This window comes from Nyctereutes procyonoides, unplaced genomic scaffold (genome assembly GCF_905146905.1).
Source record: "Nyctereutes procyonoides isolate TBG_1078 unplaced genomic scaffold, NYPRO_anot_genome, whole genome shotgun sequence".
Lineage (NCBI taxonomy): Eukaryota > Metazoa > Chordata > Mammalia > Carnivora > Canidae > Nyctereutes > Nyctereutes procyonoides.
Window position 1 is genome coordinate 15,033,142 of NW_026575051.1, and position 144,179 is coordinate 15,177,320.

The 144,179-nt window shown below is 42.3% G+C and overlaps 1 protein-coding gene across 8 annotated transcripts; it reads right to left on the minus strand.

Annotated features, from left to right (window-relative positions):
- Positions 1-8,159: 8,159 nt before the first annotated feature.
- On the minus strand, positions 8,160-109,040 carry ADGRF5 (adhesion G protein-coupled receptor F5). Of its 8 annotated transcripts, none has more exons than XM_055330273.1 (24): positions 108,692-109,040; positions 107,909-108,055; positions 78,912-79,016; positions 63,559-63,684; positions 58,121-58,175; positions 47,973-48,143; positions 45,967-46,143; positions 45,726-45,835; positions 44,184-44,242; positions 43,187-43,329; positions 39,112-39,333; positions 37,745-37,948; positions 30,180-30,350; positions 28,168-28,287; positions 27,806-28,015; positions 25,392-25,604; positions 23,556-23,714; positions 21,454-21,662; positions 18,974-19,153; positions 15,809-17,203; positions 14,504-14,545; positions 14,354-14,413; positions 13,670-13,754; positions 8,160-11,777 (listed from the first exon to the last, which is right to left on the minus strand). In XM_055330273.1, the coding sequence occupies exons 4-24, from the start codon at positions 63,658-63,660 to the stop codon at positions 11,698-11,700; spliced, it is 4,167 nt and encodes a 1,388-aa protein (XP_055186248.1). In that variant the 5' UTR covers positions 63,661-63,684; positions 78,912-79,016; positions 107,909-108,055; positions 108,692-109,040; the 3' UTR covers positions 8,160-11,697. The 8 variants fall into 8 exon arrangements, with proteins under 8 accessions (XP_055186248.1, XP_055186253.1, XP_055186247.1 ...); XM_055330278.1 differs by having other exon boundaries at positions 45,726-45,832; positions 78,912-79,172; XM_055330272.1 differs by having other exon boundaries at positions 78,912-79,172.
- Between the last annotated feature and the right edge of the window lie 35,139 nt (positions 109,041-144,179).

Here is a 144,179-nt window from a genome sequence, read left to right on the forward strand (position 1 = left end):
GACTGAGGGTCAAATATTTTGTTATTTCCCTGTAGGTTCTCAGATCCAGCAGCACATCTACTAGCTAGGTGCATCTCTTGATAATTGATGATCATTTCTGTTGATTGATTAAGAATCCTGCACATGATAGATGAGACATTGCATTTAGCTTTTCTTTGAGTTTGAAGTTCTGGATCATTCCAGGAGGATTAGCAGATACTTTATCTTTTAAGGTCTTGTGGTGGTGATGGGAAAGTAGGCATTCACGTGAGGCTAGAGACAGAGAAATATATATTTCATCATCTCTAGGCAGTGTGGGATTTGGGATTTAGATGATTGATGTGAAAAAGGAAATTTTCTCTGTATCTGGGTACTTGGTTTCTTGGCCAACATAGTGGAGGGGGTCAGAGTAGTTTGAAAATCTGAAAATGTCTCAAACTTCCCCCCACCCCATCCCTTATCCTTTTCTGTTTCCTCCTCTGGTTCATTTTCGTCTGTGAACTGGTCTGAGCCAATCTAGCCATTCACGAATGTCAAGTTCTTTAGTAATACCTGGAGCCTGAGATATAAAAAGTGAATGGAACCTATACCACCTTATCTTAAATATTACAATGAACATTAACATGTTTTGTCACACGTGAACAGATTTATTATCTCTCAAACCCGACAAAAGTCACCTGACCTATTTTGTAAATGTAGTAAAGTCTCTGCTCTGTGATTTTGCTTTCCAACAAACATCTTGTATTAAAGATTCACTCCAGGTGTGTGCAACCAAATAATCTGAGGGCCAGGAAGAGACAATTGTCTACTCCAGGGTCTCTCAAACCTGGGCACCACCGACATTTTGAACTAGATATTCCTTGTTGTGGGTGCTGTTCTGTACGTTGTAGGATGTTAATAGCATCCTGGCATCTGTTCACTGGATGTCAGGAGTGCCACTCCCCTAGTTATAAAAACTAAAAATGTCTCTAGATGTTGCCAAATGTCCCTGGGGAGGGGGGCCAAGTCACCTTTGGTCAGCCAATGGAATAGTCTATCAAATGAGGGAGATCGGGATCAAATAGAGTTGTATTCCAAGTTTTTATTCCAAAGTTAGTTTACCTACTGGTGGTTCGTACCTCTACCTCTACAAGTTTGATAATTCCAGTTTACTAATGCAAAAATGATTTATAGCATTCTTTAAACTAACAAAAACCCTCTGGTGTGGTTTGAGGTAGCAATATTGAAAAGTTTTTGCTTTGGATGTTTCTGCAGTACAGACTTTTGTTTAGGGTCCTCCGATGCTAACTACCATGGGGATGTTGCAGAGTACTTTGGCAAGCATCTTACCCCCTCCATCTCTGGATTACAGTTGACTTGAATACTGCATCCAGTGTAATAGGATATGGATGTATCTCTGAAAGCAAATTATAGACCATCAAACACCTTTTTTTCTCAAGCTTGTCCTTTCTGATGAATTACGTCATCCATTTTATGGCTTGGAGAAAACCTAGGGATCGTGAGGTTCTACTCAGATATTTGAGTAAAGTGAGCAGATTCTAGAGAGAACAAGTGCATCAGTCAGGTCAAAGATCCATTTAATAGGGGAATCTACTGTCCCCTTTTGGTTACCAGGAAAGCTTAATAAGATCAGTGGTCTGGGGGGTTAGGGGGATTATGCAGTGTAGGCTAATCAACATCTAACAGGATGTGAAGATCTTTTTTTGCTTGTTTTTCTTTATTGCAAATATTATTTTATGTCTAATTAGTCACCTACTTACATTTCCATGTATTCATGAATTTGGCTAAAATAGCTTTCCTATGTTAGTTATATAAAACATAACGTATTTTTTCAGAATCTTCAAGCAAAATCAATTTTCACAGACATGTATTGTGTTTAGCTATGGGTACTGTTTAGCAAACTATCATAAACCCTAATGCATGGGAGATGGGAGACAGTGGGGCAGGATGGTGGTAATCTCTAATGAGTACTGAAGTGGAAGAAATGACAGAAGACAGGGAAATACAAATCAAAACCACAATGAGACAGTACCTCACATCTGTCAGAATGGCTAAAATTAACAAGTTAGGAAACAAAAAATGTTGGTGAAGACGTGGTGAAAGGGGAACCCTCTTACACTGGTGGTGGGAATGCAAGCTGGTACAGCCACTCTGGAAAACAGTGTGGAGGTTCCTCAAAAAGTTAGAAATAGAGTTACCCTATGTCCCAGCAATTGCCCTACTAGCTATTTATCCAGCTGTTTTCACTGGTAAATTTTATTTCGCTTGCTGTGTACCTCTCTCCCAGAAGCTTTTGCATGGGAAACCTCATCTCTCCTTGAGATTGGGTGTTCTGTGAGATGGATGTCGAATGTAAGGGAGAATGTGCCAGAGCTATTCTTTGGGGGTGGGTGGGTGGGTAGGAGCAGTATCCCAAAGCAGATGATATTCTTTTGCGTTCAGAAGTTGTCTGCCCATTACATAAGCCCAGGTCAGTATGTCCCTCTGTCCCTAGGATTAGCCTCCTGGGATGTTGGTACTATTTACTTCTTCTGGGTCTTCTTGGACCACACTTTGGCTGGCAAAGGCAGCAGCCTCCACTTGAGTGCATGTCAGGAAGCTCCACTAGAGCTTACCAGCTGGCCTCAGCAGTGGGCGCGTGTGTCAGACAGTCCTGGGGCAGCTGCGGGTTCAGCGTGGATTGAAAATGAAAACCCAGCTTGGCAGTAGTTTCCCGTGGATGAATTAGAACAGGGGATAGGTCCATCCTCGTTCATCCTTTTGAAGGTGCCTTGTTGGGGAAAGTGTGAAATCCCTGGGACACGCGGAAGGCACCCATTTTGCTTCCTCAAACTACTTTCCAGACTCTTGTCTGGCACAGGGAAACCTGATGGTTTGGGAGGGGGGCTCCTTTTAGGTTTGCCTTTGGTTCCATAAATAAGCTTTGGTCAGTCATGGAGGAAAGAACCAGAAGGAAGGAGCTATCCCGGCTGGTTTATCCCAGAAATGTACACCTGCCTGCAGACTCCCCAAGCACAACTGAGACAGTGTGGCTCGAGCGTTCACTCTCCCCGTATCTCTCCAAAGCTTTCTGACTTGCTTGGCTCCTGCAAGGGCCAGAGCATAAAAAAGTGCCGGGAGGTAGGGACAGTGGGCGATTCCTGCGTCCCTGGGTTCTACCGTCTAGTCGGCCTCCCTCCCTCCCACCTTCGCTCCAAGTTCCGGGCGCATCACAGGGCGGCCTGCAGCCTCGGAGCGGGACGCAGGGGCGGCGCCCCCTCGGATGACCACAAGGTGGCGACCAAGCCTCAGGAGAAGCCCGCAGGCCTGCGGGGAGGGGAGCGGGCGGCCCGCAGCCAGCTGTCACCCAGGGGCCCAGCTGGAGGCTTCCTGTCGGTTCCGCCTTGACCGGGACAGCTGGGACAGCTGCTGGGGAGCTCCTCTGGGCCTGGGAACCGCTCACTGTTCCAGGAAAACAGCGAGTCAATCACAAGCAGACACCTCCTCTGGGTCAATCACAAGCAGACACCTCCTCTGGGTCAATCACAAGCAGACACCTCCTCTGGGTCAATCACAAGCAGACACCTCCTCTGGCAGCATGAGGGCACGGGAGGGTCTCCATGAGGACTGATGCCACCGCAGGGCCCGCGGCGCCCCTGGAGGGTGCTGTCGAGCCAAGGGAGTGGGCTGTAACAGCAAACAGTCTTCCCACGCCTTGCACAATCAGTTCCTGTTGCTTTTCATGCTGAGAACAAGCCTTTTTTTCTTCTTCTTCTTCTTTTTTTTTTCTTCTGGGCTCCTGGGTTGGTTCTGTGCAGTTCAACAGTAGCCAGCAATATCACGTTGGGCCTTGGCTCTGCATTAAAGAAGGAAAACCGTGGGAGTGTGAAAGGTCTCACGTCTCCCCTACCCACGGTCCCTTTGTGCAGAGGGAACGCCGGTGACCGTGCAACTCTTCATCTCCAAGTGTAAAGGGAAAAGGTGTGTATCTGGAAAATGGAAAGATGACTTCAGCTGGATGGTGGGAGACCACAGCCACCCCACACGGGTACTTGGCCATACATCACCGGGGTCTGGCACAGGGCAGGCCTCAGGGATCGTGCCCCTCATGCCTCCCTTCTTGCTCCATCTGCCCCAGAGTTGCTGGGCATAGGAAGCTAATGAAGACTGGTTTCCTCACTAGAATGGGCTAGAGAATCACCTTAGGTATCCATTTATACAGGACATAAGGAAAGATGGGGGGGGGTGAGTACCTAGAACCCTTACCCTTGAGGTTGGGAAATGGGAACTAATCAGGTGCTTTCTGACTGCCTCACTTCTTTGGAATCACTGATGAGAACACAGAGAAGGGGTGGATACATCACAGGCCTTTGAGATAATGTCCCATTATCTCAAAGTCCACTGCTTGGGATCTGCCGCTATGAGGGCTAATTAGATATGAGTGCCCACAGGGGCAAGCTGTGTTTGAATGCTGCTGCTGGCTGGCTGCCCTGGAAGACAGGGGCACCTGGAAGTCTGCCACATGGGCCCATTTGATGCTGGGAAAGCGTCCCTCAGAGCAGGCCTCCCCTGGGACCCCTCTAATCACACTTGCAAAGCTCTCCTGCTTCCCCAAACTTTCATCCTCCAGGATCATCTGGTTTCCAGACCCAGCCTCAAAGGGCTCAGAAGGAGTCACAGCTGGAAGTTGATCCACAGGGGAGCCCCCATCCTCCCCATCCTCAAGGGCTTCTGAAGGCCCAAGGGGCTGTGGGATGGGCCTGGGATTCCATATGCACCCTCTGGGCGGTACAGGCAAGGGGCTCAGTGCTGGCCCAGGATCTGAGGCAAGGGAAAGGGTTGGACTCTTCCAGGAAGTGCAGAGGGTCTATGTGAAGGCGTGTCTACCTATGTGCTTGGAGGCCTTAGAAGAAAAGTCATGTTACACACGGGATTAGTGGAAGGAAATCTTCAGTCAGTAATTTGTTTTTAGGACTGCCTATTTCCTCATAGGGACCTGATGAACCATGTCCTACCCTTTCTGATCCAATGTCCTCCCAATGACCCCCCTCGATGCCCAGGGCTTAAAATGCCCCTGAAATCCCTTTAGGGTCACCAGAGTTTAATGCCCCTTATGGCTCTCTGTGGTCAGCCTCTATCTGTCTTTCAAAGAGATATTGGAAATAATCTTTTGTTTGCATAATACTCGACAGTTTACAAAACCTGTTTATGTCAACAATGCTTTGTGAGCCTGACAACTGCTTTGGGTGGTAGTTAGAATGATCCCCATTTTTTAGATGAGCAAACCAAACAGCAGAGAGGTTTAGGGAAAGGCTCAGGTGAGTGAGGAAAAGGGTCTTCCTGTTCCAGGAGCTGCATTCTTTCTGCTATACCACACTGAGGAGAAAGCAGGCTCATTCTCCATGAAAGAAGGCTAACGGCGATTCCAGACACTTCCTTCTTCCTGGGGAAGATGTGGAACTGATTTTCTGGGACAAATGCCCTATGCTTGTCAAAAATCTTGGAGGAGGGTTTTTAACAGGGTGGCTTTCAGGCTAGCTTGGAGGGGCAGGGGTTATATGGAAAAGAGGTATTTGGGGAGAGGAATTCTGGATTTCTACCCACCCCCCAACCCCCAGGATGTGCCAGGTCTCCGCACAGACCAGCATGGATGATGTGGTACCTGCTTTGTTTTAAATTCATTCTCCTACCCTGCTCTCGGTATACAGAAGGCAGATAGCAGAAAGCATTTGTCTCTGGTTTATACTCTAAAGCTGTGTTGTGGGGCACTAGGGTGACTCAGCGGTTGAGCGTCTGCCTTTGGTTCAGGTTGTGATCCCGGGGTTCTGGGATCGAGTCCCTCATTGGGCTCCCTGCATGGAGCCTGCTTCTCCCTCTGCCTGTGTCTCTGCCCCTCTCTATCTTTCATGAATAAATAAATACAATCCTTAAAAAAAATAAAGCTGTGTTGTTCAATGCAGTAGCCTCTAGATACATGTGGCTACTGAACACTTGAAATGTGACTGGACAACGGAGGTGTTTGGCTAGTGAAAAGTACATGCTAGAATTTCAGTACTTAGTACAAAAAAAGGAAAGGAATGTTCACTGTTTCATTAATAAGTTTACATTAAATACATCTGGAAATGATAATATTTTGGATATATTTGGTTACATAGAAATATTACTGTAATTAGTTTTAACTTTTTACTCCCCTCATGGAACCTGACGTGGGACTCGATCCCGTGTCTCCAGGATCACGCCCTGAGCCGAAGGCGGCACTAAAGCACTGAGCCACCCGTGGCTGCCCAACTTTTTACTTTTTTTTAAAGGTGGCTACTAAAAATTTAAAATACACTCGACTTATGATAGTTCCTCAGACAGTGCAGCTTACCTGGCACTACCAAATAGTTCAAAGAAAGCTGCAGTCGTTTTTACATAAAGTATTCATAGGAAGCATGCTTTTCTTCCTGTTTATATGAAGGAAGCAGAAACTTCATAAAGTCAGGGGAGAAAAGTCTTCAAAATACAAAAATAAACATCTTCCTTCTGAATGATGTACGCATTACCTTAGAAAGAAAAAAAAAAGGTGCAAAAGAGCAGAAAAGTCCAAACAAGCTTCTATGAGGAGGCAAGCACATGAGAGATGTGTGGGTGTATTGAGGAGGAGATGTTCCCAGTGCCAGGCCACAGCACTTCATGGGAAGCCTTGAAGGATGAGAGGTGCCCAGCACAGAATGAGCATTTTGACTTTATTTTTAAGATCTGGGAGGTGAGTGTTAACCAAAGCTTAGAGGACTCCCTGGCACCTGTGTTGCTTAGGGGTCTCTGATCTGTTGGCCTATGTGTCAAGGGAAAATCAGCTCTTGGACTCACTCTACCTGGCACACCAGACACGAACCGTGCTGGGGAAGACTGTCGGCCCTAAACGTTGATATGCCTCTTTTCATCTGGACAAATCAGACTTTTCCCAAACAGCACCCTTTCCCCGAATTCCCACAGAGCTGGATGCCATCTCCCTGGGCAAGGTGACTTCTTTCACATTTGTGTATTGAACAAACAGAGTTAACACTATAGTACTTGCATCACATGAACTTTATTAGTGGTCCTGCCAGAGACCCTTTAAGTGTGATCACTGCTGTGGATAAAAATGCTTACAGGTCGCATAGCCACAGCTAAGGCCTCATACAGAATCTACAGAGCTGTGTTGAATCCTGCATGTTGTTTGTTTAAACCATCTGATGAAAAAGCCTGTATGAGCCTCTCCCATTAACTTGGGCAGGACTTGTAAATACATCACTCCCAGGAGTGGAATCCATCATATGGCAAAGGTGAAGGAATGTTGTAGATATAATCAAGGCTGACTTTGAGCTAATCACAAGCGTGATTATTTCAGACCTAATCAGGTGAGTCCTTTAAAAGAGAGTCTAGAAACTGAAGAAGTCAGAGATGCAAAGCAGCACAGAAGTCCTGTTGACTTTTAAAAAGCAAAGGACCACGTTGTGGAGAAGGCCACATGGTAGGGGATGGGCAGGACACCTCTGGATGCTGAGGGTCTCTGTCCTAGACCTACAAAGGATGGGATGCTACCCAACAACCCGTGAGCTCATCTGAATGAATCCACAGCCCTGGCTGCCTGCCTAAGTTCCACCTGGTAAGAACCTGAGCAGAGGACGCAGTGAAGCCATCCCCAGGCTTCTGATTGCCCCCCAGAAACCATGTGACAGCAGGTGAGCGCAGTTTTGAGCCTCTATGTTTGTGGTAACATGTTACAGAATGATAGAATATGAAAACAGGCAACATGGGCCCATGTGGATGGAATCATCTGTTGCTCACAGAACTCTTGGGACTCTGTTTTCAGCCATTCATGAAAATTCCAACCAAGCCACACACAAATGTTAGAATAGATATTTGTTTATTTTTTCCTGGACATTTAGGTCCTGAAAGCTTTACTTCAGGGTCTCTCGTTTCAACCCTCTGTAAGCTTTCCATGCTGCATGGGAGTGTGGACGGTGTGAGGAAAGACATCAGTGCTGTCAGCCAACTGAGCTCAGCTGGGAGCTTCTGGTACCACCCACCCCCATGCCCGGACAACCAAAGCAACCATTCGCTGGGTGGAGAGTGGAGTTAAATCCTGGTGGGATTTCTGGTAGGGAAGCCTGCAACAGCAGCAATGGCCTATTTACAAAGGAGCAGACAATTTATAAAAAGAAAGCTTCACGAGATCTCACTAGATATTTTATTGTTATAAGCATGGAAAGGACACACAGCTGTGTGCTGACATACTACTATGACATGATTTAATATCCCCAGTCATAATGTTAGAAACCTGTAGCTTCTCATTTCAAAACTAACATCTTTCAAATGAGACACGATTTTTATCGACTTTTTAACGATATCACAGAAAGATAACACCCACTGTAAACCCCTCCTTTATTTTGGACACTCAGGGAATCAGACTTCCATTGGCCTGGGTCACCGGCTCCCTTCGGGATGCACAAGGTCTATCTGACATCACCTTCACGTGCCACCCATCAAAGGCATTCCATCTACATGGGATTTCTGTGACCATACTGGTCTCCCTCTGTCTTCTCAAATGGTGATGGTGGACTTTCTGTCTCCCTCCCCTCAGATAACTCCACCCCCTGCCCCTGTGCCTACGGGTTGCTATGATCTTTCTCCTCTCCGTGTCACTTTTGTTTAACCGTCAACACTGATCTCTCTGAACTTCTCTACACAAATGACAAAAGGCTAGGACTTCTCAGTGTTCCTTCATGCCTGGATGCCTGGCTTTAGCAACTTATATCCTGAAGAGCCCATGGATCTTTATTTACTTCTTTCTCCATATGTAAGAAGTAGGGAGGAGGATGGTGGACACATGACTACTTCAAGACATGACCTGTTACACGGGACTTAACAATATTCCCAAAGAATATTTCTGTAGTTTATATTAATTGCACATTTGTGAATGCTTTAACCTCACAACCTCTGAAGCATTAGCACAGATCCCTTTGCAAGAAATTGACTTAATAGAAAGCCTTTTAATGCAAGTAAATTTTGGCCCTTGGAACTGACTTTGTTCACCAAGAGGGGTCCGGAACATGAGGAAGCATTGGGCACGTTGCAAGCAGAGCAGACCACACAGCTCACTTTGTACCAACATCAGAGCCGACATTCCTTCTTCCTCTTCCTTAGAAATCTGCTGCTGAAAGCTTTGCAATCACTGTTGATTGTGAACTAATGAACACAGGACTAGACAGGACTCCTGCTTTCACAGAGCTCATGGACTCATGGACTGCTCTCTTTTACAATTTTGAATTCTATTATTTTAGGATATTCTTGGCAAACGGCAGTGGTTGAGCTATGTATCTTGCAGTTGAGCAGAAAACCAGTAAGAATGTCTCTAAGTTTTTGTTTTCGTAGGTGTTCTGGAATTTGGATCTGGTGTTGTAGCTTGAAAGCTACAAAGTACGTGCACACGTGTGTGTGCATGTGTGCGTGTTGGGGGTAAGGGAACATGTGTCAGTTAATGCACATGGGCAAAGGGCCAAATCCACATCCTATGAACTCTGCGAAGGTTCCTGCCATTATAGAGGTTCCCCTCACAACACAGTGCTTCCCATAGAATCCCTTCGTGGGTGGAAGTTCAGTGTTTCTTGCCCCACTGTGTTTTTGAGCTCCTCCTGAGTGCCATGCTTTCTTCGGCTGATCATGTCAGGATGGTCGGGCTCACACATTGTGCTATATAACCCTGCCTCTGTTATTCCTGAGATTACTCCAGGCCATTCTCTCTCCAACTTCTAATTCTCATTCCATTGACCTCTAGCCTAGCTTCTGGCTCTGTCTCCTCCGTACTGAGTTCTGCCCAGAGGTGACCATCCCTGGAGAATTTTATAGCTTAATCATTTCCTTTTGTGACAATTTCCAGAAAGTGTGGGAGTAGATGTCTACATCATTTGTGAACATGTAGAAACGAAGAGCTTATTTACTTGCAACATTATGAGGACTTCTACTTGCCCCACTTGCTTCGCCCCCTGAAGAAGAGAGGCAGAAGTAGAATATAAAATTAAGGATAAAAAGAAGAGAGGTGAAGGAGTTAAAATATTAAAAGGAAACTCTTTTGAAACTTAATAAATAAAAGGTTGCTACATCACAGCCTCCTTTGTCCTACCTTCCTGATGTTTAGATCTGTTCTGGTTCTCAGTTCATTTGAAGACCACATGGCCCCCATTTCCCGAGTAGCCCCACATTTTTATTCTGCTTCACTGTCTCTCTGGGATCAGACTTCAATTTGGAATGTATGGCTGCTGTGGCTACATCACATGCTTAACTTTAATATGGATGCAATTTTAATAAATATTTGTATTTTTATGAAATGCACACACCAAAAGAAACACACACACACATTTGGACATAATTCACAAATAATCAAATCCTTGGGGGAAACTCCACCATCTGCTCATCAAGGTAAAGCATCACTGGGAGCAGAGAGTAGCCAACCATAACATTTCATTCCAGAAGATTTCCGAGTGGTTGGAACAAACACAAATTAGACAGTACAAAACTCTTAATGTATATTGGTCTTGGAATGTAAGGGCTATACCACACACCAAGGGCCCCTAAATGCACAGTAGCAACCACAATGATAAACAATGCCATAAGATTATTAAAATCTATTCTATGATGCACAGAGAAGTACCTGGTTAAAGCTGTTAAATATAATATACGACAGTCAGGATCTGTTTTCAGTGCAATATATCACATTTATATCACAATATGTCACATTTGGCAAGTGATGGATATAAAAATAGATATTTTTTGTCTTCAAAAAGTGGATCAGACCAAAATGTAAGGCTGCTCCAAAAAATGGTAAAAAATGTAACTAGCAGTTGGATCTGCTTGTATCTGATAAAGCACGGCTATCCCACTTCCTCTGCTTGCTCCGTCCACTGAGCTCAAACCTTAACATGCACCAGCATATATGTGTGTGTTTAGCATCAGGAGAATTACGTCTCCTTCCATGCATCCCTTGAAAATATTATTATCCACTTGAAAGCATCCCAATGTTAGAATTTCCTCCCTATCTCTTCCCGGTGCCTTTTCTTTCTTTCTTTCTTTCTTTTTCTTTTTCTTTTTTTTTTTTTTTTTTAATTTTTCTCTCCTAGCTAAGAAAATACCAGGAAGATACCAAACTTTCTCCATGGCTCATTTCAGTTTCCGTTTTTGAGTCACTTTTGTATTCTCCATGTTACAGTATCAGAATAATTAAGTTAACATGGAAATTTTAAACTGTGGCTCTTGATTGTTTTTCTCTATTTTTTTCCTTTTTTTCCTATTTCCTTCTTTTCTTCCTTCCTTCTTAGAGTTCACTGAAGTATTTCTTAGGTCCTAGCCTCATGCTTATTATTTTAATCAAAGCTTATGCTTGTGCCCAACATGTGAAAAGTAGAAATGTCTCTTTGAATTTCTATTTTACAATATAGACAGGGGCGTTGGGCCTCTGGGGGCTTGAATTTCACTTAAATACTGTACATGTATAGTATCACACAAGGGGTGGGGGTGGGGCAGCAAATAAACTTAACAATGACTTTTAGTCTGTCTTTACAAAAGGAAGCTTCTTTTCCCTAATGCAAAAGTCTCTTCAGCATTTGCTCCAGGAAGCCTGCGGAGAAAACATTTTACCCATGGCTTTGAAATGATTTTTTTTTTTTCAGAGCATATCCGCTGTCCTTTAAGAAGTCACGTGGGTAGATTTTCCTGTTCTTAGTTGAGCAAGGAGTAAGCACTGGATGTGTTTTCCAGGGATGAACTGGTTGTTTCTGGGGTGGAAACATTGTACGTTCCTAAAAAACAGAGCAGCAGCTCAGTTTTAAGGACAAGTCTTCATGTTCGCTGTGGTATGAATCTCTCCTGCTGGCCTGAGGGAGCTCTAGCTCAAGAGCCAGGTAAGCTCGGCCATGCCTGGAAACAAATCCATGCCTGCCCTCTGCCCAAGACCCAGAAGTGCCAGAGAACAAACAAAGCTGTCGTTCTCAAGCATGCGTGGCAGCCGACAAGACAAGCACTAACTACTTCACATCAAACCAGCAGCCAGATTTCTACAAAAGACAGGGAGATGTGAACATGGGCAGCCCTCCACATGCCACCACATGCATGGGCCTGGAGACATCCATGTGAGGGAAGCTCCTTGGTTCCCTTGGGTTGGGGTGACTTATGAAAGCCCTTGGGGGGGGGGACCCAGAGGCTGAGCCAGAAGGCAAGGGGGGAAAGGGTAAAAAGGAAAGAAGAGGAAAGAAAAAAGGAAGAAAAGGAAGGATTGGACAAGAAGCAGAAGTCAGGGGATGCCAACAAAGGTGCAGCGGAGGGGGCAGCCATGGAGCAACCACATGGGCTGGTGTCAGCAGGAGGCAGGGACTGAGCACAGAACAAGTGGGGGCGGGGTGCCCACCCTACCATCAGATTGGTGAGCTGCCACTGCTAACAAGGTTTCCATCATTGCCTGGGGGGCCCTTTGGGGCCGCTGACAACATAAACCAAAGTTACAGTGATTATGGGACCCTCAAGTAGGCCAACCCAGAGCTGCATTAACGACTCTCAAGAAGCCATCAAATGGCACTGACTGGGAATCTCAAGCCCCAGGACCTCAGGAACACAGCCCTAACTCCAACTTCCATCGGACTGATTCAGAAACAAAGAACACACTTTATTGGCCTTATATATTGCATAATTCTGATTCCGCTGAGAATCATTTAGTGACCATGAGGGGCAAGTGCAATGGTTATACTATACCCTGAAGATTTGATAATTTCACAACAGGCCTAATCAGTGACTTTCAAAATCAAAAGTAAAGACCTTCCACTTTCATGAGTAGTGCATCAAACACCAAGTCCTCTGGAGTTTTTAACAGTTTTAACAATAGGCATTCTCCAAATATGATTTTATAGGAAAAGCCTTAGTCTGGAATATGGACACAAGTCTAGATTCTGCATTTGGTGAGATCTGTTCATTTTCAAGAAGCTGGAAGCAATTCTGGTGCTTATTTTCCTGGGGGTGGGGCCTGGTGGGCAGAGGTTTCAACTTACCAGAATAACTGAGACCCATTGCCAAAGTCATTTACTTCATTTATTTGATACCTCCGAGATAGCAATTTAAATGTGCATGTTCCTAATAGAATGGATAACTTGGGCAATTCCTCTTGCATATATGCACAATTTTGCAAATGTCAATGTGTACAATTAGTACATTCCAAAAAAAGAAAAGGAAAAAGGGGGAAAAGAAACTCACAGTATGTGATCCTAGAGCTTTCTAAATATATTTTTTGCTGCATCTTAACCCATAAACATGAACTTCCTATTCCTGTTTAACAGGAATAGCAAAGAACTCCACATTTGACAAGGCCAACAATTTATAGTTCTCATTTTTGTAGTTGATACAGTTTAGACAGACAGCTCTCCACAGGCTTGTCTAGATTCTCTAAATCTTAGCCTTCTTAAGTTATTATTAGTTGCCCACTGAAGGCAGTTGCCCTCTGTATCAGCCTCTTGGTGGTTTGGGAAAATGTAAGCCAGCTCCTGTATTTAACCTCTGGCCCCTACCCCAGATGAGGTAATTGTCAGTAAATGCTGTAAAGTGGGGAGTGGGACGGTAGGGGTGTGAGATTCCCCATTAGGGCATGTTTGTTTGAGTCAACCCAAAGTTAAGTGCTCTAGGGAGTGACCTAGAAATCACTACGTACCTGTTTTTCCAAATAAATTGTTAAATCTTCTTGATATTGGAGAACTCATAGAAAATACTGGTGTAGATGAACCTAGGGATGTTGACTAAAAAAAGAGAAGAAAGGCAATTACAAAGCAAACGTTAAACCACAGCCCTGTTTTCTCAAGGATGTTTCGTTTGCTGCCCTCTAGTGGTCACTGCCTGCATCTCTCATTCCACTTGAAAGCGAGAGCCTGGACCAGCAGGAATTTCTACTTCACACAAATTGAGCAGGAAAGCCGCTTTGAAACACTGGACTCTCATCAGAATTAGGAAAATAGCTATCAAATACATGTTTTACTGTTCGATAGGGTTTGGTATCTTCCGACATGTGAACGTAGTCAAACACGTTTGAGTGCAATAGTTATTCTCCAAAACGAGCTGCAGAAAATCTATTCATCGTCATCCCTCACATTGTGTTCTCTAGTGCCTTATACTGCCCTAGGAGATTTCTTGTCTCTCACTGAATTCTTTTGACCTCCAATTGGTATTAACTGTGCTATCTGATCTCTCTTTAAAGATGTGGGACAGCATCTTAATGACAGTTCTGTGGCTGGCTTTAATAAGCAGAATCAGGTGTGAAGCACAAACAGTGGAATAATCCATGCTGGACCTGGATGTGGAGAGAGAGGTTGTCAACAGTCTCTACAAAGGAAAGACTTACCTTTGAGTGCTGAGAAGACCATCTTGACAGTGAAAACTTCTTTAGCAAGGCTTCCTGTACCTGCAATTGTTTAAAAGAAGGCATCATAAGTTCAATATGCCACAAGCACCTTTGACTTTTCTAGAAGCATGAAACTGTTATTGTTCTTACCTTCTGATCCCAGAGGCATCCAAAGAGCAAAATGAATAATCCCTGGAAAAGAATTGGGAAGAGGTGGGTTTTAATCATATTCTATTGCCCAGCAAATAGGAAGTACTATTAACCTGGCATTGAATTTGTACTATCTCTCCCTATATCTGTATTTATGGAATGAATCCAATAGATAGTAACATTAAAAAGGTTACAGTAGGTCCACACCAGGGGACCGTAAATATTATAATGTTATAAGGATATTATTCTATTTCCTTATCCCCACCCTCCTTGTGGACTGGAGGACCTGCTGGTTGTGCTATCGAATACACCTCTTGTGTCTACAGTAGTGCTCACGTAGTTGTGATGGGGACCTGGGGCACTGGGTGAAGTAATCAGTCCCTTGTAGTCAAGCCATACTATAAAATTCATTAGACATGAGCCTTATAGTTTGAAGCCATGAGCCCCAAGGCAGAAGTCTCGATTTGTGTGGCTTTAGCATGAGCATTGGGGGCACTGTCTCAATTTCTTCTCCTCGCCAGCACATGGGGGCCTATGATTACCACCCATGTGCTGGTTGAATCAGAATTAAGCATTCCTTTCCTTGTGCTCCAAAGCCTTGCTGCTTGTACCTCTGCTAAAGCTCTTCTACCAATGCAGCTTGTATCATAGTTAGTTATGTGCTATAAGAGAGCAAAGAGTGTGCCTTTTTCATTTTGGTGTAATAGAGCAGAATGTCTACCTTACACAGGGCATTCATTCATTCTCCAGCAAATGTTTCTAGAGAACATACTATGTGGTACATGGAATTCATAGTATTTAACAGACAGTTATTGAGTGCCTACTCTGTGCAAAAGTCTTTTTTAGGCACTATTAGGGATATAGTGATAAATAAGATAGATGCCACCCCTGACTTCGCAGAGATAGAGCTCATTTAGTACTTGTGGAAATTAACTGGAGAGATTACCTGGTTTAACAGTGGTATTTTCATTTAGGAGATAATTGGTGGCATCTTGATAATGTTGGATAAATAGCAAAATCCTGTGTAGGGAAGGGACTTTCCTCTTACTTGTATTTTCAGGGCTTTTCAAAGTAAGTCATGCATGCAGCTAAATTATAATGCAGGTGATAAGAGGTATATGGTTCCATGGGAGCAGAAGAATCTGTCCCTTCTAGCTCACTGAGTTCTTGCAATTCCCGCTCTTTAGGGCTAGGGCCTACTCTGAACTAAAATCCTTCCCCATTCCAACCCGTGTTTGTGTTTCTATCATTAATTTGTCACACCAGTACAGATACTTCCTGAGAACCTTGCCCTGCAGAACTTACCTGAAAGGCATTGAGGAGTGTAAATATAATATGGAACACAGCATTGCTTCCTTGGAACACAGTGGCAAGACCAAAACCCCAGGTGAGCCCCAAGAGTGGTGTTAGGACCCCAATGCTCTTGCTGATCTGAAATAAGCTACTCTTCTCCTGCTTGCTTGGCTTGTCTCCAATGGAAGGTCTCAGGATCTTGGAGATGACCACAACCGTGATGGTCATGTTCACCACCACAATGATCAGTGCTGGGATGACAAAGGCCAGCAGGGCCTTGGTATCCTCCCAGTTGAGCCAGCAGGCATTCTTCCTGGTGTAGACTTCTTGGGGTTGGGTGGCCCCCACTGTGATGACTGAGATGACAAGAGGGCAGCCATAGCCAAGAGAAAATGCAATAGTCTTCTGAATGGACTTGCTTGTGTCATGCAGGATAAAAACCAGGCGGTAGAAGAGCATGAGGCCCAGAGTCAGCATCCAGAAAAAGACGCTGAGGTAGAAGAAGTGGATGAAAAAGGTTGCAGCCACACAGGCTGTCTCATTGAGGGGGTACAAATGGTCGTGGATGGCAGCAGCCACAATGAACCAGATGTCAGCAACCAGAAGAGAGGCTGCAATGTTCACTATGCAGGTGTGGCGCATATAGGAAGTCCGATTCTTGGTCACTGATTTCCACACCACAGCTTCCACCACTAGACAGGCTGCTAAGCTCAAGATGGAAAAGCATAACCCAATGTAGGAAATGATATCCAGTAGTATTTCCAGGAGGGAACCAGGGTACGGAGAGTCGGGGGACATGAGGATGGAGAATGATGTTAGGTGGTCACAGATGCAGGAGACACTGTCCCCATCGACATTGTGCACATAACACCCACTACTATCCCAACCCCCTGTGTGGTTGGCGAGGTTGAAATTCCAGTAGACACATTGTGGTACCCCACCTGAAGGATTGATGTTCTTAAAAGTCATTGAAATCCTAAATGGCATGGTTATGTTGTGGCTAACGGTGGTTGTCATCACTAAGCTGTTGGCAAAATTCTTTCCTTGAACATCCTGAGTGAGGATGGTTTGGAGAGTTGGGAAAGCCACGGTGACAATAGATGAATCTTGCTGCAGGCTTCCCACCTCGCACTTGTCAATGGCCACATTGCCCCAGAGGTCCAAGTCTGAGAAAACAAAGCTCTGCTTGTAGGTTTTTGGATGGCCAGTTTTTATTACCATGCTCCTCATCTGCACGTTAGTTTGGTTGATGGATAAAAAGGTGCTGTCTTCTGTCTGTAATGCTCGGGAAAATCTTTCTACTGAATCCAGTAGCTGTGAGCTCTGGTTGGTCTGATGCTGTTGGGACACCTTCCAGGTACTCAACATGGGCTTGCTGAGGACAGTGTTAACCGTAGAGAGAACGTTCTGTAATTGACATAGCATGGGGTCAAATCAACCACATTCCTTCAATCATAAAAGAGAGAAAAAGTAACATTTCCCCGGAAATTGGTTGCATGGGTAAGAGGAAAAGAAAAGAGAATAATGAGGCATCCCAGGTTATGGGGCTCTGTGTCCCTCCCCCTTACGGCAGGGAGTTAGTAGAGGATGCGTCCCCAAGACTCTGAGACCTCATTGAACATTTACCAAGAACCACCTCCCACCCCCACTAAGGCCAATTCAGCAAGCTGGTAGAGATATTTAGTAACTTTTATTTTATTTTAAACTTCAAACCTGTAAAGGTGATATTTTACCAGCAAGGGCGAAGTTATTTCAAAAGACCCTCTTCAATGCTGAAAACCAAACTGTTGGCAAAAGAATCATTCTGGTTTTTTTTTATGCTAAATATTTTGATTTTCTCTCCCATAAACTTGGGTGTCATTTTCCATTTGTGCTTTCTCTCAGTATAATTTCTTTGTCCTCCTTTGCCTTGTCCTGTTTAATCTGAAACTATTCACCTTGTAGCTTGTTGAATGCTGGTCCCTGAAATAACATGTCCTAATACCCAGATCCAGTGAATGTGGTCTTATTTGGAGAAAGGGACTTTGTAGATGTAGTTAAGTGAACGATCTTGAGAGGAAATCATCCCAGATTACCTAGGTGGGCCCTAAATCCAATGTCAGGCATCTTTATGAGGGAGAGAAGAGGAAAAGACAAATAGAGAAGAGGAGACCATGTGAAAACAAAGTTAGGAGGTATATTGAGGCAGTCCTGAGCCAAAGAGTGCTGGAACTATGCAGAGCTGGAAGAGGCAGAGAAAGTCTCCCCTGGAGACTTTGGAAGGAACGTGGTCTGACAGACACCTTGATTTCAGACTTCTAGCTTTGAGAACCATGAGAGAAAAAGTAAGTTCCTCTCACAGTAAGCCACCCAGTTTGTGGGAATTCATTACACTCGCTTTAGAGGTCCAATAACCTCCTTGGACCCTTGTTACCCAAGCTGCTTGCCAGATGCTTCTGGCTAGGTTTGGCCACTGGGAAGCATTGGTAGAGATGGGAGGGTGGGAGAAGAAAGAAATTGAAATATTATCTTCCTACTACCCACTGCCCTCACCCCCTCACCCCCTATACACACATAATGTCTTCTGCACATCTTTGGCGAGAGTTCTGTTGCTCTTGCTAGCAATCCCTCCTCCAAGGTCTGGTTCTCCCTCCACTGTAGGCTCACTCTTTCCTCTCTTTTCCCCTTTAGTCCTCAGAGTAGTACTGGCTTCTATGTTTTGCTTTTTTTATCCCTGGCTTTACCACTACAAGTATCCTTTCATTGAAGGCTCATCATTTGAACTCTTCATTTGAATTCTGGGTGACGCCTCTCAGAACCCCGATTGCTTCAAAGTTCATGTTTAATGCTAGACCACTGAGAGTCCCACCTTATACATATTCTGAAAATCTGTTAATTCCTGGTTTTCTCCAAAGCAGGTAAGAATTCATTCTATTTTAATGAAGACACTAAGACGGAGATTCGCTAAAGAAATCTTTTTAAGTTCCCCAGATGAATACTAGAATCACTCCCTGTGTCCCTAAAAACCATAGCTGACAAAGCACAAGGCATACTATGTGACCCTAATATCCAGAGTACTGCTCTGAAAAAGACAAAGAAGGGAGTTCTGCAATGGGGAGGAGTTATGTTTCTTGACCACAAGTCCCAAGGGATGAAAAGATGAGACCCAAAGCTCCTATGAGGTCTAAACAAACTCACCATCATCATCTCTGAATTCACTTGGGTTGTAACTGTTGAAAGCAAATCAAGGATGTTAACGATGGCTCCCAGGCTCCCAGGAAATGAGCTGACTTCATGTTTTACCTTGCCTGTGCTAATAGAAAGATCCTTTAGGTATGTTGGGAGCTTCTTATCCTGAGTGGGGCTCTTGGTCAAAGCCTAGTAAAACAAAAGCCAACACAAACAGACAAACAAAAAACATGCCATCAGTCATCAAATCCTGCTGATCTACCCATGAAGAAAATCTCTTACATCTGTGGTTTCTTCTCTTCTCCATTCCTATAAATATATCCTATAAGATGACTTATCTCTTAATTTAATGTGTGTGCTATTCAGAATAGAATAAGACCTCACACATAGAAGGGAAACAGTAAAACAAATGTCAACCTGATGACTAGTTAAAGAAAAAGGAAAGTAGATGTGATTCCTAGGGAACTAGATTAAAATTGAGTAAGATTATCCCTTTATGGTCTGAATGGAAGCACATTTGCTACTCTGCTTTTTCTGACTTACTTTGCTGACCATTAGGAGGGGGGACTCTTAATCCCAATTTTCCTGAGACAATTCTGTTTTATATCCACTGTCTCAGTGTAATTATTACTAATGCCCTCTTTTATTCTCAAAATGTGTCCTTGTTTGGATAGTAAATTATATGGTCACCCCATCTATAATAATGATCACACTTCTGTTTCCTAATTATCTAAGCCTTGCTTAAAGAATGAATTCCAATTTGACCTTCTCCATAAAGAATTTTGATGAGTATTCCAACCCAGGGGAGTTTCTTTATCTGACTGCATAAGTGTTTGTTTGTTTTTAAAAGATTTATTTATTTATCTTTTTAAGAACGAGAGCACGAGCAGGAGGGGTAGAGGGAGAGAAAGAGAGAATCTCAAGCAGACTCCATGCTCAGTGCAGAGCCCAAAGTGGGGCTTGATCTCACGAGCTTGAGATGAGGGCCTGAGCTGAAACCAAGAGTCAGATGCTTAATGGGCTGTGCCACACAGGTGCCCCTGTAAAGTGTTTGTTGTTTAACACACTTTACATTTTCGACATTTCTACCAATGTCATCTTGTGTCTTAATTTCAATATCTCTTTAGTTAAATTATAAGCTCCTTAACAATTTGAAATGTATTATATTCCTTCTGATATACTATGATGTCTAACATAGTATAAGTCATAAATTGGCACATAGTAGGTATTCCATAAATAGATGTTGAACAGATAAACTTAATGGAGCATGATAGACCAACAGGGCCTTTTTCCATTGAAAATGTATCTAAGTATCTAGAATTGGGGCCAAAGCCCGAAATTGATTTCAAATTATAATATTTCTATCTTTCTCGATTAGGAAAATTCATATTACTGATGTATCCTCACCAAACTCCAACTCAGGGACCAAGGCTTTCAAACAGAGCTTCCTGATTATCCTAAGCAAAAATAATGTGTACAGAACTACCCAAATGGATTATGTCCTCTAACAAATCAGAGATGAAATTCTGATTTGGTCTCTTTACCCTGATAGCACCTACAATAATGCTTTGCACATAGAGAGAGGCAGAGACATAGGCAGAGGGAGAAGCAGGCTCCCTGCAGGGAGCCCGATGTGGAACTCAATCCCAGGACCCCGGGATCATGCCCTGAGCTGAAGGAAGACGCTCAACCACTGAGCCACTCAGGTGTCCCCATAATAGGTATTTTAATTACTTTTGTGTAAGACAAGAGGAGAGACAGGAGATAATTAGATGAGACACAAATCAATATCACTCCTTTTTCTTAATTCTTTTTCCAATGGTGAGAGTCGTTGGGACCACTTGTCTAACAATGTCATCAACTATAACTCCACTAGTTGCCTCATCAGTATTTATTTATTGTAATTGACAGCATTTTAGGAGGCTCTACTCTTGACAGCTTAAGTATGAGGTAACATTTATTTATTTTTATGAACAGAAAAAAACTTTCCCCTACCTCATGTCAGGAACCTCTCTTCTAAGTAATAGAGCCAGGCTAATTCTATCTCTCATAACTAAAGGTTACCTCTAAAGATGGAAGAAATCTCAGACCTATAATAAAGTCCAAGCACATTTCGTTTGCACGGATGAAATTATTTTTTATGTTTCTTCTATTTCTGAAAAGATTAGAGCTGCTTGCTAGATATCAAGATTATTCAAAGGAGAATGGTATGAGAGGATAATTTTACCTGCACCTTGGAAGTAATAGAAACACAGCACTGAGAAGTCAAGGTACAGCTGGTCCCAGAGCAGAGTACATATTTTGTTGTCTCCATATTTGAACTTAAGAAAAATGTAAAGCATTTCTAGGATAGCAACTTCTTTGGAATTAAACAAATAAAAGTAGCTTTGGAAACAACACAAAGCATCCCACGGCCTATTTGTTAAGAAATACGATAAACTAGACAAATCTCCCCATCAAGAGCTTGGAATCAAAGACTTCAGGATCACCTTGGCCAGCTGGAGCAGACTATTTATTGGGGCAGAGATGCAGTCATTTTTCTTCACCTCCCATTGGGAGCCTACACATTTGTAAGTTATGATCCCTCCAGTAGGACCTCCAGAGATGTTTGGTACTTTTGAGAAATGGCAGAGTTTCTGGATGACTTTTCCAGGCTCCCCAACACCTATTATGGGATCTCGGCACATGATGTTCTTTCCTGCATTGGAAACATGGAAATAAAAGGGACAATTTGAAAGGAGGACAAAAGATCGTCAAAATACGGTCAGTCAGGCCTAGCTAGAATGTTGATGTTTGAATTCATTTTTCTCTTTAGTTTCAGTGACCTCTTCAGAATTACCCCCTTTCTTCATTTTGTGCCTGATTTCCCAAAGCCCCTTTTAGTGCTTTTGACACAAATCTGACTTTCACCTGCACTTGCTTTTCCTAACAGAATTTATTTCTTCTATGCCTCATCCCCATCCTCCAATGCCTGGGAATCTTCTCTCTGCTGCCTGTAAAATTGAAGCAATGGAAAAATCATGAGAGCTTAATGTGTGCTCATCCAGATCATCCAGATAAGAGATAATCAGGTTACCTGGAATCTTAGGGACATAACACCTTAATCCAAGGGATTCTCCACTCTGGCATATTTGAATTACCTGGGGAATTTGGAAAATACCAATATCCAGGTTCATTCCAGCCCAAATAACTAAGAACCTCTTGGGGCTGTGATTTAAGCATTGGCTATTTCTCTAACTTTCCCCAGTGATTCCAGTGTGCAGCCAAGGTTGAGAAGCACTGCCTTAATTCAAATATATAATGAATAGTGGGAATTTCAGGTACCCATGACCTGAATATTCTAAGCAATGTTTGTAAACATTTGTTCCTTCTGGCTTCCCTTAGAGGTGACTCTATTTCACATCCACTGAAGACCAGACTTGAACAGGAAAATGACATTTGTTGTAGAATCTCTCATCTCATTTCTTGATTCTCTGATGGGCAGATCCCTTTCTCACCAACTTACAAATTTAGCATTAATTGAGTTCTCAGTCATTGTATAAAATCTTGAAATATGTAAGTAATTTCTACTAGGTAAAGGAAGATGAATCATACCTGGTATGAGAAAAAAGGAGAACAAAGATAAATCAAATATGCCAGTGCCTGGATGAAGATAGAGGCATGGGGGACAGTGAAGAAATGATCTTGGCTACCCCTGTAGAAAGTGTGCTTGGTAGGGTCAGGGGACAGTGACTCAGAGAGACAAGGAACTCTAAATTGCTTCCTACTTTGATGTCCAGGGCTCAGTTACCAACACATGTGATAATCACCACAAATCCCTCAGTAAACCCAAACACGATTGGTGACAGAGCCATGACTCCTTCAGATATCAGAGGTCCTATTACAGAGATTTCTCGGGGGGTGGGGGTATTGCTTCTGGTGAAAGCCCAGGACAATCCTTTATTCACTTTCCTCTATGCTGCTCCTGAGGAGAGTTCTTGGTCATGGGCTATTACAGAAATGGCCATAAACCATGACTTCCTACCTTGAAAAGATTATGTGGAGGGATACTGGCTCAGTGATGACAAAGAATGGGAAAGACAGTAGCCTGTTTTTTAGATTGACTCTTTAAATGTAGCAGTGTCCTCAGGTCTAATGGGGACACCCTTCCTTTGCCGAAACCTCAAAGGGGACTTAGCCCCATAAAGACACTATGCACTGCTCAGTATAGTACTTTGCCTCCCAGACTTCACTAAAATAGGGCTTCATCCTTAAGACTTTCTTGATCACTTCCTCCCCACTATCACCAGGAGAGTGAAAACTGGCAGCCTCTTCTGATGACCCTTAGGGTCTCTAGTTCAGCCCTTACCACATTAGATGTGATCACTTATCTATCACATCCACCTTTCCCCTACACCTGAGGCTAGTCCACATGGCTTAGGGTTTGTTTGTTTGTTTGTTTGTTTGTTTCAGATCTCCCACCCTTACCTCAAGGCCTGCCACATGAAAGTGCTTAACATCTATTCATTGAATGGGTGAATGAGGGAGTGAATGAGTAAATGAATCCCTGCTCATGATTATCACATTTTAAAATAATTTCAAATGCTCTTACCAGGAACCACATTAAGCTTCATAGATGGGCTCCGGACTGAATTATTAGCAGCATTGGTAAAGTGACAAAATATGTCCAGCTTTTTTGGACACCAGGAAACTGATGTCCTTGCCATGAACTTGTATTTGTAGCACACTTGCTTGCCATTAACTTCTTTTTCTGAGATAGAATTATTGAAAGAATTAAGTCACAAGATGAATATCCAAAGCACACATTTTGTTAAACTGATCCAATATGGATAAACATGTCCAAACTCTTCCAAGGCATGCGCCACATTAATTTTTGATGTAGTTTTAAAAATGCCTCCAGCCTTGAAGTAAGCCTGTCCATACTTACATGGTGCTCACCTACGCTCTGTGTCCACCATTCATAACTCCAAATCTCTGCCCGTACAGTTTGGATAGTCAGAATGCCTTTCAGCATCCCTTTTCTTCCCTCTGCCTCTCCAAAACCTGTCATGCCCTGTGCGTTTCTCCTGTCCTGCCTTCACCGCATTGGTTTAGAGTCACCTCTTTATGGGTCTGTTTCCTCTATTAGACCATAAAGACTTGGAGAGAAGTACCTGGTCTTATTTATCATTGCATCTCCCTATGCCTAGCTCTGTATTTGGCACATAGAGAGCACTGAATGCATGCCCATTAAACACAAAAATATTGAAATGCTTAAATACTTCAGTGACCAGATGGATTCTATATCCTCCTTTTATACAGCCTTCTCTAAATTCTCATCTCTACTGGGCCCTGCTTTTCTGAACTTCCAGTGCTCTTTTGATCTGCATTGCTCATTTTGGAAATTGCATGCTATATGCATTGTCTTTATGACATGAACCCTTCCAGCTGGATAGTAATATATGTGCCCCAACTCTTCTGTCCCCTTTTCATTGCCTTCTATGGTGTTTGCATTGAGCATGTATGAAGGTATCTCTGTTTTGGGATTTGGGGTTGTGAGCTCATATTTGGTTGACCTTAACCTGTAGGAATTCTGAGGTATCTGGAATCCTGAGGCTTCTGGATTTGAGGGTACATTCTACCATAGAGGATTTGAATTTCTTTTTTTGCCAGCTACCATTGGGTGCTACCCATGGGTGCTATGCACTTTACCTTAGTTACTCCTCAGCTTGGAGCTCCTGGGTCACACAGGCAGTATAAATTCAAACCCAAACCCCAGTGGGGGCAGAGCAGTTGGAATTTTGGGGGAAGAATTTTGCTCACCCTCAGATGAAACCAAGCTCTTAACCATGACAGACAAATTTGTTTTTCTGCTTCTCTTGCTGAGTGAGCATGTCACCCTCTGAGGGTCCTGACATTGTGCTGGTGACTTAGGGTGTCATAGTCACTTCAAGGTGCTGGGTTTCTCCTACTGGCCGATGCCCTCAAAGAAGCCCCAGCAGTAGCTAAAGCATTTCTATTTTTCTTTTTCTTAATAGTTTTGGCCCATGGTTATTTCTCTTACTTTCTTAGATGCTCAGCTGTGCATTTAAAAGGATTCTTGTGGTGCTTTTATAGAATGCTGATTCATAGCATGGAGGGAAGGACCACCAGAACACCCGATAGACTGAGGAAGCAGATGCCTGTGAAAGTATCTTAACACTGTCTTCAATAGCTTCCACTAAAACCCCTGGGCTCCACCCTCACAGGCTCTCAAATTCTGCCACGGACCAACAAGCCTTGGGCCACACAGTATGACAGAAGGTAAGAAAGGTTCGTGGCGTTCACACAGTTATATTCTATCACTAATGCAATCCTCATGTCTCTTGGCCTCTATTTTAAGAGGAAATTTTGAGATTCTACAGGAATGAAATAATATGTCCTCACCATGCAGCAATTCATGTCTTACCTGCAAGAAAGGATAAGGAATCCACTTGGAAAGTCACTCTGTAGTTCTCATCCTCGTCAATGCAGCATCTGAAGTGATGGGAACCCTTGCAGGGAACTGTAGCCTCCAGAGGATCAACCATGATGTTTGGCTCTAGAGGCAGTGGGTAAACGGTCACATCTTTCATTATGACACTGTACGAATTCTTGTATCTAAATATGCAGTGATAGGTTCCTGAGCGGAAGGAAACAAAAAATGAGATGGAATGTAATCATTGCTCCACAAAAGCATTGGCCAGGAAGGTTCAGAAGAGGCTTACTACTGCTCCCTGTCAAGCATGGGCAAGGGCACATCACACTTTCCTGGACACTGGAAGAGAAAATGTTTGATCGACTCTTCTGGATTCTCTACGTATTTGAAGGACCAACCGATAGCCTAAGTATTCACTTACTTTTAAATAAAATTAAGTGGCTTATTTAAAGTTATACAGCCTTTTAGGCATAGAATCACAGTTCCTTTTTCCTTTCTTTTTTTAAGACTTTATTTTTTTATTCATGAGATGCACACACACAGAGGCAGAAACATAGGCAGAGAGAGAAGCAGGCTCAATGCAGGGATCCCAATGCAGGACTCAATCCCAGGACCCCGGGATCATGACCTGAGCCGAAGGCAGACATTCAACCACTGAGCCACCCAGGCATCCCTCCCAGAGTACATTATGCCAGAACCCAGTAGACGATAAGCTGCTACCTGAACAGCAGCCTTGGGACAGTATAGGAAGATTATTACAACATCTACAGTTTAGTAAGACCCTTTGATTTTCTTTACATTCCCTCTCTCTGCCCCAACCCTGGAGGAGCCAGAGCAGCAACTAGCTGGAGGGAAAAACAGGTTGAACAATCACAGAAAACCAACCCCTTTCTATTGCTTTTGGGAGGAAGGGAAATTTAAATTCAATATAAAATAAAAGTGCAGTTAATTTAGATGAGAAGAGATTCTTTCAGTACCCAAGTATGGGACTATTAAATAGTTTATGTTACTGGAAAGGTTATGGCTCCTCCCCAGGTATAGTTCCTCCTTGGTAGGAAAGAGCAATTGGACAGAGTAGATACAGGTTCAGAATAGCTCCTGAATCTATACTCGCAAGGCCAGCCACACAATGACTGGTTATTTCTACAATGTTGCCAAGGCCTTATATGAACAAATAAAGACCTGGACTAATTAACCTTATAGTTAATGAAAGGCTTCAGAATGGAGTGGTCAACAGTTGGCCACTAGAACCAGACAGTCTCAGTTTCACCCTGGCTCTACCATTCACCAGATGTATAACCTCTAATATTTTACTTACCCTCACTGGGCTTCAGTTTCTTCATCTGTAAAACCAGGATACTAATAATACTGTCTTCTAGGCTTATTGTTTTAAACAAACTAATCCACTCAGACACTTAGGACAGCACCTATCACATATTAAGAGCTCAACGAATGTCAGCTGTTATTGCAGATTCTACTAAATTATCTTTTATTCCCTCCAAATCTTTGCATTTCTTTTCAACATAAATAATGTGTAGAGATAAATACGAAATACAAATGTTCCTTTCTTTGGAACCAGGCATATAAATCCTTTACCTAGATTTTTTTCTTTTTTGGTATCATGATTGGGTGAAAAACTCCCAAAAGTCTGGTAAAATTACTTTTAAAACCAAACCTCTTGGGGTGCCTGGGTGGCTCAGTCAGTTAAGCGTCCAACTCTTGGTTTGGGCTCAGGTCCTCAGGTCGTGAGATCAAGTCCCATGTGGGGCTCCACACTCAGTGGGGAGCCTCCTTGGTATTCTCTTTCCCTTTCTTTGCCCCTCCTGCTTGTGCTCTCTCTCTCCTAAACAAGCAAATGAATAAATCTTTAAAAATAAAAAAAAAAAAACAGGGCCTACTGGGGGGCTCAACGGTTGAGCGTCTGCCTTTGGCTCAGGGTGTGATACCGGGGTTCAGGATTGAGTCCTACATCGGGCTCCTTGCATGGAGCCTGCTTCTCCCTCTTTCTCTGTTTCTGCCTCCCTCTCCGTGTGTGTGCGTCTCTCATGAATAAATAAATAAAATCTTTTTAAAAAATACAATAAAAACAAACAAACAAACAAACAAATAAATAAATAATAAAACAACCCTCTTAACTTCATGCTCTTGAATCAGAGAGTCAAGTTCCAGAACAGGCTCTGCAACTTAAGATGTAGAAGCTTAGGGGCATTTGTTATTCTCTTTGAGCCTTCATTTCCACACCTGTGAAATGGAAATGGTGACATCCTCCCCTAAAGGGCTCTTGTATGCAGTGTGATGACACAGGCATGTCCCAGGACAGGCCATCCAGGTCTGGTCCCTCTTACAGGATATTTTCAGGGGCCCAGGCAGCAGAATAAGGTCTGGGGTCTTGCTCTTGCTCTCACCGTTCCACTCCCGGGTCACAGTCTTCACTGTCAGCACTGACTCTGCTCCATCAGAAAACCTCCTCGTGGTATAAAACTTTTGGTATATTTTAATTCCAGCAGACGTGTTCCAGTATACCTCATCATAGTTACTCACATCGCTGATGCACTTTATGGAAAAGTTTTGTCCCTCAGAAACAGAAATTGGGTCCGGGGTTATTGTTAGGTTGGCTGAAAGAATGCAAACAAAACAGACAAAAGAAAAACCAACAACAAGCACAATGTTTAGTGTTTCTGGTGACATCGACACATGAGTGAAATTTAAGACAGGCAGAAAGCAATGGACCGTCCTGACTCCACTTGTGTCAATGTGGGATTGGTACCTTGCTGCTCCTGGGCTTTACTTGTTTCTAGGCTGTTCCCGGTGGTGCTCTGAACTGTACTCATTTCCGTATCATGCCTGAGGATCTCGTGCACTTCCCCTTTGTGGCTGGAATTATCTCCTGATGATCAGCAGGGCAAAAGGTTGCAAACTTAGGGATGTTGACTTAACCCGAGCTTCCCTCCAACCTCTTGCATGCCGAGTGGCTCTGTTCTTTTAGCAGCTCCATTCTCTACCCTTTTAAACACTTTTGAAATACTAATGTGTTGTATTTTAACTTCTCTCTTTATCTCTTCTCCATAAAAGTGTGAACTCTCCTTCCCCAGAATTTAGCACTGAGCATAGTACACAGTCAACACTTACTAAGCCAAAGAGTAATTTCTAGAACTACATATGAAGTAGAGATATTGTAGAATTTATTGCCCAAATAATTATACAGAACTGTCTCAGGCAAACTGGGAGAGATAGGTACCTTAACTATTAGTTTTTCTACATTTACTCCTCCTTATGAAAATATCCTCACACATGAGGACATTATTCATGAGGAATAATTAATGAGGAATTATTCATCAAGAATGTTAAGAAGATACTTACAAATGTAAGAGCTTCTAGGAACATTCCACATTTTTTTTTTTTTTGGCCTCTGCTTCTATCTTTCTACTCTTCTTTGAGTGTGTCATTGACATTTCAAAATGCCATTTGTTTTATCTTCTATAGATGAACAGTTTCATGCCTTGAGCCCATTGATCCTGGCCTGCTTTTCCCATCAGTATAAAATCTGGCTCTTAATCACAATCAAAAGAAATCAAGCCTTCCCATGGTGGCCTCTAGAAGCTGGGATCCCAACGTTCAGATGCAGTTCCCTAGTCACACATCACGGATTGCTGTATCCCTCCCAATGCCCTCTCTGGCTATAGGGATCTGGTGTAGCGATGTCTTCCTAAGGTTTGGTGGTTTCTGAGCATGGAAAGGTAGAGGCTCATGGAACCATGAATCTCGTTCTATTGATTCTCAGATAAGATCCAAACTACCAGACCAGTGGTTTTCAGTGAAGGCTAACCACGTTTCTATGACAGTCAAAAGCCCACCTAATCAAGAGAACTCTGAGTCGAAACTCAAAGTGTATGAGCACTCTCACTATAGAAAACTGCAAACTGCTCAACAGACCCATGAACTTATCTTTGATAAGTGTAATCTTAATCTTTATAAAAATGCTAAGTCATGAGAGTAGCAAGCGTGAAAAGAAGTAATAGGTATTGTTTATATCAGCCCTTTCTCCAAATTGTTCAAGGGGGTCTGATGATTTACCTAAGTTGTTCATTTTCTGTCAGATAGTGAGGAAAAGCAAGTTTGACTGCCCCGATTTCACAGATAGGGGTGAAGTTATAATGTTTTAAGGCATGAGGGGAAGAAATGGCACTTTTAAGAGGCCTAATTCAGTCGAAAGACTTTAGTCAAAAGACCAAAAAACTCTCAGGACAAGTATAAAATAACCGTAGAGTACTAGATTATTAAAGCTTTCTGCAGCACTCTCTCTAGAATAGGTAGAGTGGGAGAGAAGGGATGACAGGGCAGGTCTTCACCTGCTGGTGGTGACCAATGAGCCAGGCTATCAGAATGCAAGGGAAGGAGGATGGGACCAAGAGAGGAAAGGGGAAAAGTAGGGGTGCTACCCTCATTATAAATTCAATGATTAAACAGAACTAACCCGGGTGCAAAACTACTTTCCAGTCCATTCTTGCCTTATCAGTGCCATGTGGGCCTTTCCTTCCCTGCAGCCATGGGTTCACAGCCTTATCCTTCTTCTTCTTCTTTTTTTTTTTTTTTTTAAGACTTTATCTGAATTCAAATGGGAAAGAGGGAAATCCTCTTCTGTCTTCCACTTGAGATTTACTCCCATTGTACTCCTTCTACCAGGGGAAGCCCTGCTTTATTGCTCACAGATATTCCCAAGGGATTGACAGCCCTTGGCTTCAGGTGCCAGGCTAAAGATTCTAGTGAAAGAGTTCTTACCCACAGAGATGAACGTCACTTCTATGCTCTTACTGCCTCTGGCTCCGTAGGTGCTGATGAACTCACACACAAAGATGCCCGTGGTTCCAGCCGACCCACTCGGACACTGGGTTCCATCTGCCTTGAGGGTGTATCTGCTGCAGCTGGACTCCAGGTCAGTTTCAGGGTTGCCTGCAGTGACATAAGCAGTTCTTTTGCTATCACAGTTGGCTGACTCTTCCAGTTTAAGAGCAAAGAGGCCAAATCGGTGAAAAGGAGCTATTATTTAAATCAGATTTCCTCTCTTTGGAGCAGGAGGATGGTACGGTGGGTAGGTCTGCAGACTCAGGAGCTGGGTTGCCTGGCTGCAGATCCCAAACTACCACTCACTAGAAGGGTGGTGTTGAAAAAGTCACTAAACTGTTCTGTGCTTCAGTTTCTCCAGATGCAGAATGGGGACAACTAATCATAGCTATAGGCCCAATTGTAGTCACATCAAATGAGTTAATATACAGAAGCACTTAGAATGGTACCTGGTCAGGGCCTGCCCCTAACACAGACCATTAGTGATGGTCACTGGGGTAGGAAAAACAATAATTAAAAAAGAGAAGTAAGTTGTTTGGATTTGATTTCAACCACAAGGACAAAGATGACAGATTTTTACACCATTATTATTGAAAGGAGAAAGAAGTCTGGAACATCTGATATTCATCTAAGAGAAGTTCCATCAGAACCTGTCCTCTCTTATTAATCTATATGTTTTCATGGAAGCTTCAACTTCTTGCTTTCTCAGGTTAGCAGCAGTTCCCCCTTCAAAATACCTCCTCTTCCAAATTTTCCTTTCCGGTCCCAAGACTCCATGCCACCCAGCCATCTTTCCTTCTTCCCAATGCCTCATTAACTCCCTCCTGTGACATTCTTCTATTCCAGTCCCTCTGGTCTCTCTTCTCTAACCCTGCCTAACAGCATGTCCTCTTAAGGCCTTCCAATCAAACACTGTCAATCAAACTTCCAAAAATCAAAGAAAAAGAGTAAGCCTTCTGACTAATTCCAACATATATGCATCATCTTTTCCAGCCTTGGCTGGATGATCGATGAGGTCTGAAATATTTTGACTGCCGTGTAACCAGTTTTCCTCCCCAGTCCCCATACATCAATTTCCACCTTCACCCACTTGATAGGATGAACTCCTAGCTCAGAGGAAGTCTTCATTTCTAAGGCTCATCTTTCCACTTGTTTTTTGAAAACCCACTTCTCTACCTCTTCCAGGACCTCATTCCACTCCTTATCTTTCCTCTCCCTTGTGACTTTAATTTTCCCTTGTGTTCTTTCACATCAACCACCCAATCTACCCAAGCCTTTCCTTCCTAGAACAATCCTTCCTCAACCTGAAAGCTCCCCTAGCCACCACTGTATTTCCTTCCCCTCTTCCTACCATGTGGGTCTTGTACTCACTATCTATGGTCTTTTACTTCCACCAAACCAATGTGATCTGTCTTTTCCCCCCTAAATGCCACCTCAGGTGTTCCTTTAAGACCAACTGTGATGTCCTCTCTCCCATATCCAGTGGCTTCTTCTCATACTACCCAGCATCCCTTTCCGTGGGCCACCTTCCCTGTCACTTGGCTTGCTTGATTTCATAGGTCTCTCCTGCTTATCTTCTCCTCATTCCCCCTTCTGGGTCTCCTTCGCAGGGTCTTTTCCTTATGTTCCCTTCACCAATGCCAATGTTCCTTTTCCCCAAGCATTGTGATATTCACTCTTTCCTTAGTTTTTTCTCTACTCTCTAACTGGACAATCTCATTCACATCCATGGCTCCTATTTTGGATCCTATATCTGGATGGCTCCTGACTCTATCTATAAGAGAAATGTTCTTGTTGTAAACTCTAGAAGCAAATTCCCAAATGCCAGTTTCGTATCTTAGGTATCTCCAACTCAACATGTCCAGTTAAGAACCGATCTTTCTTCTCCCTTGACAAAGCCTGCACATTTTTTGTTTCTCCTCTTGCCACTAGCAGCTTCCAGAATTAAAAGTCACAAAGTCATCTTTAACTGCTTGTTAAAGCATTTCTTCACATTTCATTTCCATTTGGCTGTAAAAAGCATCTGGTTTATTCCTCTGAAACATCTCAGCACTGTCTTATCCACTCCAACCCATGGTCTCTCACCCCGCCGCATTTTCTGTTATCTGCCAATTATATCCAGTTGAAACTGGATCTCTATTTTCAGTTCTTTGCCCCTTCGATCTGTATTGGCTACATACCTTAAAGACTGTTTTTCTAAAGTTCGGTTCTGATCACCTGACTTCTCTCCTTTTAGCTTTAAATCTTACCATTGTGCACAAAATAAGATGGAATCTCCTTAGTATGGTATGTGTATTTATTCAATTTCAATCTGCCTCTGTACCCTTTATCTCATTATATAACCCTCTCTTAAAAAACACATCGTGTTCTGGGCCTTCAATGTGTCCTATAGCTTCACACCCTCATGGCTGTATTCACATCTAGAACATTCCCCTTTCTTCTTCCTCCTGTTGATGCTTACTTATCTTTTGAGGCCCAGCCTTGCTGTCAAATTGATGTGCAGGACAATGAGTTTCCAGAATGGATAATATAAAGAGATGTACAGAAAAAATTATAATGCATAGCAGAGAGGTTTCATAAGAGGGAAATAAATATATTATGGAGGTTGAAGCAGGGGAGTTTTCTTGGAGACTAGGGGAGATTTCAGAGAGGAATGGAGGTTTGCTCTAAGTCTTAAAAGAAATGGTGGCTGGAGTATTCTGGGGTACAGTTGTATGTGCAAATCAGTTCACCTTGGAGAATGTGGTCTAGTAGCCTGCTTCAGGAGCCAGGCCAGGTGGGGTGGGGGTGGGGTGGTAATAAGCCCCTAATCCCATTCATAATTCAAGTGGCTCCACTATAGCCTGCCTTGCACACCAGGCATATGGTTCTCAACCAGGGGGTGTTTTTACCTGCCTGGGGGACATTGGCATTGTTCAGAGACAGCTCTGATTGTTACAACTGGGGGTTCTACCAGTATCTAGTGAGCAGAGGCCAAAGATGATGATAAACATCCTATAATGCACAGAATAGCTCCCCTCAGCAAAGAATTATCCAGCCCCGAATGTCACTAGGGCTGAGGTTGAGAAACCCTGCATCACACAACCATACAAGATTTTGCTTGAAGAAAGCTTCTACAGTTAAGTTGAAAAATCACTGGTGGGAAAAAATTACAGAATCTGTGGCTTGCCTTTCAGGGGACAAACAGGAAAGGGAGTGTTGATGGGGTGGAAGGGAGTTACGTTCTCATTCTGTGAGGCTCATACCTGTAGGTACAGAAGGCCTCCAAAGAGATGGTATACTCAGAAAACGAAAGCAGGATCTCTGATTGGCAGCATTCACACTGTATTTCGTCTAGTACCCCACTGCCCCAGTACCCAGGGCCGGGGTTTTTGCCCCTCAGGGTCCTGCTCTAGAAAGTACTGAATGCAGCTAATAAGTTGGTATTGCGTTTTCTGGAGAAGAGGTGGCTTGCGATCACAGGTTTGGTTCTCAACAGAAGCAAACTCTCCACAGAAGATTTCCCATCACACTGAGGAAAAATGAAAGGATGGGTTTTAAAGCTATCAACATTATCAGAAAACAGTTCTTGTGGCAGATTCAGTGTATTCAACTCTATTTTAATTGTTTACATTTATCATCTTGGTTTTTAACCACACAAAATTTTGTAAAAATGAGTACCATTATCAATATTTAATGGACAAAAGTGAGAGTCACTGGCCCTGTGTCAGGAAGAGGACACATGGCAGAGCTGGGATTGTGGCTCTTCAGGACTAGGTATTATCTTCCTGGAGAGCACAGGCCCTCAAGAAAATTTTTTCCAGAACAGAGTAATTGGCTCAAGTTCTCTCTTTTTCTTTTATCCAATTCCGTGGGCATTCCCACAAGTAGAGGAATCACTATATAAAATCAAATTCATCCATGGCTCATTCGGAACACATAGAGAAACATGGAGGGGGAGAAAGAGCAAGGCTGGGCCGGGGCATGCCTCACTACTGTCAGGGAGAGATCCTGGGCAGTGCACAGAAAGTCTCAGTGTCTCCTGTGTAAAATGAAGAACTGGACTAAATGCATGGTCCTCACTCCCCTTTGCCCAATAAAATCTCCAGTGAAATTTAAGAAGCTATACCACTGTCTGTGATGTGGGGACAAAGGCAAAATAAATGCAGATAAAGTTCGGTTGCCTTCTAACCTGCAGCTCACTGGCAAATACTTAAGCCAGGCAAAGCTTCCTGCAGGAAGCTCCCAATCTTAATGTTAATGCCTTGCCGGAGGAAAAAACAACCTTAGCCTGACAATAGTCAGGGCTTCAGGATCCTGTAAGTCTTCTTCAACATATGAAAATCTTTTTTTGGAAACTTCCTTCGTCTTTATGTTCCCCAACTCCAAAGTATACAACCAATTGCTCCTCACAACCCCAGTGCATCAATTCCTTCCCACGGGTCCTGTCCCTCTGCTTTAATAAAACCACCTTTTAGCACCAAAAATGGCTCAAGAATTATTTCTTGGCCATTGGCTCATGGACCCCACATCAAACCACATCACCTGGACCCCAAACCCAGAGATCCTGGCATGGTTTCTCTGGGGTAGAGCCCTGGCAGCCGGACTGTTTCACAAACCTCTGGGGTGACCCTCATGTGCAGCTCGGTTGGAGAACACTGCCTCTGGCATCCTCAGATGCCATGTACCACTTCCAGCTGCTTCTCTCTTTAGGGCTCACTTCAAACCCTGAAGCCAGCTGGCCTCTAGACTAGGCACTTCATCAAGTGTCTTGAAAGCCACAGACTGATTTCTACTCAGTAAAGAAAAACAGCCAGTCTCCCTTCATTATAGCTTACTAATGCCCTGTTTGGCAGCAGAAAAACAAAACCAAACCAAACCAAGCCCAAACCATTTGAGACAGCATCCAAGCACACCCGATAATATATGCTTAAACATTTCAATGGGGCAATCTGGAAGAAAAGATGCAAGTAAGGGGACTGTGGAGTTTGAAGTTGTTCCCTTCATGTCCCGCAATGTCACAGCCACGAGGGAGCCGGCACCCTCTTGTCACGATTCAGTTGTTTTATGAACACTCCACGTGATAATGGGCCACAGGAGTATGGTAGGCGGGGCCACGAGGAAGTTTATGAACTCATCTGGGAACTGCTCTAACTTGTGGGCAAGGAGGGGAGTAAGGCTCCATTATTTTTTCTCATCCCACCATATAACAGCTCCAGTCAGACTACAAACTCTGTTGCTCTTCATTTCCCACAATTAATCAATCCTTTTCCACGCAGGCAAAGCCAGCGACCCCACACAGTCAGGCTAGATGCTGCAATAATAATAGAAACTATTACCATCTCTATCATTACTAGCGGTAGTAGTGGTATTGATACTATTACTTCTGTACCATTATCATTTGTATCATTAGTTGCTGCCCAAGGAGTCAAAAAGGAAGCCCCTTCCTATTCAAAAAAGACCACCCTCTTTACGCTAGAAATTCTATCACTTGCTGATTATTTTCTGTCTTATCCCTTGTGTGTGTGTGTGTGTGTGTGTTTTAAAAGATTTTATTTATTTATATGAGAGAGAGCACGAGCAGGAAAGAGGGGCAGGCAGAGGGAGAGGGAGAAGCAGACTCCTGGCCCAGCAGGGAGCCCAACAAAGGGCTCGATTGGAGGACCCCAGGATCATGACATGAGCCGAAGGCAGATGCTTAATGGACTGAACCACCTGGGTGCCCCTCCTTTGTGTTTTGAAAATGAAATGCTTCTGAGATGAGGCGGTACATTGAGTTCCTTATGCTTTGGAGTGAATTATTTTGCTAGACTGTCTCCTATTGATCCAGAAAAATGGGTGCTAAAGAACTGGTGGAATTGGAGAGAGAGAGAGAGAATGAGAGTGAGAGAGAGTGCTTCAGAGCAGGGGAGCTGCAAGGGGAGGAGGAAGGCAAGGTGCCCAGGGCAGAGGCTAAGCTCATCAGAGAAGGACAGTGCAGGTCCCCAGGAGGCCAGCCCTGTGGCAGGAAATCCATTGTTCCGCCTCTGCTTTGGCTGCACTGGGCATTAGAAATGTCTGAGCACTGGTGGCCACAGCGAGGTCCCTGAGCATCTGTTCTGCAGACTTCCTGGCTCCTCTGCCAGAGGGCAAGGTTTTCACCTCTCAGAGCTGAACGCTTATTAAGTCAGAATCAAGGGACTCTGCAAGGTCTTTCTCCCATCTGGCAGCTCCTCCAAGGTGCCTACACCTCCTCTTCCTGAAAAATCAAGGAAGTGACTAAATGTATCATGTGCCAACAGTTACCAGATGCCTTTCCCATTCTTCGGAGTATTTAAAGTAAAATACTAAAGCAGCAGGTGAGATGTGCTTTGCGAATAGATGGGCTCAGGCGAAGTTGCATGTAAACGAATCACTATTTTATTTTTTTACAACTTAATGGAGTCTGATAGAATGGCAAAGACTTTGTAAAAGAAAACCTTACCACACTGATGTATTTCATGGGAAAAGCCACATTTGACTTTAATGATATTTTAGTGTAAAGATGAACACATAAAACTGTCATTTCTTAAGGAAGGATCGGGTCGTGTTACATGAAATTTCTAGACAAAAAAAGTCTTCTGCTTCAGAACAAACTGCCAGATCAGCTTGCTCTAGCACTGGTTCATCAGGCACGGCTAAAATAGTTTCGCCAAGGCAAACACTGGTCTTGTGAAATAAGACCTGAGGTGAGTCTTCTTTTTTCTTACTTTTCCTATTGTGACAACCTTGGATAAGTCAATGTAGACCTCAAGTTCCTTATTTGCAAACTGGAGGCCAAAAAATGCGAGCTTCAAACTTGTGATCAAGGTTCAATGTGCTCAAAAGTGATAACACATTTTTAAAACATTGGTCAATCATAAACCATTATACAAAACAGAGTCAGTATCACTCTTTTAATTTATTATTATCATCATCATTCATCAGTATAAACTGGAGGGTAGAGAATTTCCAGTAATATCTCAGATCTAAAAGGAAGCCAAGCAGGATCAGAAATTGACATGGAACATTTGAGAGATGAACAGGTCTACACAGAGAGGTAAAAACAAACAAACCAGAGATAGAGAATTGGGTAATACAGAAGGATGTGGGACAGAGCCTGAGACATGAGAAGGACACAAAGAGAAGAGATACAGAAAAGTTCCAAGTCTGACTCCAAAACGAAGCCAATGGCCTCATCCTTAGCCCTTTGCTGAAGATGAAGAGGGAAGGAGGATGGGGGCAAGGTTTTCTACAGGCAGGAGATACTGTGGACCTAAGTCATCAGGTCTTCTCAGCCAGGAACTTGTCTACAATCCAAGCATGACGTTTGTATGCACATATTTTTGGAATGTTGTTTGAGAATAGCGAAGCTGGAGCTGGCATCAAGCCTAGTAACGTTTTTACAGACTAAAGTTTGGGAAAAAACAGCCATCTGACATTTCCTCTCCCATCTAGTGCATCTCCCATTTTTACTTGGCCAAGGGGCACAAACATATATGCAAAAGGCCATCTGACATTCTTACCTGGAATGTTTATTTTCCCCTCCTGCTTCCATTCTATTGTGCTCCAGTTAGCATTAATCTCACTGCAGCAGTTCAAAGATATAGGATTGTTGTCACACGTCACCTTCATTTCTTCAGTTGCCAAAATTCGGATGGGCGTGACATCTATTTTTTTTCTGGACTCATATTCAAAAATATCTAATGTCAGCTTGCAAATATATTCACCTGCATAGAATAAACAAATGAATTTGTTTAAAAAGATTTATATATTTATCTGAGAGGGTGAGAGGGTGGGGTTTGGGGGGCAAAGGGAGAGGGAAACAAAATCTCTAGCAGACTCTGCACTGAACACAGAGCCCGACTTGGGCCTCAATCTCAAGACCCAGAGATAACAACCTGGGCTGAAACCAAGAGTTGATGCAACCGATTACATTAGCCAGGCGCCCCTACAAATGCATTTTTTTATTGCTACGTATATGGATTTCCTTTGATGAATGATAGCCTCATCTCGTGTGTCATGTCAGGACTTCACGAAGCATTGTTTTCAAAAGCATCCAAGACTTGCTCTAAGAAAACCCTAAAGAAACATTCAAGAAGTGCAGAAGGTCAATGCAGATCATTTCTGATGGCACAAATTAATGAGTAGAGAGATGTTCTAAGGAAGGAGCAGAAATCTCAGTCTTTGCTAATAAGAAAAAAGGCGTGGGGATGGAAGAGGTAGAAAGGAAAAATTGGAAAGCCTTGGAGAACTAGAAGCTCGTGGATGATTTTGGCATCTGCGGCAAAATCAGAATCAACAAAGATGTAATAGGACCCATGTGTCCGCAACCCAGCTTCTCAGTCAGGGAAAAAGAGATGCCCCTGGTGACATCTGGGTTACAATGGGGTTATTAAATTCTAGAGTTCAGGTTTAAAACTTCTGCTTCTGTGGGTGTTGGGGAAGGAGAGCGGGAGGTGGGAGGGTTTACAATGGAATCCAAGAAAACTGGCCAGAGGGTGAAGGATACATTCACTCCCGAGGAGGATGGTAGTTTCACAGGTGTATACCTAGGACAAAACCCATTAAACTGTACCTTTTAAATACGTACAGCTTATTATATGTCAATTCGATCTCAACAAAACTGTTTACAATTTTTTAAGGATTAAGAATAAAAGCCAGCTTTCTGTCTCAGTTTTCAACTCATAAGCCCTTGGTAAATGTGGAAATCTGTTTCTGTCTGCAAGGCTAGCTTTGCTTACTCATATGCCATGGAATTCATTTTTAATTTCAGAAAGTTGAGCGTGGTGACTTCTCTTCAAAGAGGACAACACTATATATGTCTTCCATGGTTTGCTTCTTTACGAGCTCTTTATCCCTTTCCCGCACCAGTCATTGGCTGGAAGCCCACCTGCATCCCGCTGGGTGATGTTGTAAATCGTGAGGCGGGAGACTGAGGTCATGTTGTTCAGCACGGTGGTGTAAACCGAGAATCTGCTGCTGTTCTGGATGTCAGAGTGCCTTTCAACATGGTGCCAGGACACGTTAGAGGACAAAACGTCGGTTTCACACATCATGTTTACCGTGTCCCCTTCAAAAATGATTTCTGGTATGATGGTGAACTTAGTTTCATCTGAAAACCCAAAGAAAAGATATTAAAATCCCAGTGCAAATGAATGGAATTGATACAACCCACGAGACACCACCACTACACAGGGCTGTGGTGCTGTCTAGAAGGAGGCAATACATCTCCCTCATTCCAACCCTGGATCTCTTGTGTCTGAGGCCCAAAGAGTTACCACCTGCCAGATACCAGGGATTGGCATCCAGTGTGGAGTCTGGGCACACTCAATTGCCTTCATTGGGAGTAATGGGGATTCCAAAGCTAATTGCGATATTTCATATAGTCTGGTAGAAAATGCTCATTGGCTTATAAAAAAGCCACACCAGCTCATTTAAACCTCAAGTTTCTTTGCCACTGACTCAATGATATCAACTACTTCCTGTTGATAACAGGTTATCTTATACCACTGAAAGCTCGGTCCTATGTCTCTGATGCATTATAAATGGGGAGAAAATAATTTCTTGTAATAAAGTCTGTTAAGAATTAAGAGTTTTTAAAAAAGACTTCATACCCATGGGCCGTTAAGAAGGAGAACTTTATAGACACACAGGCCCAGATTTGAATCCTGGCTCTGCGCCACACATCTAGGGAATTTACTTAGCCTCTCTAGGCCTCAGCTTTCTTGTCTGGAAAACGGGAGTATTAAGAGCTATGGGGAAGTGATTTGGGTGAAGAGTAGCTTTTATTCTTTTCATAGTAAAACTCTGGAGAACCATGGCATTAAGTGATTTCACAAAGAGAAATAAAGCACAACATTTGCTATTTGTGTGTGTGCGTGCGTGTGTGTTTATGGTTGTCCTTTGCTTACACAATATGTGGGTTTTTTTCCCCTTTAAGCTGTGTTTCTTATTCTACATCCTTCATGAATTCCACGTATTGAGGAAATCAGAGGCATTGGATAAGGAAGTTCTGTTAGGGCTGTTGTCGTGCATGGGTTTCATGCTCAGGCCAGACCCTTTCCATATTGTCAACATGGGACCATGACACCATAAAATTAATTTGGGGAGCTATGATGTTCTAGTCAAAACATCAAGGGGTCTAAATATCTCTTATCACTTTTTTAAGGCTCCTATATAAAAGAAGATCTTAAAATATCACACCCAACAAGGCCTCCTGTGAACAAGGTAGCAAATAGACACAGAAGTCATATAGACTTATGTTACTAGGTGTTGTTGAGAAAATTATTTACCCTCTCTCCTTTAAAATGGAGATCACAGAACCCATTTCACAGGATATGGAAGGACACAATTTGTGTGAAACAGGGGACTTAATAAGAAAAGATACAATAACAGTGTGTCTCTTTTCATCATCACAGTGGCTAACAATAACAACTAGGAAGACTGCCGGTATCATGTGGTTATATGGAAGTGACCATGAATTTATTGGCAGTGATTAAAGAAAGGGACATTCTGGTTAAGCAACCCTGCTAATTAATCAAACAATTATTTTAAGGATGAGTATATGACCAAATAAATGAAAATGTTTGGAACATTGTCCTATACCCTCGGTATTTCATAAAGACTTAAAATAACTTTCAGATATGAGCTCAGTCATTTAGTTTTTTTTTTCTTTCTTGTTCTCTTCTTCTCTGCTGCCTCCAAATATAATTATAATTAAAACAAAGTAATACCAAACAAAACCTAGTCTTTTGACCTTTTGGATATTTATACTCTAGGTAAATAGCACCAATGCTATGGAGAGCAGCATGATGTGGGAGCAATCCTGTGGAAATGCACATGACCTATGTTCATGTTTATTGTTCGGAGACTGTGCACATCACAGAATCATTCCAGTCTTCCAAGGAGAACAGAGATGGATACATTCTGCGGGAATGGTGGTGAGTGTCATCCACAATGACTCCACTGCTCTGTGGAAGAATAAGGCCACAAACTCCAAAGCACTTTGGTGAACTGTACTGTTAGCACCATGTTTCTGGACCGACAATAAGCCACTAATCAGTCACACTGCCGGATACTTACTCTTTTAAAAGGTTGACTATCCTCAACACAACTGAAATTTGGGGGAAGGAGTAATCATAATTGAAGCTTACCAATGCTTGATTCTGATGGTCACCCATGCCCTCAGGATCATAAATATAAGGAATTCTTCAGGGCAGAACATGTGTTGGTTGGGGGGTGGCGTTAGGGGTCAGGAGATGGGGGGCATCACTGGAAGCTTCCATAGGAGCTCATACTCTTAGGCTACTTACTCCCCTTCCTTTAATTTACCTGTTTTCTTTCTTTTTTTAAAAAAATTTTTTTATTTATTTATGATAGAGAGAGAGAGAGAGAGAGAGAGAGAGAGAGAGAGAGAGAGGCAGAGACATAGGCAGAGGGAGAAGCAGGCTCCATGCTGGGAGCCCGACGTGGGATTTGATCCCGGGTCTCCAGGATTGCACCCTGGGCCAAAGGCAGGCGCTAAACCGCTGTGCCACCCAGGGATCCCTAATTTACCTGTTTTCACCTGTGTTGTTGCTATCTTATGTATTCTGATTTTTTTTTTGCTTTTCTTCTTGCTTGTGTTGTAGTACTTTCTTACAATTATGTATCTTTCAATATTTTGTTTTTAAAAATGATCTGGTGTCTAACAATACCAGAGAATGTAAAGACAAAATTTATGAAGCTGTTGTGAGGATTGATGGCCTAATCCCTAAGAAGGGGTGCCCTTTCTCCCAGATGTGCCTACGACAGTCCTTTCAGAGACCTCCCTGATGGGGGACAGTGTCACCCTAAAGAGGAATCACCTTGAGTCTGGAACCATGGACCCAAATTAGCTAGAATATCCATGAGCAAATTCTTACTTGCCAAATCTAGGCCCAGCTGGCTTTCTTTTCTATTTCCCAAGTAACAATAGGTCCATCCACCTAATAACACAACAGAATACAACTCTGTAGCCATTTGTAAAATGGAGGCATACATCTAATACCCCCATATTTTTATCATTGCTCTATGTGGTCTAAAGCAGGGGTTCTCAAATTTTCCTATGATTCAGAATCACCTAGAGGGCTTGTTAAAAACACCATTGCCCTGGTTGGTCTGGGGTGGCCCTAAGAATTTGTATTTCTTTTTTTTTATTTATTATTTATGATAGTGAGAGAGAGAGAGAGAGAGAGAGAGGCAGAGACACAGGCAGAGGGAGAAGCAGGCTCCATGCACCGGGAGCCCAACGTGGGATTCGATCCGGGGTCTACAGGATCGCGCCCTGGGCCAAAGGCAGGCGCCAAACCGCTGCGCCACCCAGGGATCCCTGTATTTCTTTTTTAAAGATTTTATTTATTTCTTTGAGAGAGAGAGAGAGCATAAGCAGGGGGAGCAGAAGGCAGAGGAGAAGGAGAAGCAGGCTCCCTGCTGAACAGGGACCTGCACCAAAGGCAGATGCTTAACTGACTGAGCCACCTGGCACCACCAAAATTTGTATTTCTAACAAGTTCCCAGGTGGTGCTGATGCTGCTGGTCTGGGGGCCACACTTTGAGAACTACTGCTCTAAAATAACAGTGTCAGTTGTTTCATATCTGTGCATTTTGTAATATCCCAACCCCCACCACACTGTTAGTTTTTGGATGTTTGGGGCCTTCTAATTTTTTTAAAAATCCATAAACCCAGATGGCTCTGTGACCCTCTTATAAAATCTCTCTACCCTGCAACCACCCTTCCAATTGCAATGATATTAGCCTGGTTAGGAGGCTCTGCGACCATGCCTCAGATGGGGAGGTGGAACATAAACCTCTGTGCCAGGAACCAGAGTCTCTGTCCATGGAGGGCATTAAAATGGAATTTCCTAGTTTCAAGCCTAATGATAAATACCATTACTATATCTAAATGGGATCCATGTATAGAAAAGACATGGAGATGTCCTACTTACTGCTAGTAACGGCTTGAAAGGAACTGTAGTCCATTCTGTAGGTCTGATTCAGGTTCTGCATCACTTGCTCATTTGCTTTATGCATCAATCGAGGTGATGGTGTTGTAGTCTTCACCTCATATGTCACAACCACACTTCCGGGCCTGGATGGAGACCACTCAGTTCAGTAAGGTGGGTAACTGACCTGGGAGAGTCTAGATCCTCAAGGTTTATTTGCAGTGGACAAACAAAAAGGCAGGAATAGCCTGGGTACTTTTATCTTCAAAGGTTCATTCAAGTCAACCTGTTATTAAGCTCTAGTTGAAAGCCTGAGGCAGGACTTGCACACTCAAATGTACGCAGACAGGTAACACAAATGAACAAAAGTCAGACGGGAATGAGTGAAGTGAGTCACAGAAGTTGGCCCTAGGATGGCAGGCACAACGCAGATACTGCTGTCACATGGGCATGCTGGCCCAAGGGCACCAGATAGGTTGACTGTCAAGGGAAGGCAAAATCCTGAATGTTTCTGTGAACATTGTCTATCTTGAAAATTGGCAACTAACTCCTTAAAACATTGTGCTAACCTGCTTAGGACCGCCATGGTGGCCAATTCCAGGGGAAGCCAAGGACACAGTAGCGTGCAACTGGGTGCTTGTGGCTGGTGGACAACTTTTCTTGAATAAAGGCATCATGCATGGAAATTATTTCATTTTATATTTTGGAGCTCTCTAGACTGCAAATTTTTCCCATATCTGTCTGTAAAATTCTTGCATGCACAGAATAAACACAGGGCTTTTGCTCATTTTCCATGGAAGTAGATACATATGTAAGAAGCAAGTTTCTGTTCTCAGCATTGCTTCTGTCTTTAAGCCCCTAGCAACCTGTATTATCATCACCTCTACCAAAGTAGTCCTGTTGAGGGTCTTACATGATGCCCCTTTAATAGGCTTTTTCTCCTTCACTAACATATTGGTCTCTGCTATTGGGTAAAAATGATCTGATTACAGCTTCTTACCTGAATCCTGTCACAGTCACCAATTTGAAGCCTGGTAAAGTACTGTAACCTTTCCAGAACTGGAAAACAAAGTAAGACAAGTGTCATTGTATCAAGGTCCAGTGAGAGATAAGTCAAAAAATTTAAAGCAGAGTAAGAAACACATATTCTTTACCACCCCAGGTAAAATTTTTTCCTCTATTTTTTATTAATGCTGGCATCAGCAGATCCTTGAAGAGGTAATTCCTATCTACCTATATCAGGCTGGGTCCTCCAAGAAGCAAGCACCAGATGAAATGTGCGGGGAGTTTTACCCAGGGAAATGCCTAGCAAAGAAAATGGGGAGGTTTCTTTGAATACCAACTCACAGGAGACTCATTTTAATTCAAGTCACATTTGCAAGCAGATGTTGTACGCAAAGCACTGTGTGTGCAGGGCACTGTGCCAGGTACGTGGAGGGGTGGGATCTGAAGATTAATATGACACTCTCTCTTTCCACAAAGGTATGTAATTGATTGATTGTGTGTGTGTGTGTGTGTGTGTGTAAGCTTCTCATGCTGTGCAGAACTATTACATGCGAGATATGAAAATCAAGTGCCCAAGAGCTCTTCAGCACTTTGGCATGGCACCCATGGAAAATGAAGATAATTTCTGTGGTATAAAAGGGTAAGCAGGGCAGCCCTGGTGGCTCAGTGATTTAGCGCCGCCTTCAGCCCAGGGCCTGATCCTGGAGACCCGGGATCGAGTCCCACGTTGGGCTCCCTGCATGGAGCCTGCTTCTCCCTCTGCCTGTGTCTCTGCCTCTCTCTCTCTCTGTGTCTCTCATGAATAAATAAATAAAATCTTTTAAAAAAATAAATAAATAAAAGGGTAAGCAGAGGCACTCCTGGCCTGAGGAAGGGGCTTGGCTGCCCAGAGAATTAACGGAAGTCAATATCTCAGCCTACTTGTAATAATTTGTAGCACACCAATTGGGAAGCTGTATTCTAAATGAGTTAATTCAAGCAAAGCATTTAGGCTCAGATGAATTAATCCAATGTAAAGCGCTTAGAATAGTGTCTGGCACACAGCTAACATTCAGGGAATATTCTCTATTTTTATATGAGTAAATTTAAATCTGTCTTAAGTGAGAATGCCTCCATATCTCTAATATAGAATGGTCTGAAACCCGCAGTACTAGCTTTAGGCTGATCTGCCCAAAAGATGTTAGGGGCTTCATCCAGGGGGTGTGTGAAGACAAATAGAAATGTACCATCAGGCACTTCTAGACCAGGTTCTTGTATCTCTGAATAAGATTCAGTGAATTGATGCCACCAAATCTCAGAATCAATTCTACCCTGGGAAGAAGTTCCACCTACAGGTCATGATGATGTCAAATCATCCCCTGAACGCTATTTGATTTGAGCACTTCTTAATCCATTATCCCAGATGTTATAGGAATAATTTCAATGTCCATATTCATAAATTCTGACAGATTCAAGCAAATCATTCACTGTAAATGCAACAGATTCAGTTCAATCCAAAGAGCTGGTTGGTTAAGGGGTTCCCAGGGCTAAAACCTACCGCTGTTTCCAGGTCAGTCTTGTAGGACCTATAGAGAGCAGAGGAAGAATTCTTGAGGTCCTCCTGAAAGCCCACATTGAGTCTGACTGACATTCTTAAAGTAACATCTGCTGAAAAAACGCAGGGCAATATTTCAAAATCTCGTGTTAGCATGTGAATACACACAGGACGGAGAAACATTTGCTTGAGTTGGTATCAAATGGCAAATCAGCAAAGAAACATTTAATGAACAGTTACTTACCTCCCTGGAGCTGGCAAAAAGGTCCCTTGGGAGGTAGTCCTTTCAGGCAACTGCAACGATGCCCCGCAAGGGAGCTGTCATGCTCTTGACAAGTGGGATTGTGGAGGCACTTTTCCTGAGGCCACCTATAGCCCGCCTCACAGGAGCACCAGATTTCATTTCCAGCAGGTCTGCAGACTAGCATTAGCCAGAATGGTGAGGAGAGAGAGGATGGTCACCACCTTTATATTTATAGACAAGTATTTATACTTGTAGAATATCCTGACTTGACTCCATATTGCCCTCTGGGAAGTTCAAGAGTATTACATGAGATTCATGTGATTCCCATTATGCATCACCATGTAAAGGATGACTGCTCTGACTACCTCAGGGGATGATGCCTACAATGATAACATGAAAAACATATTCCTGGACATACAGTGTATGGTAGCTAGTTTCAAGGATGGGCCCTGAGCATCCTATTTCTGAATACTGACACCTTTTTGTAACTCCTTCTCATACTGTACTAGGTTAGGTCTGTGTGCCCACAGAATATGGTGGAAATGATGACATATCATTTCTTATATTATGATGTAAAAGACACTGTGGCTTTCCTCTGTGATCTCTCTCTCTCTCCCTCTCTCTCTCATCACTTGCTATGGGGTAGCCAGCTGCCCAATTGCATGAGGACGTGTCATGGAGAGGCTGACCTTGTGAGGTACAAAAACCTCCTGCCAACAACCACATAAATGGGCTTCAAAGTGGATTTCCAGCCAGAGTTGAGCTTTCAGAGGACTGCTACTCTGGTTGACAGCTTGACTACAACCTCATACAATCTGAGCCAGAGCCACCCAGCTAAGGTCCTCCTGAATTCCTGGCCCTCATAAACCGTATGATACAGTAAATGTTTGTTGTTTTAAGATGCTAACTTCTGGGGTAATTTGTTAAACAGCAATAGATAACAAATACAGAATACAAATACAATTGTGCCTTTTACCTTTCTAATCAAATGTGAACAACCCAAACAGTTTCTGATTCCACTGGGGACATTATGCTCTGAAAACAGAGCGCTTTGAATTTATTTTTAAAACTCAATTAATGCCATATCACTAGGAGCTGTCTGTTCTAAGGATCAGCTCCTAGGCGAAGGCCCACAGAGTGACTACCCAAAGGAAAGCCATCAAATCATTGTTCCTGAAATAAGAAGGATGCTCAAGCTCTAATGAATCTGTGGACATTGATGCAGTTTCGTGCTTCAGCATTGACAGGAAGTGGCATCCAAAGGGAGCTATGAAGTGGCCATTTCAGGTTCTGCTAGTACATATGAAAAATTAAAAAATTGGAACGCATAGATGATATTGATGGACTACTTAAAATATGAGAAATCAAAAAAAAATTTAAAAACAAGAATTTTGTTCTTGCCTCCATTTGAACATCATAAAATCCAGTATCTCTCAGTGCTAGCAAGGCAGGAACTTTGTTTAAGACAAGCTTCCCAGGTCGTGGTGCTTGAGAACTAGGACAGCTGGCATAACTTCAGAGAGAAAGCAGTAACCAGAAGGCCCAATCTCATAGCCTGGAGGTTTCTAGATTATGTCTTGCTTCCAATCCGGGTGTATACCTGGTTTCTATTTCCTGACCTATGATGCCAGAATGAAGGAAACTTGCCACTTATTAATACCTGAACCAGTCCTTGCTGTACCCACTGATTACCCAGAGGCATGGCACCCAGGAGTTTCTCATGAAAGACTGGGCAGTATCTTGGGATGTATTTTGTGACAACCAATACACAAACCACCAAGCAAACATGTGGCCACCACTTGACATAAGGACCCTGGCTGCAGAATTTGCCAATAGGAGCTTCATTCTGGAAGGATGTGAAGTCATAAAATCCATACCTCAGGGCTTTTTGGCTTATTTCACTTGCCTCCTAAGTACAACAACCTACTCTACTAGTAAGGAGCTCAGACAGCCGTTCCCCTGATATGTCCAACTCTCCATTCTGAAGCAATGGGTCTTTGACTCACCTGTTGTCACCTCAATGCTTAAAATGTTGGTGCCCAGGTCAGTGCTGTTCCCTGGAATTGGGAAACTGAGGCTGTTCACATAAGCTCTGTTAGGCTCCAGTAAGGAGGCATTTTCAAAACTGATCTCCACATCAACAGTATACTCTGCAGGTACTGGGCTGCTTGAGGCAACTGGAAGGAAAGCACAGGAAACCATGAGAACTCACCATGGATGGCAAAGAGAGAATGTGGCAGGCAGCCCAGCATTTCAAGGCAATGACAGGACTATGTGGATGCTGGACATGGCAGCCTCGAGGGATTTCTAATGAACCTTCTTAGAGAAAAAGAAGTTTGTCAACTTGTCACCACCAAACACCCCCTTCATGGTGTTCCCTCTATGACTTGGCTATTTATTTATTTGTTTGTTTGTTTTCAAGGAATTATTTATTCATATGAGAGACAGAGAGAGAGAGAGAGAGAGAGAGAGAGAGAGAGCGCAAGCAGGAGAGGGGGGCAAAGGGAGAGGGAGAGATAATTTTAAGCAGGCTATGCTGAGTGCAGAGCCTGACATGAGGCTCAGTTTCATGACCCTGATCTCAGGACCTGAGCCAAGACCAAGAGTTGGACACTCAACTGACTGTGCCACCCAGGCACCCCATGACTTCACTATTTAAAGGAGGAAGGTGGGAAGCCTGGGTGGCTCAGTGGTTGAGCATCTGCCTTTGGCTCAGGGCATGACCCCGCGATCCTGGGATCGAGTACCACATCAGGCTCCCTGCATAGAGTCTGCTTCTCCTTCTGCCTGTGTCTCTGCCTCTCTCTCTGTGTGTGTGTGTCTCATGAATAAATAAATAAATAATCTTTTTAAAAAAAAATAAAGGAGGAAGGTGACTGCTCTTTCTGGTCCCAGTGTCATGGTGTCTGGTCCCAGTGTCATGGTGTCTGAATTTGAAAGATTCACGGGCTAAGCTCAGGACTTGTCCTTCCTCTCCATCCTCTCACCCTCTTTGGTTTCCAAGGTCAAGGATTGCTATGTTGAAATGTTGAAACTAGACCAGAAGGGGCAAGAACAGAAGCAGGGAGACCTAACAGGGGGACCTTGGCAACAGTCTAGACAATAAAGCCATGGTCCTGACTCAGAAGAATGAGTCAGCATGTTTCCAACACCATTCACTTGACATTCAAGTATTTTGAGATTTGAACATGGCTGGCAGACCTCTGGGAGAAGTCATTCAGTTAATTCCCTTTGCTCTTTGCCTACGCACACAGCATGGGCTCTTAGTTCTTACTGTGTGTCCCTGGTGTCCAGAACATGATAGGTACTCAATGAAAGCAAAATTCACAGATTAGAATGTAAAATAAAAGATATCTCCAGCTCTTCATCACCTTTCCAAGTTGTCTCCAGACTGAATGACTCTCTGGCATTCTAGATGCATTTGCTGTCCAGCACACAGCAACCACAGGCAAGCCAGGCAATATATATACCAGAGTGGTTTTTTTTCATAGTTTCCTGTATCACATCATGTGTGGTTCACTAGTTGTAAGCTTCTCAAGGGCAGGGACTATTTCTTCCACTTCTCATGATTTTACTCCATCTGGCATGGAGCTCACCACATAATAAATGTGTGCCCAATCATTTCTTGTTAAAATTATGACTCTGAGATAGCCACAGATTCACCTCCCTGTCACTGCCAGAATCTTTGGCTCATTTTTGGCTGAAATATATTACAGGAGCAGAGGCCAAGGGCTAGTTTTGTAGCTCATGATGAGCCTTCAAAAGCTAGGAGAATTTTTTACACAGATGCATTGAGAAGACAAGTTGTGGCTTTTTCTATCTTATCAGCCAAATAAGGAAAAGGTTAGTGAATACTTGCAAAACAATTACTTTAAAATTTAACCCAAAGCTGGAAGTATGATGTATATTTTGCCATAAGTTAAAATTCTAGGTATGTTTTCTAAAAGGGCAAAGAATTTTCCCACAACATTGCTAGATTTGTTTAAAATTTCTCAAGGAATATTGATTTGAAGCACTAAAATAGAGTAAGTTTATTATGGGAAACACCAATGAATAAATTTTTGTTGTAGAAGCTGAAATATCTGTTTACTTATAGTGGTAAACTATGTCTTAGAAAGTTGCTTTTATTCATCAACCTTTCTGAGAATTATTTCATTTTGACATCCATCATTCGACTTGCTGTAATTAGCTCAAACTGTGAAAAAGAGTCTTTGCCAACTTTTTTAAAGGTGAGAATATATTTTAAGGTATGTTTCCTACCTATAAAAATGTAATTACAAGTAGAACAAAGTGACTTTTAAAATCCAATGCAGAAGCACGGTCTGTCATTATACCATGGTGATGCCTCTAATTTCCTGTTTTCTTTCTGATTCTTCAATGGTTCTGTGATGAAAACAAGCTTCCCAGAAGAACTGTTAACCTTAATTTGTGTGATCCTAACTCTAGACAGGATACGTTGCCCTCTGGGAACATTTGCAAGGAGGGCGGCCGCATGAGATTTACAAGGTCTGCCTTGGAGCACATTCTTTTTCCTGAAAAGTAATGCAGCAATGTTTATACCCTCCAGTGTATTTAGTTCCAGGATTCTCTTCACCGTAGGCAGTCTATCTCCTCCCATGAATCTAAACAGGATATCCTAGACAGCAGGGCTTTTTGGGAGAGTGGAGTCAATAACAATCCCACATACCCCACTTCATCAACCTCATTGTTGCATCCCAGAGTCTGACCCTGGCATGGCATCAGTGCCTGCCCGAGCACCATTCCTAACTGCTCATCCTTGAGCCCACCTCTCTGAGTTATTTTCAGACATAATTGCAGAACAAGTGTGTGTCTGGAAAGCACATGGTGATTCATGGATGCATCATTCCCCACTGAAACCAAGGCAGTCCTTCCAGTGAGATCTTACAGGGAGCTGAGCCAAAAGCTTAACATACTAAGAGGAAAGTTCCTGTGCCTTTAGCAAATTCTCTTCTATGGGATTTGTGCAACTAAAATGAAAGCACCAGCTTCCAACATTCTCTTCCCCTCATCTGCCTTTAATGTTCTTCAACTTCTATACAAGTTTCAGAATAACCTTCCACCTGAGTGACACTTCTCCCTAGAGATCGGTAAGGATGGGGGATGTCCTCTAGAGAAGGAATATCTTCAGCACAAAAATAGTCAATTCTTCAAAACAGTTTCAACAACATCATAATAATTCAGAAGGCTATAGGCGTGCCCTTGGAAGTCATCTATTCCAGTGGTCCGCACATTTGATTGATGATTATGTATACCTAGAGAGTGCAACACACACGGATACTTTGGAGCCTCAGCCCAGGTGAGCCAGAGTGAAATCTTTATGAATTAGGCCTAGAAATCTCAAATTTTTTTTTTTCAATTCCTGCTAGTGATTTTGGTGATCACGCAGGCTTGGGATTTAATGTTTTAATTCAAATGAGAAAACCAAGAAGATAATCCTGGAGAGCCAATATTAGCACTTAAACACCTAAACTTGTGGGGTTTTTTTTGGGGGGGGGGTTGTTTTTGTTTTTGGATGTGTGGCTTTTTTTTTTATTGTTTGTTTCTTTTTTTTTTTGCCTTTTTTTTCTAGATGCCTTTTGCTGCTGCTCCTATGGGGGCAAATAGTTAGGGGTCTCCAAGCATATTTGTTCAGCTCTTCAGTCATAACAGATGGATCACAAATGCTCATAATAACAGCAATAATCATAATAGTAGCTGCCATTTATTCACTGCCCGGTAGGTTCCGGAATCATGAGGAGAGTATGTATACACCAATTTGGAAATGATAAAACTGAGGTTTAATGGGTTGAAGGCACATGAATGGCAAACATCAAAACTGGGATTTGAAACCACATTTTCCTGACCATGTTACTTTAACCATTCCCTGCCACAGTTCCAATGGAAGAAGATAATGAAGGTGATCATTTTGTAAACCCCTTGTAAACCATTGTACCATAAAAAGAAAAAAAAAAAACAAGGCATTATTATTAAACATGTCTTTAGTACTAGTGTGGAATTCTTAAAGTAAATTTTAAAATAGAAGCATATTCAAGGGCAAAAATATTAATACATGGAGGAATTATCTTAAACTTTATTCTATTTGTTTCAGCATAATAAATGTCTTATAAATCCACACTGAGGAGGGTACTTCAGTGGCTTGGTGCTTGAGCATCTGCCTTTGGCTCAGATCGTGATCCCAGGGGTCCTGGGATCAAGTCCCACATCAGGCTCCCTGCCAGGAGCCTGCTTCTCCCTCTGCCTGTGTCTCTGCCTCTCTCTCTCTGTGTCTCTCATGAATAAATAAATAAAAAATCTTTAAAAAAAAGTAAAGAAAAGAAATCCGCACTAAGGAAGAATGTATTGTGACCCCTTGTCATTGGCACTCATGGATTTTGACATTAAGCCTTGCTAGGTTTATTCATTTGTGCCTTAATTTAAAGATTTATTGATTCATAGTAAGTTTACTATTTATGGAGTGCCTCTTTTTCAGGCATTGTGCTAGGGACATGGGGTAAATAAAAGAGGCAAAGTTCTACTTCCATGAATCTTCTAGCCTCATGTAGGAGGTAAAAGTAAGTTGAAACTTCACTGTCGGGTAGTTCTGAAGGGCATGGGGAAAATACAGCAGGATAAAACAACAGCGGAAGGCAAAATGAGGGTAGTGTGCTTTTTTTGGAGAATGGTTAGAAAGGACCTTTGTAAAGCAGTAAACATTGAGCAAAGATGCAATTGAAACAAGGAACTGTCACATGGATATTCGGGGACTACTCTCCCCAGGAAGAGAAAATAAGCACAAAAGCCATGAGACAGTGATTTCCACGGCTCATCTGGAAAACAGCAAGAAAATGCCCCTCCTGATCTGAGTCATTCCTTCTCCTCTTGTGTCACGGCCCCACAGGCAAGACACATGGAGCTGCCACCCGGCCTTGTGTCCCTGTAAGGCCCCAGGGCAAGTGCCTGACTTTAAAGAAAAGTAGCTCAGCTGCTCAGCTGTCAGCTTGACCTGCCTGTGGATGGGACCACTCGCACTCGCAGCCCCCAGGCAGGCCCACCCACGATCTGAGTTAAAAATCCCAATTCCTGCTCCTCTGGCCTCTCCCAAATCTGAGGACTTCGGAGCGGAGGAGAGTGATGTTCCTGGTCCTGTTCCAGGCTACGGGACTCAGGAGGAACAGAGGACAGTCTTCCCACCTCTCTATAGAAGGTCCTTTAGAGGCCCTATGTGCTCCTCCTCTGCAGCCTCTGGACCATCTGATTCCAGAGAGTTTAACATGTTTGCTTTTTCTCGGGCTTCTGTGGCCTCGTGTTGTTTGCCTGAACTTTTCTGATTCACTGATGCCCCAAGTGAAGGTAGGACATCCCAGGTGTCATCGGTGTCACAGATGGAGGCCTGTCAGCAGGCCCAGAGACACAGACCAACCAGGATTTCCCCTCTCCTTTCCCAGAAATCGCTGCCCACCACACAGTACTTATCTTAAAGAGACATTTCTGGAAAGTTGGCCACAAACTCCAACAAGTGGTTCTGGGTCTTAATCATAGCTGTTTAAGCAAACAATACTATTTTTGCCTGGCAACTCTAATAGGAATCATGGCTTCTCAGAAGCTGGAGCCTACGCTTATGGGTAAATTAATCTCCCACCTGCCAAAGAATGAAGCCTGCTGATTCCAAGAGAGAAATGAGTTGATGTGATTTTTTTTCTCTTGACCAAAAGGGACAATGCTTCTTTATCCCCAAAGATTTGGCTCTGCTGTTTCTCACTCTCAGCTTTGTAGCAGGTAAATATTAATACTAGTAGGTAGCAATTTGGCAACAGCACCTATATCCTACTATATCACTGTCAGCAGATAGTCAAAGGATCCTGTTCTCCCTTTAGGTTTTAGAAAGGTTTGTTCACACAGGAGAAAACCACCAGAAACACAGGTTATGGCTCGCTGGCAGGTGTGGATGGAGGGGAGGGTGGACAGCATTGCGTGTCATAGAACACTTGACTGTCAAGTCTGGAGAAATTAATCAATTCTGCTAGTTTGTCTTATACCCTAGTCATCAAAGTCAATCCCATGTAAAATTCTTTTCCCACTAAGATGAAGACAATACTCCTTACTCCTTACCTTACAAAGCTGCTCTAATAATCATGGAATGGAATCTCATGAGCAAGAGCCAGAAACATGTTGAAAACTAGAACTCTGCACTATGAGCATGGACGTTAGAGACAGAAAGAGGTGGGGTGAAGTACCTTCTTTCCTGGGCAGGCCATTTAATCTCTGTAAGCCATACTTTGCCATCAGTATAAGGGTAATGTTTTTTCTGCAGAATTGCTGCCAAGGAGTTGGCATGAAGACCCCTGGCAAATTATGTGGCAGTAAACCAGGCTGAAACAGCAGGTAGAAATAATAATATTAATTATAGTAAATGTGATGATTGTAGGACATGCAGAAATCTGCAGGTGGGTCAAGAAATGCTAGTGCTATTCCAATCAGGTCTTGCCTTTGAGAGAGTTAAAACAGACACACAACACTAATTAGAAATTAAAAGAAGAAAGCAGTCCCAACACATGGAAGGTCAACCCTAAAACCAAGCTCAGACACCAGGCCAAGAGCATCTCCATCTTGAGATCTTACTCTGCCACCACCTTCCACCTGCTTAATGCACTAAATGCCACATGTTATCATAAGAAAGATTAGGGCCACAAAAAAAAAAAATCCCAGGTCTGTTCCTCAACCTGGAGAATGCACAGCATTTCCTGGACGCAGTAAAAAAGGGCAAGTGCACCCTGGGGCTGCTAGGTCGCAGAAAGATGGAGATTCCCACGCTGGCAGCCAATAATTCAATGTTCTCACTAGGTATGTACTAAAATGTAAGCATCTCCAGCACAGGGTGATGGATCTTTCTCAAAATTGTATCTGCTAACAGTTGTTCCTTTTGAAGCCAAAGAAGAACACGTGAGGAGGTTTCAGCCCAGGGCCCAAGAACATTCCCAATGAAGCTCAGAAACCTGGCCTGGAGAACTTCACAAAGTGACGCTGAGAACACGTTTGTGTTACATCTAACCAATAAGAAACTTCTACTCTTACTCCCCTCGGAAGATGAACCGTAAGATTAAATTTGGAGCTTATTGGCAAGCCTCCAAGATAAGATTTCTATTCCAGCTCCGGGTTTTACCTCTGGCCTCCGTACCCCCAGACACCCTCACTGGCTGCCCTTCATCCCATGTCAGATCTGTCTCCAAGTCCTTTTGATCTGCTTCTCGTAGTATCTTTCACACGTGTTCCCTTTTCTCCTTTCCTATTTTCCTCGAGGGGCCAGGGCCAGTGATTTTCCATGGTGCTGGGCCTTCTCACTGCTCTCCCTAGCACTGACTTCTGCGACTAATTCATGCGGCCACAACCATCTGCCTACTTTTCACTTCAGATCATTTCCATCCTTCCCTTCCCTGTGCCAGTCTGTCAGGTGATCTAGAGACTACTTCCTAGTGTAATCAGGACATAACTCTGGATGCATTATTCTTTCCCTCTGCTCCCCAGAAACCTCTGTGCTCCAACTGGCAGATCCACCCTTATTCTGGCCTCTGGCTCCTGGGTTTTTGTGTAGACTTCTCTTCCCTAATAGAGTTCTGAAATAGTTTTCCAAAAACACCAACTTTTATCTCATGGCATCTCTCCTCCTGCCTTCAGTGATTTTATGGGATTTTCTCTGTACCAGGGATATTTCAGGCTCTTTCAAATGCAATATTATTTTTATAAATAAATATTTGTTTTTAATGAAAAAAAAAACCCACAAATAAACCCCTAGATAACCCTAATAACATTTAAATAATATGGACATAATATTTGATCTTCTCAACAACCCTATAAAGTAATAACATATATATTTGTATGCGTATGTATGTGTTTGTGTGTGTGATATGTATGTGATATATATTAATACACATACATATACATATATTTGTACATGTGTGTCTGTGTATCAAGGGCCCAGTGAAGCTATATAACTGACCAAAGTCACCTAGGAAGAAGTCCATAGTGCTCTGAGCACAAATGTGCATGTAGATCCTACTTTTAAAGATGATTCTATCCCAAACCCTAAAAAGCCAATCCAGTATCTCAAAAGGACATTCCTTTTGAGGATCCTCTTTCTCTTGGGAACTTTGTTTGTACCTTTCTGGTATTTCATACCCAGAAAGGGGGAAGGAACGTCTATGTGCAAGAGGATACCGCCTTGAAAATAAAAACTGAATCCTATCTTCTCACTTAACTAACACACCAAACGGAACACAGACCCCTCCGTGAGGCATCTGCGGGATGTAACTTTCCTGCTGGTTTCTTTCATAGGTTTCCTGGAGAACGGTGTTGTCTGATGTAACTTATCTGTGCTCTAGCGCCTGGTCTTTCCATGGTCATTTCTTACTTTGGTGACTTTGTAAAAGTACCAAGGCCAATCCATCTTCTGCAGATGAGGGGTTGAGTCATTAACACTTCCAAAATGACTCTAGAGGCCTAAGAGCATAGAGGATCATGTATAATAAATGGAAAAACATGTTTTTATGGTCATTTATCATCGTCGTGATTGTTTTTAATGAAAGCACATCTGGAAAATTTTGGAATGTCAAATCCTTAGATGTAGAAATGGTTTCCTCCCTGAAGGCTAACCTCTCATGATGTCACCGTGGGTCAGAAGCAGCTGGGCCCGGAAGTACAGAAAGACATTACATTTTACAACCGTATGGTCACCAACTGTCCCTGAGGAAGCTGGCAGCCAGAGCCCTGGAAGAGCCTGGAAGAAACCTGGAGCCAGAACTCACCCACAGATAGTTTGACTTTAAGCAGAAAAGTCTTTCAAAATACTGAACGGGAACATCTCCAGCTCTGTTCCTGTCATAGGGTGCAGGGGGACTCAGGGCTGGAGTAGATGTAATGATGCTTATTGAAAAGCATGGAAAGTGTGGTCTATGTGCTTCAGACAGCTTCAGGGAAGAAGAGGAGGGGGAGTGAGGCTCTATAAGGATATGAAAACAGAAAAGAAAGGCAAAAGAAGAGAAAATGAGAGTATGACTTCCCAACAAACATTTTGACACCTTAATAAAATATGATCAAATTGTCATTTCAAGCAATTGGCAAAGTTGGATCGGGATGCTGCCCTGGAAGGAGCTCTCACAGAAACACCTTTACTCTGGCCTCAGGGAAAGCCTGCTCACCTTGACTCTTCTTGACTCTCTTAGGGTCAGCTTCTTGATTCTTTTAGAACCCAAGACTGAAAAGACCAAGCCACAGCACATTTGGACATGATTCAATCATAATCCTCAGTGTTAAGAAGTTCTATCTTCTCCACAGTCAGTACAGACACTAAGGCAGCGGGCTTTTAGCGATAGGCAAGTATCCTCAACTCACCAAGGGGTTTCTGTGACAGGGACATACACTCTCTTCATCTGTTCACTCATTTACTAAAAAGCTGGGCTCAATGCCAGGCTATAGAGATAAAGAGGGCTCAGAAGAACTCATGTCTCCTGGGGATGACAAACAGGAAGTAAAATCATTGCAGTGCATTGGGACAAATCTTGTGCTATGGGGATGTAACAAGAGCAGTGGGAACACAGTGAAGCAGCCCCTCCCTGTCTGGAGAATCAATGGAAAGCCTGACATGGCACGGGCCCACGTGAGCGGAGACTTAGGTTGGAGTCCCCCAGACCACAAAGTGGGGTGGTAGGTGGGACAGCGACCATGTGAAAGAAAACCGAAGAACAAGGGGGAAAAGCACATGGGGTCTGATAAGACTTGAACAGGTGATTGGATTTTCTTTCCAAGGCAGTTGGGAGTCCATGAAATATTTTATGCAGGGAAGTAATGGAATCAGATAGGTGCTCTTCAGAGGTTACCATGAGGAAGTAGGGAACAAAGGAGAGAGCCCTTGGGAACAGACTCTTCAGGATCTCAGGAGAGCAGTGAGGGAGGAAGTGAGGAGCTTATAACATGTTGCTAAGATCCATTCAATGTCAGTAGGGAGAGTAGGGAATGGAGTTCCCTTCATAATAACTGCTGGAAATTAAACCCTGATGGGCTTGGAGACTAGATTATGTGGATCACAGGGTTTGAAAAGCTATAGCAAATGTCATGTGATCGGACTTGCTAGAAAAGACTGCTCAGCAAAGAGTTTACATACCTGCTCGTTTTTCCCTTAGTGGCTCCTTCTCTGTTAGTTCATGTTCATGGAGAATCTGAAAGGACATTTTAGGAAACCTGTCAGTTAGTGGTAGAGATGTCTTTTCTCCATAGCTTTCTGCTCACATGCCCCCCAAACGAGCGGAGCTTAGGGCCGCGGGTCCCAGTGAGCATTTTGTGCCCTGTGGATGGCAGGTACTCTTTAATGTGAGCTGCTGTTCACTTTTTATAGATCACCCTTTAGACCCAGGAGCGGAACAGATCACCAGATTTGAGTTTCTGCGAGTTTCTGCAGTTTGAGTCAGGTCAAGAAATATAAATTATGGTGATCTTCATTTGTGCTCTCTCCCTTAGGCTGAGTCATTCCAGCGACCTCTTAGACAAGTCTCACGACCTCTCCTCAGCACTCAGACTGTCCCCACCCCAATCTTCCTGCTGTATTAGGGCTGTTTAGATGATTCATGCTGAGAAACCATTTTATCCTCCTTTGGTCCTTTTTCTCCTGGATGTCACTTCCTGTGGCAGGGCCTGGGAGAGCTGGCTCTAGAGTCAGACTCCCTGGGTACAAGGCTGTGCCACTTACCAGCTGTGTGATCTTGAGGAACTTCTTGCTGAGCCAAAGTTTTCTTTTAGGTAAAATGGAACAATAATATTACTGGCCTTGTAGAACTATTATAAGAATTAAATGAACAGCCATGTGACACATAGCCCCTAATACAGTTGAATTGTATTGTATAGTATAATAGTTAAGAGCAAGGAATCTGCGGACATTGAGTCAAATCTTAGCTCTGCTATAAAATGACTGTGTGACCTTGGGCAAGTTATTTAACCTCTCTGTGTTTCAGGAGTCATCTATAATATAGGGATAAAAACAGCCTACCTCATGAGGTTGTCATAAGGATCAAATGATTAACAAACGTAAAGCACTGAGAATAGTGTGGTGACATGGTAAGTGCTATTTGGGGACCAGGCATCACACTGTTCTAGGGGCACCATTCACAGGAACCCCTTTGTCTACACACTGCCATTTACTTCAACTCTATAAAGCTCTTCTCCTGGAATCATGCAGCTTCTTTATTTAAGAACTAACTTTGAGGGCAGCCCTGGTGGCGCAGCAGTTTAGCGCCGCCTTCAGCCCAGGGTGTGATCCTGGAGACCTGGGATTGAGTCCCACGTTGGGCTTCCTGCGTGGAGCCTGCTTCTCCTTCTGCCTGTGTCTCTGCCTCTCTCTCTCTCTCTCTCTCTCTGAATAAATAAATAAATCTTTAAAAATAAAATGAAATAAAGAACTAACTTTGATTGGCTTTGCTGTTGGGATCATTGCCAATTCTGCAGCTGGTAACCACACCTTGACCTGACCTGGGCTCCCTAGCTCATCCCTACTAGGATGTGCTTCCCAATCCAAACTCCCTTCAAGGCTCAATAGAAGAGCCAGATAGCCCTACCTTCTGGGCTGTGTCCTTTACCATGAACTCCACATACCTATGAATACCACCCAAGACAGAGCTCCTTCTACCATCTGTGGGGTCTACCATTAGTTTCTAGTTATCTCTCATCAGAACGAAATTTAAAAAAATAATTCCTGAGATGTATCCAACACCCTTGTGCCAGGTACTGCTACGTACTTGATGTGTGCTTTGGTATTTAATCCTCATGACCATCTAAGACATCAATACTATTATTACCCACATGTCACTTATGAGAAAGCACAGTTACAAAGAGGTCAAAGGACTTGCCTAAGCTCATGCAGCCTTTAAGGGCAGACCCAGGACTCAAACTCAGCCAGCCTGACTCTGGAGCCTGCATTTGTCCATACAGGCAACTAAGTGATCTTATCAGGAGATACCCCAGGAAACTGTGGTTGGCCTCCGTGACCCAGTCTCTTACTCAGTACCCTTTCTGTCTCTCTGTTGCCTCCTCCTATGCCTTCCTTCTTTTTGATGACAGTATTAACATCCATGAGGATCTGTAGAGGGGGTGTGTACCCGGTGTTCATAAATGTTCTTGAAGTAACAAAGAGAGGAATGATGCATGGCAATTGGAATTTCAGAAGCCCAGTTGCTATTTTATTTGCAGTGGGCCTATTTTAGCCCCACTTAAATGCATGAGAAGCAAAAAGGAGCAAAGTTAACGCATAGAGATGGTTCCTCCAGCTTCCCCTGGAGTCAGCTGGCTTTGGCTCTGTGCCTAGGCAGAAGGCAAGGGTCTTCTGCTGCTTTCCTGCCTCCATCCTCCCTGGGGCCTGAGGGCAGGGAAGGAGGAACCACCAGAAAGTGTTCTTGGTCCACGCTTCATGGGCTGTGATTAGGGGACTCAGCCTAGGAGAAGGTGACCACTGGCAGTCACTGTTGGGAAGCTCTCCAAGGTCTAGATTTCATTTTCTCCATTCTCCAGAAGGACTAAAGAATTAAGGTTAAAAATCAAAGTGCAGTCATTTCCCTCGTACATGGGATTTCCATCTGGGACCATAAGATCACTTTCCTCAGCTCTCCCAATCCAACTTAGCAGGGCCGGGATATGGGGACAAAACCTGCCTTTTTAACATGAGGCCATCTTTTTTGAGAAACACTACTTTTTAACTACTTTCTGCATCCTGATGGTGATATCCGGAAGTGTCAGGGGACATGACTGCAAAGTGCTGCCCTGCAGCTCTGTCATCTACTACTTCTGTTGTCCATTGAGGATACACAATTTCTTGTGAGAATTACCTACTTTTTATTTTAAGCTGGGCAATCATTGGGACAAATGGAGGAAAGACACTGAAAGCAAATAAAGTCTCAGGGGAGCCCCCCTGGTGGTGGTGGTGGTGGTGGTGGTGAATATCCTTGGCCCTCCCAACTTTGAGGAGGTACAAAGAAAGGGTTTGCCAGGACATGGGGCCTGGATTTCAACAAGGCAAATCCTAGAGTCCCACCCAGCACTGAATCCCACCACCTCTTCTTCTTTGTAGTTGGAAAAGTCATTCACTCATCCTAAGACTCAGTTTCTTACATTATGGGAAGTAATGTTCTGAGGCATACCAGATGCTTGTAGAGTTTTGGCAGCGGTGTGTGTCTGTGTTTTGCAGCCAGCCTGGGGTCACTAAGGGCTATCCTTGCCCTCCTTAGTTCTCATGTGACCCCAGTTCAGGGACCTTTGTGACTCTGGCACTTAACTTTTCTCTCAAATGTTGGGTGCTGAGGAGAACTCGCAGGGGAGCATGGATCTTGCCAGATGAAATAGTTATTTCAGACAAGAAAACAGAACCTCCAGGAGGCCTCCCTCTGCTCGTCCATGTAGAGGTACCCAGATGAGCATCTGAGGACAATGGCCATCTCTGTCCAAAGAGGATTTCCTGATGGCCAAGTCTCAGCCAGAAGACACAAGGTCACCAATTCCAGGAAATGCCCCACCTTTTGGGCATGATGACTTTCAAATAATTGTGTATGGAGGGAAGAGATGGCCTAAAGAGGACGTGAACAATCAGGATTGAGAGGTGGCGTGTTATGGGCAGAAAACATAATCCCAGGGAGAAGGATGACAAACAAGGTAATCACCAAAGGCCCCCAGAGGTCGCCAAACCTCACTCCTCCTCACCAACGTACTGTCATTCAGTTCTCTTTTTTTCTTGACCTGGAATCCCCGATTTAACAACTTTGCTTCTGGTTAGATCAATTGTCTCAGCAACGATCAGAATGTCTCCTCACAAAGGCATACTAACCTGGGTTTATTTGTACTAGTGTAGGACAAATAACCAACAAATCTGAAGGGCTTGCCGTACACTAGCCACTGTGCCAAGGACATACATGTCCATGCATGAGACTTTCTAATCCTCACGATAAACCAGTGAAGGAGATACTATTTTTTCTCATATTATGTAGAGGAGACAGGTTCAAGGAGATGAAGAAACTTGAAATTTCCAAAGCTAACCAGAGCTGGGATTCAGATTCAGCCATGAGGTTGAGGTTGAGAGTCTACATCCTTGCTCTTCAAAATGCAGTCACTGGAGCAGGAACAAGGGTGATTTGTCAGAAATGCCACATCTAGGCCACACCCCAGACTTCCTAAGCTGAAATCTGTATCTTAGTAAGGTGTGCAGATGGGTTAAGGCACACACTGAAGTTTGAGAGGCTCCATTATCGCCCTTTTAAAGCCCATCCCCTCATATTTGCACCCATGCATGCTCATAGCCATGTTATCCAGAATAGCCTAGAAATGAAAGCAACCCAAGCATCCATGAATGGATACATGATAAACAAAATGTGGGATGTGCGTACAATGGATCATTATTTGAACTTAAGAAAGGAAGGAAATTCGCACGCCTATTACAACAGAGGTAAATTTTTAGGGCATTATGCTAAGTGAAGTAGGTTAGTCACGTAAAGGCAAATACTTTAGGATTCCACTTACATGAGGTACTTAAAGTAGTTGAGGTCATAGAAAGTAAAATAGCGGTTGCTAGGAGCTGGGGGAAGGTGAGGATGGGAAGCTGTTGTTGAATAGGTATAGATTTTCAGTTTCGCAAAGTGAAAAGTCCTGCAGCCTGGTTGCATGGTAATGTAGCTCTCTTTAACACTAACAAACTATACACTTAAAAATGGTTGAGACCGTAAATTGTATGCATGTTTACCACAATAATTTTTAAAAGCTCATCAACTCAAGTTGCATTTAAAATGATAGATGATGTTGGCAAATTGAATTTAAAGAAAATATTTTTAAAAATAAAATAAAATAGTAGAAGGGAACTGAGTGGCAGCTTAGGGCAGTATAAGCTGATGAGGCAGGTTCAAGTTCATCTCTCCAGTGAGGGGTATCTTATGCCTTTGGGTTGTATGAAGATACCATATTTCAAAGGCAGATGTAGAGAGCAAAAGTGGGACCCTTTGGGGTGGTGGTGGGAGTTTCCGTGAGATGGAGTGTGAACTCTGTCAGCAGCCTTGGAAAGTCACTGACATATCCCCTGACCAGCCTATGCATCCCCCAGATGGATGGAGGAGCTTTGTTAGGGCCACTACATTGAGGACCAAGCTGGAATAGCAGGAGGGCAAAGCTATGGCCATGAATGGTAGGAAACTGGAGCAGAGGTACAGCTGACCCCACTGCTCAGATCATCTCATGCTTGGGCTTTCCCGCTACAGGTCTGAGTAACTAGAGCTCCACACTGACCCTGCAAATTCACAGGAAGTATAATATTTCTCTCCTATTTATTTGAACAAGCTGCCATTTAGTTAAGGAAAGGGGCTGAAGGATGTTCCCTCGACCACCACTGATGCCAGAGTATGGTAAGTTATAGCAAAGTAGACACACTGACATCCATTTATGTTCACCACTCCACCCCCACATTTGCAACATTTTCTCAAAGGCCCTAAAAAAATTTCTAAAGCAATTTCCGTCTCTGACATTCCCAGGAAATCAGAAAAATCTGACAAGGAAAAATATAGCAGACATGGGTGTACTCACCAAAGGATGAACAATAGATTCTAAATTCAAGTTCAATGTAGCTTGGGAAAAATAAATCACAATAAGCATGAAGCACAATGTGGTTCTCCTTGGGGATTTCATTTCTTTAGGATTGAGTTGCTTTGCCTGAAATGTAAATATGACAGTTTAGAGACAGAAGAATTTGTTTATCAAACATAGAACCAGTAAACCCTGTTTAGAAGGTCACATGGCAAAAGGAGGAGGACAGAGGGAGCATCAAAATATCAACTTTAGAGAATATTCTCTCCTCCAGGCCGGAGACTGACAATATGGTCAGGAAGGATGAGGGTTGGGAAAGGCCCTGTACAGAGGACAAAGATAGCAGATGTTTGGGTACCTTTCCTATATATACATGGAGAAGGAGAGACAGAATGAAAGAGAAAGGAGAAAGAGGGGAAGGTACAATGCAGGAAAAAGAGGAAAAGCTACAGAGCAAGAAATACTTCAAACATCGTGATCCAGTACACATAATAAATGAACAAAAGGATCCAGAGTACAATACCTACCTTTGCTACATACAATGCACTCATATTTTCAATTCAATCTTAACCTATCTTGCCCTATCTTTCCTTTTAATTTTGGTAGCAACCCATTAAATTGACCTCCTGATGCATATTGATGGACTACGACCCATTAGTATGAAAACTCCTGGACTTAGTCATAAAAATATAGGTTGTATTTTACAGTCTTTTATAGAACTACGGTGCATAACATAGAATATTCATATAATATGTCCCATCTAATGCACTGATAAGATGCTGGTGATTTCTGATACCTACATCTTTATAATGCTGGTGATTAAGGTGAAGTTTTTGGTGACTGGATTAATCATTGCTGCATTTAAAAAGTCAAGTATCAGATTGCATCATCCCAACCCTTGAGGGTCTGGGGACCCAGACAAACCACTTTGTACATATTCCTTTCCTCACTTTTTTATGTCCATGTATTTTTGTGAAAAAGAGCACTACATCAAGAGGCCAAAAGATACAGATTAAGATCCAAGATCACCGTAAACTGTGTATCCTTGGGTAAGTCACTTATCTTCACTGAGTATGATACTCCCCACCTATGAAATGAGGATAGTTATACCTCCTCTAATTTTCTCACAGACTCTCCTGAGACTTAGATGATTAAAGCCATGAAGAGCCAAAGGTGTGCAGGCTGGTCATTAGTGGAGTCCAGAGGGCGGCCATCAGGAAGGGCAGGCCTTGGCCCAGGCAGTGCGGGGTGAGCCAGGGGACCATGGCCAGGATAATGCACAGATGGTAGCCAAGACTTACATGCCAGGGGGAATTGTGTTTCAATCACCAGTTGCCGGCTGCCTCCTTTTCCTCTTCCCCAGTGGAAAAGAGAGAAGCATAAGGCCCTGGAAAACTGACCCAATTTGCAGATCTGGCAATCAAATACATTTTTAAAATTCTGCAACTCAATGACTTTCAGAAAACGCTTTGCAATTTAGGTTACGAGAATAGATATCTCAACCAGATGCATCTGCTGTAGGGCAATCATAGCAACCAGTTCTTTGTTCAAAGGGAACAGGCTTTTGTGAGTACTAAGCAGACTGAGCCTGGTGATAACAACTGCTCCTGGGACGAATTGAGTACAAAGGGGGCAATTTAACCTGTTCAGGTCCACTTTAGTGCACTCTACTACCTGGTTCCAGATAGAGGTAGTGAGTCAAGAGGATGAGACATAGTAGCTGAATGGTTAATGAACTTCCTTTGACAAGTGACAGCCAGGAAGGAACCCAGGTGTTAGAGGGTCTAGAGCTGACTCCATATCCTTTCCAGCATTTCCCACTGTTGGCCTTGTGGTCAGAAATAGTAAGAATTATAATATCCCCAAATGGTCATGTCTGGCCCTTTTGTATAGGCCACTGGCCAATACTACCCACTGGCCCCATCTTTCCCCAGCCTCCCTAGGGACAGTTCTTGATTAAATTAACACTCTTCTCTTTGTTGACCTATTCAGTGACAACAAACTCACAAGTCAATAGCGGTGTAGAAGGGACCCTGCTGTGGGGAAGGGAACTTTCTCTGAACGGGAACAGGTACATAGTCATCTCTTGTACAGTTAGGGTGAAGGTTGGTTTCTCCACTTGACCGAAGAATGCCACCTTGTTGACAGAAAGGTAATATTAAAAATATTTGACAACCAGTTTGGTTTGGGCCTGGCCAAGATACCAGCCGAAGATCAATTCTTTTGATGTTCCTACATTTTGTTGGATACCTGAAGACAAAATTCCTTTACCTATATCAATAATCTTTCATTAACCCTCCGGCTCACAGCTGTGAGGAAGCCAGTGGAGGCAGTTTAACTTGGCTAATGGTGAAAAAAAAAATCTAAATTCATCCAATTAAAGGCAGGGAGTAGAACCCCAGAATCAAGGCACTATATATTCAGGAGAGTCCCTTTGATTGCAAATCCCCTAGAAGTTCATATGCACTCTACATTCCTGGATGAAATGGCCAACAATAGCCAAGAAGCACAGAGGCAAACAGGCAGCGAGGAAAGAAAATTATCTCCTGTCGTTCTCAATTTCTTTCTCTTTTTAAGTCCTAAATCCTGGATACTGTCTATTAAAACTCAGCAACATGAATGAGCTGGCTGTGTCTTAGAAAAAGCTGGGAAATATGATCTCATGCTCAGCACAAACCCTGGGGTGATGGGCCACTTCCGGATCTTCTCTGGCCCTATTTTCCTGTCTGTGAAGTTAGAATACGAGGAGAGGGAAATCAAGCGTCCTGACATCATATGCCAGGAATAAGTCCTCAGGATTCCCAGCAGCACTGCATTTATTTGCAGGATGGGGGTCTGGCTTCCTTGAAGCAGTCCCATAATGACGTTGTCTTGAGGAGTGATTTTGTGTCAGGAACTGCCACTGCGAGACCGACTGAAATGGACCAAGGACCTGTTCTCCCACATCTTAGGAACCACCAGTGCTTAAAATCAACTGCTTTCCTGGAAAACCTTCATCAGCCCCGACCTGCCCAGACTTTGGGGTAGAGGGGAAGCAAGTGGGCTTGGGTGCCTTTGCAAGGTTAGAAACATGGTCACAAAATAGCCACATCTGTGAGGTCTGATCCCCCAATGTCATCATCAAGTTGTGATTGCCAGCTCCATCTGAGTAGGGCAACAGTGAGGTTCATTCTGGAAAGGATTAATTTCCTAAGCTCTACACAGCTCTGCCTTTTCATGCTCTCTGGTTTCCTTAGCCCCTCTCCCCTTGGGACCCTCGCCTGGATACTCTTCTGGATCCTCTTGAGGAAGAGGAAGGCGGGGTGACAATGTGAACGCACACTTGCTCAGTCTCTCAACTGGTGCGTCCTCCTGCCTCCAGCCCAGGGCTCTACTCCCTACCCTAGCCCAGCACACAGTCCCTCCCCTTAGCATTGCCTAGAGAAAAATTTCCCTGGAGTGTTTGTGCATCATCTCCTTCAGTGGTTCTTATCCCTGGCTGTACATCAGAACCATCAGCTGAGGAGTTTCTTTTCTTTTTTTTTCATTTGCTTATATGTTGTTTTAAAATCACCATAGGCCAATTGAATTAGAACTTCTGGGGGTTGGGAGTCAATATTCTGCATCCATCTGAGCTGTTTCTGATGCATAGGGAGGTTTGAGGTCTGCAGATCTGTATGTTCAACAATCTATTGCTCTTTTCACATTCACCTGCACTGCACTCTGGTACCTTCCATCACTGGCCTATAGCTTTCTCCGCTAAAGAAACCATGTAGAACCCGAAGCTCAAGGGGATGCATTTAGGAAGCAATCAGTCAATGGTGAATGAATGAATGGATTAATGGAAGTGTGGGCTCCGAAGTGTTCCACCTCATAGCTTGTTTGTTTTTTTTTTTGGGGGGGGGAGAGGGAGAGGGAGAGAATCTTAACCAGGCTCAATGTTCAGCATGGAGCCCAACACGGGGCTCGATCTCACAACCCTGAGATCATGACCTGAGCCAAAATCAAACTCAGGCACCCCCTACCCAATAGTTTTTGATACAATCCAATAGACAAGTCTGTTACTTGAGATTGTATTTTATGTCTTATCTAGTATCAAATATGTTGCACACTTATGTGCTGACAAATACAGTGTTTTCTGCAGCCCCCAAATTGTGCTCTGCCAACACAAATTGACATGAGTCATGGTCCTTGCCCCCAGGAAGCTCTCAGTTTCATTGGGAAGGCACCAAACATAGATTGAAAAACGTCAAAGTAAAAACCACTATGTACTGAATGTCTACTATGTACCAAGCACAGTGCTGAGTGCAGTAAATATGTTAGCTCACTTAGTTTGCTTCTCACAATGATACTGTGTGGTAGGTATTTTTATCCTAATTCATAGATGAGAAAATGAAGGCCCTGAGAGGTTGCAGACTTTGCTCAGGACACACAACTAGTAACTAACAGAGCCAGATCCACCCCCAAGTAAGCTGCAGTGTGCAAGTGATAAGCCAGCCTGAAACTGAGGATGGGGGCAAAGCAGGGTGAATTTGGGAGTGGCCAGACTCTGAAGGATGGGTGATGCTTTAACATGAAATGGAGAAAGAAAAGAGAACCTCAGGTAAAGAAGAACAGCATAAGCAGAGGGAACAAAAAAGGAGCCCAAAGGTAAGGTTTAGCCGTCCCCTGAGCCCTCCGTGGAAGTTCCCTTGAGCAGCTTGCCCAACCACTGTGACGTAGGCTTGGCCATGGTCCTCAGGAGGGCATTGTTCTCCCAAATAATTACTGGCACCAAAGAAGGCAGAGCTATTTTTGCTGTGGCTTGGAAAGAGAATTTGGTGGCAGTAGAGCTCAGGTGATTCCCTCATTCCTGTAGTAGACTAGAGTGGAAAGAGCAGCAGCTTTAGCAGAACAGGCTTGTGTTCTGATTCCAGCTCCACCACTCAGTAACCACAGGTGAGACATTTCACCCCACCAAGCCTCAGTTTGCTGATATGAATGACAAGGATCACAGCACCCATCCTGCAGCATTTGCTGCAGGCATTAGAGATCGTGCCCACAAAGCACAAAAGGGCCTGGTCATCGCTGGAATTTGTTATGGGTCGAGTTGTGTCCCTCCAAAATTGATACCTTGAAGTCTAACCCCAGTTCCTCAGAATGTGACCTTATTTGAAGACATAGTTTTTAAACAGGTAATTAAGTTAAAATGAGGTCATTACCATGGGCCCTCATCCAGTATGATTAGTGGCCTTCTAGGAAAAGGAGATTAGGACTCAAACAGATGCCGAAGAAGGACCATGCAAAAATTCCAGAGGAAGATGACCATCTACCAACCCAAGAGAGAGGCCTCTGAAGAAATCACCCCTGCTGATATGCTGATCTCTGATTCTCACCTGTAGAACTGTGACAAAATAGATTTCTCTAAACTGTGAAACCACCCAGTCTGTGTTCCAGGTATACAATGCTAAGCTTTTTCCAAGGATCATGTCATTTAATCCCCTTGATGATCCTGTGGTACCATTCAATGTTCTCTACTTTTCAGAGGTAGAAATGGAAAGTTAGAAGAAGGAGTAACTCACCAAGGCCACAGAGCTGACACACAATAGTGACAAAATTATAAGCTAAGCAGTCAATTCCTTTGGGGGAGATGTACCATTTGGGTTACAAGGCCTTCCTGGTGGAATATTGACAGGAATAAATGGGAAACTTTCTCTGTATGGATACTTGATCAGTCAACTGGGACTATGAGTTCTAGCCTCACTCTGCCACTAACCACTTGTGTGATCTGGGGCAAGTCCCTTTATCTTTCAGGGTCTCAACTGTATTATCAGCAAAGACAGAGAGTTGACTTCACTCAGTATGGGAGTTGGCCTCTGAAGTCCCATGAATGTTCAAAGACCCTAAAAATTCTCATGTTTATTTCAAAGGCAAGGTAACCTCACTTTGCCTTCTGAGCCTAACCATAACTCTCTCTTATATTTATTCCACCCACCTCTGACTTACTATATGGTTCAGGTCTTCATTGCCTCTCACTGGCATCACTACAATGGCTTCTGTCTACATGGATACGAGATTCATTTTCTGGAAGTGCCTTCTCACACAGTATTCCCTGTTCAGCCCTCATTGCTTTTAGAATAGAAGCAATTGTTTTCTTTGATACTCCAGGCCTTCCATGGCTGGGATTTTATATTCCAGAGCAAGCATCTTTAATAAGCATCGATTAGATTTTCAAGATGGTTGATTTTTCAGCATTTCATCATTTCAAATCAAGGTGGTTGATTTTCCATAATTGAAAATGGTGTAAGAGATTTTCCAGTGTTCATGCAAAACTAAAGATGCAAAAAAAAAAATCTTTGAGAATTAATCTTGGCAGTGGGGAGAGGCAGTTATTACCGTCAAACTATTTTCAATGCTTGGCAAAACCAAAATAATCCTGCCATTTACTTGATTTGGTAATCTCCATCTTTCCCTGCTCCTGGGACTCCGGATAATCACCACATATTCAAATTCTATCCATCCTTCAATGACAAGACAAAAGGTGGCCTCCAGGCTGGAGTTTGTTGATCTGTCCAGCTATAAATAGTCTCTACTTCCTCTGCCACCCACTTAATCTAGGCCCTTAACCTTCCTCCTTGTGTTATATTTATTGTTCTAAGTATATTATGGAGCAATTCTATTTATTCCCTTACCATGTATCCATTTCTGTATTCATTCACTGCACAAGCGTTGATTAAATCCTGCTAAGTGCCAGGCGCTCTGCTAGGTGCAGGGAAAGAGACAGGAAACCAAGGAATGATCCCTGTCTCCGTGGAGCTTAGAGTCTAATGGCATAGATGAGCATCACTGAAGAATCAGGTACACAATTCATTGTTTCACTATGACTGTGAAAGTGTGACCAAGGAGAATAATCAGAACACTACTCTGTTATTGAGCACTTACTATGTGCCAGGCACCGAGCTGAGCATTTACTGTTTAAATCTTCTAATCCTCACAGCAATTCCAGTGCAGGGGTTTTAGTATGATATTTAATGAACAGCATGCTATCAAATAGATTGAGCCGCAGAATGGTTAAATATTTTGCCCCAAGTCGCACAGCTAGTAACTGCCAGAGCCAGAATGTGAATCAGAGAAATCTAACTTCATTCAGAGCCCATCTTTTGAGCCATCGTGCTGAACTGTCTAGTAAAGTCTAATTAACAGAGGGGCATGACCTAGTTCTGGGGATCTGTGGAAGATATCCTGGAGGAAGTGCTTAATTGAACTGAAATCTGAAGTGTGAGTTGCAATTAACTGAAAACAAAAGAGAGTTCAGAGGGAGAGGAACGTGAGGGTTCCAGGCAGAAAGAAGATCATGTGCAAAGGTCCTGAGGTAGAAAAATGCATGGAACATTCAAGGATTGGCAAATGGGCCAGAGTGCCTAGAATACCAAAAGGAACCAGGGGCTGGATATGGGAGGGCTGCTGAGGTGAGCAGGAACCGGGGCAGGCAGGGTACTTGCAACCATAGGAGTGGTGAGATTGATTAGGAAGACAGTAGAGACAGTAGAGATGACATTCTAGGACTGAGGCCCACAGAGTTCCAACAACCAGAGGTCCTATCAAAGAAGATGATTGAGCCAAGACATTTGGGAAGAGACAGTGGAGATTTTTCCCATATGTAACCTGCTTGGCTCTACTGTCACACATAGTAGTGATGTTACATGTGTGACTTTCTTTTTAAGAAAGGAACTAATTCTATTGCATACGAGAACTGTATCAAGGGAAGCCATGCCTCTTACTAATGCTTGGCCTGTGACTGGCTAACTAGACAAGTTAAAAAAGTCACTGGCCTGTCTCTCTATTCCCTGCTTTGCATGTTCTAGGACACAGATTACATGTTCACATAGCTATTTTTAAACATGTACTTCTGATCAAAATAGTAGGCGAGAGGGACGCCTGGGTGGCTCAGTGGTTGAATGTCTGCCTTGGGCTCAGGTCGTGATCCTGGGCTCCTGGGATTGAGTTCCACATCGGGTTCTCTGCAGGGAGCCTGCTTCTCCCTCTGCCTATGTCTCTGCCTGTCTCTGTGTCTCTCATGAATAAATAAAATCTTAAAAAATATATAGTAGGCGAGAGACTGGAAATAATATAATCATACATTACATCATTCTACTACTGGAGAATAATTCAAAGCAGATCCTTTTGATTGTAGATGCCAAATGGTAATACCACATTTCAGGAGGAAGGACTTCCATTGCAAATTTTGCTGGGATTATTACTCTTTGCTCATCTCCATGCAGCAACAGGGTATCATCAGTAAACTCCCTCCCAAACTGTAGAAATACAGATTAAAAATCCTCAAGTATAACTTTAAGAGTCTGCCCTCACAGATCTGTATTTTCAACTGCAGAGGTGATAAGACTTATCTTTGCTGACATTATTTAATGAGATGATTCATCTCTCGCACATGCAGAACTAGAAGCTAAATATTTATTTAACACGAACACGAAACACAATGCCAATTAAAGGACTGCCTTGAAAATTTTTTCTATTTAATTTTCCCTTGCCTTGAAATAAGGTCCTACTGCAGCATTGTGTCAGGGTGGCTCAGGACGATCAGATTACAGAAGAACATTTGTTTGTACACAATGGAGTCAAGTTTTCCAAAACACACTGCACATGTGTGCAGCGTTGATAACCTTTTATCCTTCGTTCCTTGTTGTAAATCCCTGGAGGATTTTAACCTTTAAGCAAGAGATTGCCATCTTTATGAAAACATTAAGTTCCTAACTCTGCCCTTATCTCATCTATCTTGCTACTTTCATTTACCATGTGGAGGGGTTTCCCTAAACCCTGGCAAAACAATGCCGGGGGTGCATGCCAGTTGTGATGGAGGGTGGCCCTGTGGTTGGCTATAGTGCTGCTGGATAGAGCATCAGAGGGCTTGGGTATGGGTCCAAACCTTACAGCTCTGTGGTTCTAACCTTCATCAAGTGAGATTCCAAAGAATACTGGAGTATTAATCATAATATGAATGGACCAATCGGAGCAGTCTCTGTTCTTGTGCAGGAGCAGAGGCCTAGAGGCCGTCATTCTGGATAGTGGGGAGGTCTGTGGGAGGGTCCCAGGGCTGGGAGGCTAAGATAGAGGTGGGCGGCGGGGGAGGGGGGGCATTCTGAGCATTCCAGGGGCTCAAGGCTGCCATTTACAACATGGTTTAAAATATTCCAACAATTTAATAATTGGCAGGGCTGCCTTAGCCTTCTGTGTCCCCTGCTTTCAGGAGCCCTTTATTCCCTTCATCTCCTGAGACAAGGCATTGTTGTCTTTGGCCAATGACTTCATTTCTCTGAAATTTTCTTTTCTCCCTCTAGGAATTCTGTCAAACTTTAAGAATAAGGTGTGCATGCCGCTCAAAGTGAAAAAATGTATTATTTTTTTCCTCAAAATTCAGTACCCTGAGAAGTTGGGAACATTCCAAGGTTCTTTAATTGAGACAGTTTGATATTTGCCAGTGTCATGGGTTCTAGGTTTATGAAGCCACGTAGTACCTCCTCCTTCATGCCGCCCCTCCTCCTCCTGGGTGTCTTATAACTCCAGTTTTTACTCCTTTCCTCCCTCCCCTATGAGTCCTCCTCCTCATCCACAACTGCCCCACCATGCACTTGCCTAAAACTGTCCTGGGTCCTCCTTTCACCCCCTGCCTTGACATACTCTCTCTTAGGGAGCTCGCCCACTTCCATAATTGTAGTTATCATACTATGTGAGAGTTCCCAAAACTTTATTTCCACCCTGATTTCTTTGCTACACATCAGGAGCGTCTCCCCAACCATACTATACACACCTGGGGCAAAACTAAGCTCCTCTAAGACTGAATGTCATTCTTCTCTCCCACTGCTATCTCCTGACCCATATTTTTTTCCAGATTTGCCAATAGCTGGCCTCGCTGTCAGGCTTCCCAGGCTCACCCCTGAATAGGTAGTGAGCAGGAAAGGGAGCAGCAATTCAACCAGCCACTAAGTCCTGTCACTGCCTCCACTGCTGCTTGCTTTCCCCTGGCTGCCACCCTGGTCTGGACATGATCGTCTCACATCTGGATGGTTGCAGTAATCTGAATGGGCTTCTCACTCTTTCCCCCACCCTGATCAGTAACCCCAACACACTATCAGCAGATTCATTTGCCTAGAACACTATTTTTCATAGATTGCTGTCTCCCACATTCAAATTCTTCATTTTCAAATGACCAGGGAATATTTGGACTACTGCATCTGGTGAGCACGATCCCTGAAACCTAAGTGTGAACCCAGCTCTGCTGCATTTTTCTTTGACCACACTCGCATATGTAGTAGGCTGACAAGCTTTCATTGTGTCTCCTCTTGCTAAATGTGTCTTAAATATTAACCATAAATACTGGTCAAATGGATTGCTGCCTATCAGCTTCTTCTCAAACCATTCTTGGCAACTGAAATGTCCCATTCCTCCTTTCTGAGCTTTACTCATTCCAGGTCTTGCTATTCCCTTAGTAACAGCAACAATTACTATCATTTATCAAGCTCATGCTACGTGCCAGGCATTAGACTAAGCACTCTGCGAGCACTTGGCTCATTTCATCCTTAAATCCTGTATTGGAAGAACTATCATGGTCCCCGTCTTACAGATGAGGAAACTGAGGCATGAGTAAATTAAATAACACACCTGAAGTCACACGGTAAAATAGTTAAATCTGTTGCCCAAGTCTGAACTCTTTAATCTTTACAGCATACTGCGTCTTTTCTTGTCTCCTCCAGAGATGCGTCTTTCTCCTGTCTACACTGCATGTCTCTGCCATGTGGATCTTTTCACAGTGCATTGTGACTGTTGCAGCATAGCATGGTCATTAGGCATGACTCCAAAGTCAGGCTGGGTGAGCTGGAGTCCCGACTATACTAGTTGCTGGCTTTGTGTGCCTCAGGCAACTTACTTAACTGTAAATTCCTACATCAATAAACTAGCTCCTATAAAGCATTTGATGTATAGTTTATGGAACAACTACCTGAGTTAACCACCTTTGTAAAACACTGAGCATAATGGCACATACTAAACACTCATCAAGTATTACCAGTTATTATTAAAATTCCCCATGCCTCTCCGTTGCCTCCGGTTAAGAGTGTAAGCTAAGTAAAGGAAAGGATTCTCTGCCTTGGTAATTCCAGAGCACTTAGCAAATCTATCCAGCAGATGCTTCCACCAAACTGTGCCTTTGAAGGTTTCAGTTTGGAGATGATTTTTAGGAAATAGTAAGACTTCAGTTATTGAAACTTCACGACTGGAATCATACAATGTGAGCTGAAATGCTGAGTTGATAAATAACTTGTGAATTCTGGGAATAGTGTTCCCAGAGCCCATGCAGATATTTTGGTCAACTAGCCTTCCTACGATACCTGCTCATGAACATTGGGACATTGACATAAGCTGATAGAGCCCCTCCTAGTGTTCTCTATACAGGACACAAACATGACAGTGATGAGCAAAACTAGTTTGAACTATATTGAGAGATGTTGGCAGGGAAGGGGGACGGTCCTTGGAGCATGTTTTATGATTAAAAACACCCCTGATTTTCTATCTATCTATCTATCTACCTATCTGTCTATCATCTATCTATCTATCATCATCTATCATCTATCTCAATCCAGAAAGCAGTGGGTCATATAAACTGCTACAGTTGGTGGTGAATTTCCTTGTAATATAGACTTTTAAAAACTGTAAGTAAAAAACACTTGAAACTTACAGAAAAAATAAAACTGAATACTGTGATCCTTACACCTCTGATTTAACAAATGCTACATTTTACATGTTTGCCGTAGATTTTGTTTTTAAGAAGTAAAATGGTCCAGATATAGTTAAGGCTCCTTTGTGTACCTTCCTGACCCCAGTTTTTCTCCTTCCCTTCCTAGAGGAAAGGTAATATCTTGAAGTTGCAGTTTAGTATTTTCATTCTGGTTTTGTACTTTTACTTTTATTTGTGTATGTCTATGTGCTCCTTATACTATTGTCTTGTTTTAAAACTTTACACAAATGGTATTTACTTTATGTATCTTTTTGCATACCTGTTTTTTTCCAGTTCAGTTTTTGAAATTTGTCTGTGTTGATTCTTACAGATCATTTCCTTAATTGCTATAAAATACTGTTTATTTTTGTAATAGTGATTAAATATTATTTTATTGATAGACTAAGCACTTTGCAAACACTTGGCTCATTTCATCCTTAAATCCTGTATTGGTAGAACTATCATGGCCCCCATTTTTTTTCTTCTGCATGTGCACATCGATATGCTTTTTTCTAGGAATGTTTAGGTTTGGGATACTTTCATGTTTTCAGAAAAAGAGTTATGTTTCCATATAAACCGAAAAGCAGATAACAATGATGCTTTCATAAAATTTTTACATTTCAATATAAGCATTTCTGAAAAAGGAGAACTTATTCTGAAAAGGAGAATTAGTATTTTTGTCATCTGTTTTTTCTGGGGATTGGGACACACATGTTAAAGTGACATTGAATAAAATGGATGACCCACCATAATCATTTGGCACAAGAAGAGCACATCCTGTTTACCTAGAACATTTCATCTGGTTTTGTAAAATCCACAAGTAACAGTGAGCCAGTATATCTGCCATGAAATCAGCAGTGTAGCATTGCCATTGTCGGGAGCTGGACAACTGCATTCTCACATGCAGGTGTGAGATGGGTCTGTCCCTGTCATAGGCAGCAGCAGCCAGAATCTTAACACAAGTTGCTCGTGTGCTCACAGCTGCTGGCACTTCCAGCCCCAACTTCTCCGGCACACGAACAGGGCTTGCTTCTACTTCTCCATGTAGCTACTTTATCCCTTACAGTTAGGACTCAGTGGTTTGCAACCCTAGCTATATAAAAGAATCACTTTGGAGATTAACACACACACACACACACACACACACACACACACACACAAACAGAAAACATGCCTCTTGCCCAGAGATTCTGATTTAGTTGCCCCAGAGATGTGTCTAGGCATTGCTTTCTTTGTGATACTAATGGACAACAGGTGTTGGAATCTGCTAAAACCTGGTCCAGGCAATAGCTTGATCTATCTATAGGATCCTGGCAAAACTGGGAATCCATGTTGCTACAAAGCGGACAGAACCCATCCAAATCATGTTAATTATTCCACAAGCCTTCTAGCCTCACATTACTACCCAAAAATGGGGTTGGAAAGCCAGAGACCTGGTTTTTTTTTTTTCTTATCTTGTGCCCTAAAAAAGATCCAATGTGTGATGCTGGGCAAACCACTTGGTGTCTGAGTCTTTCATTTTTGTGTTGCATAAAACGAGATGGGACCTCTGCTTCCCCTGTGATGGGGTGAAAGAAGGGGCAGTCTCTGCATGGGGCTAGTGCCAGGCAGTATGGTCAAGTGATTAAATGGATTAGCCACACCCAGGAGAGGGATCCGGGTAGGCAAATTTAACAGGATGCTCAAGAAGCACTATAGAATGTCCAAAATTGGCAGGGCCAAGTGGCCTTCTAATTGGGATAGCAAAGCCTTGGACAGGACAAGAAAATACCAAATAACAACTGTAAGTATCTTGTAATTATTCTTGGATTTGACATTGCTTATTTGCAACTTCTTTTTTTTTTTTTTTTTTTTTTTTGCTTATTTGCAACTTCTTTCCAGACCCACCCTCCATGACCCATATCAACTTGTTCATAATGATTTTTTCTTTTTTACTTGTAACATTGTATACTGGAGAAAATAAAAGGTCATTCTTTTACAGAAGGCTGAAAGAGGTAAAAACTGAACTTATCTATTTAAAAAATTTATTATCCATTAAATTAAAAGGGAATCTCTCCCACTTTCATCCTATCTTCCCTGGACCAACCACTTGATCTAACTGGCTTCTAGCTAGCTAAGTGGCTAGCCATTCATCCATCTATCCAATTGGTTCTCCTTTCCTTTTCTTTCCTCCCTCTCCTCTCCTCTCCTCTCCTCTCCTCTCCTCTCCTCTCCTCTCCTCTCCTTTCCTTTCCTTCTTTCCTTTCTTTCCTTTCCTTCTTTTCCAAAACAAGGTTGCTTTTGATGGCCGTTAGGAGGGAAGGCCAGACCTCCAGTTGGAAAATCTAGAGTTTAGTCTGTAGGAAGCTATTATTAATATTATTTGCCAAAGCCAAAATCAACATAAAAGTAATAATGATAAAAATGAATAAAACTGCTTTGGACTTTTCTAAGTGATAAAAGAGCTGTTCAAAAAAAAAAAAAAGAGCTGTACACACACACACACACACACACACCTCCCCCCATGTATCATTTTATATTTTGGTGAGAGAAGATGCTGTTAAAGATCGATAAATGAATCTGACAATGGTAATTTATTGTACTCTGTGCCTTGGCTTGTCCTCAGAGCTGAGAAGACAGAAATAACTGGTCCGATGCACAGCACACTACTGATGGGATAATTGGGGAGAGGAGAAGAAAAGAGTGGGTAATGGAGGGTGTTAGAGATATTCTAGTACAGTAGGAATATCTTCATGTGCTACTGGTACAATTCAGACATGAAAGACCAAAGCCATGAGCCCTTTATGAAAGGAAGAACTGAGTGCCAGTGAAGTGGCACAGCCTGGCTTTCTACAAAGCTTAAGAAAACATGGTTTAAGCAAGCCACACATCAGAGAGCCTTCCTCCTTCTAGAATGCACAAGACAAGTCTGCTCAGTTTCTAAAGCCAGCACTTTTCTTGACTTCCTTCCCAGCACTGATTGTAAACACTTTCCCCTGGGTTATGGGGGAGAGGTGACAGTTTAACATTTCGGAGATCACTCCTTGTCCGGAGGACTGCCTGGGAGCTGAGAGAATACTCGGTGCTGCTTCTACTAAACATGGTGTAGCTTCTTGCTTTGTCAGCACAACTGCCACATGGCTGCCTGGCCATGGAAACACTCATGGCAGCATTGATGAATTCTCTGGTCTTTATAGTATTTTCTGGCTCAGGGATGGGAAAATTCCAAGAGAGAAAGAAAGAAGAAAAGAAAAGAAAAGAAAAGAAAAGAAAAGAAAAGAAAAGAAAAGAAAAGAAAAGAAAAGAAAGAAAAGAAAAGAAAAGAAAGAGAGAGAATACAAAAGGAAAGCTCTCTTTATTATAGAGAAAACCCTTAAAAGATGCCAGCTGGTTGAATGATGCACAATCTCCCCAAACACAGTCTCATCAATTTGGCCAACAGCCTGCACAATGCTCTTGACCAAATATGCTTTACTCTGGCAACATACATGTTAGAGCTACACAAAAGATGACCAGGCAAAGAGGATAATAACTGGACGATGTCTTAAAAGGAGGGTCGAAGTGACTGAGGTGCCACTGAGGTCTTGCTACAGAGGGAGGAGAAGAACAGCAGGAGAATATGCGTTACCTGTCCAGCACCGCCGTCCCCAGGCTGGCTTCTGCTCTGATCAGACGACTAAAACCATCCAGGTTTCCACTATGAGGCCATCTGCCCCGCAGTCTTCAAGGAAACCTACACCCGATGAAGGCAAAGCTGAGCAGGATTCATTGTGAGGGCTCGGGCAGGACTGGCAGCTGGGTGCCCAGCTCGGCCTCCCCTCTCTCCCGCGCCTCCCCTGCCCGTGGTGCTCCTCCAAGCCTCACAGCGCCATCCGCAAGAGGCTCGCTGCTGTTTGAAAAACAAGAAGTGATTTCCTGGTCTTCTTCCCCGGATGGCGTGTGCGATTTCCCTTACGCCCATGGGAAGTCCTTCAGATCCTTCTTATCTAGAAACCTCTCCACCGAGTGGCCAGACTTGTTTGGCCAATGCCCCTAGTCCTGGCTTTGCTTTCACCAAAGAAAAAATCAGAAAAATGAAACTAAAGCAACCCCCAAATGGGTCAGAGCTAAGATGTAGGATGCCTTGTTTAAACCTTCGAACGATGTTCTCTAAATTAGATTGTGTTTTCAGAGTGGAAGGAAAACAAATTATTGATGAGTCCTTGTGTCTCACAGTGTCAAGAAGTCAGAGAATTAAAAAAAAAAAAAACAATTCCTAGAGTATGAAAAGACCTAAAGCTGCCATTAGCCTTAGCCCTAGACTTCAGAGAGAGAGAGAGAGCCTGTACTTCCAATCTGCCACATGAAGGGGACTGCTGGTTCTCTCAGATTTCTAGGAAAACTCTATGGATATTTATGTGACAAATGCTGTGATGCTTAAAATACCATCTTGATAACAGCACTAATATTTAAAGATAAGAAGATGCATGGAAAAGGGCCAGTTGGTGGATTGCATTCAGGTCATTGGGTTCTGTTTTTGTTTTTGTTTTTTTAATAATTTATTTATTTGACAGAGAGAGAACACAAACAGGGGGAGTAGCAGGCAGAGGGAGAGGGAGAAACAGACTCCCTGCTGAGCAGGGAGACTGACACGGTGCTCAAACCCTGGGATAATGACCTGAGCTGAAGGCAGATGCCTAACCAGTTGAGCCACCCAGGCGCCCCAGGTCATGGGTTTAAAGACAAATTATGATCAGAGGTGTTGACCTGGAAGTGACCTCCCCATCCTCATTTTAGAAGTTAGGAAACCAAGACCCATGGAGGAACAGTGACTTGCCCAAGGTCAGAACACAGATGACAAGCAATAGATGCCCATTCACCTGTTCTTATACGTGAGTGTGGGGAATGTTGTTTGATTTCCTACTCTGCACTGCGACCTGTGGAGAGAGGCTAGTGAACGAGGCCTGGACCCCAGGAATCTGCATTGTGAATTAAGTCTCCAGTTTGAGTCTGATGCATGTAGTCTCCAAACTGTGTTTAGAGAGACCCTTGTTTTTTTTTTTATTTTTTTTTAATTTATTTATGATAGTCACAGAGAGAGAGAGAGAGAGAGAGAGAGGCGCAGAGACATAGGCAGAGGGAGAAGCAGGCTCCATGCACCGGGAGCCCGACGTGGGATTCGATCCCGGGTCTCCAGGATCGCGCCCTGGGCCAAAGGCAGGCACCAAACCGCTGCGCCACCCAGGGATCCCTAGAGAGACCCTTGTAATGTCACACCAGGACTCTGGTGTTGAACTGTAGGGATTCAAACGATAGTCTCACAGGTTTCTATCTCTGTGGCCTTTCACACATTACAGGACTCCACGGAGACTGGGTTTTGTTTTGTGTGATAGTGGATAACAGTACCACTGAGTTCACAGGCTCGAGTGTGAGCCTGGCAGAGAGGAGGAGCTCTCTGGGGACCTGGGCTCTCATTCTACAAGCTCATACTCTTTTCCTGTTCCACCCCCAACTTTCTCTCCTTTTTGCTCACCTTCCCATCTGCTCAAAGACATCACCCTTAGGCATGCTGACAACTACCAGTGGTACTCAGGCTTAAGACAAAAATGAAGAATTTTGACAAAAAAGAGGATGAATTTCAAGGAGGACATGGGCAGTGATGAGCACTGGGGACTATGTGGACACACTGAGTCACTATATTGTACCTTTCAAACTAATATCACCCTGTATATTAACTAGCTGTAATTTAAATAGAAACTTTAAAAAAAATAAGGAAATATAGGCCATCCCAATCAGGTGGTGACTCTCACTTGGAAAAAGGAACAAAGGAGGATGAACCTCCACAATGTCATTCTACTTCTCGGCACTGGTTCTCAACTGTATTCTCTAGTCCACTCCATGTCGTTGTTAGGACTTGGTTGGACAGTTTGGTAGTCAGGGCCCCACAAAGAAAATATGGAGTCAGGATGGCTAAAATAAAACAGCACTGACATCCTGTTTTGCAGCCCAGACAGGACAGCACTAGCATTCTGTTTCGCAGGCTTTGCAGAAACAACTTCTGCAAAATGTCCTAAAATAACCACAAAGCATTTGTCAATATCCCAGTCAAGGGGCAGTTAAGACCTAAGCACCGTGATGTCAACAACAACAAAAAAAACATCAGCACACGGACAGCAACCTAGTAGGTAGACAGATATATGACCAAAGATCTGATGGGCATGACTTGGCAACCATGATGGTTTAAGATAGTTCTGCAAAAGAGCTCATAGAAATCCCTAACTCCCAGAAGGCAACTTTCTCGGGGACCTCCTCTCTCTCCGGGAGTGTAATACTATTGCTCAATAAACTTTGCTTTGCTGTCCACCACTCTTGGTCTGGTCTACCCCTTCATTCTTTGAAACGGGGTGGCCAAGAACCATGGGCACTAAAGGCAGAGAAATCCTGAAGTATCATCATTGGGAGATTTGGTGTTTGCCCATCCCAGCTGACTCTCCAGGTCCTCCTTGCCGCAAGCCCAAGTGTGGCTGGGGAGCTCAGGGAAGGGAACTTGCTCCCTAAGGCCAGGAGTGCATTGTGATTGGTCTAAAGCACACTGGTCTCATTCTCCTGGCTGGGCAGCGGAGCTTGCTTGGACATGAGGCCAGTCGTGGATGCACATTACCTCTGGATTTGCCTTTAGGGGCACAATAAAAATCCTATTATGTAACCCAGTTCCAGTTGGGTTTTCTGTTATTTGTAGCTAAAAGCTAAAAATAGTAATGTGGTGAATCACCACGAAGAATACATCTTTCGAGTCTATATAAAATACTACTCTTGGCCTAAAAAAATATTAGGAAGAACATTAAAGCACATACTCACAGAGCCGGATGGCTTCAATTGTATTCCAAAATATTCCAAATTAATTTCCCGTGTTAGGTATTTGAGGTATTAACTTTTTCTCTAGGAGATGGGCAAAGATACCCCAGTTTCTTTCTTATACTAAAAAATCTATAATATTAAATATAAGTAGTGGAAGAGCACCTCAGTCTTGAAATCCCAGAGTAGCCTGGGGTTGAGGGTATGGACTCCAGATCTGTCCACTAGTGGCTCTGTGGAAACTCAACAGGTTATTTAATCCTTCTGTGCCTAAGTTTCCTCACTTGCAAAATCAGAGTAACAATAGCACCTACCTCAGGGTTGCGGTGAAGATTAAAATACTTGTAGCAGTGCCTGGCATGTAGGGAGCAGCTGTAAGTATTGGCTATTGTTATCTCTGCCAGAAAGAACCTTTTGCAGTCAAAATAGCTACCTGTATGGATTTGATAGTGTCTCCGCCTTTGCTTTCTGCTAGGTTTGCCTATAGCTCAGCAGAGATTGGCCCTTTAAAGAAGCCTTTGAAATATATCTTGTCTTTGTCATGAGATGTGTTCCTTTGGGAGTAACTTGAGTGCATGGGGATAAACGTAGATAAATGACACTGGCTATGTTGGGGAGGAATGAAATAAAACCAGGGGACACTGGACATGAATGTGGTAGTAAAGGACACTAAAAGAATTTTGCTGGCTAACCGCTTTGGAAAGTAACTGTGGGACAGAACTACATGCCCAGTGGCCAGTTAGCCCACTCTAGGAGAAAGGGAAATTTCCAGACCTCAGTACTCACAAAAAAAGTAACAGTGTTGGGGAGCTTGACTTCCAAGTCTTTTTGTTACTCTTTTTGTAAATACCAAGGTCTGGCCTGAAGAAACATCCTGCCCTCCAAGCAGCTCTGAGCTCTGGGGGTAAATGCTTCTTCTAAAAAGCTCTGAGATTTCCTGCTTGGGTTGGGTTGTGGATGGGCTGTGGGTGCAGCTGGCTTTCTGACATGGAATGGGGCGTTGCCAAGGTGGCTGTCCCTTCACTTCCCTGAGGACCAATTCCTCTCTCACCCACAGTCCAGTTTGTTGCTAGGAACATTCTGTGCTTGTCCACTCACTTTACAATGAAAACAAAGACAAATAAAAAATGGAAACACCATATGGTCTCGGCTGCAACCCAGGATTAGCTGCTGATGGGGAGACTTTGCCCTGTCGCGGCTAAGGCGTCAAGCAGCTGTGACAGAGGTACCTCTCCTGCATTCTAAGATGCTGGAGTCCATGGCAAGTCAAACCCAAGCCTCTTCCAGCAGGTTGTGGTGGTGTAGCCAGAGTAAGTAATTCACCAGTCATGTTAAATGTGTTTGTAGGCATGACATTTCCCTTAGGACTTGAGGGTATGACCTCATTCTGTACAGAGCTGTTTTCTCAGACACAAAGGTTGGCACCAAATTAACACATATTTCCAGCATGCTCCAGGCTGCTTCATGGCCCAACCCTTCCCTCTTGCTCACCTAGGTAATTGTTAAGTCTCCTTTTAAGTCATAAATGTTATTTCTTCCAAGGACCCTCCTCCACTCCCTCCCAACCTGAGACAAGTGTTCCTTCCCCCCAGACCCATAATTCCAGGTACATGTCTTTTTGCAGTTACTACATTGCATCTGAATGATTATTTTAATGCATTGATTGTAAGCAGCTGGAGGCAGGGACTAGTCTTATTTATCATATGCCCAACAACTAGTATCCTGCTGGCACATAGTAGGTGATCAATAAAAGCAAAAAGAAAATGAAACTGCTCCATCTCATCCATTGTTCGTCCTCCCTCTTCACATTGGCGTGTCCCATGGCTCAGTCCTTGCAACTCTTTGCTAACACTTATTTCCCAGGTGGGCTCCAGCATGGTTTAAATCTTTGTGCTGATAACTTCCAAATACACATCTCTATCACAGACCTCGCTCCTGAATTCCTGACCCATATATATCCAACTGCCTACTTGATATGTCTACTTGGATATTCAGGAGGCTCTCAAAACTGAACATGACCGAAACTAAAGTCCCGATCTGCTCCCCCTCCAACAGTCTCTCTCATCTTAGTAAAGGGCATAGCCATCCTTCCCAGTGGCCCAGACCACAACTCTAAAAGTCACCCTCGAGTTCTCCCTCACATAGTCTGTCATTTGTCATCAAATCCTATCATCTCTACCTTCCAAATATATGCATTTCTTACCCCTTCCACCATCATCATTCTCATCAAGCCATCATTATCTCTTGACTGCATTACTATCATGGCCTCTAGTTGGTCTCTGTGCAACAATACAGTTAGAATGGCCCTCATAAAGAGGACATTATGTGATGTCCACCTCTACTCAGCCTTCCTGTGCTCTCATCAGTCATAGTTGAAGTGAAAATCTCTTCAATGGTCTGTAATGCCTACACCCCTGGGCACTGCTTCTTCCTTTGATTCCTCTCCTACTTCTCTCTCTGCTCACTCCTATGGCTTCAGCCGTGCTGGCCTCCTTGCAAGCCAGGCACAGCTCCACCTCAGAGTCTTTGCACTTACTGTGCTCTCTGTCTGGAATGCTGTTTTCCCAGAGAGCCTTGTGTATCTCTCCCTCCTTTGACCAGACAACACTTTCTAACTGAGGCCTTTGCTGACTGCCATATTTAGCATTTCCTAATCCCTCTTCCCTGATTAATTTTTTTCCCATTTCACATATCACCTCTCGTGCACTCTAATGTATCTGTTTGGTTTATTGTCTGTCTCCCCTTCCATCCCCATTACTAGCATGTCAGCTCCTTTAGGGCAGGGAGGCTTATTTTGTTCACTAAAGAAGAGTATTTGAAAGTGTAACACACAAACTTATGAATGCCAATGCTATAGTATGAGTATATACACAGCACAAGTATGTACAAAAGCACATAATGGTTCAACTCGCAAAACCTTCCCACCTCCACATCTTGGCAGGGTAAGTCCTGTTTTTTTAAACCCACAACCAGATGTTGGTAACCCTTTTGACCCCCTGTGGCCCAGGGTCAGCTCTCTTTTGGTGTTTCTCTAACAAGGCCAGGAAAATTCCCCCTGGCACTGACCTGTCCTTATGCAAGGAAGGAACCAACAAATAATTGAGCAGCTTTATAGTATACAAATGGTCTTTTTCTTATCATTTGTGTGTATATCTTGGCAGTGTCTCTGCTCATTGGAGCTGGTCATATTTATACTCAGCTGGGGCCTCTCAGGTTTGATCTGTACTTGCTATTACTGGGCCCATTCCACCAACAGACAGAGTTATCATACCTGCTCTGCGTATATATCTTTCAGATAGTTATATTACTTTGCTTTGGAAGATCCCAAAGCTTCCATCTTTTGAACCAATTGAATGCAGTTGACAGACCCACTGTACTCGCCTTTTTATGCTTCTGTCAGAAATCCAAAGCCCACTCCCAATGGAATCTTGTTTTGGACTCCATGCCCAGCATTATCTCCCTAATTTTCCCAGAAGAGAGAAGGACAGCACATAGGGGAAATGAAGGCAGATTTAGGACACGGCTTCATAGAGGTGTCACCAACAGCCCTCTTTGGACCTTTATTGACCTTTCCTTGGGCAGGGTTGACCATCAACGACTGTGAGCCATCCTCAGCCTTCAGCTTCCACCTTCAGTTCTCACAGGTGACGTGCTATGACTGCAGCATGACAATTGTCAGCCACACCCTGCAGCTGTGATGCACATGAAGTCAGTTATCGATCTACCAAATGTGTCACTGACTCCTCCTCCTTCAGTCCTTCCCCTAATGCTTCTGATGGCTTTAAGGGGAAGAGCAGGTTATTTGAGGACTTGTGTATTCCTTCTTATCTTAGTCTTGGAAGAAATCTATTTGGAAGGAAGCTGCATTTCCTCTAAAGTGCATATACTCTTCTGTCCATGCACACTGGGTGGTCACTCCTGTTCTAATCTCTGATCCTTTGTTGTGCATCTGATCTACATCAGCAGATATGGTATATCTCAGGTAACAGAGAGCCTCATCTGCAAACATGTGGCAGCTCCGAGTTTGGACTTGTAAAAACTCTGTCTCCATAAGGGCAACTCCCATCCAGATTCCATGGCTCTCTACTGTTTTCAGGGCCTCTACACTGGGACAACTGCATGGTATGGGCAGGGTATTTATCCCTGTACCTAATGGCAGGATGGAGTAATGATTTCTGAGTAGAGAAAAAAGACAGTATTAAACCTATGTTAAACTTATAGACTTTTCTTCATGATGCTTGGTTCACAACTTACTTATTAGCACTTGAGATGATGCTCTAAGTCATAAATTAGCCCAATCTTTCCAGCACCTGTATTCTTTCATGGAAGAAAGTTAAACAATTCTTTCTAACATGTTGGGATTCAGCTGAACTGAAAATGTAGTGAATGAATGGCACCATGATGGTTTGAAAAATATGGGGATAAGGTGACATTGGTAGTATAGGCTGTCACTTTTGTGGCAGGATTTGTGATACAACAGAAAACCTATATCCATTTGCCCCTAATTCATAAAATTACACTTTTGGAGACAAATTACTTAAGTGAAGGAACAGTCCTACTCTGACTTAAGTACCTTTGAAAAGTTGATATATTGCCCATTTCCCGTGAGTTGTACAGAAGCATGACTTAGTTTAAGTCATCAAAGAAGCATTTATATGAAGAGAGTCAGGATAACAGAAGGGCGATGAGGTTAGAGAGAAGTGGGGAATATGGGGGTAGTATTTCAGAGAGCTGTTCTTATCTGTGTCTGAGAGCAAACTTAGAGCTCATGGACAACATCCTGCTAACTATTGCTGGAATTGCTACAGTCCACATAGCCTGGCAGTCCCATTATTTATGTTACTTTGCTCACTTCTCAAAATGATCATTTCATACCTTCTCTTCTCTCCTCACTCTTTGCAGTAGCCTTGCCTCACCCTTCATTGAGAAAACACCCTTCAATCCAATGGAAATGCTAATTCTCCTACATACAAATTTTCACCCTGTCTTGCACTTGCTCTTCGTCCCTCCCTCTGATTTGAGAAGATGTGTCTCTGCTCCTCCTGCTGGCCTACCTCTTCCTCTACTTGGCTCTGGGTCCCATTTCCTCTTACTTTCTCAGCACTGGGTCAGTCCCAACAGCACACAAACATGCTTCAGAACCTCTCTTTAAAGGTCTTGCTTTAGGGCTCCCGGTGCATGGAGCCTGCCTCTCCCTCTGCCTGTGTCTCTGCCTCTCTCTCTCTCTCTCTCTCTCTCTCTCTCTGTGACTATCATAAATTAATTAATTAATTTAAAAAATTAAAAAAGAAAATCATATGGAGAAGAAAATATATTTGCAGTAATGTACCATATTTCTAGAAAAACATCCATGTATAAATGTACAGTTCAAATCCATGTTGTTGGAGGGTCAGCTGTACACTGCACAAAGAGACTTTCATGGTGCTCACCATGGCTTCCATGTTGCCCTAGTCAATGGTCCATTCACTGACCCTGAAGCACTATTTGACAGAGTTGGCTGCTTCCTCCTTGAAATCCCATATTCTTCTGGCTTCCATGGCACCCACTCTTCTAATGTTCTCCTATACCCCTCAACCTGGTTCCTCTTATCAATCTCCTTCATGACCTTTCTCTATATGATCTTTAAAAGATGGTGTGTCTCATGTTTAGTCCAGGATCCAACTGTCCTTTCTCACCTATGCTTTTTTCCAGGGTGACATCTGGCTCCATACCCAGAAGACCATTCATGGACAAGAGCAAAATAAAGATACTTTTAGACATAAAGACTGAAAAAATTTGTATCCCACTGACTCTGGCTGAAAGCACTAGTAAAATAGGGTAAAAATAGTCCTGTGCCATGGACTCCTTTGGCGATCTAGTGAAGACTATCGATCCTTCTCAGAATTATGTTTTTAAATACATAAAACAAAGCATGTAGGATTAAAAGAAAATAATTAGCCTTGTAATCTGGTTATCAAAATATTAAAACATGATGTGGCTTAGTAATATATTTACTTCTTTGTTAATGCATTCAATTAAAAGAGTTAAACAAGCAGGTTTAGTAACTACACAATTTTAAATAGTAATAATAATAAACTGGAGTTTGAGAATCTGCAACCTGTAATGTGATATTAAAATATCTGGGATTTCTATTGGTGACAAAGTCATAGGGACAGCTGATGCTGTGATGGTTTGTTGCCTATATTCCTAATTAAAGGATGTCCTTTTCACTCATATGTGGAATGTAAGAAATAGTGAAAGGGATTATAAGGGAAATGACGGGGAATGAGTGGGAAAAATTAGAGAGGGAGACAAACCTTGAGAAACTCCTAACTCTGGGAAACAAAGGGTTGTGGAAGGGGAGGTGGGTGGGGGGATGGGGTAGCTGGGTGATGGGCACTTGATGGGATGAGCACTGGGTGTTATACTATATATTGGCAAATTGAATTTAAATGAAAAAAATAAAAGAAGTCCTAAATTATAATTGGGGGTTAGTGAAAATAAAAGCATTTTCTCATTCAAATTCGTGGACTCTCTAAATTTTATTCATATAGCATCCATAAGCCTAGGTTAGGGATGTATTTAAGAAAGTAGGAAATTGAGCACTCAAGAACTGAACATCTAAAAACTATTTTTATACTATTAGTTTAAAAAATTATTAGTTAGGGGTGCCTGAGTGGCTCATTTTGTTAAGCATCCAACTCTTGATTGTGTTTCAGGTCATGATCTCAGGGTTGAAGAATGGAGTCCCACATCAGTCTTCACACTGAGCATGGAACCTGTTTAAGATTCTCTCTCTCCCTCTGTCCCTTCCCTTACTTGGGCATTCTCTCTCTCTCTCTCTCAAAAAAAAAAAAACGTTATAAATGAGTAACTTGCAAGTGAGATTATAAAGGAAAATAAAAACTAAAATACTGGGTAATGTGAAAGGGAACGTAATAGGTGCTCAATTAATACTTGTTTAATGAATAAATGGGTCAAACAGAGACTGGTTTTATCCTTGTCTGTTTTTCAGCTGGCTAGATACACACCATCAGGGGAATCCAGTATTTGCAAAAGCAAGGTCACAGCATGGTTTTGCTAATACACTGTGCACAGTAATGCTACATGACCTCCTGCTTGTTAATAAAATTACAGGAACCCCCCCCTCCGTGGAAGGGAACATACTCCACCATCTTAGCCAAACAGTTGAAGTAATTTCTGATATGGAGCTAGAAGTCCCTGGCACATAACCGATGCTCAATAAAATTGCCAAGACTTGCAATATGGAGGTAACACTAGTAGGCCAATGTCAGCTCTGGTCAAACAGAGAAGGCGACTTTGTAGTAAAACTGCCACCCCTGCAAGTACAAATCTCACCTCCTCCAGAGTCACTGCTCTTGCTTCCTGCATCACATCTAACAGTTATGTCCCTGGACTAACACTTCTCTCAAGTCTTCAAAAGAATAATGCATTCTTTATAAATGCCCTTTCAAGAATACATAATATGTCAGGCACAATGACAGTGTTTGCCTGAGAACGAAATCAGAAAGACTGGCTGACGCCTATGTCTAGGGAGAACAACAAAGTTTCTAAAATTCAGCCCTGCTGAGCAGAAGCATAAAATCGGGGACAGCAGTGGTAAGAATGGAAAATGAAGCATAAATGAACATTAATCAAAACTTCTTGAGTTAAACTCCTTGGGGAAAGGAAGAATGTGCCTTTTAAAAGCATAGAGATGTGGAATGCTGAAAAGGACAGAGCTCAGCACAGAGCTCTGGGGAACCCAAATACTCCATCGTTCACAGTATCTTGTTAGACCAAGATACTTGTTTGTCTTAATGTTGGGAAAGCATTCTTTGTTCACTTTGAGTGGCTTACATGTAGATTTATTGAATTCCCCATCTCCCCAAATCTAAGTCGTGGATATGGCATCACTTTGGCACATTGTTTACTCACTGATCTGTTCTATTTCATATCATTATGGCAAACGCAGAGTCTGTCTGGGCTTCTAGTCAGCCTGGTAATTGAGGTGGTGAATCCAAAGGCAAGGTGCTCTGGATTCTAGCCTATACTTTTTGGGTTTTTCAGAAATAGATGGGTAAGAGACTAGGGGAAAGGTGTTCATAGTGGTTGCTACCTCACTTTGAAACAGCCTACCATCGGGTATCCTGGCACCCTGTCTCATGGAAGTTGCTAATCCCTCCGTAGCTCTAATAGCCCATACCAGGGTAACCAGAGATCCAGGTTTCTAGGTTCAAGACCTCTCCTAGCTGCATTCATTGCCTTCTACAAATTAAAGTCTGCCTCTAGGGACCACTAGATTATTTTTAGATGTGCTACATAGCACACAGAACACAGCTACATAGATAGCAACAATTACATTATTCCAGGCCCACACCCCTTAAGCTTGCCTCATTTGACCTGGAACATTAACAGAGGGAAAACCATGTATTATTTTTAGTTTTTTCCTGAGTTCCTCTAATGTTATTCAACTTTCCATTTTATTTAGGGCCATCAAGATCTGGCCTTTGTGCTTTACGTGGCAGTATGTGTACACACTTAGGGTGTCCTTCTGTCCAGGATTGTTTATTTAAACCTGCTGAGCTCTCACTAAATATGGCCACTCTTATGAATGACCTCTGGCCCTTGAGTCACTTACTAATAAGTCAGCAATGCTCTCATATCATCCCTTCTTCAGTGCCAGAATCGCCTTCTACACCGGGTGCCTGCCCACAGGTTATTTATGAGCACAAATAGCAATGGCATTTGAGTATACTTCTAGTTTTAAAATGAAATGTTCTATATTTAAAATGAAATTTTCCAGGAACCAAGAAATGACTTAAAGAAGAGAATTGGTTGCCTAAGCCCAGTAAAACACACACACACACACACACACACACACACACACACACACACGTATACCATTACCACACACACACACACATGTGTATACCATTACCACACACACACTCCTATTTCTCTGCATTGCAAAATCAGAATGAAGAAAGTGGCAGTCAGTGCAGGGAATTCTGGACCATGGAGACTTCTTGTAGATTTGACATCTGCACCAGATCTCTTACTAATTCCTCCCTCTTTTATATGAAAACATTATTGTCAGTAATAATGCTTATTTTCTTGATTAAATCATTCAGATTCAAAACAACTAAACGAGAAAACAGTTCATTTTAAAATATTAAAATTCAATAAAATATTTAAGGTGGAACTAAATTTTGTGTCTGCCAAAAGAAGAGTATCATTTGCAGGTCGTACTCTCCTTTACTGTTATAAATTTTATTTATTTAATTAAAAATTTTTTATTTATTTTATTTTTAAAGATTTCATTTATTTATTTATTCGAGAGAGACAGAGAGAGATAGAGAGAGGCAGAGACACAGGCAGAAGGAGAAGCAGACTCTATGCAGGAAGCCTGACGCGGGACTCGATCCGCGGTCTCCAGGATCACACCCTGGCTGAAGGCGATGCTAAACCACTGAACCACCCGGGGCTGCCCTATTTTAAAAATTTTAAAAGAGATTTATTTATTATTTATTTGAGAGACAGACAGCAAGCGAGCACATGAGTAGTTAGAGGAAGAGAAACCCAAGCAGGTTACTCGCAGAGCATAGAGCCCGATATGGGGCTCCATCCCAGAACCTTGAGATCATGACCTGAGCTGAAATCCAAGAGTTGGATGCTTAAGGGATTGAGCCACCCTGGCACGCCTTCACCATTTTAAATTTTAAACACAAATAAAACTCCATTGTGGTCCCATAGAATAACAGAATTGAAGCAATTCCCATTCAGCTTGTCTATGCAACCACCACGCTAAATTTATTTATTTTTAATATATGTTCAAATGCGGGGACATATCATGCCCAAGGGCTACAGACCCTTCAAATAAGCTCAGACACTTACAAGGAACTTATTCTAGAAATAAGCACGTGTAGCTGAGTCCCTTTGTGTCAGGAGTCACTATATAACTGAGAGTTTTCTAAATTAACTTCTGTGTAGAATACAATCTTTATTTAAAACTAAGGAATACGGATCCCTGGGTGGCGCAGCGGTTTGGCGCCTGCCTTTGGCCCAGGGCGCAATCCTGGAGACCCGGGATCGAATCCCACGTCGGGCTCCCGGTGCATGGAGCCCGCTTCTCCCTCTGCCTGTGTCTCTGCCTCTCTCTCTCTCTCTCTCTCTGTGTGACTATCATAAATAAATAAAAATTAAAAAAAAAACCCTAAGGAATAAAAGTATGATAATTAGGACCTTATATTACTGAAGTTCACAAGTGATGGCACCCATTGTTTAGAACTTTAAAAAAAATCTTGTACAAAAGATTTTTTAGGAAGAGTATTTTGTCTCCGACAGTGTTTGGAAACGTTATCATGTGGTGATAATTTTTTTAAAGGCTTTGTTCATTCATGTTATTATTGATTTTGAATTCTCTACAGATTGTGTACCACCTTATTGCCTGTGACTAGGGGGTCCTCTCCCCACATCCTGCCCCCAGGGCCACCACACCCAGAGGATCTCTTCTTGTAAGCTCCTCACATGAGTGTACGAGTGTACGAGACTTTGGTGTCAGAGGGTGCTCATTCTCTCTTCATTCACTAGCCTCATCTGTTTTAACTGGGAGCAGTCCTTCAGGGATACAGACCAAACGGGATGGAGGAAGCCACTAGCACAGAGAAGTGGAGGAGAGCTGAAGAAGGACTCACTAAGACATTTCCCATCTGCCCTGAGGGAAGCTGACCTTGTCTTCCCCTCCCCCACCCCACCAGGCCCCCACCTGCTCCTCACTTCAGCTCCATCTGGAGACCTCTCCCTGGCCAGAGGAAGGAAGCCAAAAAATTCTTCATTCTCAATACAGTTCTGAACCCCCCAGGCCATCTGAAAAAAAAAGTGTGGAGTGTGGCTCTGACCAGGGGTCAGAAGGGAAACCAGCTTCAGCTCCACTTGACTTGAAGGAAGGAAGCAGGAAGCCCTGCTTGGGGCAGGGGGTGAAGCCATCCTCTGGGCCTGGCTGCCCTATTACCTCCTGACCCTCTCTCTAATCAAGAGCACGAGGGAATGGCTCCAGCACAGAAAGCAGAGCCTCTGCGGCTCTTTCCACTTTGCACTCTCAAGATTAAATACTGCATCTTGCACAAGAAATGACCCTTCTGGTTACTACTAAGTGGTTTATACCATGTCAGACAGTGAGTCAAGGCCCCAGTGAGCCTCCACAACTCTGTGGGGTGGGAGAGCAATTGTTGTCCCATTTCACAGACAGGAAACTCAATCACAGAGCTGATTTGGGGAGGATGGAACCCAGGCCTGCCTCATGTCCAAGGTCCTGTGTCCTGCCCAGGGTGGGGATGACTGGGGACCATCCCTCTCAGGACTCTGGTATCTGTGGATCCCAGGACATTACCTTCAGACCATGGTATTTGTGCGGCTGGATGGACAGCACTGGGGTCCATCTACTGGATGGTCGTAGAGTATGATTTTAGAAGTGTATAATGTGAACTTCTGGATAACTCAATTGTATGTGTGTATGATCAGATGCCAGGTATCCTCTCATTCTTTTCTTCCAGGTCTGTCTGTTGTACCTGCCCTCTCAGAATATCTCTTCTTGTGAAAGCATTATGAGCAAGGGTGTATTTAAATATGATAACAGTGACAGTGTGTGGATTTGCATCCACACTCTATGTAATTGCTCAAATCCTCTTTTTCATATGTTTCTTCTTCTAAGCTATGCATCATTCATTCATTCAGTAAATATTTATGAAAACTGATGCTCCAGACACTAATCTAGACCCTGGAGATAAGCAGTAACTAAAACAGCTGTCGCCTATGAGCTTGCATTCTAGTTGGGGAAGCATGCTGGTGAGCCTCCAGCCCTTCTGTCCCCCTGCTCTGTGCCCAGGAGGACGACCCCACATCCTGCAGTGCCTTGTCATTTTGGAGGGCAATGGGAAGGACAGGAAGGTGGGAGATCCCAGTAGGAGACTGCAAGATGGAAAGAAAGGGGAGCCAGGTATTTGCTTCCTCCCGGCACGCTGCGGTTTTGGCAGTGGCTGTGTTCCTCCACCCTCAGTCCAATTCTGAGGAACTCCCTCTACCCTGGCTACAGATCTTGCCAGGCTCCTCTGACACCCCAAAGTCAACCTTCTTGCCCCTGTGTGCCCTGGGGGAGGCAATCAAGGACATCTTGATGCCTGCTAGTGCCCTGTTGACTTAAGTGCCTCCAGTTTTCCAGTTAGCCTTTGGCACTGTTATTTCTTTCCTGCCAGTAATATAGCCAATAAATAAATAGGCTATATATCAGTTGAGCACAAAAGCTATGTAGTAACATAAAGCAGAGTAAGGGCAATAAAGTGTGTGTGTGTGTGTGTGTGTGTGTGTGTGTGAATATTTTTTTATCTGTAGGTATGGGAGTCTTGCTTTAATAGGTCAGCTGACTGCTCAAGCTCCAGCTGTCTGGATTGAGTGCAGGTAGGGGTTGGAACCGAGGTAGCTCAAAGGTGAGGGGGTACAGCAGGAAAGGGGAGGGCACTGCTTGCCTGAGAGCTTGTGGGGGCTCAGAGCAACTAAGCAGACAAACAAATTGATATATTTGGAGGACTTCAATTTAAGATTCCTATGTGGAAATCAAATAAATGAGAAGAAAGAGAAAGTTAATACAAATTCATTGTTTCTCGGGCTCAATGAAAGTCATTTTCTGCTTATTTCCTTTTTGTATAATAACTGTTCATTTCAGTTACCTTTTAGTAACTTTCCTTTGAACTCATTGTTTCAAAACTCAAAAATGACTTTCGGTAAATGCTGAATTTTGTTGTAAGAATATGGAATACAAAGCTTCACTAATGAATTTCACTGGTAAACTAAGAGGCAAAATTGAGTAGTATGGAAAAAAATCTTACAATGTATAGTAAGCCCATTTCTTCACTATGAAACAGAGACTGTTAATAGAATTGAATCTGCTTTGGAGTGATGAAGATATCCAGATGCTCTGAAATATTCAGAATGGTGTTTGCATGTTAATACTATAGATAGAGGAATTTAAGCTACTGGATTGGTAATCAAACCCCCACAGAAACTCGGTTTCTTGTGATTTGTATTTATTTTTGCTCCTGGGAGCCTCACTTTGATTCATCACTCGTGTTAATAATTGTTAATTTGGCTACTTGCTATTTTTCACATCAACCTTTTTCTTCTACATCTTTGGTGTGAAAAACTTAGTTTGTGACCATGACATTAAAAAAGGTAGATTGGGGCTCCTACATGGTTCAGTGGTTGAGCATCTGCCTTTGGCTCAGGGTGTAGTCCTGGGTTCCTGGGATTGAGTCCCTTGTCAGGTTCCCTGCCTGGAGCCTGCTTCTCCCTTTGTCAGTTCTCTGCCTCTCTCTCTGGGTCTCTCATGAATAAATAAATAAAATCTTTTTAAAAATAAATAAAAATAAAAAGGTAGGATTTTTTTTTTTTTTTTTTGTAAGCAAAGGGAAACATTAAGCTTCCAGGATCTTTTCTTCTCCATCCACCCTTTCACTCCTCTCTTGTTTGAGGCGATTTAGGGTTTCCCAGCCTCATCCTGCCTTATCTATCAAGGAGGAAATAACAACCGTTGGGATATATGTTGGCTTTAGCCAGCTGGCCACACTCAAAAGACACCAGTCGCCTATTTCCACATTCACAGCCCATTCCATAGACTCAGATTCAAACTGTTTTAAAGGGTAGAGAAACTTGCTCAAAAGCGGAGACTCTAAACCCCTCCAAAGGGGCAAACCCTTTACTGAAGTGTTTGCTTTGGGCAACAAGTGACTTCCTGCTTTGCAAACAGAAGTTTCAAAGGGTTGATTTTTGAAATTCCAAAGAAACCTACAGTCACCATATTTTGACCACTTATAGATCAAAATCAATCAGAATATTGGGAATATTTGGATTAAATTTTCTTCAACTTCAGAAATATTCAGAAGTTAAAGGAGCATTAAAGCAAAGAAGGAAAGAGGTTTAGTAATTCTTCCTTGCAGGAACTTTCAAATTTTAATGCAGCTTAAGAATCACACAAAACAGATGAACATAAAGAGAAGGAAAAATAAAGTAAGATGAAACCAGACAGGGAGATGAATCACTAAGAGACTCTTAACTCTAGGGAACAAGCTGAGGGTTGCTGGAAGGGAGGGGGTGGGGGGTTGGGGAACTGGGTGATGGGCATTAAGGAGGGCACGGGATGGAATGAGCACTGGGTGTTACGTGCAACTGATGAATCCCTAAACTATACATCTGAAACTAATAATACACTATATGTTAACTAAATTGAATTTAAATATTTTTTTAAGAGTCACACAAATAATTGTCTAAGTTCTTGGCTGTATGATCAGAGATTCTGTTCTGAGGCACCACAGACCAGCAACATAAACATCACCTGGGAATGTGTTAGAAATGTCAATTCTTGAGACCACTCAGACCTCTAGATTCTAACATTCTTGAGGTTGGGCCCAGTGATTAGTGTTTGAACAAGCTCTCCAGAGGTGATTCTGAGGCACACCAAGGTTTTAATAACCATTGAATAGAGCATGACTTTTTTTTCTTAGTGGTTCTCACTTGGAGGAAAATACTGTTGCCTGGTCCCCAGATGGAGGCCTGTCGAATCAAAAGCTCCTTGTCTGTTAAGAGAAACACTGACAGATAAGGGAGCTGCTGGCTTCGTTCATGGAGAGTTTCTCCTTTCCTCAAAACGACATAATCACCTTCAGCTAAAACCTTTCATCATTAGGGCTACACATCCATCTTCACCTCCCTCTGCCATTTTGTCCTTATCTTCCTCTCTCCCCTGAAACCCCCTCGGTGTCCTGCAAGCACTGTGTTCTCCAGCCTCCCCCCAGAACTGCCTCCTTCTTCCATTTTCACTTGTCCAAGTCCCGATGTCCTTCAAGGTCTGAATCAAAGTCATTCCTTGCAAGAGGCTGCCTCTGACTCCCTCTAGTTATGTGTACACCTCTGCCCTGGTTTCTGTCAAAGCCCTTACTGAACTGCACAAGAATTGTCTATTAGTGGGCTCGTCCACTGTCCTGTGAGCCCCCTTTACCCGACTCTAACCCCCAAGACAGGACCTTGTCTGTCTACTGTTAAGTGCCTGGCACCTAACACAGTGTTGGGCATGGAGGAGGCTAGGGCTCAATGTTTGGTATGAGTGAATTGTTGAGGTGGTGCATGACCAGAGGTGCTCTAAGAGATTAAGTCCAAGTTCTACCACTTACTAGCCATGTAAATTCAGGCAAATTATTTAATCTCTCTGTTCCTTAGTAGTTGGTGTGGATGATACTTTTGTTGTTATTCTTAATCGCTCTCTCTGGGGGAGAACCAACTCTGCCACAGGGTTTATGCTGAGTGCTTTTTAAGAAATTGTTCACACACTATGTCATTTAATTTTCACAACAATCTATGAACTACTTAGCTATTCCCATCTGAGAGAGGGAGGCTTAGAACAGTCAGTCAGTTGCCAAGCCTTGTATAAAAACTATAGACAGTGGAGAGGGAACAAACGGAAGAATTTGAGGCAGTATCTGAACTCCAAACCCAGGACCTGTCATGACACTATACTGTGCTCTAAGACAAGTTGCCAAGACATAAACAAACCTAGAGTTAAACACAGGATGGTGTAAGGGATGGTACAAAGCAGTATATGATTCTCCTCCAAACTGTGGCTCAGGGAAGAGGTTACAACTTTGGCAGGAAGATCCCTGCAAAGATGAGCCCAGATGGTAAGACTATTAACCTACCCAGAGGAATGCAGGGAGGGGCCCCTTAAACCAGCAGTGTAAACACTTTTCTAAACACAAGCTGGCAGGTATTTTCTAAATATTGTGACTTACACACAACTCGAGGTGCATCAGACCTTGGAAGCACCATCTCTCATGATACTTGAAAAGTGTGGACGTTGTAGACTACCCCGCCCCCTCCCCCCCAACCTGCCCTCACACACAGGTGGGACTAGGTCCCGGTAGAGCCTGGCAATCTGCATTTTGACCAGTGCTCCAGTCAACTGATCTGTTGGCAATGTCCAGTTGTCTTGTACTCATGTTGTACATATGTCAGCATAAAAACCCAAAATAGAGATTTTAAAGGGATGAGATTCTTCAAAGTAAAGAGCAGTCCACCTAAGCCCTCCTCCTGGCCCCATGGGAGATGCAGAGCTGGGTGAGCCTCAGGTACTGTCCTCAAAGCCCTGTCGTGCCCTGCACGCTCCCAGGGGGCAGCAGGTCAGGTGGATTCTGCACTGACTCAGGGCTCAGGCTCATTCCCCTGCGGCCTCCTCAGCTCTCCTGAAGTCAACTTTGCAAATCAATCACTGGCCTCTAGTGACCTGCAGGTACAGTGTGTGCAAGTCCTGCTTCCAGGTGAAGTGGCGACCTTGACAAATGATCAGTTCTGGTCCAACAGGCCTCCCCCCCACACTCCAGGTGCATGAAAATACAGTGTCATTCATGACACATTCAGGAATTCTCCCTGACTGGCAATTGAAATTCAATGTGAAGTCCAAGCTGTCATTTCAACAAAACACCAATAGGCAGTGTTAAGCACTGGGATTTCAATTTTTGGAAAAGGTGAAGTATTGTTAAAAAATAGCTTAGCTATGTGCACAGCTTAGTTTTACAAAATATATTAAAGTCATGGGTGTCTGTGGGGCTCAGTCAATTGAGTGTCCGACTCTTCATTTTGGCTCAGGTCATGACCTGGGGGTCCTAGGATGAAGACCAGCATTAGGCTCCATGCTCAAAGGGGAGTCTGTTCAAGATTCTCTCTCTCTCCCTTTCTTTCTGTCCCCCCCCTCCTCTCTCTCTCTCTCTCTCTCTCAAATAAATAAATCTTTAAAAAATAATATTAAAATTAAAGCTTACTAATACATCCATTGCAAAACAATGCAGATGTTATCCAAGTTCAGGGATTGGTTTACCGAAATGTCGGTGAAAGGGTGCTTTTGCATTTCCAATTCCTTACAAAACATTTATTGAAAACCTGCTGTGCCAGGTACCACACCAGGGGCTAGGAATAAAAATGTGAATAAGATGGCATCCCTGCTGCCTGGGAAAACGTGCACGCGAACAATGGCTGTGAATACAAACTTGTATGTATGTATGTCAACTCTAAGAGGCTTGGGAAATTGCTGTGAGAAGAGCTAGAAGAGAGGTGAGTTCTGCACATGGATGGGGGGCCCTCAAAAGGAAGTCGCTTGGGGGCATTGAAAATGGGCTCTGGGGGACACCTGGGTGGCTCAGCGATTGAGCTTTTGCCTTTGGCCCAGGGTATGATCCCGGAGTACTGGGATCAAGTCCCACATCAGGCTGCCTGCATGGAGCCTGCTTCTATCTCTGCTTGTGTCTCTGCCTCTCTCTCTGGGTCTCTCATGAATAAATAAATAAAATCTTTTTAAAAAAGAAAGAAAATGGGCTCTGGAAGACATGATCGTTTACTTGACAGAGAAAGGAAGAAAGAGGACTCTAGACAAAGGAATGGAGTACAGTGGGGAGGTGGTGCAGATGGAGAGAAGGTGGTCCAGATCACAGCCACCGGGAAGGTGAGGGCACAGCATATGGAAAGGACCTACAAAGAAAACTGGGAAGGCTCAGTGAGAAAAACACAAGGGAGACTGTGGGTCCCAGCAGGTGGGGACCAGACTGGGGGTGACAGTCATCAGCAACAGGTGCTGTGGGCAGTGAAATGAGATAGAGGTTCAGGGACAGTAGAGGTCAGAGATAATCTGGGCAAGAGCAATCGCCAGCATGTGTGGGGGAGGGCAGATGGGAAGACAGAGCACAGTGGTTAGCAGGGTGAGTGGTTGGTGATACCTTGAAGACAGGCACAACTGAAATGCTTCAAAAAATTTATATGGCAAGAGAAAAAGGAAGATGAAGGAACAATATGGGGTTGGGGATGATTTGCTGTTCCTACTGTTTTGAAATGAGAAAGACCTGAGTGGAATTCAATAATAATCAGATAGAGCCAATCAGAGAGGAAAGTAGTGAGGCCTTGGCGGGCGCGGAGGGGGCGAGGGAGGGAGAGCTCAGCTCTGGATACAGGAAAGGTCATCTCTGGAGACAGGAAGGGAGGAGGAAGAAATGGTGTTGAAGCTGATCCTTGCATGGAGTTGGTGGTGAGAAAGCAAGGGAGTCACTTCCTCTGCGAAGGCAATGCTGTCTCCTGGGAGTGGTGTGTGTGTGTGTGTGTGTGTGTGTGTGTGTGTGTGTGTGTGTATGCACGTATATATATCTGTGTGCACTCATGCACTTGGCCATGCTAGTGCTTGGAGATTTGTGGACAGTGGAAACACTGTGAAAATGTCTCCGGGGATACTTAGAGTCCCCAGCTGGGTAAGGGTTTGCGTATCTCTTTGGATTGTCCCAGACTTAGACTACACAGTTATCTGGCTTGTATCCTCCCTTATAACACATGAATGTGTGTGTCTGTATATATGTGTACACGTCATTATTCTTGATGTTTCTTGTAGGCAAAACTTCTGCTTTCCCCTGGGGCCTGGTAGAGTTTAGGTATGCAGCATAAGGGCAGTAAACTACTTGGTTGACTGGAAAATCTTCAACTCATGGTGTCCCATGTTAGGCAATAAGAGGGTCCCAAATGAGAACAGCAACTGTCATTATCGGAGGGTTCTGTCCTGGGGACAGGGAACCGAAACTGGGTCAACATTTTTCATAGGAAAGCATATAAGGTAAAGAAAGTAGAAATTTTACCTGGTCTAAGTTGTGATTGGGTGCTTGTTATGATACTGAATGAAAACTTTTAAAATGAAATGTTTTACACACACACACATACACACACACACTCGTTAGCCTGCAGGTGCACACACACAACCCGAAATCTTTCTGCACCTCAGCAAGCTGGAAGCATGATTTTTCTGTGATGTGGGGACACAGGAGTGGTGGACAGGAGAAAGGGTTAAGTCAGGATCTCTAGTAATGCTTCCACTTGTTCTCCGAGGGCTAACAAAGAGAGGAAGCACAGCCTTTGTAGAAGGAAATTCCCAGGCCCTACTTCGGACATTCGCAACCTGCCCTGTGAACCCCTGAGAGTGTCTGATAATAAACACTTGCAAACAAAACAATCCATAAAGGCATTTTTTAACAACATTCTTGCAGTTTCACCAAAGGGCTAGAACACCTTTTCCTGCATCTGCAGACCTGGAGGGGGCCTGGACATCCACCTACTGGCAGGGTCCCACAATCCCGGCTCAGAGCTGCCATTTGTATATGTGGTCCCCTTGCCCTTTGGGCCTTTGATCGTGCAGGGGCCCCTGCCCCAGACAAGGTGCTGGAATGCAGGTCACAGACCCCACACAGAGTAGGTACGGGCTGTCATGTGCAGACCTGAGACGTACCCCTTCGTCTTCCCTAGTGACCCCTAGATACAACCCTGAGCGTTGCAACCTTATGTACTAATGCAGTGACCTTCCCCAGAGTTAGGGACAGCTTGACAAAGACCTGAAAACTCTACTAGCAAAGCGTGCCAGTTAAGTAACAGATTAGGCTTCTTTTTCTGTAGTGGCAAAACAAAACAAAACAACAAAAGATCAAGCAAACTAAACCAAAAGAGCAACCCCCAAAGCAGCAACAATCAAAATCCCTGGAGACTTGATGGTAAATATTTTTACAGTAATTTCTTGTCAGGAACTCAAAGTGTATTAGGCCCAAAATGGAAACCCGTTAGCAAAAGTCTAGTTTGAGTCAGTTTATTTGTAATATTGTATCTTATTCCTCCCAAAACTAATAGGACATGAGGTTGTTTTGTTGCGCCCATTTTGTGGATAGATAAATCAAAGAACAGAAAGTGGCTTGGGATAATAGCAAAGATCCGAGTGATTCAGATAAATGTGTGATATCTGCTCTCCGTATGTGCGTGTGGCTACATGTGTGTGCATGGATGCTTTTTTTTACTACAACATGCTTGACAAGCCCTTTATTAATTGTGGTCAAATGCAGGATCTTTGAATGACATCCCTATTTCTGGGCTAGAGGAGAATCCACTTCACGGCACGGGTGCGGATTAGATCTTTGGCTGCCAACAGAAAGCTGAGCCTTTATTTTTAAAATGCCATCACAGGTCTCTGGGATATTTTTAGATGAAATAATCATACATGTCTACTCATTTGCATCTGCCCAGAGCTGGCGGGCGACCTCCATATTGACCCCAGCACTCAGGACCATGTAGACTGAGGGAATGACAGGTTCCAGATCTCTCTTTGGGCGGGGTTACCATGAACCTTCCACTCGGGCCTCCTGCCCTTTGTACTGTAACAATGCACGGAAACACAGCCTCGTTAGAGGAAATTCCCAGGGCCATAGTTTGGACATTAGACAGTTGCTTTGCTATGTTGGCCAGGCTGATGTGCATCTAAAAATAAACACACTGGTCTGCATGGGTTTCTATGATTTTGCCATGCACAGTTGATTATATTTCAAAGGGATTTTTTTTTTAACTTTGTTTTTGAGAGAGCAAGCCTAGGTAAACCAGGAGATTAAAATATATCATGGTTTCTTGCTTTGGCAAAATGTAGCGTTTGCCGATACCCATTTCTGTGGAAAGGACCTCTGCTCTCTTGCTCTAGGATTCCAGAACAAGACTAAAGAGAGCATACTGAGTTGCTGTCCAACTGACTGCAGAAGATGTGAGGGTTCAATAACATGATCAGCCAGTTCTTCTGAGTTTAGGAAGAATAAAGCATTATTAGCAGGGAAGCCTGGAGCAGCCAGCAAGATGAGCCACGTAGGACCCTCCTGAGCCAAATTCTCCCCTACTCTAAGTCTCCAGGTCCTTAACAGGCAGAGAGGCTGCTACAAACACGGCCTATTTCGCAGAAAAGGAGATGGGTGGGAGCAATGGCTGAAGATCTCAACTCAGAGTGGGCAGACAGCCCCAGGCAGCTGTCCTCTCTCCATGAGAGTCCTCTATCCCCCTCATGGTCCCTGCAATTCACAGGAGAGTAGATTTCTGAACAGCTAAGAATACGTATCCATAGAGTAGCGTTTCTGTTTTATGGATAAAGCAGGGATTAGAGACAAAGCTCCAAGTCCTGCTGTTACTTGCCTCAACCTAGTTTGGAAGAAAATGTACCAAAACATGGCAATTTTCCATCAAATAAGAATGTGTTTGCAGCACCAGAAGTAACCCACAATCTAGTTAAAAAGTAACCCAAGAAGAGTGGTTTGGGGTGAACTTTTCCCACCTCATTGTTCTCATTTCTTTTTCGCTTTTCCTGGAAGTCCATTGTAGCTCTATTGTTGTGGCAAAGACCCTTTTTAGAAATGACCGCTGCAGATAGGTCGGGCTCGCTAGTCAGAATGCAGCTGCCATCACTCTACAGCCTGTTGATTTTTTTTTTTTTTTTTTTTTTGCAACACTCCTTTGGTGGTTTGGGTTGGGAACCTGACATCACAAGACTCCTGGTAGCTTTGAGCGGGAAGGACCTAGAGGTCATCACCCGGACTCCACCCAGTGCGGGCATCCCTTCGGGAACACCCCAGCCATGGGCTTCCAGGGTGCTGGCACACTGCCTGGGACAGGGCGTTCACCACGCCGCAAAGCAGCTCACCCGGTTTTAGGCAGTCCTGACGGTGGGTAAATCCTTCCACCATTGAACTAAAACCTGTTACCCTATAATTTCTACTCATCAATCTTCTGTTGACTTCTTTTCCCACATAGAGTGATCTTTAAATATTTGAAGGCAACCTTCACGTGTTACAAGACCAATCTTTTACTTTGAATATCTTCTGGTTCCTTCTACTAATCTGCAAATGACAATTTTCTCATTTTCTTTTTCAAGATTTTATTTATTCATGAGAGACACGGAGACAGAGGCAGAGACACAGGCAGAGGGAGAAGTAGGCTCCATGCAGGGAGCCCGATGTGGAACTCGATCCCAGGACCCGGGATCATTCCCTGAGCTGAAGGCAGATGCTCAACCGCTGAGCCACCCAGGTGTCCCCAGTTTTCTCATTTTCACCATCTTGGCCAGCCTCCTATTTTAAGAACTGATGTAGGGGGCACCTGGGTGGCTCAGGGGTTGAGCTTCTGCCCTTGGCTCAGGTCGTGATCCCAGGGTCCTGGGATTGAGTCCCACATCAGACTTCTTGCTGGGAACCTCTGCCTATGTCTCTGCCTCTCTCTGTGTCTCTCATAAACAAATAAATAAGATCCAATGTATTGGGGATCCCTGGGTGGCTCGGCAGTTTGGCACCTGCCTTCAGCTCAGGGCTTGATCCTGGAGTCCCGGGATCGAGTCCCACATCGGGCTCCCTGCATGGAGCCTGCTTCTCCCTCTGCCTGTGTCTCTGCCTCTCTCTCTGTGTGTGTGTCTCTCATGAGTAAATAAATAAAGTCTTTTTAAAAAATCTGATGTATTTCTTGAGGCAACACATTAGGTACTGAAGCTAATTAATCTCTACAACCTTTTGTACTAAAAATTAAAAATTATCTGTATTTCTAGAAATGAAACCAAGACTTAGCAAGATATAGCTACCTATGAAAGGAAATGGCAGAAGGGAGATTCAAAACCACGCCTGCCTCTTTCTAATCCACCACATGACTCTGATTAAAAAAGAAATGTTGCCAGGCACAGCCAAGGTTGATCCCAGGTACATTGTGAGATCGATGGGAGGTCATTAGAAATTTCGTATGCAAGCTGACCTTTCTTTTGTTGCTACAACTTGAGCTTCCTAATAGGGATTAATGTTAACTTGAAAGGTTAGGAACTGACCAGCAGAAAACACTTTGGCTGCTGAAAGGCGACTGTAGACAAGGCAGGTGTGTAGGAAGTACAGAGGCAAAAAGATGCATGAGTAATAGGAAGCAAGAAGGACTCCAGGAGGTCCAGGACGCATTTCCTTTGGAAGCTTCAGATGATGCAGGAGGGCTTGAAGATGGAAAGAGTCATTCCTTGAGATTGCCCAAGCAACTTGCTACAGACTGAGCTGGTGGTTGTTTCTAGAGAACAAAAAGAAGGTATTTGTTTCCCCCCAGCTGTCCAAGCGCCCCATGGGAGTGCCAAGCATGGGGACAAAGTATACTATGCCCTGCCCAACATTGGATTCTAGGCAACATCTGGTTAGGACACAAATCTTTGGGTGGAAAAATAAGAAGGAAATCTTTGTAGCTGTGCCACAGTGAGGGTCAGGGATGGGCTATACGTCTTGAAGCTTTTAGATGTGTCCTTGTACTACTTGGTAGAGCTACATTCTTCCCTTCTTCTGGCTGCTTTCCAAAACAGAGATTGCCTGAGGATGACAAGGTTTTTTTCCTTAGCTGCCCTGCTTCAACCAGTTTTATACCCAACAATTAATGTCAAGTGGGTTTCCTCAAGCTGCAGGTCACCGCTCCCTTTGAACCACTGCTACACCATGCTTGCCGGCTGAGCGTATGGCTGAGTAATACAATGACTCCCTTAAGATCTCTTCTTGCCAGCTTGACTCAGAGTACAGAGCATCGCCTTTCAAATAATCATCCAGCATGAGAGGAGGTGAGTGCAAAGCACTCTGGACATCATCCAGAGACATCATCTTCTCTATGTGCTCATGAAGGCAGGAGCGTCCCTTCCTTATATAGCTCTGTATCTTGCTCACCATTAAAGAAAAATCAAAGTTCAGAGAATGAAGGTGGCCCCACCCTAATTCACATGGCAAGTGAGTTTCAGGGGCAGGACTAAATCAGGGCCCTAAAGCACGACCCAGCTTGCTTTCTGCTAAATTACACTGCCTTCTAGTGCCCAATGCCTTTACCTGGATATGCCAATATTTATTAGAGATCAGACTTTCAGTTTTCATGTTTTTTTAAGAGATTTTATTTATTTGCTCATGAGAGACACAGAGAGCGGCAGAGACACAGGCAGAGGAAGAAGGAGGCTCCATTCAGGGAACCTGATGTGGGACTCGATCCCAGGACCCCCAGGATCATGCCCTAAGCCAAAGGCAGACCCTCAACTGCTGAGCCACCCAGGCATCCCTAGACTTTCAGTTTTCCTTAACGCCTTTTAGGGAGAAGCAGGATAGAGGATGATAAAGAATGTGTCCTCTGTAAGGAATGGAGGCAATGCTCACATCTGTGTCATTTGCTATCATATCCCCAGGACATGGCGCAGTGCCTGGTATGTAGTGGGTACTCGGTACATAGTTGCTGAAAAATGAGTAGGTCTCTGACTTAGAGTGGTAGACAGGAGGGGCACTGGTGGAGAAACACCTAATGGAAGAGGCTATCCATAGAGACATAAAGAAATAGATTCTGTGCCTAGTGGCTCAGTCAGTTAAACATCCAACTCTTGATTTTAGCTCAGGTTATGATCTCAGGGTTGTGAGATCAAGCACTACATTGGGCTCCATGCTGAGTACATAAGATTCTCTCTCTCCCCCTCTCCCTCTGCCCCCTCCACCCCAGCTTATGGGCTCTCTTTCTCTATCCCTAAAAAAAAAAAAAAAAAAAAAAAGATTCTGAAAGGTATGGCACATAGTGGATATTCAAAATACTTGGTGAAGGGATCCCTGGGTGGTGCAGCGGTTTGGCGCCTGCCTTTGGCCCAGGCGGAATCCTGGAGACCCGGGATCAAATCCCACGTCGGGCTCCTGGTGCATGGAGCCTGCTTCTCCCTCTGCCTATTTCTCTGCCTCTCTCTCTCTCTCTCTGTGACTATCATAAATAAATAAATAAAATACTAGGTGAAAAAATGAATCCAGTGAAGTCTCATAAAAGACAGCATGGGAAATATTATGGAGATTGGCAATCTCCTTGGAAAACTTCAAATTATAGCTCTCAATCTGGTAATAAATTTGGGCTCTTCAGTCAATATATCCATTCATTTATTCATTCATTTCTTCATGGATTCAATAAACATTGATTGAGCATATGCTATGCACCTAGCATTGCACCAAGAGTTATAGATTCCAAAGTAAAAGCCTAATAACTCCCACAGATGAAAATAAGTAAAGCAGTCATGATATAATGTGCTAAAGACTATGAAAAAAGCATTTCACCGAGTGCCATAGAGCAGAGACTTGATAGATATTTGGTCTGAGGTGGACTAGATGAGGAGAAGGAGGGTTTACTAATCAGGCTGCAATGGTGGTTGGGTAGAGAAGATGAGTGGTGGCCTCCTGGACAGGGAAAATGGCACAGAGAGATGTAGGCAGGCATTAGAATTGTCATGTCTTGGGGAAACAGAAAGTGCTCTGTACAGCTGGAAAGATAGGTGGTAAGAGGTGGGATGAAAAGGAGCAAATTTAGAAGGTCTTGTCTGCTTTCTTTAAGTTGGGGCTTCTCAAACTTCAATGTGCATATGAATCACCCATGGACCTGGTTAAAATACAGATTCACGGAGTCTAGGAAGAGAATGGAGAATTTGCATCTCTAACAAGCTCCCGAGCGATGTGTGATGCAACTGACCCAGAACAGACTACCCTGTAGGTAGCAAGGATGTAAGCAATGGGGTGCAGAGGAAATATCTCACTGAGGGGAGTGACATTATCGCAACTGCATGTTCCCAAGAACCTGTAGCAGGATATGGAGGATGGAACAGAAAGAGACTGTGCTAAGGTAGAATGTTTAAGTGGCAAGAAATCACAAGCATCTGAACTAAATAGGCTTGGAAAGAATAGCCAGTGTTCAATACATGGATGTAAATTGGCTGATATTCTGTAAAGTCACCATAAAATATTTCCTCCAGAGGAAGGGTTAGTCGTGAAGACAAAAACAAAATAATAAAAACACAAAAGGCAAAAAAAAAAATTCTAGAGAAATATGTAGTGTTATTTAAATAAAACTTGACCCCTCTCCAAGTCTCAGATGACACATCACCTTGATTCTCAATAGCAACCAAAAGAAGTCACCAGCGAAGGGGTGAGCACCATCCTGGCAGCCAATTATCACAGCAGGATAAATAAAATCAGCCTCTTGGCCATCACTTCATAGACATTGTCACTACTTGCATCTAATATCAGGAATCTGCAGAGAGAGCAATTGTTTCATATTTTCAAATGTGGAATATAACATGAAGGTCCACCAGAACCTAAAGAGAATCTCTAATTTACTTATAACTTATAGGTACTCTAAATAGGAATAGGTACTTTTACTTATAACTTATAGGTACTCTAAATTAGGAACATTAGGATCATTTATTTCTATTTCTGTGACAAAATCCTCTGTGATCTCTGGTACATTTTTAACTCAAAAAAAAAAAAAAATACAACCCTACCTCAGAAAGAAATTCTTAAAAAATCATGGTAGGTGTCTATGTTTTGAAAAGAAAAGTCAGGCAGTAAGCTTTTCCCTCTTTTGCAGAAGTCAAAAAAAAAAAATGCAACTTCTAATATGATATGCCCTCCAAGGAAAATAAGAATCAGCTCCATGTTTTATGTACCATGTACCAGTTGGCATTCTTTTTCCAAAGAGGTTCAAAATCAAAAAAGCCCAAATGTCATCTCTCTGGTCACAAGTTTTTCTCACAGTCCAGAAATCAGTAAATCTCAACAAGACACACATGTTGAAAAGACGCAGCCAGCCAGAGAAGCCATATACACACATATACTTCAGAGCAGCTTGATTCCCACCAAGACAGAACAAAGTAATACAGGGACCTACCTTGCTCTTCTGGGATTTGCAGCGTCCTAAAATCTGACCCTGTACTGGAGATCTTCCCCTGAACCTCCTAGGTGAGGTGAAATTCAAAGGCCTCCCATTCAATCACACGACCACAGGAGGGAGGCGTTTTTACCAGACCAGTTTCAGATCCTCAGGGCTCAAACAGACCTCAGGGAGCAGAGGTGAACTGCCTTCTTCTCTGCCGCAGGAAAAAGCTGGAAGACACAGTGTGGCTGGAGGTGGAGGCGGAGGCTGGGGGAGGGGAAGTAATATGGGAACCCGTAATAAATAAAAGATCCTCTCCACATGATTTCCTGTATTTGGTGCCTGTTGCCTCTCTCCAGGCTCCCTAGAGGAAATAAGAAATTTAAACTTGTCTTTTGGCCACTGGAAAGAGGAGAATAAACATGCTAAGGCCCATGAAAATATGAATGAGCTGAGCAGCGGGCAGGGGCTGGTGGGTCAGCTAGCTTTACCTTTTACCAAGTGCTTTCTTCCTGAAATTTCTCCAAGTGTTTAACTCCGCACAAGTCAAGAATGCCCTCATCCTCTCCCACTGAGCCAAAGCATTCTCTGGCCAGGGTCCAGATGTGTTACAGAGCCCCTGAAGAGAGGCAGGTCAGAGCAGGCCTGGAAGAGTCTGCTGGCCATCCTAGGGAAAAGGGAAAGACTCCCTCCTTCCTGTCTCTGGAAATGCTGGCAATGTTCTGCACCTGATCTTGGGACAACTGCGGAAGTCCTCAGCTGTTTGGCCTGAGGGTTTCAAGAATTATCCAAAGGCTACCCTCCGTTCGTTGCCGGAAGCAGAACCCCCTACATAATTTGCGGGGCTCAGTGCAAAAAACTGAAAATGCAAAGCCACTCCTCCAAAAATTAAGGATTTCAGGATGGTGACATAGAACATTAAACCAAGTATGAAGACCCTTTCGATACAGGCTGCACGCAACTGTACAGCTTGCACACCCATGAAGCCGGTACTGGCTATAGGAAGGGGCTTGGAACTATGGGTGTGTGTGGTTTCAACCAGCTGAGTTAGCAGGAGGCTGGGGCTGTTGACATTTTGTCCGGAGGAGTGACAGTCAACCCTCGAATGCGGTGCACCCAGAAGCTGGTGCAAGGCGGGGAGGGGTGCGGGGGGGGGTGGGCAACAGAATGTGCTGGATTGGGGTGTGAGCAAGCATGGACCACAAACATATCACATCTTCTTGCAGATCTTTGGCTCACCTCTAATCTGTTCTCCCCTCTGCCATCAGAACAATTTCTCTCAAATACAGTCCTCGTGATACGATTCACACGCTGAAAATCTCTGTAGCCTAGGATCAAAGGCCAAACACCTGCGCAGGGCTTCCAGCCCCTTCAGCACCGGGCACTGGCCAATGTCTCCCCCCTCACCTCAAGGCCCACCACCACCCTCGCCCCCTTCTCATTTCCTCCGGCCCCACTGCTGGGAATCATTCTATGAAGAGTGCCCTCCCTTGACCCCCAATCCTTCAAATCTCACATCCTCCAGCTAACATTTTTTTCTAATTCCCAGGCCCCCTTGCTTTCCTCCCTCTGCAAACCAGGCTTCTCTCAGAGGGCCGAAGCCCTGGCCCTGATCTGTAAACTCTGTGAAGTCATGGGCTGTGTGTCTTTCAGCCTGGAGCTCCGGCCCAGGAAGATGGGATTTGCCTAAGTTCAGTCTTGGCAGGAGACAGCTGTCCCCCTTTAGGCAAAGGGAAAACTCAGAGGGAAACGATCGTCGTTGAGGTTTTGTAGTTGACACTCGGGCAGAGGGATCAATTCCGCAGGTGATATTGCAGTGCTCTTGTTCAATATCCATTACCATACCAGTTTGTCATGTGCTGTCCCTCCCTGTTCTCACAGGGCAATCTCGTGGGTAGGAAATGACCTCTAGTCCGAAAAATGAAACGTTAGACAGGCCGGCCAGGGGAGCAAAGCTAGTAAGGGCGATGGAAAATGGGAAGGTGCTGGAGGTGAGGAGAGAGAGGGAGAGGGGACGACATGGGTGGGAGGAGGGAAAGAGGGGACAGGAGGGGAGCATGGGAGCAAGAAAGGGAGGCGGGTAAAGAAGAGGGTGACAAGAAACATGGGGATCCAGCAGAGACTGGAAAACAGTGGGGTGGAGAGGACAACAGGAAGATGACAGGCTGGGCCAGCATTTAATCCAGAAGGGGAGAACCCAAGGCAAGCACCCTCCTCCCACACAGTGTTGCTACTAGAGTGGCTGAGCATATATTCTGGTTGTTTCCCATGCTTCCCCTGAGCTACCAAGTCACTTCGTGCAGGTGTAAGGGCTGCATTTGTCTAAGAACCCCCTGTTGAGGTTGTCTGATTAGAGTACAAGCTACAGTAACAGATCCATAATCTAATGCCTATAAAAGTAATCTAAATATTCGAGATTCTGAATATCTAATTTGAGGCAATTAATAGTAATTTAATATACACATATATCTATAATAAAGCAAAGATTTATTAAACCAAGAGTTTGAATTTTCTTCATAGTGCCTCAATTTTGTTTCTAATTAAGGGGTATTACGTCCATTAAAAAAAGAATTGTCAGGGTACCTGGGTGGCTCAGTCAGGCTCAACCCTTGGTTTGGCTCCGGTCATGATCTCAGGATTGTGAGATCCATGTTGGGCTCCATGTTTAGTGGGGAGTCTGCTTGGGATTCGCTCTTTCCCTCTTCCTCTGTCCCACCGTAGCCCCACCTGTGCACACACTTTCTCACATAAACAAACAAATAAATAAAATCTTTGAAAAAAAACAGAAGCATCAAGAAAAATAGTGAGAGACTTCATTTAAAGTGGGAAAAGATGGGGCACCTGGGAGGCCCAGTGGTTGAGCGTCTACCTTTGGCTCAGGTCCTGATCCCAGGGTCCTGGGATCAAATCCTGCATCGAGCTCCCCACGGGGAGCCTGTTTCTCCCTCTGTCTATGCCTCTGCCTCTCTCTCTGTGTGTCTCTCATGAATAAACTAAATAAAAATCTTTAAAAATAAATCAATAAAAATAAAGTGGGAAAAGGTGACTGAGTGTCTGTCACAGAATGTCAAGTACTGTCTAGCAGACCCTTTGTGAGGAACTGAATCTATAAGAGTCTATACCTTTGATTATCTTTGTCCAGCTATTTTATAATTCTGAAGGATACAGAAAGATAGTAATGCAAATGATTCTTGTTCGCAGAAATACACATTAATTTTCTCTAATAAAGACTGTTGATTTCCACCCCATAGAAATGATTATCCCAAGCATTACATTTAGAGCTCTATAGGGTATTAGTTTTCTATTTATTAGCAAATTCAGTTTAATATTCCTGACGGCCTGTGTAGTAATATATCTACTTTTGAGATTTTTCTTTGACCCGCTTTTAACATCTTACCATCCCTTCATTAATTGAGTTAAATAAAATCTTTGTCACATGTTCATTTTGTATTTGTAGGAAAAGATTTCACCTTTTGGGAAATGATCTTTTAATAGGAATCAGGTGACAATTGATGTATACAGTTAAGTAGTATTGGGTATTTGCAATGTCAGAGTTCTGTTTTCTTCAATATTTTGCTTAGTTATGTACATTCCCTGAGTATATAAAATATAAACAGGGAACAAATGAAGCATGTTGACTGTTGAAATAACAGAACTGCCTCAGCTGAAGAATTAGGAGAATACAGCATCTCAGTGAAGGCAGATGTATAGGAAAAGCCCCAAATGTACGAAGCCATAACTGAACACGAGTTCACCAGGCGGAGTAAAAGTGCCAAGGTTTGGACTCATTGGAAACTAGTATCTTGGAGGCAAGAAGATCTTAATAAGCAAAAAGCACATATTTCAGGTATTGGATAGTTCTTTAAAACAGTATTTTTAGGGTGCGCCTGGGTGGCTCAGTCAGTTAAGCATCTGCTCCTTCAGCTCAGCTCATGATCCCAGAGTCCTGGGATCGAGCCCCACATCAGGCTCCCTGCTTAGTGGGGAGTCTGCTTCTCCCTCTCCCTTTACCTCTCCCCCTGCTCATGCTCTCTCTCTCTGTCCCTCTCAAAAAAATAAATAAAATCTTTTCAAAAACGGCATTGCTATCCTTGATTCAAGGTGAGATTTGCTCACTTCTCCGTGTGAAATGAAACCTTATCTCCTTAGGGCCCCCTTCAGGGTATATTCCAGGGTCCTGCATGAGGAACTGACAGGTCAGCATCCTCTTCCATATAAGAGCTATGCATGCTCTTCCATAAAGGAGAACCTGTGGCTCCTCAACGAATATATCTAAAAACTTTCCCTAGCTTTAAAAATGTGTGTATCTTAGGAAGTTTGAAAAAGAAATTACTTTTTGGGATGATGTCAAGTAGACTTTGTTTTAAAAAATTAAACGTAGGCATTCTGCATCTGACTATAAATCCTGTTGGGTTTGGTTGGTTGGTTTGGTTGGTGGGATTTTAGCAACAAACCATCTGAGTTGAGAATATACAGAGGAATTTTTTTTTCTAGTTATAGAGGAGAAAGCTATGGCTTTGTGGAAGTGTCCTAAGTTTCTCTAACCTCTGACTGTCCTGTTAGTTAAGGGATGGTCCTTGTTTCAGATTCACTCCCAGTCTTGCATCCAACATCTCAGATGGAAAAAGTGAATAAACAAAGATCATGTCTCTTTCAAGATGTGACTGAGGAAAATCACCTGGTAGCTGGGAGACTTTACTGTGATGATGTCACAGCCCCTGGTGCTGGGGGCCTTCCTGGATCTCCACACCAAGGCTAGCTTCCCCTGAGGCATTCTGTGACCCAGCAGGCACAGCTCGGGCTTGCTCCTTCTTAAGAGCCTTTGCCTCCAGATCCCTTTCTTATCTCTCTGGATGTCATCCTGGTCACCATGCCTGCCCCCCAGGCACAGATCCTCCCTTCTCCCTGTTATCCCTTCATTCTTGCCACACTCATCCATCACTCCTTGCTCTTCCACTATTCTTTGAAGGCTGGCACCTGGTTCATACTCTTCTCTCTGCAATCCTTCTCTGTGATTTCTGCAGGCTCACTTTTTTTTTTTTTTAAGATTTTTATTTATTTATTTATTTATTTATTTATTTATTTATTTATTTATTTATTTATGAAAGAGAGAGGCAGAGACACAGGCAGAGGGAGAAGCAGGCTCCATGCAGGGTTCCCGATGTGGGACTCGGGATTCCAGGATCATGCCCCCGAGCGGAAGGCAGACGTTCAACCGCTGAGCCGCCCAGGTGTCCCTGCAGGCCCACTTTCAAGACCTCAGCCTCTCATTTCCTTGAGCTCCTCCAGGCCAACGACTCTCATGCCCCTTTAGCAAACTACCTGTGTTTCCACGAAGGCCACCACCCTGTGTTGTTTACATCTGGAACTACTCTAATTACAAAACAGATGATTCTAAGTTTGAATTGTGGGGGGAACGGACACATCCTTCTAACTCCTCTTCCTCACTTCCACTGGGTGTTTACCTTGGATCTTCTATACCACCTTTCTTAGCCTCTACCCATTTCAAGTTACTCTTACTTTCCTATCAAACTTAGATGCTGTGGATCACTATTTATTTTGTTATGAGGGGGTCAGGCAGAGGGAGAAGGAGAATCTTAAGCAGGCTCCATGCCGAGCTTGGAGCCCAATGCAGGGCTTGATCTCATGACCCTGAGATCATCATCCTGAGCCTAAAGCAAGAGTCTGATGCTGACTGAGCCACCCAAGCATCCCTTTTTTCTTAGATTTTATTTTACTTTTCTTCTTTTGAAGGAGAGAGAGGGAGAGAAAGAGAGAGGCCAAGGATAGCAATTTAAATACTTTCTTTGCCAATTTTCCATCATATATTTCCTCCATGACATTTCACAGTGCCACTTGCAACTTCCACTCCTGGGGGACTTACCAATCCATCTTCTCTGCCCTCTCAGTGACTGATGCAGAAGGCCACAGGACGTTACTGAAGAGGTATCCCCACTGCGGGCCACAGCTGGATCCTCAGAGCTGCTTGACAAGGATTTGCAGGTCTCACCCTACTTACATTCTTGAGATCTGGCCCCTCATGTCCTCTTCCAATGTGTGTGGTCCTTCATTTTGTAGTCACTCCTTAATCCTTTGGCCTGAAAGCATGTCCATTTTCTTATTCCACAAACACTTCGGTAACAAACTTTACCTTAGCTCTGCCTACCCTTGAATTACCATCCTATCTTTCCTCTTCCACTTTCACCCAAGCTTATCAAAAAACCAATTGATAATCACCCAGCCTCTTCCTCTCTGCAAAGCTCTACAAAGCTCTCTCTCTCTCTAAATCACCCTCTTTAAAGTCACCAGTGTCTTAAGGCTAATGAGGGCTTTTCTCAGGTCTCATCTTTTTCATCTTGAAACTTTCCATGTGTCGATCAATACTTTCTTGAAACTTCTCTCCCTTCTCCCCTTGCCTCTGTACCACCCAGGGGCTCTACCCTCAGACTTTCCAGCCGCCACCCCCGCCCCCTGCACACCTCACCTCCTGGTCTGGCTTTTCCTGATTCCTCTTTGAGTAAGAATCTTTCCCAAAGGACTTCACACCCTTTGTCCTGTCCATGCCACCATTCTTCCAGACGTTTAGATTCAAATCTGGGGTGTGACTTCTACCTTCTTCTTAGCTTCCATCCTTTCCCTGAACCCACATCAGCTTTCAGAACCTGCTGATTATTATTTTGACACATCTTTCCCATATGCTGCTTTCTTTGCATGCCCACTGTCATCTCTGTATGCTTGTATTTATCTTTTCCAGTCTGAACTACTGAAAAATTATCCTGTTTCTCCTTCCCTGGACTCCTTCTTCCCAGCCATTGGCACTCTGCTGTCAGGTTCATTCCCTTAAAGCTATGATTTTGATACTTGGTTCTTCCCAGGATACCTGTGCTGCATGCAGCATACACACACTGCCTACCGAGAAGCTTTACTCTTTAGATTGCCATTTCAAACCCTCCCAGTCTATGCCCATCATGCCTTCCCAGTGTAACTTCTGCTTTTCTGTACTTAGTGTTGATTCCAGACCCAAATGAACCTCCCTCCCTCCCATGAACCTTTTCCTTTCTGCAGAGAGCTGGACTTCCAGCTGAAGTCAGCTGAAGTCGTCCATTAGTCTCAAACAAGCCCACATGCCCAGCATGATGTCCAACTCCTTCACAAACCTTTCTCTGATAAGTGTGGCCAGAAGTAATCACTCCTGTCCCTGAAATCCTGGAACACATATTGCCTGTCATTTAGTAGCCTTTCCTTGTCTTATATATTATCCATTTATGATTTCATAATACAGCTGTTCAAATAATAGAAATAATAATATCAATACCTAATTGAGTGCTTACTATATGCCAAATGAACATACTAACATACTGACAGACTAACCCATTGCATTCTCCCAAGAAACAAGTCTGTGGGGTGATTTCAGCCTTTTCCATATGATACCTAAAGAATGGCTGGAGTTTCCTTCCCATGTTCTGTGGGAAATCCCTAAAGCCAGCCCTCACACCTCCCATTCCTTTGGGATCTTCAAGGAAGATGTGTGGGAGGGAGAGTTGAGTTCTTCTGCTCCATCTTTGCTGGAGGCTGTACTGGAACCAACACCAAATGATTTGCTGCCAAGACATAGCCCTGGGTTCCTGCTTTTGAACCCCACATCTTTCATTTCCCAAAAGTCCTATTAGCATAAGGCTTTTGGGTCACTCAGATTTTTTGAAGGTCTGAGAAAAGGCAGAGGGTAATTACCAAAGCCTAGAAAACAGCTTACATCGATTACTGGAGGCATGGCACGTAAGTCCCTCTGTCACCACTCCACAGGGAATTTTTCTAGCCAATGTTTTCCTGAAGTCTCCATCTACATCATGTGCTCAGACTCTTCTTCCTTTTCAGAGCCTCCTGGCAGCTCCCTCTTCTCTTTCCCCTGGGTCCCCTCCTCTCACTGCTGTGTAAATTTCTAATTCTTAACACTCCGTGTTGCAGAGCAGTCATTTCTCTTCTTAGTTTTGTACCCACTCATCCAAATGCCCAGGGGGATTCAGCCTTCATCTCCAAACTGAGGTATCTTATAAAATAGCATTCATCTTGGGGGCACCTGGGTGGCAGAGTGGGTTAAGCATCAGACTCTCGGTTTCTACTCAGGTCCTGATCTCAGGGTCCTGAGATTGAGCCCCACATCAGGCTCCTCCCTCAGTCCCTCTACCTCTCACCCCAACCAAATAAATAAATAAATCTTAAAATAAATAAATAAATAAATAAATAAATAAATAAATAAATAAATCTTTAAAAAAATAAAATAGCATCCATCTTTATGCTATTCCCTTAGAAGGCTACAGTGCTTTAGTTGATTTAAATAGCCACATTTTCTTGCTTTCCTCACCCTTGTCTAGCTTATCCTCCTGGCATATGCATGGCTTATCTTTCGTATTATATTTTGAGCATCTTGACTGTTTCTTTTACCAGCTTTGTATCCCTCTTGGTGCCACAGACTTGTTGAATAAATAAATAAGACAGAATGATAGAAGGCATGAGGACAGAGGACCTTTGAGGATGGATAAAGAGAAGGAAGGATTGACTTCCATCAATGATTACAAAAACTTAAAGGACTCTTTTTCATGGTTGCAGATAGCCCAAAGCTGGAAAATAGAATAGTGCACAGAAGTGAAATTTCACCAAGGTCTTGAAAGTTCTATTTGATTTACAGAATGCACTGCCTCTTGGCCTAGATTACAAAATGTATTAAGTACTGAATAACTTAGGAAATGACATGAGATATTCTCCTTCAGACTCGCCCTCCTTTTTTCTGGAATGAGAAATGTAGGAAAAATAAGCTGCCATCAAGGTCCCCCCGGACTGAACCCTCACTTCAGGGTGTGGGTAGCAGTTGGTTGAAACCACTTCCTTTGGTTTATCATTGTTGACATGGCGCTAAAGCTAATGTTTCAGTTCATTCCCAGGGGATGACTCCCATTCTCTCTGCCTCAATAAGGTGTCATTTCTTCTCACAGGAACAATAATTCCCCAGCTATTAATTCTTCAAATCAACTGAAATTTATAAAAAATGTGTTCTTTATTCATCTCTGAGAATCACAAAGAATATTCATTAACATGCATTGTTCCTAATCATCCCCAGCCACCGTCGGGAGAAAAAAGTCTGTCAACACCATCAAGATTTGACAATCCTATTCCAGTCTCCTTGTCAAATTTTGTTCCCAACACTAGCAACTCAAGCAGCTCACAGTAAAAGCAATTATATAATTTCATAACTATTTAAGTTTAGAAACACCTAAGCTTCAGAACATTGACTTCATTGAGAGTTTGAATACAACTTTAAGGTACTCTAGAAAGAATTGCTATCTACTATTATCTCAATTGTCCTTCCCAGATTTCTATATCTGATGAAAATAGGATAAAAATATGCATAAGACAGTTTAGAAATCACAAAAATGTTCTATTCCAAAACACATTCATTTATTTGAATATGTAGAATGTATTTTTAACAAAAAACAAAATTTCTAGAATAATGACAATAGTAATTGCCATCAATTATTGAGTATTTATCACATACCAAAGGCTACGTTAAGTTGAATGTTTCACTTAATTCCAGTAACAACTCTGAAAGGTGGATATAACGACTTCCATCTTTGTTAGGAAACTAAAGCTCACGGAGGTTGTGTAACTGACTCATAGTCACTCAGCTGCACTTTAAAAATGTAGGTATTTTTTGACTTTCATGATAAATATCGAATAAATAAATTAAGGAAAGAATGACTAAGTATATGAACCAGTGGCTTCCTGAAATGACCTACACTGCCTATGTAATTGTTTTGTGCAAAGAAAAATAAGCACAAAAATAATTACAATATTGATAATAATATTATGCAGAAAATCAGTAATTTGGGATAAAACAGATTTTTACATTGAATCTGATGTTTGAGTGGAGCTGGTCCAAATAGAGTGGGGAGATGAACCCTTTTGGGAGATAATTCTAGTCACTTTAAATTTTACTTGCAAAAAAAAAAATTTTACTTGCAAAATTTGGCTCCACTTTGCTCTGTGAGAGAGGTAATACTAGAATTATTCTTTTTAAAGTGTCTTAAAGAAATATTTAGATTGGGAAATGACCATGAACATTACAAGTATTTGCAAATATTATAATATAATAACATATAATAAATTAGCATTGTCATAGAAAATACTGTAAGATAGTGTTATTGTATAAATTTTACTATATCATATATTGCAAAAATTTTAACCATATCATCAACCCAAATTTAGATCCATATATTTTTATACTTTGTTTTCTTTCAAGTTTTTCAAAGCTGACATAGTGCAAAGAAAATTACAAATAGCACTACATTTCTACATTTGTTTAAATCTCTCTTCAGTAGGGAGCATACTTTGATCCATAAAGAAAATCATCCTGGTGCACCTGTGTGGCTCAGTGGTTGAGCGTCTGCCTTTGGCTCAGGTCGTGATCTCGGGGTCCTGGGATTAAGTTCCACATTAGGCTCCCCACAGGGAGGCTGCTTCTCCTTCTGCCTATTTGTCTCTCTCTTTCTGTGTCTCTCATGAATAAATAAAAATAATAAAATCTTAAAAAAAAGAAAATCATCCTTATAGGACTTTCTTTTTGAATTATTTGTACATAAATCTTTGTATTCACATACATATTTTTGTTTTCTTGCTTAATTAACTTATATTTCATTGGAATGTCACTTTGCTATACAGGTCTCATGCATTTTCTTTTGATTCACAAAAATACTTTTTCTTTAAAATCTTTAAAAAACATTTGTGATTCTTTTGTAAGTGAAATGGCCAAACTCTGATGTTTACATGAATAAGCAGAGTTCATTCCAAATAACAAAATAACGAGTTCAGCTCATGTTCAAAATTACCTGAATTTCTGATGAAGCCCACAGTTTGCTGTTTATTTGAAGCTCTTTTGTTATTTCACTGAATTCCCCTATCCATTTGATTTTTTTTAAATCTTACTGCTTAAAAGCATTCTGTCAGCATTGCCATGACATGTCTAAGGATGGTTGCATGGCCAAATTTGACATTAGTTTCTTCCATTTTCCATCTTTTGGAAATAGATACAAACAATAATGCATATAAATTTTCTGTTGTTCCATAGAACTCCATTGTTGTCCACAAGCTAATGCTTTGTCTCCTGGCAACAAACCCAAGCTACGTTGAATACTAGATGATGTGTTTTTTCTTCACCTGAATACAATTCTCAACAAACTTTTTTTTAGAGAGAGATAAAAGAAGGGCAGAGGAAGGGGAAGAGAGAGAATCTCAAGCAGGTTCCAGGCCCAGCATGGAGCCAGACGCAAGGCCGGATCCGATAACCATGAGATTATGATCTGAGCCAAAATCAAGAGTTGGGGGCTCAACCTACTGAACTACCCAGACACCCACCAGCAAACTTTTAAATCAATGCCTAAAATTGAAATTTGTTTTTTCAGCTTTTCGTCAAAGCCAGAACTCTCACTTATTACAAAAGATCTAAAAACCAGCAAAACACTTATAAATTTTGACTTCTTTATTTCTTCATCCAGTGGTCTTTCATAATTTGTATGATAAATGTAGGTGTACGAGAAGATTTTTATCATTATATAATCTAGTTGATCTAAGGTATGCATACTTTAAAATCTTATGAATTAAATATTTCTATCTTATTACTCATAATTAGTAATCCCTTTTAAATTTTTCCATTCTAGATAGAGATCATTTGTTTAATTATTTTTATCTGTGTTTTTTATCTGTTTGTCCCATTTAGCATCAAATTTCAAAATAATTTCTGCTTAACCTAAAAATTTTCCAGTGTTTTCTGTAAATATTGTTCTATTATTACCACAAAAAATCATCAGTATGCTTGGATGAATATTGGACACAACATTATTCTTTTAATAATAACATCCAATGCCCAATGGCCTATTTCAGTGATTAGATGTTAGCAATTGTTTTCCATTTATTCAGTCTTTTTTTTTTTTTAATTCTGATCATTGCTGCTTGCTTCAGGGGAGGTTGCATTATTTATGTTCTTTATTTGTTTTTGAGAGTTTAAGAATTTCAAGTCACAAATATCTTCATTGGCTAAAGCTGACCTTGAAAATGGATTGTACAACATGTACCAGTAGTATCAAAACACCCTGTTTTTGAACTTACGTTATAAAAGTCAATTAGAGGGGCACCAGTCTTAGTCAGTTAAGCATCTGACTCTTGATGTCAACTCAGGTCATGACCTCAGGGTCGTGAGATCAAGCCCTGAGTTGGGCTCCATGCTCAGCTCAACTTTTGTCCCTTTTGTCCCTCTCTCAACTCCCCTCATGTCCCTCCCCACCCCGTGTGTTCTCTCTCAAATAAATAAATAAGTAAAATCTTAAAAAAAAAAACAAATAAAAACCAATTAGATAGGTAGAAGGCAGAAGTTTTACTGGTTTTGTTAAAATAGTCAAACTTTCATGCAGATACCTATAAATTAAAATTTTTTTATTTTATTCATTTTATTTTATTTATTATTTTTATAAATTAAAATTTAAAGGACATCTCTCATTGAGTGCATTAGCATCCATTCCAATATTTATATCCATATACAAATATGTTTAGAGGACAAAAGCCATTTTATCATACCACTTAAATTATCAAGAAGGACTAAGGCAAAAATTATAAGCTTTTGCAGAGGTAGTCTTATTTATTTGCAGAGACCAAACGTCCTCCTTTAAAATTATTTTTCCTGCAAAGTTAACATTTCAGCCTATTCCAAATGTGCTAATGAAGCTACTTCCTCTGAGGTTAGCCCTTCTGCTGTTCCTCCAGTCCTTGGGCTGGACACGTGGGGCTGTCTTTAACTCATTCTTCTCCTTCACCTCATGATGGATGTTAGTTACCAAGTCCTGGGAGACTTATCTCAGCAATGTCCTTCCTATCTGTCCTCTGCCTTTTGATCTTTACCAACATTTCCTTAGTTTGGGTCATCATTTCTTCATGCCTGGACATCTAAATAGCTTCTCAAATTGGGTATCCCTTTACCCAGGCTCTCTCCTGTTCAAGTCAAACCATGCAGTGGTACCACATTCATTCTTCAAAATAATCTGATTTTCACTTGTGGATATCCTATATAGTCTTAAAATTAAGTTCAATTGTTTCTTCTTCTATGAAGCTTTAGCTGATCCTTTCAGCTAGAGGATACCTCCCTCTTGAATCTCCTGGTCTCTTCTGGGAAGGACATTCTTCTTATTTTGTTGTGTCTGATTACTTCTCTTACTCCCTTTACTAAACTATGAGATTCTTGTGGTCAAAGTCTTGGTCTTTCCATTCTTTATCCTTCCTGTATTCCTAACATGATACTATATATACAAACAGCATCATTAAAAATTTGCCAAATTATATGAAATAGAGATTTATAAAAGCTTTCTCTTTTAAATAAGCCAATTTTAATATCTATTCAGATCAAATATTTTTATGAAAAAAAATCTTTGTCTTGAATATCCATAACTTTATGGCTCTAATAGAACTTTTTCTGTAAATTAAAGGCAATCTTTCTTTAGAGCTTCCCATTGTATGAGTAATACTTCAAATTCCAAATCTGTGAACAAACTAGTTGTAAGGGTTGTTGTTGTTTTTTTTTTTTTTTAAGATTTTATTTACTTATTCATGAGAGACACAGAGAGGCAGAGACATAGGCAGAGGGAGAAGCAAGCTTCCCGTGGGGAGCCTGATGCGGGACTCGATCCCAGGATCCCAGGGTCATGACCAGAGCCAAAGGCAGGCTCTCAACCACTGAGACACCCAGGCATCTCGGGTAGTTGTAAGTTGTAAGCAGAAACGACCTGGAGCTGTCTTTCTTTCAGCATTACAAAAAGGGAAGAGAAGAAATATTACTGATTTACCTTAACAGAATTCCTCAGTCCTCCAAATCTGAGGGCAAGATAACAGTAATACCTTATAATTCTACCTCAGTTTAGAGATCCCAATATTTGCAAATAACATATTGGATAAAGGGTTAGGATCCAAAATACATAAAGAACTTGTAAATCTCAACACCCAAAAACCAAATAATCCATTTTTAAAATAGGCAGAAGGCATGAACAGGCATTTCTCCAAAGAAGACATCCAGATGGCCGACAGACACATGAAAAGATGTTCATAATCACTCATCATCAGGGAAATGCAAATCAAAACTACAATGAGTTATCACCTCACACCTGTCAGAATGGCTAAAATCGACAACATGAGAAACAACAGGTGTTGGTGAAGATGTGGAGAAAAAGGAACCCTCATGCACTGTTGGTGAGAATGCCAACTGTTGCAGCCACTGTGGAAAACAACATAGAGTTTCCTCAAAAAATTAAAAATAGAACAGCCCTACAATCCAGCAATCACCCTATTGGATATTTATCCAAAGAATACAAAAACACTAATTCAAAGGGATACATGCATCCCCATGTTTTTAGCAGCATTATTTACAATAGCCAAGATATGGAAGCAGCCCAAGTGTCCATTGACAGACGAATGGATAAGAAAAAAAAAAAATATATATATATAATATTATTCAGCCCTAAAAAAGAATGAAGTCTTGTCATTTCCAAAGACATGGATAGAACTAGGAAGAATAATGCTAAGTGAAATAAGTCAGAGAAAGACAGATACCATTTGACTTCATTCACATGCAGAAGTTAAGAAACAAATGAGCAACGGAAATAGAGAGAAACCAAGAAACAGACTTTTAACTCAGAGAACAAACTGAGGGTTATTGGATTTGGGGGAACCTGGGGGATGGATGAAATAGGTAATGGGGATTAAGGAGTGCACTTGTGATGAGCCAAGGGTGATGAATGGAAGTGTTGAATCACTGTATCGTATACTTGAAACTAATACAATACAGTATGTTACTAACTAGAATTAAAATAAAAACATTAAAAAAGAGATCCCAAAATATTTCCATATAGAGATAATACTCAGAGTATTTATAAGTTATTCAAGTCAGATATTACTAAGCTAATTTCCAGAGAGCAAAATAGATTCATAAATGGAAAGTGAGAATTCCATCCATCCACCCACTACTAGCATGTTTTAATTTCCTGCACTCTATAGAATATTCCTTAAATTTAAACAATACACCAAAATTTCCATAGAATATGCTAAAATTTTTCCAAAGACTTATTCTGCTAACAGAAGAAAATAGGATCCTGGATTGAAAAAGCCATTAGATAATATTCAGGCTTGAAGTAATAAATGGGTCACATCTTGAGCATACCAAATCTACCTAATTACTCAATTGGTAGCAGTTGCCTATAGCATTTAATTGAGAAGAATTATACTACAAAGTCAAGGCTAAGTAGTTTGTAAAGAGATCAGTGATGGATTAGCTGTGTCTGCCAAGGATGTAGGAGGAGAAGGCATGTGTGCCGTATATTTGATGGGCTTAATCTAGTTCAACTCTCCTGTTGTATAGGTGGGAAGACTGGACCTCAGAAAGTTGGAACGACTGGTTTTAAGAGACATTGTCCTCTAAGGAAAGAAACTGGACGAGAATCCAGAATTTTGAATGTAGAGGAAAGTTTCATGTCTACTCTCACTCCATGTCTATATTTGCATACACAGCTATGCCTGTTACCACTGATTACTAGCATCTTCCGTTTAGGGAAACCAGTGACTCTTAAAGAACACACACAAGGGTAATAATCTAATTTCTAATCGAGGAAAAGTCTTAGTTTTCATGGGCATGAAAACACCTTCAGAAAAAGGAATGACTATTGCTTTTCAGAGGTAGGAGATTGCAGAGTATATTTGTTTTCACAACTTCTGCTTGAAAAATCTCAACCGGAACTCCAACATCACCAGAGAAAACCTCCCTAAGGATGTTTGTTCCTGTTTGTTTAAATGAGAATATTCTAAGATATTTTGACTACCTGGTCTGCTTGTTCCATGCTGAGGGACATTCTGTCCTCTAGAAAGAGAAAAGAAAGAACAAATCCTAAGCCTGGGAAAAGTGGAAGTAATCTTTTTCCCTAAAGCTAATTGTCTTGCAAAGCCATAAATATGACATGTTGTTAATGGAGGATAATTAATTCATTCCTCATAAATATCATTCTTGTTCCACCAATGTGGCTATTTTCTCCAATGTTCTTATTTGTTCCAAAAGTGCAGACACCTCCTGATAAGATGTGAATCACCTGACAAAACTGAGAAGTCCCTGCCTCAAGAAAGCAAACATTTTGAGATTTACTAGGGCAATTCACATAGAAGGCAAGTGATACATTTATTTCAACACTTTGCTCCTACCCCTCTGAAACATTAGGGCAAATATTTACCTAGGCCATCAGGAAATATGGCTGTGACCGACACAAAATTGATTTTCCACGTACAGATCAGTCTAAGGAAAGTAAGTTATGAAAGAGTAAATTCACAGATACATTGAGGACTTTGTAAAAATTTGGAAAGCAAGGCTATTTTTTTCTTACACAACATTTTTAGTTTGCATGAGGGGGCTCTGAGACAGCATGACCTGTAATTTTAAATATAAAATAAAAAATCTTAAATGTCTACAGTCAATTATTACCTTGTGTGACTTACACATGACTCCATCACACAGTTCTGACATAATACAAAATATTTGCAGAAACAACAGTATAACACACCTGTAAAGGACAATGGAACAAAGTGAAAACATTACAACCTTGAACTGTCCTTCAATCCTTGATCATTTTGGGGACTGCCAGTAAGACCCAGACCTCACTTTGAGAGCTTGGAGCTTAAACCATGCCAGGCTTTGTATATTCATCTCCAGGGCCCTTCTCTGAACTGGTGGTTGCAGCAGATAAAGAAGAATAGGAAGATGTGAGAAATATTTAGGAGGTAAGAAGGATTTGCTAGTAGATTGGTGGGAAGAGAGCTTGGTAAAGAAGAGGAAGGATCTGAAGACCAGGCCCAAGATGGCTAGAGGGACTGAGGATACCAGTGAGGGAAACATTTCCTGAAAGGGGGAATACAAAAGAAGGATCCTGTTTGGTGTCTGAGATCAGAAAAGAATCATGGGTTACTCCATAGGATATGATGGTAGAAGTCATTCACTTAGAGTCTGGATATAATGAGAGACCTCTGTGGGTTCACCAGATGGGCAGCCCTCTTCCTACTGTCTACACAATTCAGTCCATGGTCTTGGTTTTACATTGCTCCCAAGAACCTGAGATTCCCTATACTTCAGACTCTACCTGTACCACTTCTTGTGTCCTCAGCCCAGTCTGATGGGGGTCCATAGCACATCTAAGTGTTAAAGTTACTCTGATTCAATCACACACCATCAGCAGAGATGGAGCCCCCAGGATCCCGCAGATTTGAGCAGGAGTGGCCTCCTTCAACTCATGCTCCTGGCCCCTCTTGCTCCACAAGGGATCTCACACATACAGGTATGAAAATCCAGGTTAGCACATCTAGACTCTAACCACACCCTCTTGGTCACACAATTGGGGTTAGGGATCTGCCCACCAGTGGTACAATCCATTTAGGGGGCCAAAGCTTACATAGACCCAGAAAACCAGACTGAGGTCTTCAGCAGGGAGCTCCAGGGTCCTGGATCACTGTAGTGAAGTCTAGAGAGTATGGCTCATGGGCTTTGGATGGGTTTGTCCCTTTGGCCCTATGAGGAGAGGTGTGGCTAGAGGATGACCTCTCTCTTCACTGCCATACTCTGGCACAAAACTTCAAGGAATCTGAAAAATTCCTGGTGTGAACCTATCCATGCAGGTCTTCTTTATTTATTACTATTTTTTTATTTACAGAGAAAGAGAGACAGACAGAGAGTGTGTGAGCAGAGTGGGGGAGAGTCAGAGGGAGATAAAGAGAAATAATTCCAAGCAGGCTCCATGCCCAGCTTGGAGCCCAATGTGGGGCTTGATCTCAAAACCCTGAGATCATGACCTGAATTAAAATCAAGAGTCAAGAGTCAGATGCTTAACTGACTGAACCACCCATGTATGCACCCTCCAAGGTCATTATTATGAATGTCCCTTGGTCAAGGAAGAAAGATGAAATACATTTTATTTAACAGTTTGTTTGCTTAATTTATAACTTCAAAATATAAAAATATATGTTCTGTGGGCCTTTATCTCATCCCAGTTTTCACAAATAGCAAGGATAGGGTCTGGAGAAGGAAGATTTGAGTCAGTTACTTGCTCTTGTTCACTGTCCACATTCTTTCACACTGAGTGTGACTCTTGCCATACCACATGTGTTTTTAGGATTAAGAGATACATATTTACTCATGTCACATAGCCCCTAAAATGCAAGTCAGCTACTGTACCTTATACCAGCTAAGACACAGCCATCATTTCTAAACCTGAGAAATCACTGGCAGTGTTGGACTCACTGTGACAGTGTGTCGTGTTTGTCCCAGTCTGACCTGGCAATATGGGCATTTACATAGTTGTCTATGTCTCATGAAGGTATTTTTTCAAGGTTAATTTTGATTGTCTTTAAATTTTACTCTATTCACATGTATATGCTGATTGTATGACTATCAGGCATCCTAGTGAAGGTAGTAGCCCTTATGCTAGTCATTAGAGTCTGAAGGGACAAAAATGTAAGCAAGATGAATTGGGGATGGTTCCAACTGGAAGAAAAATAAAAAGTGTGGGATAATTTAGATGTTTTATTCTTTTGCCAGCCCAAAGACAAATGAGAATGACCAAGGCAACCAACATCAACCCTCTCACTTACCTACTTCAAAGCTGATGAATTGATGGAGCAGACAAGCAAGTGCTTTGTAAGTAGGAGGAATAATTCTATTTATAAAGAGGGGGAAGAAAATATAATAAAAGGTCGAGTTCTAAAATCCTTTTCTGAGGATTGGATCCTCTGCTATTCAATAAAAAGTCACAAGAGAACCTTCACATTCAGCCTTAAACCCTGTACTACAGCCCCTGTGCCTTGAATTCATCCAGAGAAGGTCATGCCACCTTCTGATGAAATTGGTTCATCCTGATACTATGAAGCAAGTCTCCTGCGAACAAGCTGTTGGAGAAAAATATAGTGTTACTGAATCTGCAGGGGCTAATTTTCAAGGACTTGAAAAAGCAACATTACATTAAGAAGGGCAACACTGCCAATAACTGAGTTCTTCTAAAGGAGATTTGAAAAGATAGGATAGTAAACACTCAAAGAGAACTAGGCTTTCAAAGAATTGGTGCCCATGGGTGAAAACATAAGGGCTGTTTTTTGTTGGTTTTTTTTCTCTGTTTTAAAGATGGTTCAGATAATTTTATTTCAGAAGAAATGTCAGCTATTATTTGGGAGATGTTGATTATCTGGTTCAATGGGTATAGAGAATCTAAAGTTAGCAGGAAATGAAACCACAAAAATATTTAAAAGAGAGGAATGTGTGACACAATGGTGAGCAAAATTCAGAGATAGCATAGGGTGGGGCTGTGAGAAATATATGGACAAAGTATGAGGGAAAAGTTTAAAGATTCCCAGGTTTAGGTTTGATAATTGCTTATTAAGGCTACTAAACATATTTCCTTGAAAATCAGATTTTTTTTCCTAAATTAAAGTCTGAATATAACATCAAGATAGAGTCAATTTACTCAAGAACAGGTATTATGTATGGAACCTTCAATTTTGCAAGAGGTAAGAGACCTATAAGTCATGGGTCTTGACCTCAGAGAGTTTTTTTTTTTGTTGTTGTTGTTGTTGTTGTTGTTGTTTACCTAGGAGTGCAAAACCAAGAACATGGACTGAATTGTGTAAATAGTAGCAAGAGGGCTGCCCATTGAGTGAACCCACCTCTGCCATTTACTGCACACATGACCTCTAAGCCACTCTGTGCCTCAGCTTCCTCATCCATAAAGTGGGGATAAGGACTGTAAACCTCTCTATGGAATTGTGAAGATTAAATGAGTTATCATATGTAAAAGGGCTTACACCGGTTTCTAGCACATAGTAAGTGCTCAATACTTTTGACTGTAATTATCATTATAGTTATTACTTACTTCTTAAATAGACTTAGAGACATAATACTTGATTTTTGTGAAACATACCAAGGACAGGTTTCCTGCCATGCAAAATAGCATGTTTTTGGATATAAAACAAAGAACCATGCCTTTAGTATTCTTTTAATATAAATTATTACAATTATAATGGTTATAATAGGGATCCCTGGGTGGCGCAGCGGTTTGGCGCCTGCCTTTGGCCCAGGGCGCGATCCTGGACACCCGGGATCGAATCCCACGTCGGGCTCCCTGCATGGAGCCTGCTTCTCCCTCTGCCTGGTCTCTGCCTCTCTCTCTCTCTCTCTCTCTGTGACTATCATAAATAAATAAAAATTTAAAAAAAATAATAATGGTTATAATATATTATGAACCATACACTGATAAGCACTTCATGTATAACGTATTTTCTTACATCATGCTGGTTACTACTTTTCAAGATGGGTGTAGATATGTACATTTTATTTTATTATTTAAATGAATGAATTTATTTATCTTTAAATTCAATTTGCCTACATTTAGTATAACACCCAGTGCTCATCACATCACGTGCCCCCCTTAGTGCCTGTCACTCAGTTACTCCATCCACCCTCCCACCTCCCCTTCTGCAACCTTTTGTTTGTTTCCCAGTGTTAGGAGTCTCTTATGGTTTGTCTACCTCTTTAATTTTTCCCACTCAGTTCCCCTCCTTTCCCTTATAGTCTGTGTCTCTATTTCTTATATTCCACATATGAGTGAAACCATATGATGATCTTCCTTCTCCGACTGACTTATTTTACTCAGCATTATACCCTCCAGTTCCATACACATTGAAGCATCGTGGATATTTGTCTCTTCTTATGGCTAAGTACTATTGTATATATAGACCACATCTTCTTTATCCATTCATCTGTTGAAGGACATCATGGCTCCTTCTACAGTTTAGTTATTGTGAACATTGTGGCTGTGAACATAGGGGTGCAGGAGCCCTGCTGTTTCACTCCATCAGTATTTTTGGGCTAAATACCCAGTAGTGCAATTGCTGGGTCATAGGGTAGCTGTACTAGTTTGCATTCCCACCAACAGTGCAAGAGGGTTCCTTTCTCCACATCCTCTCCAACATTTGTGGTTTCCTGCCTTGTTAATTTTAGCCATTCTCACTGGTGTGAGGTGGTATCTATTGTGGTTTTGATTTGTATTTCCCTGATGGCAAGTGATGCGGAGCATTTTCTCATGTGCTTGTTGGCCATGGATAGGTCTTCTTTGGAGACCTTTCTGTTCATGTCTTCTGTCCATTTCATGACTGGATTGTTTGTTTCTTGAGTCCGTTGAGTTTGGTAAGTTATTTATATATCTTGGATACTAGCCCTTTATCTGATATGTCATATGCAAGTATCTTCTCCCATTCTGTAGGTTGTCTTTTAGTTTTGTTGACTTTTTCTTTTGCTGTGCAGAAGCTTTTTATCTTGATGAAGTCCCAATAATTCTTTTTTTTTTTTTTGCTTTTTTTTTTTTTTTGCTTTTGCTTTTGTTTCCCTTGCCTTCAGAGATGTATATTGAAGAAGTTGCTGTGGCCAAGTTAAAAAATGTTGTTGCCTGTGTTCTCCTCTAGTATTTTTATGGATTCTTGTTTCACATTAGATCTTTCAACCATTTTGAGTTTATTTTTGTGTACAGTGTAAGAGAATGGTCCAGTTTCATTCTTCTACGTATGGCTGTCTAATTTTCCCAACACCATTTATTGAAGAGACTATCCTTTTTAGGGATATTCTTTCGTGATTTGTCAAATAGTAGTTGACTATAAAATTGAGGGTCCATTTCTGGGTTCTCTATTCTGTTCATTGATCTATGTGTCTGCTTCTGCGCCAGTACCACACTGTCTTGATGATCACAGCTTTGTAATACAGCTTGAAGTCAGGCATTGTGATGCCCCCAGCTTTGGTTTTCTTTTTCAATATTCCTTTGACTATTCAGGGTCTTTTCTGATTCCATATATATCTTAAGATTATTTGTTCCAACTCTGTGAAGAAAGTCCATAGTATTTTTAATAAGGATTGCATTGAACATGTAAATTGCCCTGGGTAGCATAGACATTTTCACGATATTTATTCTTCCAATCCCTGAGCATGGAATGTTTTTGCATCTCTTTATGTCTTCAATTTCTTTCATAAGTGTCTGTGGTTTTTAGGGTATAGACCTCTTTGGTTAGGTTTATTCCTAGGTATCTTATGCTCTTGGGTGCAATTGTAAATGGGATTGACTCCTTAATTTCTCTTTTTCAGACTCATTGTTAGTGTATAGAAATGCCACTGATTTCTGTGCTTTGATTTTGTATCCTGACACATTGCTGAATTGCTTTATGAGTTCTAGCAATCTTGGGGTGGAGTTTTACATAATGGATCACATCAATAAGAGAAAAAAAAGAACTATATGATCCTCTCAATAGATGCAGAAAAAGCATTTGACAAAATATAGCATCCATTCCTGATCAAAACTCTTCAAAGTATAGGGATAGAGGGAACATTCCTCAATACCATAAAAACCATTTATGAAAAAACACACAGCGAATATCATTATCAATGGAGAAACACTGGGAGCTTTTCCCTAAGATCAGGAACACGACAAGGATGTCCACTTCACTGCTGCTATTCAACATAGTACCAGAAGTCTTAGTCTCAGCAATCAGACAACAAAAAGAAATAAAAGGCATTCAAATTGGCAAAGAAGAAGTCAAGCTCTTCTTCTCCGCAGATGACATGATACTGTATAGAAAAACTCCACCCCTAGATTTGACATTTTAATTGAGTCTCTAAAAAGTTGCCCAAAGTCAGGCTCACAGTTAGTGACACAGCTGGCATTTGAACCATGCCATCACTCCTAAGCGAATTGGGAAACTCAAGGCTGTATCACTTTCTTAAACAAAGCAGTTGTATTCTGCACTCAGCCCTCATAGCCATCACTTCTCAAACCCTTTGAAATATTTTCAAAAAGCAAGAGAGGGCTGAGCCTGAAAACAAGAGGAGACACAGTTTTCCCTTGAGACCAAGGTCTAGGGCTACAGAACTGACATGCCTGAGAAGAGAATTTTCTCCCTGGCTACTTAGGAGCACAAAGTAGGAGCACTTTAACTTGACCTGGGTTCCAAATATGGTGCTGTCTCTTCCTGGATCTCAGGGTTGCACCTCCCAGGGAGAGTAGAGTCTGCTGATGACATTTTTATTCTCTAACCCATCAAGTGAGGAAGTATTTAATAAGTTACTCATCTGAAAAGCTCAATTGAATGAGTTTCCCCCCCCATAATGGTAACAGTGGAAAAAAAAAAAGGTCTATCAGTCCAAATGAATCATTGTGATAAAATACATTTTCTCTTAGTAAGTTTTGCTAGAAGTATTTCTTTTGTTGAAATATCTTTTGCTTTCCACACTTGTCTCAGGAACCCTTAACATTAAAACATTTATGATCTCATATTCTTAATGTTTATCAATATTAGCCATATTAGGAATTAAATCAGAAATGTAAAAAATATATTTGTTAATTCATTTTGTTTTATTTCATTTTATTTTTATATTTTATTTTTTTAATTCCAGTATAATTAATGTGCAGTATTTTATTAGTTTCAAGTGTAGTGTATAATATAGTGATTCAACAATTCTAACATTACTCAGTGCTCATCATGATAAGTATGTTCTTAATCCCCTTCACCTATTTCACTCATCCCTCTACCCACCTCCCCTCTGGTAACCACCAGTTTGTTCTCTGTATTTAAGAGTCCAGTTTTTTGGTCCCTTTTTTTTTGTTCATTGGTTTTGTTTGTTAAATTCCACATTTGAGTGAAATTTTATGGTATTTGTCTTTCTCTGACTGACTTACTTCACTTAACATTATGCCCTCTAGATCCATCCACATTGCAAATGGCAAGATTTCATTCTCTTTTATGATTGAGTAATATTCCATTGTATATACATGCCACATCTTTACCCATTCATCTACTGATAGACACTTGTGCTGCTTCCATAATTTGATTGTAGTAAATAATGCTACAATAAACATAGGGGTGAATGTATCTTTTTGAATGAACAAATATCCAGTAGTAGAATTACTGAATCATATGGTAATTTCTATTTTTAATTTCTTGAGGAACCTCCATACTGTTCTCCACAGTAGCTTCACTAGTGTGCATGAGGATTCCTTTTCTCCTCATCCTTGCCAACACTGGTTTCACAGGTGTGAGGTGTTATCTCACTGTGGTTTTGATTTGTACTTCCCTGAAGAGGAGTGATGTTGAGCATCTTTTCATGTGTCTGTCTGTAGGTCATCTGTATGTCTCCTTTGGAAAAATACCTGTTCATGTCTTCTGCCCATTTTTAATTAGATTATTTTTTGGTATTGAGTTATGTAAGTTCTTTATATATTTTGGTTACTAATCCCTTATGGGATGTCATTTGCAAATATCTCTTCCCATTCAATGGGTTGTTTTCTGGTTTTGTTTATTGTTTTCTTTGCTGTGCAGAAGCTTTCTATTTTGATATAGTCCCAATGGTTTATTTTTGCTTTTACTTCCCTTGCTGGGGAGACATAACTAGAAAAATGTTGCTACATCCAAGGTCAAAGAAATTACTGCCTGTGCTCTCTTCTAGGATTTTTATGGCTTCAGGTAGTACATTTAGGTATTTAATCTATTTTGAGTTTACTTTTCTGTATGGTGGTCCAGTTTCATTCTTTTGCATGTAGCTATCCAGTTTTTCCCAACATCATTTGTTGAAGAGCCTGCCTTTTCCACTGTGTATTCTTGCCTCATTTGTTGTACATTAGTTGACCATATAATCATGGGTTTATTTCTGGGCTTTCCATTCTATTCCAATGATCTATGTGTCTATTTTTGTGTCAGTACTATACTGTTTTGATTACTACAGCTTTGTAGTATATCTTAAAATCTGGGATTGTGATACCTCTAGTTTTGTCTTTCAATTGTTTTAAAGATTTTGTCCATTTATCTGAGATAGAGAGAACACGTGAGAGAGAGCATGTAAAAGCAGGAGAGAAGGGCAGAAGGAGAGGGAGAAGCAGACTCCCGCTGAGTAGGGAGTCTGACATGGGACTGGATCCCTAGACTCCAGGATCATGACCTGAGCCGAAGACAGACGCTTAACTGACTGAGCCACCCAGGCACCCTTGTTCTTCATTTTTGGTAAATCATTTAAAGCGGCAATAATCAACCCCTCACATGTCTTTTTTAATATTTTATTTATTTATTCATAGGAGACACAGAGAGAGGCAGAGACATAGGCAGAGGGAGAAGAAGGCTCCCCACAAGGAGCCTGATGTGGGACTCGATTCTGGATCCTGGGATCAGGACCTGAGCCAAAGGTAGACGCTCAACCACTGAGCCACCCAGGCATCCCAACCCCTCATATGTTATCAAAAATAACACTTTTATGAAAAATAATTATGCTTTCCAAAACAAAAACAAATTGAGTGATAAAGTGGTATTTGTTTACATTTATGCAAACATCTTTTAGTTTAATAGAAGATGGCTGGACTTTCATATTTACTTGTGTATTCAACCCATGCTATTATATCATATGTCATGCAGCCTTTGGAAAGACTCATTGTACAAATAAGACAAAATGAGAGGGGGAAAAAGGCAAATTATATTTTAACACTATGCTGAAAATAAGTTGGACCTCATGGACTTTTCAGAGACTCTAATCACTGGACCATGCTTTAAAAAGTTCTGCCTTAAGGATTTAAGAAGACAGGAGAATGCAAACTAGAGAAACACAAGATGAAAAATCATTCAGAGATTAAGAGATAAGACAGGGAGGACACTGAAAATCTTTAGTAAGTTTTGAAGTGTTAGTGTGAGTAAAGAAAACTCCTTGGTTAAAACCCTATTTCTTTCTTTAGGTGGTTACACCAATTTTGAAATGCTTATTAGCAATTAGCCACTGTTGACAGTTTTTCAGTTGCTCTTTGGGAAACCTCTCAACAGAAGCCAGGACCTGGTGCATCATTTGCATAGCCCAGTGCAAAATGAAAACATGGGCTCCTTGTTCAAAGAACTTCAAGACAATTATAGCAGAACATTAATCCATTCATGGGCCCTTCAAAATGTAGGACCCTGTGCAACTCACAGTTCACACACCAGGGAAGCTGGTCCTGATGGGCGTACTTGGAAAGAATTGTTTCCTGGGCTACACTGGTAGTGAATAGGGAATTATCATCCTTGGACATGAATGAAATCACAGGAAAGCCACACATCTTTTTCCATCCCTTTCTAGGCCCACTGAACACTTTCTCTCAAATATAATAATTTCCATCAATCTTCTCAAGTTATCTAGAAAAGAATCTTTGGAAATCTCACAGAATTTGAATGCTATGTTTTTGGAAGGTGAATATGTCTTCCCTGATACTAGGCTTAGAGTTTGGGTAATAGCTTCCATCCATTCAACCATCCATCCATTTATCCATCCGTCTGTCCATCCATTTATTTTTTGACATAACATTTATTAGTTACCTGCTATGTGCAAGAGTTTATCCTAGGATCTGGGGAGCTCACTGAAAGCTTCAATTACGAGTGTTAATACAGGGTGCTTGGATAATTCAGTTGGTTAAGCACCTGACTCTTGATTTTGGCTCAGATCATGATCCCAGGGTTGTGAGACTGAGCCCTTTGCCGAGCTCCATGCTCAGTGGACAGTCTGTTTGAAATTATCTTTCTCCATCTCCCTTTGCCTCTACCCTCCAAAATAAATAAACAAATCTAAACAAAATTCTCTCTCTCCTTCTGCCCCTCCACTCCACTCTCTCTAAATAAACACAGACAAAAAGGTATTAATGCATTCTCATGGAAAGCTTAGAACAATTTCCTTAGCATTAATTTTAAGAAGGAAGACTAGCCTTGTTTCAAATTGTGCATAAGGATTATAAGGCTTTTGAGGTCTTAGTAGGTACTGTTATATTAAGTATCAAATACTTAATAAGGCTCTGGGACACGTGGGTGGCTCAATCAGTTGAGCATCCAATTCTTGATTTTGGCTCAGATCATGATGTCAGTGTTATGGGATCAAGTCCTGTGTCAGGTTGATGCTCAGTGAGGAGTCTGCTTGAGATTCTCTCCCTCTCCCTCTGCTCCCTCACACCCCAATTTGCTCTCATGTGTGCTCTCTCTCTCTAAAGTAAACAAATAAATAAAATGTTTTTTTAAAAAAGAAGGCGGCTCTGAGCCTAGCTTCTGCCCATGTGACATATAGTCTGCTTGTTATCAATTTCCTCTGGATGCTCTGGAATAATCACCCTTTAAACTTAAACTTTTATAGGGGTTTCACCTTCTTCAAAACCTTTGTGCAGTGAGGTTCCTTAGCAGCTAGCATCTTGGAGGGCCTATCATAATGGGAGTAACCTTCTTAATCTTTTTCCTCAAATACTCAACAGTACAAGCTTTCATTTGTGCAGCCCGGATCATTCCTTTACTGACCTCCAAAAGAGTCTTATGCCTCCCTGCCTCCACACATTTGCCTTTTCTCCTTGGTCCACATGGAAGGCCTTCTCCCCTCCTCCATCTCCTGTCACACATCCAAATGCTTCTACTTTTTCAAATTTGATGCCCAGGTATTTTACCTCATTAATCCTACTTTTATGAATCTAAGGAAAGGAAATAATGAAAGATACAGACATGCGTACTATATATTAGTATATTATTTACATTACAAAAATTGAAACGAATTGCCTCATTTTCCTAATTCTAAGAGCTATACTTTAACACATTTCACCTCTCTAATGCATATTACAAATGATGTATACCTAATGTAATTTTTCCTTTATCCTACAAAATGCTATTTTAAAACCATGTTTCATTTAAAAATCATTGACGACTTAAAATAAAGGAAAGTACTAATGCTCCTGTGAAATTAGGGAGTAGAGTCCACAAAACCACCCTCACGTCTGATGCCAAGTTGGCGTTTGGGGATTCTTAAGGCCACCTTCAGTTTTAATAATCCACAAAGGTTCACAGAATTCACCAAAAACTGTTATACTTGTGGCAATGGTTTATTGTAGTGAAAGAATACAGGTGAAAATCAGCCAAAGTAAGACATGCATAAGGCAGAGTTCCAGAAAATTCCAAATGTGGAGCTTCTATTTGTGTCCTTCCAGTAGAATCATGGTCAGCTTGAAATCCCCTGGCAACAATGTGTGACAATATGACAAAGTATTGCCAACCAGAGAAGGCCTCCTGATTCTTGGATGTCTGGAGTTTTCATTGGAGCTCAATCACATATATACGATTGACTGACTGTGTGACTGTCAATCCCTGTGTTACCAACCCCTCTGGAGGTAAAGCAGAGGCCACATGACCTTAAAGCCTCTGTCATAAATCACATTGTTAGACTGCACAGTGTGGCACAAAAACCCTAAAGTAAACAAAGACACTCTTATCAGGCAGGACATTCCAAAGGCCAAGAGAGTATCTCCCAGTAGCCAAAGTAAAGGCCAAACCTCTCTTTGGCTAAGATTAATTCTTTACTACAGAGCTCTGGAAATGAAGGATTGGTTAAATTATTAAATACAGTACAACATCATGATGGAAGAGCATGCACCTCATTAAAATCATGTTTTGAAACTTATTTATGACATGGAAAAATTTTCTGAGCAAATTTGTCTTGCATATACCTTCTTTTTTTATTTTTTATTTTTTTATTTATTTTTTTTAATAAATTAATTTTTATTGGTGTTCAATTTACCAACATACAGAATAACACCCAGTGCTCATCCCGTCAAGTGTCCCCCTCCGTGCCCGTCACCCATTCACCCCCACCCCCCGCCCTCCTCCCCCTCCACCACCCCTAGTTCATTTCCCAGAGTTAGAAGTCTTTATGTTCTGTGTCCCTTTCTGATATCTCCCACACATTTCTTCTCCCTTCCCTTATATTCCCCTTCACTATTATTCATATTCCCCAAATGAGTGAGAACATACACTGTTTGTCCTTCTCCGATTGACTTACTTCACTCAGCATAATACCCTCCAGTTCCATCCACGTTGAAGCAAATGGTGGGTATTTGTCATTTCTAATGGCTGAGGAATATTCCATTGTATACATAAACCACATCTTCTTTATCCATTCATCTTTCGATGGGCACCGAGGCTCCTTCCACAGTTTGGCTATTGTGGACATGGCTGCTAGAAACATCGGGGTGCAGGTGCCCCGGCGTTTCATTGCATCTGAATCTTCGGGGTAAATCCCTAACAGTGCAATTGCTGGGTCGTAGGGCAGGTCTATTTTTAATTCTTTGAGGAACCTCCACACAGTTTTCCAGAGTGGCTGCACCAGTTCACATTCCCACCAACAGTGTAAGAGGGTTCCCTTTTCTCCGCATCCTCTCCAACATTTGTTGTTTCCTGCCTTATTAATTTTCCCCATTCTCACTGGTGTGAGGTGGTATCTCATTGTGGTTTTGATTTGTATTTCCCTGATGGCAAGTGATGCAGAGCATTTTCTCATGTGCATGTTGGCCATGTCTATGTCTTCCTCTGTGAGATTTCTCTTCATGTCCTTTGCCCATTTCATGATTGGATTGTTTGTTTCTTTGCTGTTGAGTTTAATAAGTTCTTTATAGATTTTGGAAACTAGCCCTTTATCTGATATGTTATTTGCAAATATCTTCTCCCATTCTGTAGGTTGTCTTTGAGTTTTGTTGACTGTATCCTTTGCTGTGCAAAAGCTTCTTATCTTGATGAAGTCCCAATAGTTCATTTTTGCTTTTGTTTCTTTTGTTTTCGTGGCTGTATCTTGCAAGCAGTTACTGTGGCCAAGTTCAAAAAGGGTGTTGCCTGTGTTCTCCTCTAGGATTTTGATGGAGTCTTGTCTCACATTTAAATCTTTCATCCATTTTGAGTTTATCTTTGTGTATGGTGCAAGAGAGTGGTCTAGTTTCATTCTTCTGCATGTGGATGGCCAATTTTCCCAGCACCATTTATTGAAGAGACTGTCTTTCTTCCAGTGGATCGTCTTTCCTCCTTTGTCGAATATTAGTTGACCATAAAGTTCAGGGTCCATTTCTGGGTTCTCTATTCTGTTCCATTGGTCTATGTGTCTGTTTTTGTGCCTTGCATATACCTTCTAAATTGTGTATGTGTGTGTGTATGTATGATGTCTTTTAGCTAACCTGTGATACATTTACATTCTTCTGCATTAATGTTTTTTCAGTTGCCCACATTCAGTTCCCATGAAATATATTTTTTATTCTCCCATTCAAGTTTTGCATTTCCTTACAGGATAACAGAGACTTCTTCCTTCCTATTTCTTTATCCCCATGCCAGGCCTTGTGTCAATGTTTAAAACCAAAGAATGGAAAATTACCTTGGAAAGTCAATTGTACAGAGAAGGTTTCTTGGTAAGAATTCTCTGTTTCTCTATTAAATTTAATCTTTCATTCCTTCATTCACTGAGCAAACCTTATACAATTTGTGTTAGGACCAGGAGCTATACAGGTGAGTGAGCCATACATACAATCTTACATCCAAAGGGATGAGAATCTCGTGATAGAAAGAGACATACAAAGGATAATGACAAAGCTATCTTCTCACCTAATGAAAACCCAAGTGTTTCAGCATGTTCTAATCTAGAAACTTAGAAAATCAATGAGAAATTACTGTAGCTGAGCCATAGAGATAGAACATATATAGTAGAACTCTCATTCTTCCATGGATCCTATATTATACCTTCCAGACCACAACCAGATCCCAGGATATAATATTAGGACAGGGACTCAAGCCTCTATCATCTTATGGACACAGAATCTGAATTCTATTTACTGTGGAATTTGACCATTTCCTCCCCTTTCAATTCTCATGTTCAAAAGGCACATTACATTATCCAAGACATTAGACTGGCAGGACATACATCTACAGGAGATACCTTAAGTGATTCCAGGGTTTCCACATTTAATCTTTGGTAATTTCGCAGTACTTTACCTGGCACCATTTCTGGCTTTGGCATTTGTTTTGGAGCAAAACAAAATGATAAAATAGAACAAAAAAACCACATGTTTCTTTTTCATCAACATAAGTGATTGATTGAATGGAGGAATAAATTATAAATATCCTTTTATATATACGTATAACACACAGGACATTAAGTGGAAAATACCATAATGTCAGGAAAAAAGCTTGTAGAAAATCAGCATATCCTAGTTGAAGAAATAAAATATCACTCCCCACACCCTCATACACAGAATCGGCCTTAAGCCCCAATATTATTTGGTTCTAGGACCCATAAAAATTGTCTTTTGGCACTGTTTCTAATGACCGTCAAGCTGCTATGAATGACATCTAAGTCATCTGTTTTCATGCAGTGTTAGGTGTTTTCTTAAGCACTCCCTAAGTCAGCATTGTTATTGCTAAGTTAAAAAATAAGCTCCTCCTTCCTGCTCCATTCAAAGCCCAGGTGTGTGGGGGAAATCTCTACCTACCAGCCAGGCAGTGCACACACAAGCACATGCAGATACAGGTCCACAGACCAAACAACCACCAAGAAGGAAATACTTTTCATTTTGGTTTGTCCAGAAGGGCTTGGCAAACAATGGAGAGAATTGAGATGGGAAAATACCAAAGAGCTGCTTGAAACATTCATCTGTGTTTTAAAAAAAAAAAAAAAACAAAAACAGGGGGACGTGGGGGCGGGGCGTAACTAGGTGACCGGCACTAAGGAGGGCAAATGAGATGAGCACTGGGTGTTATACTATATGCTGGCAAATTGAATTTAAATTAAACACACACACACACACACACACACACACACACGGAGGTGTGAGTGGCTTTGGATCACGGTGTTGAGGCAGCTATATAGTCACATTAAATGAAAAGGGCCTCAGGGCAGCCCAGGGGGCTCAGTGGTTTAGCACTGTCTTCAACCCAGGGTGTGATGCTGGAGACCTGGGATCCAGTCCCGCTTCAGGTTCCCTGCATGGAGCCTGCTTCTCCCTCTGCCTTTCTTTCTCTCTTCCTCTCTGTGCCTCTCATGAATAAAATCTTAAAATAAAAAAAAAAAAATGAAAAGGACCTCACTTTCCTCATCTCCTTGGCCATGTTTTTTTTTTCTGCCACTCCCAGAGCTACTTTTTTCCTACAGCAGATTTATAAATAAATAATAGAAAAAGCAAAATTGCTTTGATCAGAGTGGTGCCCATTTTTCAAGTTGCATGAAGAGTGAAATATCTGTGAACAACCAATTACTTAGTCCACAGATTAATTGGTTAGGGTTGAGAAAATACAGGTCAATCTTCTAGTGGATTCTTTTTTACATTTTCAACATCTAATGATCAACTGAATCATTTTTAGCCTTTATCCAATCACTGGTTTTCCTGTAGACGATTTTGACATAATATAAAAGTTGTCTAAAATGAGGTAAAACCAGCCTTTCCTCTTGTCAATCAAGGGTAATACACACCCCACACACTCATGAAGGCACACTTACACACACACACACACACACACACACACACACACAACTTCTTGTAAGTAAAACCAAGAATTACGACATGGAGTTATTTTTAATTCCAAAATTGTTGAATCGTTCCTTGGCCTTTCTTGACTCATTTTGGAAAATATGAATTCCTCAAGGGCATACATTGTGTTGTCAATTTCCTTTCTGTCCCCCACAGTACCACATCATTTTGGACATAATAGGAACTCACAGTATGTTAAATGGATATATACGTGAATGATTCAGAACATAACTCAATTATTAAAAGATTTTAATTAGCAAATGAAAAAGTATGTTTCAAGTATACACAATTCATATTCGAATCTAACACAATGAGCTAGCTATATCATCAAAGAATAAAACACAGTAGTTGCTGTGAAGGAGTAATCTAGCAGCTGAAAAAAGATTAAAGGAGACAAAGACCAGCAAATGATAGGAAAGGTATGCAATAAGTACTTACCTGTAAAATCTTGGTGGCCACATGAGTATTACAAGATTAAGAGGAGAGAGGAGCTGACCAGAGGCAGGAGCAGCAGAAATGTCTTTCTTTTTTTTTTTTCAGAAATGTCTTCACATAAGATATGCCTCCTACACAATGAAGAGCCAGGAAAATTTATGAAGGTGGAAGAGACTGTAGATGAGTGAAACTACATGGTGAGTGGTTATGACATTTACTAGTGGGGCCTACATATTCCAAATCCATAAAAATAACACCTTGCAAATAACACCTTGCGAGATGACAGAGGTTAGGCGAGAACTAGAAACTGACCAGGCAAGCTGAGAAGCTGTAGGCCTGCGATGGGTTGGTAATCATGTGGAAATGCAGGTTAGGTGAGCAACACAAAGGTTCCATAGGGATGGAAACCTCACCTGCCTTGTTCATCTTGCTCACTACTATATCCCTAACTCTCTAATACTGACAACAGTGTTTAGCGCATAATAGAAGCCCCCTAGATTTTTGTTGAGTAGATGAATGAATCTTGGAAAAGGCTCAAAGTGAGTCTCAGGTTTGTATACTTCCAAGCAGAAACATTTTAGAGACCTGCAGAGTGAGTGCTATGTTTGTTTTCCTGAATGGACTGGTCTCCAGTGGTGTTTGCTAAAAACACAGCCCATTTCTCCATTAGAGTAAAAGTTAAGGGGAAAAAAAACCCTCAAAGAATGTTCTTTCTCTTTCCTTCAGAAGTGCATGCAGGCAAATGTCCTTTTCTAAGCTGACCTACTCTATGCCCAGGCCCAGAAGAATGAAGTTTGATTGCTCATTCCAAAGTTTTCATGACTACCAATGTTAATACAGGTCACAAAAGTGTTCATCCCTTTACATAAAGCCAGTTATTTATTTTGCCTATGTCATCTGTGCACTCCAAGGATTGAGTATGTATGGTAGAGTTTATTGTGCATAATGGCTTCAAGTCTAGTCAAATCCCCAGATTTAGCTTCAACTAAATATGAAGAAAGGATCTGTCCCAAGATTTATGGGATGTATTTAGGAAGAAGAAATTCCCCAACTAAGAAAACATGGAGTGAGTTGTTATGTCAGTTCATAAGAGGAGTATAAAAGGGAGACCATGTTTTTTATTCCTTATCCTAAAACTAAGGGTAACTGATATTTCAGTGTTTTCTGAAAATGACACTGTCCTCTCATGCTCTCCACTTCTTTCACCCAGACCTTCTACTTCTGACAAATAGAAGGAAGTAAAGATATTCTCCTCAGTACATAAATATAAGTATTTATATAAATCATTGTTCTCTCCCTCTTTTTACTTTTTTATCCCTCTTATGCCTTCATGCTTTCCAACTCTCAATAAAGGATTCCTACTTATGTGTTTGTTTTTCCTTTGTTTGCTGGCAGGTCTTACTTGTGCCCATGATCCACACATATGTAGAAATCCTTTATTGGGGAAGTAAGATTGGAGCCTGCGATGTCTGGAGGATGGCTGTGAAGGATGTATGTAGACTCAGCAAAAGACTGCCAACTAAGAACTCTATGGCCAGTGTTTTAGTGACCAGTGTTTTATATGATGGCATTTCTTGCTAGGGCTAAGTCAATAGTTGATAGAAAAACATTAACTAAAGCAGAATAATGTGATAGATACCAGAAGGCATCTCAGTAACCTCTCTCTTACCAGCGTTTCAGTGATTCTTGATCTTGAGTAGTTTTAGAGCAGAAAGAACATGGGTTTTGGAGTGAGAGAGTTTCTGAGTTTAAATCTCACTTTTATTACTTTTTGCTACTTGTTTCTACAGAAACTTGGTCTCTTGTTTCCTCCTCTATAGAACTGAGAGGATAATTATAAGGAGTATTAAGTGGCATTCTCTGTGTAAAGAATCTGATGTTAAGTCATATAAATGGGACACAAGATTTTTAAGAGAAGGCTTATTGAGTCTAACTGGTGCTGATGTTTAATAAGTCGACTTGACTGGACTCTTTCTGGACAAGGTGAAGACGATAACCATGAGCATCCAGCTGGCAGTGGCACAAGGGAAATATACCTATACCTAGGCACATGTCCAACCAGGAGGCAGAACCAGGTCTTAAAGTGGGGTGTGTGGCGGGGGCGGGGGGGGGGGCTGGCTGTGCACGAGCATACCTTATCCTAGACTCCCTGCCACCACTCCTCCTGGAAACATTGTAAGATAACTGAACACACATATACTGTACTGTAGTTTATCCAGAAGAAATATTTGCAAAGAAAAAGCTGGAATGCGGTAATGAAGTCTCACCTCTTTGCAGTAGAAGTTGCGTCCCTACCAAAGTGCAGATGATCTCAGATCTTAAACAAAGTTGCTTATTGCCACATCTATGTCTGCTCTGTAATTTTGCACATGAAACTGTTTTATCAGCTGTGTTGGAGGAGGAATCCCAGATTTAACATGTTGCTTGGAACTTCATAACACTACCAGGCCTGGCATGGAGGTGGGAGGAGGAAGGGTGTGTGTGTGTGTGTGTGTGTGTGTGTGTGTGTGGAGTTAAGGCTTCTCTTGGAGTTATCTTCAGGGTCAGCATCATGATTTTCTGCATATCTACTATGATGACAAATCAGCAGCTTTGAGGGGGTGTGAAAT

Bases quoted from the DNA above. Each gene is read 5' to 3' on its own strand.
- ADGRF5 (XM_055330277.1), bottom strand. From the start codon at position 63,660: ATGAAATCCCCAAGGAGAACCACATTGTGCTTCATGCTTATTGTGATT. The intron at 30,351-37,744 runs GTAAGAATGTCA...ATGTCACTGCAG, and splicing joins GGGGAAAATAAACATTCCAG to GCAACCCTGAAACTGACCTG. The intron at 17,204-18,973 runs GTGAGTTTGTTT...TGTCAATTACAG, and splicing joins TGAATTCAGAGATGATGATG to AACGTTCTCTCTACGGTTAA.